General features: G+C 38.0%; 1 protein-coding gene and 2 pseudogenes across 1 annotated transcript; 1 reads left to right on the forward strand and 2 right to left on the reverse strand.

The window, feature by feature from the left end:
• The first annotated feature begins 8,703 nt into the window (after positions 1–8,703).
• LOC119543482 lies at positions 8,704–9,604 on the forward strand (annotated as a pseudogene).
• Positions 9,605–53,362: 43,758 nt separating this feature from the next.
• On the reverse strand, positions 53,363–86,683 carry LOC119542604 (annotated as a pseudogene).
• Positions 86,684–124,425: 37,742 nt separating this feature from the next.
• On the reverse strand, positions 124,426–124,701 carry LOC119543223 (60S ribosomal protein L37a-like). The gene has a single exon (XM_037847965.1). It carries the CDS (start codon positions 124,699–124,701, stop codon positions 124,426–124,428), a length of 276 nt encoding a protein of 91 aa, XP_037703893.1.
• Positions 124,702–144,179: the final 19,478 nt, after the last annotated feature.

Consider the following 144,179-nt stretch of genomic DNA (forward strand, 5'->3'; position numbering starts at 1 on the left):
CACTGCAGACATTTCAGACAAGTTTAATTTTTGAGGCATTATTCCTTTGTGAAAATTTAGCCAGCCTGAGTTTTGTTGTCAGATATGAAGTGACATGTTGAGTAATGAGAAAAAACATGTCTTGGATTTTTTTCAACAATTTCAAGGAGGGTAGCTTTAATAGACTGCATTTTCTTTACAGCCTCTTCATTTTCTGGAGATGGGAGATCTTACGCATGATGTTTGAATTATTGGTGCATAATTCCAAACTTTATCTATCAGAAATATCTCTTGATTTTTGGACTGTTGGAAAAGAGCTTTGACTTTTGCGTTAGAGGTTTGGCATTGGAATAGCAGCAAGCACATTGACACACTTTCAGAACCAGTCTTCAAAATTAAGAAATTTTACCCTGAAAGTTGTTATAGTGGGTTCAATAATCATTTTCTGAAGATATCAGTTTATATTCTCTAGAACCTAAAAGTGTTACCTTACAGGAAACAGAGTCTTTGTCAATGTGATTAAATGAAGGATCTTGAGATGGAGAGATTATCCTGGATTGTCAGGGTGGGCCATCAATGCAATTACATGAATCCTTATAAAACGGAAGCAGAGAGAGACTTGACAACATATACCAGAGAAGGTGATGTGAAGATGGAACAGAGAGAGATCTGAAGATTGCCAAGGAATGCTGGCAGCCACCAGAAGCTGGAATGGGCAAGGAACAAATTCTTCCCTAGAACCTCCAAAGTGAGTGTGACCCTTCCAAAACCTTAATTTGGCCCAGTAATACTGATTTTAGGCTTCTAGCCTCCTATAGTAGGTTGGATTATGTAACCATAAAAACACATGTTCTTAATCTGAATCTGCATCCCTGTGGATGTGAGAAAATAAATTTCTGCTATTGGAAACTTCCAAGTTTGAGATAATTTATTATACCAGCATCAGAAACTAACGCAGTGGTGACAAACTGTGAATGCTAAACCCTTTCAACGCTTTTGGCATTTGCTGAGATCTGCAGTTGTCTCTTTTCCTCTCTGAATCATCTAAGATTATAAAATCCATCCCTTTAGGTGATGTCACCCCTGTCTTCCCAGTTCTGTTAGAGCACTTAGCACAAAATTTTATGCTAACTTGTATCACATAATTCCAGTATGTAAAAATCCACACAAATTTAGCAGCATCCAAACACCTGCCATTTTATTATGTTCACGAATTCTGTGGAACTGGAATTTAGTCATGGCACAGATGTCATGCTTTGGTATGCTCCACAGTGTCTGTGGCCTTTCTGGGAAGACTAAAATATCCAAGAGGCTGGAATCCTACGGAGATTTCTTCATTCACATGACTAGTAGATGGGCTGTAATCACAGAAGTTGGTCTCATCTTGGATGGTTGACCAGAGGTCCTACATAATGTTTTTGGCCACTAGTTTCCAAGAAGCAGCATCTTGTAAAGGGAGTGTACCTAGAGGGAGTGTCTTGAAAGCAATCATTCTGAGTCACACAGCAATATTTCTATTATTATTTTCACAACATTATATGGAAAACAATAAAAAGACTATACAGATTCAAGGGGGGGGATCTATAAATTCAATCTATTTATGGACTGTATGTAGTACGTTCATATCATAGAATAGCATTTGGAGTGGGAGGTATTTTGTGGCCATATATTGAAAATACTATATTCTATATTAATTGGAATACAGATGCTTTTAACCTGCTTGTTTTTTGTCTAAAACTCACGTTCAAAGAAGTTGATTTGTGTCTCTTTATATCCTCAGTGCCAAGCATTCAACAACACTTGAGTAGGAAAAAAGATTGGAAATCAAGGAAGGAATGTGAGAGGATAGAAAAGAACTGGTAGTTAACTAATCTTGTTGACTTTATAATGAGTAAGAATTTCTTCTAAAGTAAAAACAGGGTACTGTGCTTTTCTTAACCTAGTATTTTCTTAACCTATCTTTTCTTAACTTAATGTTCTCTTCTGCTTTCACTTCCTTTTTTATGTAGCCAAGACCAAAACACTCATCATTTCAATGGCTCTTTGTCATTACCCTCTGTTCTAGTTCACTAATGTGCTGGAATGCAAAACACCACAAATGGGTTGGCTTTTATAATGGAGGTTTTTTGGTTACAAACTTACAGTCTTAAGGCCATAAAGTGTCCAAGGTAAGTCATCAATCAGGTACCTTCACTGGAGGATGCCCAAAGGTGTCCAGAAACCCTCTGTGAGCTGGGAAGAAATGTGGCTGGTGTCTGCTCCAAAGTTCTGGTTTCAAAATGGCTTTCTCCCAGGATGTTCCTCTCTAGGCTTCACCTTCTCTTCAAAATGTTACTCTCAGTTGCTCTTGGGGTGTTTGTCCTCTCTTAGCTTCTCTGGAGCAAAAGTCTGCTTTCAAACGCCATCTCCAAAATGTCTCTGTAAGATGAGGCTCCTCTCTTTGCTCCTGTGCATTCTTCAAAGTGTCCCTCTTGGCTTTAGCTCCTCTTCAAAATGTCACTCTCAGTTGCACTTCAAAGTGTCACTCACAGCTGCACTGAGTTCTTTCTGTTTGTCAGCCCATTTATATGGCTCCAGTGATTTAATTTAGACCCACCCTGAATGGGTGGGGTAACACCTCCATGGAAATTATCCAATCAGAGTCATCACCCACAGTTGGGTGGGGTGCATCTCCATGGAAACACTCAAAGGATTCCAAAATCTAATTAACACTAATATGTCTGCCCACACAAGATTGCATCAAAGATAATGGCATTTGGGGGGACATAATACATCAAACTGGCACATTCCACCCCGGACCCTAAAATGACATTAACTTTCCATATACAAAATACATTCATCCCACAACAATATCACAGAAGCTTAAATCATTTCAGTAACAATAGTTAAGTATAAGATCCCATCAAAATCAATTATAGGTGTGGTCAGTCCTAAGGCATAATTCTCCTTTAGCTGCGGATCTGTGACCTTAGAACAAGTTATGTACTTCCAATATACAAAGGAGGGACATTCATAGGATACATTCCCATTGCCATAAGGAGAAACTGAAAGGAAAACAGGGTTCACAGGACCAAAACAGTTCCTAAAACCTGCTGGACAAACTCCATTAGATTTCAAAGTCTGTGAGTCATTTACAGAACAATGTTGCATCCTTGGGGCTTGAGAGAGTGGGAGTCTAACCCTTCCTAAGGGCCTTTTCAGCAGCCCTTTCCTCTCCAAATGCTGGGGTGAGTTCTCCAACATATCCATGTACTGGGGAGGCCACCTTCTCAGCTCCGTCCTCCTCAAACATCGGAGCAGCACCCAGATTCCCTTCCATCTCTGGGGCACATGCTCAACCCCTTCAGAATAGTATGGTGGCAGCCAGGCTCTCCCCAGTTCCCTGGGAATGTGCTCCACCCTCTTTGGGGGCTGGGGTGGCAAAACTCTTCCAGAGCATCAAGGCAGGAGGCCCACCCTTGACCTCTGGGTCAAACTCACCCTTTCCATGCATGTGGGCCACTCTGCTCTTGACTCTTGACTCCAGACCTCAACATCCATGTCTCTGTCTTTGAAGAAATTTTTCCTTCAATTTATTCTTTGTCCCCTCCAGTCCAGACCAGCAGTGGCTCTGTCTATAAAGATCTCACAAAAATTCTGTTGGCTTAGCATGAAGCACACAGGGGTCAAAGGGACAATAGGACTTTCCACAAATCCTTTCTGCTTAACTCCTTCTCCATTCTTGGCTTGTTCTGAAATGGTGGCTGGGTTCTATATTTGGTTGAATCCTCATATTGGGCTGTAGATTCCCCCCCTGGAAACCCAGAGTTTTTCAGGCCATCAATTTCTGGTTTCTTAGAAACCAAGAGTTCATTTCTCAGCTTATCTCTGTCCTCTCGCATTTTACTATAAGCTGCAAGTAAAATCCAGGCTATTTCTTCTATATTTTGCTTGGAGATCTCATCAGCTAAATATTCCAGGTCATCACTTTCAAATTCTGCCTTCCATCCAACACCAGGACTCAATCTCACCGAATTATCTGCCACTTTAAAACAAGGGTTGCCCCCCTTCCAGTTTGCAGCAACACATTCATCATGGCCTCAAAGCCCCATCAGAAGTATCTTTAGAGTCCATATTTCCACAGTCTCTTCAAAGCAGTTTAGGCCTTTTCTATCAAGCTCCTCACAATTGTTCCAGAACCTTCCCCTTATCCATTTAAAAAGCTGTTCCAATATGTTTGGTATTTGCAAACACAGCAGCACCCCACTCCTGGTACTAAAATCTCTTCCAGTTTGCTAATGCTGCCAGAATGCAAAACACCAGAAATGGATCTGCTTTTATAAAGGAGGTTTATTTGGTTACAAACTTACAGTCTTAAGGCCATAAAGTGTCCATGATAAGTCATCAATAATGGGGTATCTTCACTGGAGGATGGCCAGTGGTGTCCAGAAACCCTCTGTGAGCTGGGAAGAAATGTGGCTGGTGTCTGCTCCAAAGTTCTGGTTTCAAAATGGCTTTCTCCCAGGATGTTCCTCTCTAGGCTTTACCTTCTCTTCAAAATGTCACTCTCAGTTGCTCTTGGAGCGTTCGTCCTCTCTTAGCTTTTGAAAATCTGCTTTCAAAAGCCATCTCCAAAATGTCTCTGTAAGATGAGGCACCTCTCTTTGCTCCTGTGCATTCTTCAAAGTGTCCCTCTTGGCTGTAGCTCCTCTTCAAAATGTCACTCTCAGTTGCACTTCAAAGTGTCACTCACAGCTGCACTGAGTTCCTTCTGTTTGTCAGCCCATTTATATGGCTCCAGTGATTTAATTTAGACCCACCCTGAATGGGTGGGGTAACACCTCCATGGAAATTATCCAATCAGAGTCATCACCCACAGTTGAGTGGGGTGCATCTCCATGGAAACACTCAAAGGATTCCAAAATCTAATTTACACTAATATGTCTGCCCACACAAGATTGCATCAAAGATGATGGTGTTTGAAGGGAAATAATACATTGAACTGGCACACCCTCAATTTCTTTTTTTGCTTTCAGCTTCATTCTGGCAAAACTTCGCCCCTGGATCAATTTAATCTTTCACCTTTCTACTTGTAGTCTACTGAATTTTTGATCATTGTTAGATAACATTCAAACAGTCTCTAGGAAGCTACTGCAAGTTCATGGTTCATATTTGCATTAGTCAACTTGAAAATATCTGTAAGTTGACTGGGCTTGACCAAAGGCAGTGGTTCTTCTCTCTTTTCTCCTTCTGAAGTAAGGCAAAGGGGCAGCAACTACATGAGGCACATTCTCTTTTGGTTGAGGATAGAAGCTCCCAGAGACATTGTCAGTAGAAATCTGTAATGTTTGTATGACTTAAGATCAAAACTGACACACTGCTACTTCTGCACACATTCCATTGATCAAAGCAAGTCACCAGGCTAAGTCAAACCTTATGGTTCAGGAAAGTAAACTCCTTGCATGGATAGATGATAAACAATAATATAACATACACAATATACCCTGAGATTTTACTACTCTCTGCTATCATTATTTCTATGTATCTCTAATCAGTGCTTTCTATCATGTTCCATGAAAGATATTTATAATTTCCTTTAATATCATGATATTTTCATTAAACTTATACTGAGTAAATGAGTTGAACTTTAACTTCAAAGGGAATATACAGATCTTTGAGCAGGGATCCTTTTAACTTTGCAGTGGATTCCTTCCAAGATTCAGTTCACTGCATCTTAGTCCATACTTCACTCACTGTCATCTTACTTGAAATCACATCCATTGTTCAGTGCAGTGCCAATCCTTCCACCTGTAGTCTGAATCCTATCCCCTCTGATCTTCTTTGGGTTTGACACCATTTATTATATTGTCCTATCTTATAACTTTAAATTCTTCCTCTATGGTTGTTCATATGATGATGACAAGGCAGAGAGCTACCCAAAATTCAGCCAGTTATTATTTTACTAAATAAAAAATGGGAAAATATTATTTTAATGAAAAAAAATGAAAGGAATTCAGAACATAATGAAACACTTGATTAACTGAACCAATCAAGTGGTATGGCCCCATATAAAGATATGAATTTTTAAAATTTTATTCTCTGAGACACAGAAACTATGAGAAGAGGCTCAAGAAGAAAACTGGAAAGAAGATTTATGTTGAATGCCTTCACTCCTGGATCTTAATGTAGTTAAAATCCGTGGTTGTTAAAGAAACTCAGTCAGTTATGATGGTGAACCGTTTTTTTTGTTTTTTTGTTTTTTCTTTTTTTTATTGCTAAGTAACAAATCACCACAAACTTAGTGGCTTAAAACAACACATTTATTATCTCACAATTTTTGTGGGTCAAGAGTCCACCTGAGTTTTCTGCTCAGGGTCTCAGCAGTTGTCTGAGGCTGTGATCTCATGTGAGGTTCAGGATCATCTTCTAAGCTCATTGGCTGTTGAAAGAATTCAGTTCCTTGTGGTTACAGGGCTGAAGTACCCATATTTTTATGAGGCCACCCTCAGGCTTAGCTATGCGGTTCCCTTCATGGAGAGTCCACAATGTGGTTGTTTTCTTCTTTATAGCCAGTGAGAATATATAGCTCTTGCTTTAGTCTCTCATTTGGGAAAGGCCTGTTTCCTCTTTTAAAGGACTCTCTTGATTATATAATACCCATCCAGGAAAATTTCCCTTTGGATTAACAGCATCAACTGATTAGGGACCTTAATGACATCTAAAAAATCACTTCACCTTTGCCATATAATGAAACCTAACTATGGGAATCAAATTCCATCATATTCATAAGTCTTGCTCATACTCATGGGTTTATACACCAGTGGGAGATCTTAGAGTCAATTTAGAATTGTTTCTACCACATTGAGAACCCCAAAATTACCTTGCAAAGATAATCCAAAATTTTTAGGGTTGATATTATTTTCTTAATGGGTATCTGTAAGTCTGATGAGAGTTAAAATAAGTATAGGGATAAAGTAAATAGAAGCCTTGAATTTATTTGTTATGCCTAATAATTTTTGATTTTTTTAATTTGGTAAAAAACATATCTAGGGTCTTGTTTTGTTTCTATCCTTGGAAATCCTATTGTCTATCCTGTTAGATCTCTTCTTTTTTTGAATTATATTTTCATTCTTTTTAAATTTATTCCCATATTTTGGTAGTGTATATCTTCCAGTAGCCTCCTGAAAATGAGTTCAAAGTAGATAAACATTTTGAATCCACACTTATCTGAAAATATCTTTATTCTGTTTTATACTTAAGGTGGTTTGGCTGGATGTAAAACTTCTTGGTTGAAAATAAATTTTCTTTGGAATTTTGAGGCATTGCTCCATTATTTTCTAGATTCTATTGCTGCTATTGAGAAGAGTCCAATGTCATTCTAACTCTATTCATTTTTTTATTAGCTGTTTTAATCTCTATAAGCTTTTACAATCTCATCTCTATCTTTGGTGTTCTAAATTTTCATGATCATCTGCTTTGTGGGTCTTTATAAAATTCTGTTTTGTGTTAACTGGTGGGCATTTTCAGCCTAGATATTATATATTTCTAATGTGAAAAGTTTTCTGGTATTTTAAAAAATATTTTTCTTCTCCTCATTTTTCTTTGTTCTCACTTTTTAGAGCTTGTTTCAGTCAGTTATCAGACTTCCTCGATTAATTATCTGATCATCTTTTTCCTCCTAGTTTATATATTTCTGTCTTTTAATTTACTCCTTGGCTCCATCTCCAATTCTTCTATTACAATTTTAATTTTAGCTATCTTATTTAATTTCTATAAATCTTCCTTACCCTATGAATTTTCCTTTTTATAGCATCCTGTGTTTTATAGATGCAATATATTCTCTTATCTATTTAAGTATGTTAGTGACATGACTTTTAAATCTTTACTTCTCTATCATATTGTTGATTCTGTCTTTCATGCTGCAGACTCTCCTCAAGTCCTTGCTGACAGTTGGCTGTGCATAAATATTAGAATGAATGGGTACTGTTTATTTGAGCAGGGTTTATTGATTATTGGGCTGCAGTCTAAGTTGATCATGTGAGGACTAGGCCATTTCACTATGGATCCTCAAATCTGATTATGTATAGATATTTTTTCTGGGGTCATATAGTTTCTAAACGTGTGTGTTTATATATGACTGCAAGTGTTCTGGATGTTGAGCTAGAGAAGGCAGCTAGTGGTTTCATTTAAATCTGTAAATTTCCCATTAGTTCACCTTGATCCCTTAAATTTGCATTCTGTCAGGCCTGTTGTCCCCTAACCCATAGGGTCTCTGGCTCAGAGTTCTTTGCCCAGGTTGAGAAGAGATAGTTACCTAGTTATGAGGCTGGAACCTTAGAACTTCAGCTAATCCTCTGGTTTCCAGTCCTACCTTCATCTGTGCCTTCTGCATAAAATTCTTAAGCATTTGGATTGGCTTGCATTGGATTGGCTTGCACCTAATTAGAAAATTTGACTTTCAGTGTTTTATGTCATTCTTATGCCTATATATATTCTCAAAAATTGTTGGCATCTCTTCTCTCTTGTTGTCTTCTGTCCTCTTATTCTTGTCATAGGGTGCTTCTAACTTTTAAAAGTTCTTTTAGTGGGTTTTAAAAAAAGAGTGGAGGTTATATACATATGTATAGTAGATATATTGTATCTATATATATATTTTTTACCATTCTTAAACACTCTTCTTTCTCTATTAAAGATTGTAGTCTTGCCTGGATCCAGCCTGGCGCTGCACGCTGAACCACTGATACCATGCAGTCAGATGACATTATCTGGGATACACTAGGAAACAAGCAATTTTGTTCCTTCAAAATAAGAACCAAGACTCAGAGCCTTTGCAGAAATGAATACAGTCTAACTGGATTATGCAATCGATCGTCCTGTCCCCTGGCAAACAATCAATATGCCACCATCAAAGAAGAAAAAGGACAGTGCTACTTGTATATGAAGCTTATAGAACAAGCAGCTTTTCATGGGCATCTCTGGGAATGGGTCCGGCTCAGTAAAAACTGTGAGAAAGCACTGGAGCAAATAGATGAAATTCTAATTTACTGGCCCCATTTTATTTGAAATAAATGTAAACAGAGATTCACCAGGATTACCCGGTAGCTAATTCGAATTCGAAAACTTACGCTAAAGAGACAGAGAAAACTTGTTCCTTTGAGTAAGAAGGTAGAACAGAGGGAAAAAAGGAGCGAGGAAAAGGCATTGATAGCTGCTCAGCTGGACAACAACATTGAAAAGGAATTACTAGAAAGACTGAAACAAGATACATATGGCGACATCTACAACTTCCCTGTTCATGCGTTCGACAAGGCCCTGGAACAGCAGGAGGCAGAGAGTGGCTCTTCAGATGCTGAGGAAAAAGACAACAATGAAGAAGAAGAAGAAGATGTGGGAACAAGAGAATTTGTGGAAGATGATGAAGTGGATGAGAGTGACATAAGTGACTTTGAGGACATGAATAAATTGGATATCAGCAGTAATGAAGATCAGGATCAGAGATCATCCAGTGAGGACGAAGAAAAGGCCCTGGATGCCAGACACAAAAGCAAAACACCTTTGAAAGGACCTTTGCGGAGAAAACGAGCCTATGTAGAGATAGGGTATGAGCAGGAGACAGAGCCCATGGCTAAGGCCAAAACCACGTGATTTCTCCTCAAACATTTATAAATAGGCCTGAACATAAAAAAAAAAAAAAAGATTGCATTCTTTCCTTTTGGCTTCCACAGAGGCCCATATATTAATAACTTCTAATCTATCCTGACATGTATCTAAACACCAACTAGACATCTCTTAGATGTCCCATGGTGTGACTCAATGTGTCCAAACTAACCTCATCAACTTCTCTTAAAATGCTCTCCTATTAATATTATTATTAATAATATCACCATCCTGTTTCCCATACCATATACTTGGGAGTCATTCTGGATTGCTCCAATACTTAAATAACCACATTGAATTGTTCACCAAGCCCCATCTACAAGATCTCCTAACTATCTCTAAAATCTGTTACTTTTTCCCCATTTCCATGTGGACTTCCCTGGGTCAGAGTCTCTTTATATCTTGGTCAAATTGTTACATAGCTTCTTAAAATCCTTCCTTACTTTGAGAGTTATTTCTTTCTATTCCATTTCTCCTGATGACACTACTTGGATATCTCTAAATGTGTCTGACTCTGTCAATTTGCTTAAAACCTATGAATACTTCTCTGATAATTATCATTCATTACTATATGACAAGAATTGTTATAAACTCTGGAGATATGTTAAAAACAAAAGAGATGGTTTTCTGCTTCATAGAGATGCAGTCTAAAAAAAGAAAGAACTATTTAAAAAATAACCACAGAAATAAATGTTTTGCAACAAGTTATAATAAGTAACATAAAGGAAAAGCAGAGTATGATGAGGAATTATAATTAGGCCTTTACATAGAGAGGGAGGTCAAGAGCAAACTTCTTAAAGGTAGTAACATGTAAGGAGGAGCTCTGAAGGAGGAGTAGAAGTTAACCATGAAATCAGCATTAATCAGGGTTTGAGGAGGCAGTGGTGAGAAAGAGAAGGTGGGAGGAGCATTCCAGAAAGAAGGAGTGGCTCATGTGAAGATCCTAAGATGGTAAAGAGCATGGTATATTTTAGAAACAGATAAAAGGCCCATGTATCATTTGTGTAGCAAATAAGAGAGAGAATGAAGCATAACGAGATTGGGGAGGGATGTGAGGTTAAGATGATGGAGGCCATATAAAAAATATTGGATTTTTGTCCCCAGTGGAGTGGGAAGCAGTCATCCAGGGTTTTTTTTTTTTTTTTTTTTTTTTTTTGTTGTTGTTGTTGTTGTTACAATAAAACTTTGTTTATGGACACTGAAAGTTGAATTATACATAATTTTCAGGTGTTACAAAATATTCTTCCTTTGATTTTTTCTAACAATGTAAAAAACATAAAAACCATTTTTAGTTCCCAGGCCATACAAAAAATAGGTGGTAGGCCAGATTTGGCTCTTGTGCCATGGTTTGTTGACCCCTGGCCTAAAACAATTCATCTCCCTCTGTAACCAGCACCCTGTCTTGATATATTTCTCCCCAATATAATTTCAATCATTCTAGATAGTAAATGTTTCTCCCTAAAGTCCAAATTCCCACAATTACATGAGAGCTTTTCTCTGAACCTCGGCTCAGACCTACTGATTCAAAATCTCTGGATATATGGTCTGCCATATCCCTTAATACAATTTCTATACATTATTTTCTTCTTTTATTTTAATTGCATAGAGCCACTGTCTTGGCATATCATACAAGGAGTCACAGAATATTAAAATTGCAAGTGGCCATAGAGATCTACAGTCATTTTGGGGGATGAGAATTAGAAGGGGAAGGGATATTTTCCAAGGTCAAAGATGAGTTAATGGAAGAGAGTCGTTGGATTTTAAGTAGGGAAATGACTTGATTTTATTGCAATTTACAAGAATTACTTTGGCTGCCTTTGAAAATAGTGGATTTGAGGTAATCAAGATTGGAAGTGGGGATTATATGGTTTAGTAGTCCAGTCTAGATAAGATGGTGCTTTGGACTCTAAGATGGCAGTTGTATTACAGAGAAGTAGATATATTTAAGATATATTTAGGTGTAGAATAGGTATAAATTAGTAAAGAAAGTGTTTTAAGGGTAATATTCTGTTATTTGGATTATGAAGCAAAGTGGATAGAGCAACACATTGAACAGAAGAACAAAATATCAGCTAGGTTTGAAATTCTTTGACTCATCCATGTGAAAATATGTCAATGAGTCAGTTGGATGTATAGGCCTGGTCATGGAAGAGAGGTCTAGAAAAGGCATGAATTCAAGATTCATTAGTATTCAGATAGTAGTTAAAATTTTGAGAGCAGAAGAAATCAACAAGTTAACGAATGTAGATTGAGAAGAAGGAATGCCCAGAGTGGAGCCATGGGGAATTGCAACAGTTAAGAGTTTAAGAAGAGAAGGATGGAACAAAAAAGGAATTTGAGAAGAAAGGACTAAAGAAATAGGAGGGAAACCAATAGAATGTGGAATCATAAATGCCAGGAAAAGGGATTCTTTCAAAGAGGAAGGAATGCTCAGTAGTTTTGAATGCTGCTGAGATGATTGAAAAGTCTGAGGAGTATTTGTCATGTTTAGTCACAGATCGATCATTGTGATCTCAGCAAGAGGAGTTTTAGTTGTGGGCTGACAGAAAGAATGGAATTGATTAGAGTTAATGGGAGGTAGGAGACAGATTACCATTTAAGCCACTTGGCTATGAAGGATGGGTAAGAAAGGATGCTAATTGGCAAGAGCTATTAGGCCATTGGATTTTACTTCTGTTTTGCTTTTAAAGATTCCTAGAGTTACTAGCACCTTTAAATGCTGATTAGAAAGATCTAGAAGAGAGTGAAACTGAAGAATCGAGCATAAGAGGATACTGCTAAAGAAGAAAGTCTCTGGAAGAGTAGGCGTGAATAGGATCCACACAGAGGTGGAGAGATAAGTGTTAGAGAGAGAATGGACACTTACTCTACATTTATGGGAGGAAAAATGAAAGGATGGATCCACACAAGATAGTTTGTGAATTTGTTTGGGGGAAAATGAGAGAGTCCACAACTGATGGCTGCAATTTGTAGATTGAGAGTAGAAGTTTTCTGGAGAAATGTGGCTAGATTACTAAGTGGTGCTGAAGGCACTGTTGACATTGGTAATTATGACTTTTTAAGATGTCAATCATCCTAGGTAGTAAATGTTTCCCCCTGAAGTCCAAATTCCTAAGCATAATGGTTCTCAACTGGTGGTTTTCTTCACAATTACATGAGAACTTTTCTCTGAATCTCGACTCAGACCGACGGATTCAAAATCTCTGGATATATGGTCTGCCATATGCCTTTATACAATTTCCATACATTGTTTTCTTCTTTTATTTTATTGCACAGAGCCACTGTCTTGGCATATCATACAAGGTTCCTCATTATTAGACTGCTTTCTACCTGTCCACTTCACCTCCTTCTACCTTACATTGAATCTATATGCCAGTCAAAACAAGCTGTGTGTGAGTTCCCAAATGCACCATATTTTCTCATCATTTTACTACTACTAACCATGAATGGAGAGCAAAACAAGTAGCACATCTTAATTACTCATATAGAAGACTTAATTTCACCCCAGTGATTATAGAACATGGATCAATTTCTGCATTCTTTTCTATAGCTCTCCGTGGTTGGATTGGTATGCTAGGCTTTGGTTGACAGCTTCTGGTGGAAGCCAAAATGGAATTAACAAGTCTCTTCCATGTATTCTGGAACCAGATTACTAGGCAAAACAAGGTGGGAGTAAGAAAATGAAGCCAAATGAAAGCCAAGAGGAACTGTTATCTATGAAGATGGAAAACACAAAGATTCCTGGTGTTCCAGAGAGAACCGATACTTTCAGACTGAGAAGAAAAATAATTGAATGGATCAAATGTTGCAGAAGTCATGTCAGGTTAAGAATGGAAAATTATCTATTGTCTTTGGAAATACAAAATTCCTTGGTGAACTTTACAAAAGCTGTTCCAGTGGAGGTCAGGGAACAAAATCCAGGTCACAGAATTTTGAGGAGTAAATTGCTTATTAGGAAGTGGTCTTAGTTTGCCAGAGCTTCTATGTCAAATACCTCACATGGGTTCACTTAACAACAGGAATTTATTGGCTCATGGTTTGGGGGGCTAGAATTTCAAAGTCAAGGTCAGCAAGGCCATGCTTTATTCCAGAAGTCTTATAGTATTCTAGTGCTGGCTTGCCACAATCCTTAGGGTTCCTTGGTTTATATCTCTGTTTCCCATTACATGACAATCTCAGTCTACTCTTCAGGTTTCCAATGCCTTCTGGTTTCTCCCCGTGGTTTTCTCTGGTTTCTGGCTTCTCTCTATAAGGCCTCCACTAACATGAATTAAAGCACATCCTGACCCAGTTTGTCCATACCAAAGAAGGACCATAGAAGATGTTATTCACAAATGAGCCCACACCTTAAGTGACAATACATACTCAAAGGGTCCTATTTACAAATAGGTTAACACCCACAGGAACACTGATTAAGATTAAGAACATGCCTTTTGGTGGGGTATATTATTCAATCTACCACAGAGTTAGAGATTGCAAAAATAGGGCCCAGATCTTGGCTTCCGAATTTCTTGGGGTAGAGAAAATACAAGATAGATTGGAACATCTTGTGTTTCAGAAATTAGGGAAGTTCTCAAAAAGAAGGGGACTTGTAAAAAAAATAATGCAGGTGCCAACCTGAAGGATCTCTAATAGTCAAGCCTGGAACAATTTGAGCATTGGTATAAAGAATGAAAATAGGCCATACCATTAACCCATACCAATATAAATAAATAACCAGATAAATAAGTGAGAGAGATAGGAAGGCTGTCTCTTATAGTAGAATTCCAATTAATAATTGTAGAAGGAAAGAGTGAAATAGAAAATAATCATTAGATAAAAACATCTGTAATAACTGTTACAGATAAGATCCACTTACAGATGTCATAATAAATTGGCAAAGTTTGAGAACTAATAGAATTTTCATAGTCACAAAGCATATCCATCTAGATATTTATTAACTACAAAGAGAAAGATAGTAACTTTTCAGTGGAGGAAGCTGGCAGACACCACCTTAGCTAGTATTAAGATGCATCAACATCATGAACCTTTTGATTGATACACTGAGGATACAACATCAATTCTGTGTACTGCTTGCAAAAAATTCATAATCTTATTGCAAACATGAGGACTAGACAAGCTAAAATCGAGGGCCATGCAAAATAACTGAACAGTACTCTGCAAAAATGTCGAGGTCATGAACAACTAGAAAAGATTGAGAAACTGCTGCAGATTGAATGAGACTAAAAAGAAATGACAAAACACATGTGGGATCCCGGATAGGTTCCAGAAACAGAAAAGGATATTAGTGAAAAAGTGAGTGAAAGTCAAATAAAGTCTGAAGTTTAATGTTAATTACTTGATTTTGATAAATGTACCATAGTTATGTAAGGTGTTAACATTAGGGGAAGCTGGGTCAGGATATCCTGGAACTCTGCACTATTTTTGTAACTTTTCTATAATTAAAGAAAAAAGTTCAAAATGAAAAAAGTTATAAACATTATAAAAAAGGACAAGTGTTTTGTTGGAGTACATAATTCAATCTACACAGAAGGAGTGATAGCAAGTAGCAGAGAATTTTTCAAGAAGCTTGACATTAAGACAGTAGAGAGAGAGAGGAATACAGGGTCACAGAAACATTTTTTTGCTCAGATTGGAGAGGCACTTATATAAACATTTATATGAAGTTTTAGGAAAAGAGCCAGGAATGAGAAGGAGAGAGATGGGGAAAGGGAAAGAAGGAGAAGAAGAGGGAGAGAGAAGGAAAACAGTCCCTATGATGGATAATTTATGTGTTAACTTGGCCCGGCTACAGTGTCCAGTTGTTTGGTCAAACACTGGGGTAGTTTTCTTGCAGAGGTATTTCTTAGATAAAATTAATTTTTACAATTAATTGACTTTAAAAGAGATTACCCTCAATAATATGGGTGGGTTTATCAAATCAGTCAAAAGTTTTTAAGAATGAGAACTGAGAATTCCTTCTGAGTTATCAGAAGGACTTTTGTCTCAAGACTGTAACTTCCAGTTCTTCCTGAGTCTCCGGTCCAAGGAAATCAGACTTAAGACTTCATATCACTTTTCTCCTGAATTTTCAGCCTCAGGACTGCCCCACAGAATTCAGACTCGCCATTCCCCACAATCATGTGAGTCAATTCTTTACAATAAATGTCTTTGTGCATGTGTGCATGTATGTGTGTGTGTCTCCTGTTAGTTCTATTCTCTGAGAAACTTGAGGGATAGAGTCCCCAGGAAGAAACTGGAATTCAAGGGAGGTTCAACGGAGGGAGAGTTTTAAATGGCAAGAGGAAATCTCTTTCACCAAGATGGGAAGAAATGTCAAAAGGAGGCAGGTGATGGGAATTCACTCGAGATACCTGGAGGCAAAAGTGGAAGGAGATGTTGTTTTATGTTCTAGGCACCTTCTTTATCAAGGAGAATGTAGTGTTTATAAGTTAAGAGTGAGAGAGGAGGAGTTGAGCAGAGTTTTGGGGAGAGAAATGAAATTTTGTAATGTAGCCTCTGAATGAAAACTGAGAAGAAGCTGATGATGAACAAAAAGAAATGTAACCTGGAAAACACTGAGGTTGGAGACCACAAATCTGAAATGTCTCATTATATTATTTTACTCCAGCAGCTCTCAGCTTCAAGAATCCCATGAATATTTATGTGGGACATTATTATTTTTTTAACCTGTTTTTTTCTTTTTTAAGATGGTTTTGTTCACCCACCATATATTCTGCCCTAAGTAAACAATCAATGGTTCCCTATATAATCATGTATTTGTGTATTTAGCACCATCATCACTATCTATATAAGAACATCTCCAATTCTTCCACAAAGAAGGAGGAAGAGTCAAAGAAGGTAGAGAGACAAAAGAAAAAGAAAAAGAAAGAAAAAAAAATGATAGCTAAAAAGCAACAAAAGGAAAGATAGAATAAGAGTCAGACAACATCACCAATGCCAAGAGTCCCATACCCCTCCTTTATGTCCCCTCTTATAGGCATTTAGCTTTGGTATATTGCCTTTGTTACATTAAAGGAAGCATAATACAATATTTCTGTTAACTATAATCTCTAGTTTGCATTGATTGTATTTTTATCCCAATACCACACCATTTTTAACACCTTGCAAGGTTGACATTCATTTGTTCTCCCTCATGTAAGAACATATCTGTATATTTTATCACAATTCTTGAGCACTCTAGGTTTCACTGAGTTATACAGTCTGAGTCTTTATCTTTCCTCTTTCCTTCTGGTGTCCCACATGCTCCTAACTTTCCTTTTTCAATCATACTCACAGTCATCTTTGTTCAGTGTACTTACATTGCTGTGCTACCATCTCCCAAAACTGTGTTCCAAACATCTCACTTCTGCCTTTTCCTATCTGTCTGTAGTGCTCCCTTTAGTATTTCCTGTAGAACAGGTATCTTGTTCACAAACTCTGTCATTGTCTGTTTGTCAGGGAATATTTAAAGGTCTTCCTCATATTTGAAGAACAGTTTTGCCGGATATAGGATTCTTGGTTAGCAGTTTTTCTCTTTCAGTATCTTAAATATATCACACCACTTCCTTCTTGCCTCCATGGTTTCTGCTGAGAAATCTGCACATAGTCTTATCCAGCTTCCTTTGTATGTGATGGATTGCTTCTCTCTTGCTGCTTTCAGGATTCTCTCTTTGTCTTTGACATTTGGTAGTCTGATTATTAAGTGTTTTGCCATAGGCCTATTCAGATCTTTTATGTTTGGGGTATGCTGCATTTCTCAGATCTGTAATGTCTTTCATAAGAGATGGGAAATTTTTGTTGCTTATTTCCTCTATTATTGCTTCTGCCCCTTTGCCCTTCCCTTCTCCTTCTGGGACACCCATGACACATACATTCATGCGCTTTATATTGTCATTCAATTCCCTGAGACATTGCTCATATTTTTCCATTCTTTTCCCTGTCTGTTCTTTTGTGTGTAGATTTCAGGTGTCTGTTCTCCAGTTCCTTAGTGTTTTCTTCTGCCTCTTGAGATCTGCGGTTGTATGTCTCAATTGTGTCTTTCATCTCTTGTGCTGTGTCTTTCATCTCTTGTGCTGTGTCTTTCATATCCATAAATTTTGCCAGTTGTTTTTTCAAACTTTCAATTTCTACCTTATGTCCACCCAGTGTTTCCTTTATAGCCTTCGTCTCTTTTACCATATCTTCCCTGAATTCAGTGATTTTGTTTTTGAATTGACTGAGCATATTTCTTTGAAAATCTTTAATTGATTGTTTCATTAAAGTGAAACAATATCTCAGCTGTATCTTAATTGAGGTGTAAGTTTGTTCCTTTGACTGGGCCATATCTTCATTTTCCTTAGTGTATTTTGTAGTTTTCTGTTGTCTAGGCATCTGGTTTCCTTGGTTACCCCAATCAGATTTTCCCAGACCAGAACAGGTTTAGGTCTCAGAATGGAGTTATATTCAGTTTCAAGTTTCCCTGAGGGTGTGTCTTAGAAGACTGTCAGACTTTCCTGTGAGGCCTCTAGCCGCTGTGCTTTTCCTAACCTGCCCAGCAGGTGGTGCCTGTCAGCCTATTGCTCCTGACTGTTGTAAAGATGTGTGGTCCCTTTACTTCTCAGTTTAAGTTGTTTCTTGGTGTCTGAGTTCTGAAGGGAAGGCCGGCAAAAGAGCTGGCCCCACCTCCTTCCTCTTAGGGAAGATACACCCCCTAGAGAGTTATCTTCTGCATTTGAATAGCTCCTTTGTCTCTTTGACTTTGTTAACTCCACCCCTGTCTGGGTCAGAGTGCTGTGAATTGAAAATGGCTGAGGCTTTCTTCACTGAGCCACTCAGATTGAGAGAGAAAAAAGGGAAACAAAGCCCCTTTTCGGAGCCAGTCCAAGGACCTCCAGTTTTGCCTGTGGGTCAGAGAGAGCACTTGGTGTTCTGGGCTCCCTTTTCCAAGGCACAGTTGTTTTCTGGCTCTTTTTGATTGTCTCTAAAAGCCTGTATATTTTTCCTTCTTTTTTTTAATTAATTTTTTTTTCCATCAGCTCTACCTCCTCTCCACTGGGATTGACCTCAGGGTACTTTGCTGCTTGTTAGGGGTTTATCTATGTTTGTAGCTTGCATTCAGCAGTCCACATTTGTTAATTAAAACCCCAGTTGGAGCTGGCTGAACTATATTTACTCACTCTGGGAATGTTGCTTTCTCCTACAGGGAGGTCTTGTAGCTCATCCTGCCATGGGGGGAGGGGGCTTCTGGCATGGTTCTGCAGTTTTTACTTACAGATTTTTTGCTGTGATCTCAACCATTCCACCCAATCCGGGTTGGTGTATGATGTGTGGACAGTCCCCCAGCAGTTGTTTCAGATTATTTAACAGTTGTTCCTGGTTGTTTATTAGTTGCTCCAGGGGGCTAACTGAATTTCACACCTCTCTATGCTGCCATCTCTGGACATTGTTCTTTTAATTTAAGTTGTATACAGTGATAGCATCTCATTGGAAAGGACCTTTGTAAAAACCATAATAAATGCTGTGCTAGTTTGAATGTATTATGTCCCCCAAAATGCCATTATCTTTGATGCAATCTTGTGTGGGTGGACATATTAGTGTTGATCAGATTTTTGGAATCCTTTGAGTGTTTCCATGGAGATGTGCCCCAACCAACTGTGGGTGATGACTCTGATTGGATAATTTCCATGGAGATGTTACCCTACCCATTCAGGGTAGGTCTAAATTAAATCACTGGAGCCATATAAATGAGCTGAAAAACAGAATGAACTCAGTGCAGCTGTAAGTGACATTTTGAAGAGCAACTGAGAGTGACATTTTGAAGAGGAGCTACAGCCAAGGAGGAAACTTTGAAGAAGGCACAGGAGCAGAGAGAGGAATTGCAGTTTACAGAGACATTTTGGAGACGGCCTTTGGAAGCAGACTTTTGCTCTGGAGAAGCTAAGAGAGGACAAATGCCCCAAGAGCAACTGAGAGTGACATTTTGGAGAGAAGCTGAAGCCTAGAAAGGAATGTCCTGGGAGAAAGCCATTTTGAAACCAGAACTCTGGAGCAGACACCAGCCACATGCTTTCCCAGCTAACAGAGGTTTTCCGGACACCATTGGCCATCCTCCAGTGAAGGTACCCTTTGTTGATGGACACTTTATGGCCTTAAGACTGTAACTTTGCAACCAAATAAACCCCCTTTATAAAAGCCAATCCATTTCTGGTGTTTTGCATTCTGGCAGCATTGGCAAACTAGAACAAATGCCAATTTTCATTCCACTGCTAGAAGGATTTGTCATGAACTCCATATATGAAATGATCATGAAATGTGTCATCTAAGAAATCTTGCAATTGTGGTGCCAAAGCAGATGGCACAGCTCTGCAATATAAGCAGCAATGCCCTCACCAGCTGTTGATTTTTTTTTGCAAAATTTAAATCACCGTACAATGGCTGTTAGTGTTGATGCAAAGAGTACCTAAAATAATCCCACAAGTTCCACAAATGATTAAATGTCCTATGTTTAGGAGAGGTTGAAATAAAAACGGGCTTAATTGTTGCACATGTTTGAGAGGCAGACACTTTCAGAAAATATTGTTGTTTTAGTCTGCTTGGCTGCTGAAGTGCAATATACCAGAAATGGGCTGACATTTAGCAATGAGAATTTGTTAGTTTACAAGCTTAAGTTCTGAGGCTGTGAAAATGTCCAAATCAAGGCATCATCAAGTGATACCTTCTTCCTGAAGACTAGCTGCAAGAAATCCTGGACTCCTCTCAGATGGCAAGGCACATGGCAGTGTCTTCTGGTCTCTCCCTTCTCTTCTGTGTTTTGTTGCTTCAGCTTCTTGCTTCCATGGCTTTCTCTCTCTGCTACCGTGGCATTCTCTCTCTATTCATCCCATTTATAAAGGACTCTAGTAAGAAGACTAAGACCCACAAGGAGCACACCCCAACTGAAATAACCTAAACTAAAGGTCCCACCTAAAATAGTTTTACACCCACAGAAATGGATTAACTTTAAGAACATGATTTTCTGGGGTTCGTTCAGCTTCAAGCTACCACGCTTCAAAGTAGAAAAAAAATGCTCATCCTATAACATGGAACTGTCCGGCGCTGCCCCGCTCGGTCCCCGGTTCCCGGCCGGCGAGGGGAAACAGGGAAGGAGAGAGAGAGATGCAGACTGCGCGAACTAACCTGGTCATGAATCACGACTCGAACCACACGGCAGTTGTGAAAGCAAGCCCTTTACTACAGCTAGATGAACATTCTGTGTTACTGGTTCCCACACGGGGCACGGCGCCTCGTGGGAGAGCAGCCTCGATGTGGCCGTCAGGCACGGCTCCTTGTGGGCTGTCTCACCCTACCCCGTCCGGGTAAGACCTTTTATACACAATTAACAACCAATAAGCTTCTAGGCTAGTATCGCGTATACAGGATTTCGATTGGTAGGAGCGGGTGGCGGATACATGCGTCACTATGCGGAAACAGGATGCAGGCGCCATCTTGGCTCACTCGATGGGCGGGGGTAACTCTAGAGCAGGCTGCAGCGCATACGCTAGGCCCGATTCGGGAGGCGGCTTTCCACATCTCCCCCTTTCTTATTTATTTTTGACCCAGTGTCTCCAGTGATGAGCGTGCTCCCGTGAACCCAAATGGTTCACAACCTCTTTGGTGCTTTGGGGAGTCTGGACTAGGCCTCAGCCATCCAGCGGCGGAGCCTCTAGCACCAACCAGAATGCTCACGTCATATGGAGACCGGAGAGTCCGTAAGCTGGAAGCAACGTGACTCTCCCTGCAGTGCTTTGCCTGGCAACTGGGGAACAACGACGGGGGCAGGAACAGCAGTAACCAGAGTCGGGGGTGTCACTAGGTGTCTCTGTGCAATGGCTAGGGTCCAGTCTGGCCACAACTAGGACTCTGCCCTAGAGACCCACCTGAGACAAAATTATGACTACTGGTGTCGCCTTTTACACCCGAGAAACAGCCATGCGATTCGCTACAAATTTTGCTCCAAAGCGCCCCACCTGAGGCGACCAGGAAGGGGTATGGTTAATAAATCGGTCACTATCGGGGGTAACAGAGGTGGGAGTCATAGCCATCATAGTGGTAACACGCAATTGCTGCTGCGCTTGAAACAGGCGTTCTAGCAAACATTTAACAACGACTAATCCCACCAATAATCCCACTGCAATGAGGATCCAATTAGTTAAATTGGGCCAAGAGAACCAGGAAGAAACACTGTGCAATAGTTTCTGTAGAACCTCGCCTAACCCGGAGAGATCGACTTTAACGGGTTTTAACTTGATCCCCCCAATTGTGTCTAAACTAGATTCCACCTGTTGGGAGAGATTAACAAATTCAGGAAAATATGACCTTTTCAGCCAATCAGAGACTCTGGAAATGCTTCCGGTCACGTTGGCCCTGACAGGAGTGACACAGAGTTTAACCGTAAGCCACCGGGTGTCACATGTTTGCTGAAGCACTCTCCAGAGTCCATCTATTTCCAGTCCAAGTTCATCTATCTCCGCTTGGAGTTTCTGAATGGCCTGGAAATTTAAGTTCAGCATCTGATTGTGGCGGCGTAGCACGTCTCGGGTAAGGTTGACCAAGCCATTTACCGTTTCCATCGTTATGGCGAGCTGCCGATCTGTCCATGCTTGTAGCACAGCCTGCACGATCGTTGGGACAAACAAAGAGGAAGCTACACTGGCAGCATTCGATAGCCATTCTTTTACGCCTCTTGGACGCCTAGACTTAGAGAAGGGGATATTGTTAAGTGAAACAACTTGAGAAACAGGGCCAACCCAGTCGGTTGCCTTGACGGGGAGCCAGACATAACTTGGGCGATACACTAGGATAGCGGGGCGGCGAGGCATCCGGGTCTTTGGAACGGTTGCAGACTGTAGGAGCAAGCCCTGGAAGGAAAAGGCACCTTTGAGTCTCCTTTTTACTCAAGATCCCTTCACAAGACTGGCGGCTCTTCCCTGTAACGTTAAGAAATTCAAGCAAGACTCCCTTACTTAACTCGCCATTACCAGTTTCACAAGTAGCATTCGCCGCAACTGTGGTGTTGACAACCTTGACAGAGAGGTTAGCAAAAGAGAGGATCAGTGTGTCATTGGTGAGGGGGAAGGACTCGTTGAAGCTTGTGGAGGAAATATAGTTCCACTAAAAAGAAAAAGGCAGATTAGAAGGATTGCTATAGGAGAGCAAAGAACAGAGTTACCGATCCTCTTTTTGGGCAACCGCGGGGTGGTCAGTCCTACTATTATCGTCTTGTCGGTCGTCGCCATCATCAGCAGGGTCGGAGGCTTGGTCTAATGGTTCAGGTTGTATATTCGTTGGCGTTTCTGACAGCTGTTCCTTGGCTTCTTCAGGTGATGTCACGGTTCTCACCAGTCTTTCCGGAACCCACACTGGTTGACGTCCTGGTTCCTGGGGAAAAACACAAACAGAGCCTCTGGCCCAGCTGAGCACCGGGTCAGGGCCTTTCCACTGCCCCGACAGGACATCCTTCCAACGGACTAGACCTCTATGCGGAGGACTCGGGGTGGTGTGTTGCAGGGCAGGTGTCATTCCTTGTGAATTTTCGTTTAAAAAATTATATGTGAGCAAGGCTACAGACAGTCGAGCTTTTGGGGACAGGCCGTGGCCTATACCCTCTTTCTGTTTTTTAAGCAAGTCTTTGAGAGATCTGTGCGCTCTTTCAATGATTCCTTGCCCCTGAGGGTTATAGGGGATGCCATGTTTTAATTGGACATCCATGTTGTCACAAAATTTTTGGAAGGATTTACTAGTGTAGGCAGGCCCGTTATCCGTCTTTAACGTCTTTGGCTTACCCCAAGCTGCCCATGCAGCAAGGCAGTGTGCAATGACGTGGGAGACTCTTTCTCCTGGTTCAGCAGAGGCAAATAAAACTTGGGAGCATGTGTCCACCGACACATGTAAGTACTTGATCTTACCATACTCTGAATGATGAGTGACATCCATCTGCCAAGTATCCCCTGGGGTGAGACCCCTAGGGTTGACCCCAACCGAGGGGACTGCTCTCTGCTCTGCACAATTGTTGCAGGCTCGGACAATATCTCGAGCAGCTGCACGTGGTATGCTGAACCGCTTAGCTAGGGTACCTGCATTGATGTGAAACTTGGCATGGAATTCTCGGGCTTGTTGATACGGTACCAGCGTCGGAAAGATGTGCAGCTGTCGAGTGGCTACATCTGCGCTATGGTTCCCCTGGGCCATAGGGCCAGGCAAACCTGTGTGGGCTCTAATATGGGTTATGTAAAAAGGGTGTTGCCTGGTCCATATAACCTCCTGTAGTTTGGCAAAGAACGTCCTTACTGTAGAGGAATGTTTAACAATGCCCACCGTTTCTAAAATTTGTACAGAGTTCACAACATAAGCAGAATCCGAGACGACATTTAAGGGCTCGGAAAGGCTTTCCAGGACTGCAATGATAACCTGCAGTTCTACCCATTGAGGCTTTTGTGGTTGGAAGAGCACTGTTTTAGGAGTGTCCCCCTCCACACAATACGCCCCTGTTCCAGAGCTGGAGCCGTCCGTGTATACGGTGGGGGCGCCTGCTAGTGGCCTAGGAGAGGTTACTTTGGGAAAAATCACTGGGTGCCGGGTGACAAACTGCAAGAGAGGAGCCTTAGGGAACTGATTGTTAATGGGACCAAGAAATGTACACCGGAGAATGGCCCATTGATCTATGCATTCGGTGAGTATCTCAAGCTGCTGGGAAGAATAAGGCACCCTGAGATTTTTGGGCTGCTGACCGAAATGCTGCACAGCCCTTTTAATGCATTCTAGGGCCAAGTCTGCAACCGCTGTAGGATAGTGCTCTAGGACTTTTTTGGGGGAAACTCCAGGGTGGACCCAGAGCAGCGGCCCCCGCTGCCACAGTACCGCAGTGGGCTGTAATTCTGTCGGCAGCACGCAGGCTTCAAAAGGCTCATCAGGGTCTATTCTCTTCAATGCAGCGCCACTGAGCGCCTGTTCCACCTGGCATAGTGCTCGCCTTGCCTCTGGAGTGAAGCTTCGAGGTGAGTTTATATTAGAATCCCCCTTCAACAGGTCGAACAAAGGTGTTAGTTTGACATTGGGTATTTTTAGGTATGGACGGATCCAATTGATATCCCCCATGAGTTTTTGTAGATCATTGAGAGTGTGTATATTGTCTAGCCTGAGAGACACCTTTTGGGGGGAAACATGAGTGGGTGCGACTTTCGCCCCCAGGAAAGTGGTAATGTCAGTCATTTGGATTTTTTCAGGGGCAATCTCTAGGTTAGCTTCTCTAAGACTGAGGACTAAATGTGACAAAACTGTTTTAAGAAGATCTGTGTCTCTATGGGCTAAGAGAATGTCATCCATATAATGGATGATTTTCACTTGAGGGAACTGCTGCCGAGTGCTAGCTAGCTTTGCAGCGACATACAGCTGGCACATGGTAGGACTATTAGCCATGCCTTGGGGCAGGACTGTCCATTCAAAGCGTTGACAGGGCTCCTCTTGATTACTAGAGGGCACAGTAAAGGCAAACTTAGGGGTGTCTTCAGGGTGGAGCGGAATAGAAAAGAAGCAATCTTTCAGATCTATGATGAAAATCGACCAGTGCTCCGGTAATGCCGAGAGGAGGGGCAGTCCCATCTGAACGGGCCCTAAAGGCTCCATGCAATCGTTAATAGCTCTTAGATCATGTAGCAGTCTCCATTTACCAGATTTCTTTTTTATTACGAATATAGGGGTGTTCCACGGTGACGTGGAAGGGGCGATATGGCCCCCCTCCAGTTGTTCTGATACTAGGGCGTGCAACGCTGCAAGTTTTTCCTGTGGCAAGGGCCACTGAGGCACCCACACCGGAGCCTCGGTTTTCCATTTTAGTTTTATAGGTGTGGGTGGGAATCTCTCCTCAGTGGCCCCTATGAAAAACCCAAGCCTCGTCTGTCAGACTTGGGGGCAGCTTGTATAGGCTCCGCACGTCCGTGCAGTGAAGCTCCTAAACCCTTGCCGGGGATATACCCCATTTCTTTTAGCAGTCGCTTAGAGGTTGGGGAGTAGCCGCTAATTAAAGTAACGTCCATTTGGGTCAGAATGTCTCTTCCCCACAAAGACACAGGCAGGGCTAATACATAAGGCTGGAAACTGCCTTGGTGTCCTTCTTCATCGGCCCAATGAAGGGCAGCTGCACTGAGCATGGGCGCTGAAATTTGGCCTATTCCTCTAATGGGCTCTTCCGCCCTGCTCGTTGGCCAGGTGGGGGGCCATTCTTGTTGTCTTATGATAGACCGATCGGCCCCTGTATCGAGCAGGCCCAAGAAAGATCTGCCTTGCACCTTAATGGTTAGCATAGGTCGAGACTCCAGGGACATATGGAGTCCCTCAAAAATCGCTCCACTGGATCCGAACCCTTTTTCCCCTCTCTGTCTGATTCTGCTTGGAAAGACTGCATGTAAGCTGGGTAAGAGCAGGAGCTGCGCCAGCTTATCACCTTCTGCAATGACTAAGGTGCCCCGCTGAGATTGAACCATAACTTGGGCACGGCCTGTGAAATCTGAATCTACAAGTCCTGGTATAACTGTTAATCCTTTCAGGGCCGTGGATGCTCTTCCCAATATGAGCCCTACAGTACCAGCCGGTAAGGGCCCCTTGAAGGAGGTCCCTACTAACTGGACACCCATGGAGGGGGTTAGTACGAGTCTGGAGGTGGCACAGAGGTCCAGTCCTGCTGAGCCGGGGGACGCACGAATTTGATCGGATCCTGTGTTGTCGAATGGCATGCAAGGGGGTCCGTCGAAAGGGCGGACCCCCTCTTCCCGTTTTTTGGAATCTGCTCGGGGCGGCCAGAGAGGCGTCTACCCTGCGCATCGAAAACCGATTTACAGTCTTCTGCGCGGTGGGGGCCTTTGTGGCAACGGCCACACGGCCTGGTTGCTGCACCTGGTTCGCCAAACCGTTGAGTGGCAGGGGGTTGACGTCTATTGGGACAATCTCTCTTAAAGTGCCCTGATTGGCCACAGCCATAGCACCCGTTAGACTTTGCCCCTAAGGTTCTCGGGCTTTTTGTAGCCACCTGTAGGGAGCTGGCTAGCATGGCAGCTAGACCTGCATTAGTTAAAGGGCTGCCAGCATCTCTACAGAGCCTGACCCACTCTGTCAAATTTTTTGCTCTGTTTTGTGCCAGGATAACTTTGCACTCCTTGTTGCACTGCTCAAAAATCATTTGCTTAACCACAGTCTCTGCTACTCCTGGATCTGAGAAGATTCTCTCAGCTGCGGTTTGCATCCTGGCTACAAAATCCGCAAATGGTTCTGTGGGGCCTTGGTGTATATTGCTGAGTGAGGCCTGAGCCTCTCCCTCACCTGTTAGCTTTTTCCAGGCACCCACAAAACAGCGGAAGATCTGGGCATAGACCTCTTGTGGGAAACCCGTTTGGTTCTGGGCATGGGCGCCTCTCCCCAACAGCATGTCAGCATTCCACCCGCCACGTCTCCCCGCCGCATTCCTTGCGGCCTGCTCTTCAGCTAACTCCTCAAACCATGCTTTCCAATCTATGAATCGGCCTGACGGCAAGCAAGCACGGGCTAGCTGAAAAATATCTGCGGGTGTATGATTTAGAGCAGAGAGGTTCTCGATCATGTTCAAGGTATAAGGGGCATTGGGGCCATACTGATGGACGGCCTGCCTCAATTCCCTCAATAGTTTGTAATCATATGATTCGTGCCGATTGCCACCTTGGGGATTGATAATAACCGGGTACATTTCTGAGACTGGCTGCGGCTCAAGTGGCTGGTAGCCACCCAGCATGCCAAAAGGTCTAAATGTTGTGAAAGGGTTCCATCTCCAGAAATGTCTCCCACCACTACCTAATGGCAAAGGGTCCTGAGGGCCTGTATACTCGGGCGGGGGGTACGGCAAAGGTTGCCCCTCCCCTGACCGACCCATCGGGGTTTCCGGGTCTGGCAGCAAAGGATAATTACATTTACTGGGCATGGCCACTAGAGGGAGCTCTCGGCGAGGTCCTTTGGTGGGACCGCCCAAGGCGTCAGTTGGGAGCTGGGGTGTCCCTGGGGGTGCAGCGGTAGACATTGGCGGGGCGGAAGGCCGCACGGGTGTGGCGGGAGGCTCCTCCCACTCAATTAGCGGGGATGCTTCCGCCTTCTCGTCAGTATCGCTATCTGACTCTGAGTCAGAGTCACTGGACTCCGGCGGTTTGCCCTTACAGGAGCCGTCCGCTGACGAAACTGACTGGGTTTCTTGGAGCGCGCACCGTGCTTCTTGCAAGACAGAGGACGGGCTTAGGCCGGTAGCCGATTCTAGTTCAAGGACCGCACGGACGGTCTCCCATATGGGTACTAGAATCGGGTCCATACACACGCCCGTCTGGCGCGCTCGGTCTATGTCGCGACCGAGCTTCATCCAAGAGGGTAGGCTAAGGCTGCCGGTGCAGGCAAACCAAGGGGCAAAAGTATCAACATCATCAAGAAAACGCTGAAGGGAGCTTTTCCTGACCGAGATACCCCGTTGTTTCAAAAGGTTCTTTAAGGGAGCTAAGAGAGGTGAACTTCCGGACTGCCCCATGATTGCAGTCGGCACTATACTTCAGTCACTCGGAGAGCTCTTCCGAGTCCCCCGGGGTCACCTGAAAACCCACGGGCCCTAACTATCATGTAATAAGACGCACTCACCTTCTCGCGTTGATCAGGCGCGGGAAGTCCGCCGTAAGCTCGACGCGCAGCGCTGCTCTCCTCACAGAGGGACCGTCGAGAGCGAGGCAGGAGGAGGAGCTTCCCCGTACGGGCCACCACTTGTCCGGCGCTGCCCCGCTCGGTCCCCGGTTCCCGGCCGGCGAGGGGAAACAGGGAAGGAGAGAGAGAGATGCAGACTGCGCGAACTAACCTGGTCATGAATCACGACTCGAACCACACGGCAGTTGTGAAAGCAAGCCCTTTACTACAGCTAGATGAACATTCTGTGTTACTGGTTCCCACATGGGGCACGGCGCCTCGTGGGAGAGCAGCCTCGATGTGGCCGTCAGGCACGGCTCCTTGTGGGCTGTCTCACCCTACCCCGTCCGGGTAAGACCTTTTATACACAATTAACAACCAATAAGCTTCTAGGCTAGTATCGCGTATACAGGATTTCGATTGGTAGGAGCGGGTGGCGGATACATGCGTCACTATGCGGAAACAGGATGCAGGCGCCATCTTGGCTCACTCGATGGGCGGGGGTAACTCTAGAGCAGGCTGCAGCGCATACGCTAGGCCCGATTCGGGAGGCGGCTTTCCACATGGAACAAACAATTTGACTGAGTTCATGCCTCCATTCTGTCCTAAAGCTTTTCTCCTCACTCTTTGGCATCTGTGATATTTTACTCTCCCTGAATGATCTGTTTTCTTCTTTGGCTTTTCTTTCTTCTGTTATTCCCTGTATATGGAGGATTTCCAAGGTTATAGCCTTGGTTTTCTTCTTTCTATAATTCTTTTAATGACCTTACTCCCTCTCTTAGCTTCCCCTCATCTATGTCAGTTTGCTGCCCCCCAGACACAGGGACTATTAAGCATTAAGAATATAGATCTGAAGTAGGGGCTAGAAACATATAGAGAGTTAGGGTTGTTAATGTATGGATAGAAGCAGAAACCATGCCCTTCTCCCACTTCTCCATCTGACAGGCACATCTGTATAGACCCAGGTCTAATAATATTAACACAGTAACAACAACAAAAACAACAATAAATAACAGTTAATTAGCATTTCCTGTGTGCCAGGCACTATTCTAAACATCTTACATACATCAACTAGTTTTATCCACCCTAAAACTCAATGCTATCTGCTCTCACAAGATTTCCTTGATCCTTCTGTAGGCAACGTCAGTTCTTATATGCAGGTACCATTTTACAACAACTTTTCTTGTCCTGTTTACTTCTATGCATATATTGAGTGCTTACTATGTGCCAGTCTCAATACCAAGCCCTGGGGGAACAATGAACAAGATACCAAAATACTTTATTCATATACATTATGGGCTAAGGGTCCTAATTGTAATGTGTCCAAGGTGTTGTCAGAACACTTACAAGGTGTTACAGAACACTCATCTAAATATTCCTGAAATCTCCACTGGTAAACTTCCCTCCTGACTGGTTCTAGTAGCATTCCTTCCTGTCAGCCATACACATGTATTTAGTGTAGAGGTTGAGAACTTGGCTCTGCATCCAGGTTGCCTGGATCCAACCTCATTTTATCATTTATTAGTTGGGAAGTCTTGGACAAGTTTCTCAATTTCTTTGTGATTCTGTTTTTCACACCTGTAAAATGACTGTGGCCAATTACAGAGCCTGTCACAGCTGATATATAATAGGCATTCAATTAAGGAATGTTATTGTTACTTTTATCAGTTATAAAAATTTTTCACATGACCACTATAACTGTTTGTTTTGTATTGTAGTTACTCTAGTAGACATTAAACTCTTTGAAGAACAGGAATTAAATCATTAATATTTTTACTCTCTAAAGGACTCCTTTCACTTCCTTCATTGAGCATGTGCTAAATACAAGCAAATTAAATGACATAATAAATAAGAAAAATAATCCAAAAAGAAAAATAGAACTATGAACTATATACTTGTCTTGATTTTTCATATAAATTGTAAGTTCTTTGAGGGCAGGTTTTTTTTTTTTTTTCTTCTCTCTGTTGGGTTCATGGTAGGTACTCAGTAAATATTTGTAGGTTGATTGAATAAAATCTGCCCAAGTACTATCTTACCCAGGAAAATTGAAGGCAATGGGTTCTGTCCCATAAATCAAAGTAAAAATTCATTGAGTACCTGCTGCATACCTTCCCATAGACTGTCTGTCAGGCATGTTGTTTAATTCTTTGGATGTTGTTGTAGTTTGCCAGGACCACTACGACAAATTCCACACAATGGGCTGGCTTAAACAACAGGAGTTGATTGACTCCAGGATTTCAAGGCTAGAAACTCAACATTAAGGCATCAGCTGGTCATGTTTTCTCTGAGCTCTGTCGTGTTCTGGTGGTGGTTTAATTCCTGCCTCCTTCGCATGGCAATCTGTCTCTTTCTATCTCTTCCTCTGGTTTCTACTTCTGCATCCAATTTCCTTTGCTTACAAGGATTTCAGCCATATTGAATTTAAGTCCACCTTCATTCAGCTTAGTTGTGCCTTAACTGATAATATATTCAAAGACCCTATTTGCCAATAGTTCATACCAACAGGATGGTGGGTGAGGTTGATGGTGGTTTGAGACATGAACATGTCTTTTGTGGGGGACATGATATAATCTATCATAGATTGAGTTTATTACAGGCAGTTTGAAGAGTGATTGTAGAGTCCTGCTCCACTGCCAAAGCTGCACTTGTAGCTATGATTAACTACTTATGCTTCAATCTGTTTCTTTCCTCTCCTGTTGTAGTCAACTGCTGCTGGCACCATTGTGGATAGTTTTTGATCTATCAAAGACAACTTGTTATATACACTGAAGATGTCTTAAAAAGACTTCCACATTAATAGTGGAAACTTTAAATGAAAACATATGGTATAACCAATTTGTGGAAATTAACCAAATTGCAAAAGAGTTCATTTCCACCTATGAGATGGTAATCCATTTATACTGGGAGTAATACCTGCATGCAAGTCTGAATGGATCAGTTAAATGGAGAAACAGAATATTGAACTAAATGATAGAGATTAACTTTTGTTTCAGTTTGGCTGCTATAAAATCATAAAATGAAAGATGCAAGAAATTCAAGGATTACTTATTGGTCAACACTGACTTAAAGTAAATCTGTAAAAAGACACTATTGCAACTGGAGTGTCAATTTTTTCCCTGAAAACACCCAAACAATACTGTGCTGATTATCACACAGCAAAATACATTTAAAATAAAAACATCTGAAAACAAATCTATCTCTAATTTTTGCCGAAAATAACAGCAAATGCTAATTACAAAACGGAAAGTCTTTTTATTTTGTGAAGCTAGTAATTGAATTTTGATAACACAGTTTCTATATTTTCCCCCAATGGGGCCATATCATCTTGAAGGATATAAATATATCATTTTACCTGGAGAGGTGCCACAAGCTCTCACATAAGGTAGTATTCCTGGAATTTGGATAAGAAACAACTTGTTTTTCATGATTCTGTGACTCTGGCTTTTAAATTATCTTCCCAACTACTTCCTGCTCTTTATTTTCTGATACCTAGCACAGATGAGAGAGTCTGTTGGTATTTAAATACCCAAGTGAACAAAAACACGTAACATATCAGACCATGCTTTTGGAATAATTAGTGTTTTGATCATGGAGAGATAAATTATAGATGTTTTCTGCTACTTCTAAGTATGGCAACGTCAGTAGAACAGTGATTTATAGCTTCCTAAGGAGTTTGTAGACTACTCAACTTTTGTTATAAATTATTTTCCCAGGAATCAAATGAATCCATATACAACAGGAAAGAAAAGAAAATTATCTTTTTTCATGGTGTCTAATCTGAAAAAAACTCTATAGCCACCCAATGAACAGATCCTAGATTTAATATAATTTAATCCCAAATGAAGAGTTCTATTTTTACACAAATTTAAACCTCCAACAAGTTAGAACTGATTTTTGTATTTAAGTTAAAGGATCAGCAATATTCAGAAAACATCCCTTCTCTTTAAGATTCACCAACTTTCACTCCAATTTCTGGAGTTATTAGGTGGTAAAAATACAGTTACACAGCAGAGATAAATGACACACTTGCTTATATGCCCTGGAAATGTGTAAAAATATTGAAAGTGGCACTCAATATTTTCCTAGTAGAAAAAATAAAAAAAAAGAAAGAAAAATGTCTGTATGAAACACAAATAGCCATCCAAAGGTGAATAGATAAAAATGTTCATATAATGTGGTATTAGGCAGTAGTGAAAATTAATGAACCACAACTATGTGCAACATGGATGAATTTATTGTTGAGTGAGCAGATCTCGAAGCTGTATTTAACACAATAGCCTTTTTTTTAAGTGCAAAAACACCTCAGTGTTAAAAAAAATCTCTGAAGTGTATGCTACATGTAATAAAACTATTACCGAAAAGCAAGGGAACGATAAATACAAAAGTCAGGGTGATGAGAAACTTGGGTTGGAGAACTAAGCAGAAGGATAGGAAGGAACATAGATACCTGTAAACAATCACTGATGTTTTAGTTGTTGTCCTGGGTATTGGGTTCACAGATGTTTATTATTTATTGTAATGAATGAATGAACAGCTAACTAACTGTTATAACTCATGAATTAATTCTAATTTGTGTATCTGCAGTTCATTTAAAACCAAGCAAGAGAACAAAAGAAAAGGAAAGAAGCTTTTGCTGATTTTATCTGTTTATTTTTCTAGCTGAAGAAATGTAAGGCACAGTGAGTCAGATTGTATATATTTATCATATATGAAAGCAGGTATTTGAGTGGACATTTGTGTTTGGAGGATTTACAAGTAATTTGATAAATATGTGTGAGTAATCAGGGAATGTGTGGCACTCAGCAGGGCACTTGACTCTTCTAAATCCAGATTTTATTGGGGTTTTGCTTGGGGTGAGAGGACCAGCAGGAATGTTCCCTCTGAGAGATGACATTTAATTAAAATTATATATGGATCACTTTGTCAGCAGGGATTGATCTTGCCATGTGGTACTACTAGGTTTGTCTCTTTTAATGATGATTTTTGTTTCTTTTAACCTCATGTCAGCTCCACCACAATTCTTTTTCTTCCATATTGTCTTCCAACCTGCTGATAATTATAATTATTACCTATATTAAGCCACCACGATCCATGGCTACCTGGACTAAATGAAATAGAAAAACTGGTCAGACATTTACTTTATATACTTCATATAATCTTCATCTGGACAATTTAAATTCCTAAATGCCTAGCTTAGAGCCATATCTCAATAGACAGTTGTGTCTTTCATAAATAGAATTCCCACCCTCTAGTCTACCATGTTGACTGATCGGGACATCCAGAGCAATCAAAACTTATGGTTGGAACAGATCTCAAGTAGAGCCTCAAAGAATCAGGATCTGGTGTGTGTGTGTGTGCATGTATATGTGTGCATGTGTTTGTATATGTGTGTGTTTGTGTGTCAGAATATAGTTTTTTTTTGTGAATTCACAGATACATGTCAGAATAGGAACATCTTTGCACACTTAGCCCTTGTAACTCTATCAAAAGAAACAACAGAGCTCTTTTTTGTTTGTTTGTTTCCTTCAGGCCCTTATTACAAATGACTAGCTTTTAAAAATGTCTATTTATATTTTGTTAGTCTCCTATATGAAAATATTGCAACTACAAGGGCAAAGTGATGTTGCTCACTAATTGTACTGCAGTGCCAACTCCAGAGCCAGGCTGTAAATATTTGTTGAACGGATGACTCGACTTCCATTAGGCAATGTGGCAGCTTTAGCAATCAGTCTCTTTCAATGCCATTATTTGCCTGTGGAAAATGTGCTTTCCACACTGGCTTAGATCTTGAATTTACAGAGGACCATTGCCATTCTACGGTGACACATATCACTTTCTGAACACTCGGTAGCTTTTCTGATCTCCTTCTTGCATTGAGACGTGCTGAAAAAAGCAAAACAAATTGTATTCAGTTACATCCAAGAGTGATGCCTTGCCCTACCCCTGTCTCTAAACTGCAAGTCTTTGATTCTTTGCTATACAGCTAACATGCCCAAGCCTGGTCTGTGATTCCATAAACTACTTAGCTTTAGATTATAAACAGAATTACAACTCAAGTAGAGTCTTGTCTGCCTGCTTGCTAGATTGCTTGAGAAATTGTTTAGACCCAAATGGCCAGGGGAGAGACAGAAACTTCATTTGTTTCAGTCTCCCATGCCTGGAGGCAAGACAGGCTCTCAGTTTCCCAAGAGCTGTCTTCTAAATATTTTCAGCCTGGTGTGCAGCAAAGCATTTGTGCACAGACCATATAGAAATTTTCCAAAAGTACACATCACAATCAAATGAAAGGATTACCTGTCAAACATTGAATGAGACCCACCTATTTGGGGAGTTTAGCAATTATTTGCTTGTTCAATACTGTAATCCTCCATTCTGGTAAACAGAGGCTCTGGCACATATGACAGCAAGTAAGCAAACACTATGTGTGCCAAACATGATGGGACTTCTGCCTGCTCTCCTTTGCCCTCACCTTTACCAAGCCCTACTGGAATAACAAGTTTTAAAGTTCTTTCTGTTGCCCTGGAAGCTATTATTGTGGAGATAAAAAGCTAAAACCAGGGTAAACTGAATTGCTATGCAAGACTGAAGGCAGTTGTTTGGAAGAATGACCCTCGGGCAAGATTTAAGTTTGAAATATTAATGTGTTAGGTGGCATAATACAAAAGAATTACTGTTTTGTTAGCTATGTAGAAGGAAAGATGGTAAACTGAGTTTATCCCAAACAATTCAATCTAATTCAGTTCCATAATTACTTATTCAACACCAGTCATATGGTGTTGTTTTGAGCTATATGTTAGACACGGAAGGAGAAGAGATTAGATTACCGTCTTTAAGGAGCCCACAGTTTGGGGGATGACTGATTTATCTAGGCCAATGTAATACTTGTAATGAACAGAGACCAACATGTTTTAGGCATTTAACAAATGCTAGTTGTGTTATTATTATTGTGAAAGATGCTATGTTAATGCCTGGATATATATATATATGTATATATATATATATACATATATATATATATGTCTAAGGGAGGCATTTTTGAGAAAGCAATATATGAGCTGATTCTTAGTGGTCTTGTCAGAAAGAAACAGGAAAAGATATTTAGACAGGGAATGGGTTGTGCCAAGTATCCACAGTGTAAAAGAACCTGCTCAGTTCAATGGTAAGAAGTGACCAGAAACTTCTTGACAGGCCAGGACACATTTGGCAAGAGAACTGTCAATAATGGTCCAGTCCTGACCTGGTGGTCCTAGTCAGGGTCTGGTCCAGACCATGATAGCTAGGGGCAGTGCAGTCAGAGGGAGAATTTGAAACAGTGAAAGAGTGCAGCCAAAGTCAGTAGAAAGCAATGTCAGTGGTCAAGTTTGAAGAGTTAAGCAAAGCTGTGCCTGGGATAATGAGTCATGAAATTAAAAGCCAATAGGAATTGGAAACAGGTGAGAAGGCAGGTCTAGCCTTAGGTCAGGAGGCCCACTTCAATTGGATCATGCTTACTGACATTGTTGAGAATGAATGAGGGACGGGACACAAAAAGACCATTAGGAGGCAACTGCCAAGTCCAAGTAGGAGATGACATGGACTTGAAATAGGGCAATGGTACTGGGGTCAAGTTTGAGAGAAGTTTAGGAGGCAAAATGCTTCAAGGTTGGAGAGCAATGGAGCATGAGGTTGAAAATACAGGTATAGAACATGTTCCAGCGGTTCTCAGGCACAATGCCTTGTGGGGTATGAAATGCACAATTGAACCTGTGGCTAGAACACATGGGTCTGGAAATCAAGTAATGGAAGTGGAATTAGCCTTTCTCACCACCATTCTTAATGACCAACTCACCTGTGGACTTATGTTTCCCATCATCTCAACCTCAATTTCTTCCAGATTAGAGGTCCTAATTCTCAATGGAGGAATATTTCCATTAGTGAGTGTGCTGGTTTGAATCTATTATGCTCCCCACGAAAGCCATGATCTTTAATGCAATCTTGTGGAGGCAGACTTATTAGTCTTTTGATTCGGGTGGGACATTTTAATTAAGTTGTTTCCATGGAGATGTGACCCACCCATCTGTACGTGAGACCTTTTGATTGGAGGTGTGGCCCTGCCCATTCTGGGTGGGTCTTAATTAGATCACTGGAGTCCTTTAAGAGGGCTCACAGAGAGAATGGTCTCAGAGAAGCTGAGAGAGACATTTTGGAGAGAAGCTAAGATATGTAATCCAGAGTTTCCCCCCAGGAGAAGCTAAGAGCTGACACAGACCCAGATGCTTGGAGATGCAGGCAGAAAGATGTTTGTGAGATGCTAAGCTAAGAGATGAAGCCCAGAGTTTGCCCCAGAGAAGCTAAGAGAGGATTCCCCAGATGCTTAGATGCACAAGCCCTGAAGAAGCTAAAAGAGACAGAAGGCCAGAGACATTTTGGAGAAAGCCATCTTGAAACCACAACCCAGGAACAAAAGATCAGCAGATGCCAGCCACATGCCTTTCCAGCTGACATTGGTGTTCTGAACACCATCAACCTCCTTTCTTCAATTAAGGTATCCTCTTAGTCTGGACACTTTTTTTGACTTTAGAACTATAAGTTTATAACCTAATAAATCCCTATTTCTGGTATTTTTCATAATAGCAGCTTTAGCAAACCAGAAGAGTGGGCATGTAAAGGGCTCCACTGAACTTGGAGCTATGGCATATCACCATGTCACTTTGGACTCCTCATCCTAGTGGCACTACCAGCAAAGAATCTGGGAAATTGACCCTGATAATAAATAAAGGTGGAATGTGATCAGTTCCAAAAGAGAAGAGTATTAAACAATGCCATGGAAATCTAGAGGGTAGAGAAATTTGATATGATTCAGAAATGCATAGATGAAAGGCCAGAAAAATCAGCTATTAATCAAGAAATGCATGATTAATGTGAAAAATAAGAATTTCAGAAGACTATATATTATTTCATTGCATGAAGATGTTTACAAATATCCTTTTGAAAGTTTCTGTTGCATAAATAATAGCACATCTGTATTCAAACTAGTTATATTTTATTGGACTTGGTGATATTATCTGATCATAATTTTCCATAGTAATGAGGAAAACTAGAAGCAGATTAACCCTGATAGCAAATATTTTAACACTTTTTCCTATTACCATTTGGAGAATTTTTTTCCTTACACATTTGCATCATATTATTTGGAATTGTGATACCTCAGAGTTTATAAAATTTCCAACACAATGATGGAAGTGTAATGAATAAATTCAGGCAGAGTTGAATTGATTAAATTTGCTTGTCTTGACCTTGTACTAGTCTCTTCCCATAGGTACGTAAGTCAAGTTAAACATAGACAGTTATCTAATAAACAGGTGCAAAACATCAGGTTAACTTGAGTTTCCCAACTTCTTTCTAAGTGATCTGTATTTCTGCATCCATTCCCCAGCCAAGGGAATAATGTGGCTTAAGTAGCATTGTGCTGGCAGTCAATATAGTGTTATGATGAAGAGGATGAGTTCTGGAGTCAGATACAACTGGGCATCAAGGTCTAGACATGACAACAGCTGTGTTACTGTGTGCAAGTTAACCTTTCTGTTCTCCAGATCCTTCATTTACTTACCTCATGAGATTTTTGTGCAGATTAGATGAACTCATGGAAACAAAATATTAGCCTAGTTTGAAGAATATGGTGAACTTTTGATAACATAAAATCTCTTGTTAATTAAATAATATTAGTCTTTATGTAGTAGTAATAGTAGTAATTTTAGTAGTAGTAGCTGTTGTTAAAAGATAATTTTCAAATAAAAAGGTAAAATCATGACTTTGGTTATAAAAATAAACATATATGAAAGATTTTATTTAGTTTGTAATCAAGGAGGGAACTCAAATTAAGGCCCATGTTACATGCTTTAACATCTGGGGAAAACTGGGAGGATCTTGAGTGGCCTACCTCAAGTTCCTTTCTCCAACCTATCCACGGATGAGGTCCCCTAACCAAACAGCTCTCCTTATCATAGGGACCAGGTGCTGTTTCTACTTATCCCTGAGTAGTCGGTTTCTCTTCCCTGCTAGTCATGTGACAGTCCACAAAATTATTCAAAGCCAATCATATCCTATGAACCAGGGTGCTCTCCCATGCTCTTGATATACAAAGGCTGCCTCCCACAGCCCCTGGTTGTTCGCTCGATTCCCATGTGACCCTGCATGGCATGTCATGTCCTCCTCCCGCTGGATGGTGAGCATATGTGCCTAATAAACTGCTGTCGCTCTCATCTGTCCAGTGTCTGGTGTCTTGTGTTCAGCCAGTACCATAACCCTAAGACAGGAATCCCTCCCTCACCAACAGTGTGAATAAGAGGTGATCAAAAGAGGCACCAAACAGATGTTATAATCAATTCAAACAAGAACCCACAGAGCAGACAAATGTATAGATCAGCAATATTGAAATGAATGCACCAATGGGGGTAAAACAAGCCTCTTCTATGGTGGAAGAGGGAGGAAAATAGAATGTCCACTGGGTAGAACTCATGTGTTGCTATCATTTTTCAAGAGCTTACAGGGTTGTAAAGTAGCTCCCATAAAATCAGAATCTAGTATCGGGAGAGTATGCTATAGACAATGCGTAGTTTTCCATTGAAGCACAATATTTTTCCTTACATAGTAAGAATAGTGGTGGTATTCCTGGGTCACAAGTAACATGTGTGATGTAAAAAATCACTAAAAACAGGTTAAACCTCTGAAAAACTGAAAAAAAAACATTTTAGAATATTATTAAAAGATGGCAGCGGTAAAAACGCTGGTTCCAACATCAGACAAACCTGAATTCTAGTCCCATCTTTCATCATTTCTCAAATGATCAACCTTGAGCAAGTCATTTAACCTCTCAGTATCCTGATTTTCTCATCTCTCTAAAGCATCCTCCCAGACTCGCATCCTGTAGTTAAGAAATGATGGCTGTAGATGTGAATTTTAATGCAATGTCTCCTGTGGATAATCTACCCATGGATAATTGAGACTTGACTACAAATGAGCAATGTGAAAAGAGTTACTGACCTAACCAATTTCAGCAAATGACAAGTCATTAGGGCTTGTGAAATGTCACCCTTTTACTGTGTATATTTAATGAAATGCTAATGTAATTTTGCTAAACATGTAGTACTTATCATTACACATGATGGATTGGAGATATGAGTTTTCGATGGTAGTAAACTGTCATAGAAATAGTGATTAAGCACCACAATTACGGGAATACCTACTTTTTACATTAGAAAGTCATTTTTTCCCAGTTTGTGTCAAAGTGATAAGAGACCACAAATACAAGGTAAAGGATGTGTGAGGAAAGTACGGTTTAAGAACATTTGATTCAAATTCTCCTTGTGTGGTGTCATTTGAGTAGGCAGTGTCTACCAACGGGCACCATGGATACCACCTATGACTTTCTTTCTTTCTTTTTCTTTGTTAGAGAAGTTGTGGGTTTACAGAACAGAACAATCATGCATAAAATACAGGATCCCCATATACCACCCTATCATTAACACCTTGCATTTGTGTGGCACATTTGTTACAATTGATGACAGCACATTTTTATAAACCATGCACTATATTAATAGGTAATAGAATTATAGTTAATAGTTAATAGAACCTTTAACTTAAGATTCACTGTGTACTGTGGTTCCATGAATATTTTTTAAAAATATTCTGTTATCATATATACAATCTAACATTTCCCCTTTCAATCGCATTCAGATATATATTTCAGTGCTGAAAATTACATTCACAATGTTATGCTTACATCACCACCATCCACTACCAAAACATTTCCATTCTTCCAAACAGGAACTTAACTTCCCCACCTATGACTTTTATATGACATTCTCTCAATTCTGTATGTGAGATCACCTGAGATATTTGAGTAAACGTTAGACCATAAGTGGTTTGCTCTTTATAAAAAATTATTTATTATAAAGTAAAACAGATACAGAAAACTGCATAAAACAAATAATAGAGCTTAATGAATTATTACAATCCATTCCTCACCCAGATTCAAAAACAGAGCATTGACAGTTACCCAAGAAATCCTCTAGTCGCCTTATTCCAATCACAACACTCTACCTCCTTGCTATAAGTCACTCTCTTATATTTTAATTACTTTCTTGCATTTCTTCACAGTTTTATCATTCCAAGTGTGCATCTCTAAACACTATAATTTAGTTTTGCCTGCTTTTTAAAAATATGTCTTTTAAGTCTTTTTCATCCAAACATTTTTCCTCCATTTTCACTCCTTTTAAAAAAATTCTTTGCAATTTATTTGTTAAAGAAGATGTGTCATTTGACTCATAGTGTTTTCCATAGTCTAGATTTACTGTAAATTGGTAATTGGATAGAGGCTTGATTAGAAACACAATCCTTTTTTGGGGGAGTGAGGGGCAGATTATGGGTGGCAATGTGTTCCTACATCAGGGGGCATGAATGCCTGGTCATCTCTATTTGTGTGATATTGGCAGCCCTTGATGCTTCATGCTCAGATCTATGATTCACTTAGTGTGCTTGGGCTTGATTTTCTATGTGAGAGTATGGAAGACTATTTAAAATGCACATATAATTCACTAATGTATTGAAACAAAGTGATCCCTAATATACTATTACATTATTACCGATGGCTAGAAATACATTATTTCTCTAATATCAAGTACTGCATAACTCTATGGAGGCTCTGTGCCATCTGAATGATAAGTAGTATAGAAGCAAAATAAGGAAAACTCAATTTAAAACTGCTGAAAACTGGTCTCTGAATTAATCTCCCATGTTTAGAGATGGTTATGGTCATTCATGACACATCTTACCAACAAAACTCTTTCAACAGGTCCATCTGGGACAACAAATTTCGAGCCATGTTCCAGAGAAAAAAATTGTTTCTTATTGTAAGGAGTAATTACATTGTCTAGATTAGTTTACACAAATTTGCTAAGCACTTACTTTTTGCAAGGGAGAGGCAAAAATCAACCACACTGGCATCCTTCAGTTGGAAACCTCACAGTTGTGGGCTCTTAGACACCACAAAATTCACAAATTTCAGAAAGAATATTTCCCTTGAGCTATTTTCAACAGGATTTGCATGGAATCAAATCTAATTCATTAGCACATAGTATTTGATTCTGTACTTATTGAGGAAGACTGAATTATTTCCAGATTTTGATTCTAATCTGAAATATGAAGGTATTGTATAGAACTAAGGCTCTTTCCAGTTCTGAAATAACACAACTCTAAGACAAGATTTCTCAACTTTGGCATTAGTTTTAGCCATAAAATTCTTTGTTGTGGGGCTGTCCTGTGTACTATAGGATGCTTTAGTGGTATCCCTGGCTGCTATGCACTAGATGCCAATAGCACCCTTCCCCCAAGTTATGACAAACAAATTATGACTCCAAATATTTCCAGATGTTCCCTGGGGCCTAAATCTTCCCTGGTTGAAAACCACTGCTTTAAGAAGTCCTTAAAGCATATAATACAGTTGGAGGAAAGAAGGAAGCTGCCTGTAGTATACTGTCAAACATCTCTCCCATTGTAAATTTCAGCAGCTATTCTACAAGATGGCATTCTATAACATACAAGGGGGAAATGGATACAGTAGTTATGTATACATATATGCATCTTTACCCAATTTTTAATGTTCCCCAATTCTTACATTACAATTTTGGAACACTTTGAGCTTGTAGTTTTAATTTCTGATTATAATACTTATCCATATTTGCTATGTAGAACAAAGAAAGAATTTAAAGAAGAAAATAAAAAGGAACTGTAATCTCATCCTAAGAATCATCATAAGATTTTCATTTGTGTGTCATTTGAATAGTTATATTATATAAATAAGCATACATATAGTATCTGAAATGCTTTGAATTGTTTGGATCCAAACATTTTGCATTGTTTGGATCATTCTACAATGCACATGTCCCCATTTGTTTCATCTAGCTTCTCATCTATTTTCTTTTAGTTATCGAAGTAATTTAAAGCAAATCTCAGACATCATCTCATTTTATCCATAAATAGTTAAAATATATTTCTAAAGGCTAAGGAATTTTAAACAGCTATCCACAATACCATTTATCACATCAAATGATTAATAATAATTCCTTAAAATCATAAAATATCCAGTCATTGTGAAGGAAAATAATAATTGAATTCTGCTAATGAATGAAAATCTATTGAATATGATTCTTGGGGTACTATGTATTTTGCTAACAGAATGAGTTTGAACAGCTATCATACTGTCATTTAAAAAAAGATTCCAGTTTCTGAAAGGCAATATTTTTCATGTTCTAATAAACCACACCTTTGTTTCCGTAAGGAAAGGAGGGGGAATCTTAGGCAAGGCTTTGTTCTCAGCTTGTGCGTACTCAGGGTCGCCCCCTGGTGGTCAAATGGACTCTGCTTTACAAGTGTTCCCAGGCTGAGCATGTAAAAGTGGGAGTGTGTGTGTGTATGCTTTTGAGAGGACAGGAGAGGAGAGAAGACTTTGGGAGAGCATGGCAAAGTAAATGCTAATGTTTTTTTCTCCCCATAGAGAGAAATACTGTGAGGTCAACTTAAAGCCATTAGATTAACTGTGGTCTCCACTGCAGTGAGGCCAGAGACCTAGATTACATACAGCCTGGTACAGAAGCCAGACGGCCATTCCTTGAGTCCTTGGTGAGTCAATTCTGCAGGTTGATTTGGGCTTTAATTTCTTGTTTTATAAAATAAGAAGCCATAAGAAATGAACTCTCAGGTCCCTTATTAACCTCCTACCTTTGAAGTTTGATGAAATGAAAATTCTCCCATCGATAGCCACCCCCAGAAGGCAAATGTTTAAATAAACATTGCAATTAAAAGTATTCTGAATTTGAAATGCTTTGAGAGGAATTAAGCAAGTTCTGTCCTTTTTTAATCTGGTGAAAATACTTGTGGTATTTTTTTCAAAAATTAAATTTATACATCTTTATTAATTCAAAAAGAAGTTGGATTTAATCAGACACTATCACAAAAAGAACTTAGTGATAGACAATCTACTCAAGTAGGTATTGTAGTGGGGAGGAGGAAAGGAGTTAAGAGAAAAAAACCTATCCTAAAAGAGTTCATTGTTTATGATAGATTAAAGTGACCCACTTTGAAAACAATACAGAGATGTAAGAGTCCTGCTATCATAGAGATTATCTGAACACAATGGATCAATTGCAAATGCACATGCAAACATGTATATATAATCATTTGTAACCTGGGTTCTTTACCTATTATGAGTACAAATTAATCATAATAGTTATATTGAGTGAGCTAAGTGATCTAGAGATATTACCTCATTTAACCATTAAAATAATGATATGAGAGAGAAGTTATTTCCTCCATTTTATTTCTAAGGAAATGAAGGCATCCAGAGCCAAGGTAATTTGCTCAAAGGGAAAAGTCAGTAAGAGAGAAAGTTGAGATTTGACTCCTTAGCTTGGGGTGTCAACCACTTGGCTCTAGGGCCTTACTTTTGGCACACCTCTCTCTGGGTTGGACTATTGTCATTCCCGTGTGGCCAACCACTGCTATAGGGTAAGTGGTGAGAGAAGACTACATTTTGACTTTCTTTAGTCTTGGGATACTAAAGTAGCTAGGCACGCGCACACACACAGTATTTCCATTTTCAAGAAACTGCTAAATACAAGATTTACAAGCAATCAGGACTTGCAATAGATTATTAATGATTATTTGCTTTGCTTTTTGCAGTAAAGTTCACTCCTTTTTCATAAATACAAATTAATTTCATTAAATTCCTTGCAACAAGTATGCACTGAACAGCTACATTATGGAAGGCACACTGGGCCTAAAGATATGTATATCTCCCCTTCCTGTAAAACAGTTCACACCACGGAAGAGGAGCCATGTCATACATGCTCAAAACCCTAGTGTAAGGCCAACTCAATTCAGAGATGTGTGATAATCATGGTACTTTATAGTGGTGATGCAAAGAAGGAAAGGGAACATTTATTAGCCAAGCTCCATCACATACACATCTGATTGGGTGTGTATCATCATTGGAGAAATCTGAGGCTCAGAGAAGTTAAATTCTGTGCCCAAGGTCTCCAGCAAGTAGATCAAAGAGCCAGTGTTTCAACTGGATCCAAAACCCATGATCTTTTCTACTATGTCACTTTGCATCCTCTTCTTTGGGAATTGAGGAAAACTTCAATTTGACTTTGGTGTTCAGTCTTAAAGGATGGATCAGAGTCAGAATTAGAAGAGAAATAAGTCTTTCACTGATTATACTGCTGTCCCTGTGGTCTGCCTTGGAAATGAAACAATAAGCTAAGTGATAATGTGGAATCTGAGGAGAAAGGTGGGGAGTGGGACTCTGAAATATAAGTTAATAGCCCCATTCCTCTCAGGGATACTGTGTAGCTCACAAGGACCTCCTTGCTTTAGAGACTGAAGTTCCTAATCAGTCAGTTTAGCATAACTCTTCCTTGGATGGTTCTGACCTGTTCTCATTTTCCTGGGGACCTCAGACCCTCACTTCCATCCAGAGTAGTTGCCTTAAGGTAATCCTCGTATCACTATGAAAATTATTTCTTTATGCCTATCTCCCGGGCATCAGCCCTTTCTTAAAAGTCAAATGTAATGTGGAGTCTGAGGGCTGTTCTTAGATCTGTACAGTTATTAGGCAAATCCGGATTGTGAATTCTGGTCTAAAGGCAAGATATTTAACACCACCAAGAACCCAACAACGAAGGATATGTTGTGATCAGGATCTGAGATTTCTGCAAAGAAACTGCCCTTCCTCTGGGAGGCTGGCCTTGGGTAGGGGAGGGCCTATGTGGACCCTCTTGGGGACTTGAGTGTTTGTTTCTATCTGGAGAAGTTAGCAGAGGAATGTTTTTCATCAGAGTCAGCTGTGGAAATTCAGGAGTTTTATGATGTCTCCATTTACTCACCGTGAGTGACATTATTTAGAGGTTACAGATCAGCATAAAGTTCCAATTCATCAAGTCATATTCGGAAAGGAGAGGAATTCTAAGTGTGGTGCCCTTAGATCCCTGCCAGGTCACCAGATTTTCTAGTGTAGCCTCAGAACTCACCATATCCTGAGGATGCCTCATCTCCCTACCTGAGAGATAGGGGAGAGATTCAGCCAGATGGCTTCTCCTTTCTACATGTTCAGTTATTAGCACTCACAGTTTGCTGTTATCTTTTCATAAACCAAATGCTCAATTGACAGATGGTTGCCACGTATCATTTAATGAGCTTCTCTTGGGAAAGCAATGCTGTATGTTGGAGGCACTCAGAAGATAGGCAGTTATTGTTCTGAATTCTGACTCTGTCAATAACTGGCTGATTTGGGGCAAGTAACTTTACCCCTTTGAGTCTCAGTTTCTTCATTTGTAACATGAGTATATTCATACATGGATTTTTCAAGCAGTAATTTGGATAAATTTTGTGAATGATCCTATTTCTTACTTGGCAATTGATATTTGCCCAGCAAATAACACTTTCCTTCCCCTAAGGCACAAAATCAATGGAAATTTTAGGTAGTAACAAGATATTGAAGACTTTGCCTAGAATGTGGACAAACCAATATGCGTAGGCAATGCTGAAAAATGTATGTTCAGAGTGGGAGTAATAATATCAGCAAATATATTCTAAGTATTTGGAAAGGAAGTGAATTTTACAAATTCAGCAAGCCTTCTTTGAATTCTTGTTATGCTTATGTAACCAAACTGAACTGGAACCAGGTGAGAATGGTTAAAATCATATGAGAAAACATAACCTGACCTAAGAGAAGTATGCAAACAAAATAGGATTGGGGTTTTGAAGGATGAAGAGATTATTTCAGACTAGAAGAATCAGGAAGGACTTCATACAGAAAACAGCTTCTAAGCTAGACCTTAAAGCAAAAATTGAATTTCTGATACAGAAATTAGGGAAAAGGCATTCCAGAGATTACTTGAGCAAAAGTGGGAGAGCACCAGATAGTCATGGGCCAATCTAATGCTCTGGTTTGGTCAGAGGTCTGGTTGGGCTCCATGTGTGTGTGGCTGTGCAATCCCAGTGCCCTGTGCTTAGAAGGGCCCAGTGCTTGGTTGGATGCTCTGATGCTGCCATATTGAAATTCTTAACAGTTTCTGTATAAGAACTTTGCATTTTCATCTTATACTGGACTCTGAAAATTATGAACCTGGTCCTGATTGGAGGAAATGATTGAAATAAAAATCCAGAAAAGGCAAGCTATGGTTTGATTGTGAAGGATCTTAAATTTCAGAGTAAAGAACTTAGATTTTTTTGAGTGTCAGGGAATGAGGAGGGCTTTGAGCCAGAAAATATGAACAGGGTTATGTATTAACCAGGCAAACTATATGTGTGCTGGGTAAGAAAAGACAGGCAGTAAAGGCAGGGGGACTGGTTAGCCAGGGAATACCATCCGTCCCTGTTTATCCAAGGCTGCCCTGGTTGATGGCAGTGATCTTAGTGCTATTATTAAGAATGCCTTCTGTCACTCCCCAATGAGTCTCATTTGGATGATAAATTATATGGTTACCCTAGTTATTTCAATAGTCAAGGCAAATTAAGTGATGATTTTGGACGGAAGGAGAGAATGATGGTGAATAAGATAAAGGGAAACAAGAAAATAGATCTAAGTATCAAATTCTAGGTATGAATTTACCTTCCACATAAAAAAATTCTGTAGATGCCTGTGTGCTTGTAGTTGAACTTTTAATTTCTGTTGCTTGAGAAAACTCATGAGGACATCAAGTTATGCTGAATTTAGTGCACCCTTAGGTAAAGAATCCATGGCCTAGAAGGGCAGAATCCACTCATTTATAGGTAAAGCTCAAATTCTTTAGTATGACATTCAAAACCTTTACCTGTCTGCACATAGTCTAAAGAGGAGCCTGTGTATTATGGTTTGAAGAATTCACCAACAGACAGTTGAATGTCCCCCATGGGAGTAGGTGACATTGTGTGTGTGTGTGTGTGTGTATGTATGTATGTTACCTTATTTATACATTGGGAATCCACATGATATTTGCTTTGAAATATTTCTGAAATGCATTAAGGTGGTGGAAAGAACACTGCAAAATTCCAGTTTGAATCCTGGCTCTACAACTTGCCAGTTATTGAAATTCAGCATGTTACTGAACCATTTGGAGCCTCCATTTTTCATTTTGAAAATAGAGTTAATGATGCCACCCTGCAGGCTTATGCAAGGGTGAGAAATGCTTTAAAAACTTCTAAAATAGTGGTTCTCAAATACGGCATGCATCAGAATCACTTAGATGTCTTGTTAAAACACAAATTGCTGGGCCCCATCCCTAGCATTTCTTATTTGGTAGAACTTGCCTTTTAACAAAACCCCAAGTAATTTTGATTCTGCTTCCCTGGGGACCACACTTTGAGAAACTCTGCTTTTAGCAAATTTTAGTCTTCTTAGCAAATCTAAAATAATTACTCCCATCTGTCTATAGGATAGATTTTTTTGTTATTGTTGTTTTTGTTGGGGGTGTGAGAAGTTTTCACATTATAAAATAAAAAAAGGCATTAACAAAAAATGCATGAGACTAAATATTTTTACTAGACAAGGAAGATCTTGACTATGTGAAGAAAATAAAGATTGCTATGAATCATCTATTGGCTCAAGCAAAATAAAACCAAGGATTATACTTCCAGCTTAATTTCAACTTCATAATGATTTTCTTTAATTACTGTATAGGACTAAACATGAAGATGCAGTAGTGTGAAATTAATACTGACAACCCTGGACTTGCCTGGGCTCCTCAGATTAACCAGCATTTTAATGCGTCAATAAAGGAATGAGGAAATAAAATTAAAAACTGATAGTGAATGGAATTACTTATTTGAAGCTAGTGATTATGTCAAGCTGTCACTCCTACAGACGGATTAAGCACAGAAAGACAACCAGATAAATTATAAACCACTCTATGAAGCCCGTATCCATCTACTCCACAGGCTTGGTAAGAATGGAAATCTGAAATCGACTTGGTCATGGCAGATTTGAGGTTGCATATTTAGCATTTCAAGACTCCTAGCATCTTGAAGAGTTGAGATCAAGAAGACCTTAGAGGTCATGTGAGATTAGACTAACTTTTTGAGGCATTACACTGAATTATTTAATCTAAAATGGAAAAAAAATGAAGAGATTTCCTTCCTTTAAAAATTATCATTGCAGTATAATGTAGAGAAAAAAGAATAGTGCTGAATAGTACACCAAAATCATGTGTAACATAGAAATCACCTTAAAATATAGCAGGGTTAATTTTCTGCACTTTTGACTGAGGCTGCATTTATTCATGACAGTTTAAAAAAATTATTATTACCCTTTCCTTTTCTTTAATTTTCATATTTTTTCTCCTTTTCTCTTCTCTTTATCTCTCTTTCTTTATAATATAGACTCATGGATGATCCAAAAGGCCCCTTAAAATTTGACCGGAGCATTGATCCCATATCTACTAACTGGTGTTTGGGTAAACTGCAGTCTGATTAAACAGAAGGTCCTGGCTTTAGAAGAAAAAAGATTATGTTTTGTGTTTTTCTGTATAGTTGAAAAGAGTCACAGAATCCTGTAGTCTCAGAGTGAAACATAACCTTCTGGAAGTTCTCTTTCTACTATCTCTAATCAAACGGTTGCAGAGCATGTTTCTTTCTTGCCTTTTGCTCCTTCGTATCTTCACTGTTGCACAAGAAAGCTTTGGTTTTTTCTTCTCTTCTTTTTTTTTTTTTTTTTTTTTGTTGTTGTTGTTGTTTTTTTGTAAATAATACTCAGGTATTAAAATTTTGCTTGGAAGAGGCAATCAACTCAATGTTACCAGTGAGACATTTGCTTGTTTTGAAGCTGGGCCTTTTAGAACAGTATAAAGATCTAACATATTCCTTTCAGGAAGGAACTGTGATTTCAAAATATTGAAGCAGGATGAAATCTGCACCTTGTAGAAAGGGTAGATCAATACAAAAAGAAAAAGAGAAAGAGATTATGGGATCTGGGACTCCAGGCATTCATTCAACTGCAGATTGACTCTCTGTGGCCTGAGGATTGGCCTGCACAATAATGAACTAGGATCAAGATTGTTTCCTTTCAAATAATAAAAAGGATCTCACAATGGCTAGATTTTAACAAATATGGTAGAACTCAAAATCCTATGAGATACGTTTTCAAACTTGCTGTCACAGAACTAACCCTCTCTGTTTTGTTGGGATTCCCAGTGGAGAAAGAAATATAACAGCTGGAGTTCATTTTCTTTAAGAATTTGCTAACAAATATTTCCTCCTATTTGTCTATTCCTCCCAGCAGTCATCCAACTTCCCCCTCCAGCAATATCAAAACTTGGGGAAAATCATCAAATCTTCCAGTTACAAGGTTTCCCTGGTCATCTGGAAAGCAGCTTATCCGATTTTTAGGTTTCATCTCTCGTTATCCATGGTGAGGAGCCAATGAGGCTTCATGGAAGTCTTTTTGGTGATTGAGCTTAAGGTTTCATTTTTTGGACAGTTCTATTGTTGGAGCATTCTTTCAAATGAAAAATAACCCTCCTCTACCCTCAGGGAAAGTGGAGTTAATATGGGCTCCTAATGGATCAAATGTGACTCTTTTTAAGAAGCTGTGCATGCTTACTGTATTTGGTGCTTTACTGTTCAAGCACTCTGCATTAAACACACACGTCAACGCTACATACTCTTATTATGTCCACTGCACAGATGAATAAACCAAAACTTGCAGCTATTAAGTACATTGCCCAAAGTAACATGGGGTTTAAATGAAGAAGCTGATATTTGCAACCAGGTGGTATCATTTTCAGAGCCCATGGCCTTAACCACTAGGCAAATTACCTTTGATCTATTGAAGGGAAATGCTTTTCTGTTTCTCTGTCTGCTGATGTCTCTGGGTCTTCTAATAAAGCAGATGCTGCCAGCTTTCCAAGTAGACCCAAGACCTTTTTTGATACATACAAAAGACAATCTTAATATTTTGGCATATTTCCAAAGTCATTCAATAAATTAGTTTTAATGCAACTAAATATACTTCCTAATGGGGTAAAGGATAAATGAAAGTCAATGGAAAATATGCTTGGTAGAAAAGGCAGCTTTATAGCTTCCAAGCAATGCCTTAACAGGTTTTTATTCAATGTCATAATAAGAAATTGATCTCAGATGCTAGAAAATGAAACTGCTTGTGGCAATCTCAGATTCATCCATACCAGGTATATATTTTCCACAGTTCTTTCTAGCTTGCCTCCCAGTTACTGCCAGAGCAACAAGAAAACATGCTAATGGAGAAGAAATGTTGTAAACTCTTCAAAAGGCATTCAAACTCAACTGAGATAGATAGATTTTTTTAAAGCTCTTAACCTGAGTTTTCTTGGTGTTCTGATGATAAACCAAAAATGGCAAAAAAAAACTTCATCTGCAAAAGACCTGTTTTCTGCGGAAAGCTAGAACCTCCTCTCTTGCTCTCTCTGTAATACAGATAACTTATTATTATTATTATCCATGCCCATTTCTAAGATTCTCAAAATTATTCAGAATAAGCAATTATTGAAATATATCAAAACACAATGAAAATGAAAATAGAGATAGCAATCAGATGAAACAAACCATGTGGCAAGTACATAAAAATAGGAATAACAATTTTATTGAAAGCGAAAGGAATCACAAAGATAAAAGCAAATCAGAAGTATGAAGACATTTCTTCAAGCCCAGTTAGTAGTATGAATTTTTACAGTAAGTATATGTATGTCTTATTCTCAAGAATTCATTAAGAAACTGAAATAAAAGCAGAGGGAGATATGACTGTTCCTTTCTTATATATTAACCAGAAGTCTATGGGATAAGAGATGAAAAATATGGTGTTGAGTATGCATGGGGTTTCGTTTTCAAAGAATTGTAAATGTACCAATTGTACCAAAGCAGTACTTTTTGTCTCAGACTACCAAAGCAGTACTTTTTGTCTCAGACCTGGTGGACCTGGTAGAGATATTTGAGGGTTATCCCTCCAAATTTTCCATCCAGTGCTGGAGAGACTCTAAGACAAAATAATGGCTCTAAATGTATAAAAATAGGTCATTCCAAATATTAAAATTAAAAGTATACCCCAAAGTTTAACTGTAATCTTTGCCATAAACTCTAGTGGGGGTAAAGTTTGCTGAGTGCTAGTGTGTTTGTCTCATTATGGTTAATGAACTCTTCATTTGAAGTTAGAGATTGATGGTTAATATCACCATTGGATTTTAAACATCGTATCAGATACATTAAAGTTAGATTTATATGTAAGATAGTCTTCTGAGGGAGGGAGAAAAAACCTAGAGCCTGCAACATGAGATTGAGAAGACATCTGTCACAGTGGCCAAACCTCCAATAGGCTGGATAATGATTATGAATCCATTAATGTTGATATATTACATAAAGCTGTGGGAATAGAAAGCTTTTCAAATTACACAGAGAGTAATCAACAGCCAGCAGCAATGGCCCCAAGCTCTCACACCTGCTGTGTGCCTCCCTTGTGAATATGCGCATGTCCAGGCCTCACAGCTTTGACAAGACAGAAGGAGTTTTCTTTCACCTCTAGATTAGCTTTCAAATTATAAAATAAACCACTGGGTTAGTCACCCACTAAAGGGGCTACAGCAACCATGTTGTTAAAGCACTGTTAACAGAGGCAACCTCTGCCTCCTTTACTCAACATCTCAAGCCCAATTGCTAATACTTACTCATGTGATTTCTCTTTCTCTCTTCTTAGTCTCTCTCTACCACACAAATTACATACTGTAAGGATATGCAAACAGATTGTAAAGCTCATAGGCTATGTAATTTATCTCAAAGAGAGATAGAGAGGGAGGGAGGGAAGGCGTGAAAATGTGGAAGGTTTCTTTAGAATTTTGAATCAAGTTCTGAGAAAGGAACATTTTATGAGAATAGGAATTTTAGTTACTGTGAATCAGATTGTGGGCTTAGAATTTATTTAATCAAAATCATGAACTGTCAAGTGCTGATTACCACAGCTAGGTGGATAACTGGTTGTGATCTGCATTGGTTGTGAACCATGGCTCAAAGATGAAATGCCTGATTTCTTCCCCAGCACATAATATATTCTCTGTCTTGAAAAATACAGTTGTTAATATTGATCAGAGGTTAACAATATCATGTTTCCTTTGTAAACTTTAATCTTATTTGCATTCTACCTATACAAAAATGATAGTTGGTACTACTTTAGTCCATATAGGAACATTATGTGTAAAAGGCATCCCTTCCTCAAGATACATTTTTATCTGCCATAGATTTGTAATAAATATACAGATTTATTAAGACTAACAGGTAAACTGTTTCCTAGAGCTGTGTAGTATACACCACTCATAGAACCAAAAGCAATTATTTTAGTAGGTTGTGTATTATTGCTTCCCAATAATCCAACTGGTTGGGTCCCATCCTATGCTGTATTCACAAAGGTAAACATTGACCTTGTATTATCATCCAGGATGACACATTCAGAGATACCAATTTGCACATTATATGACAACTCTGATAATAGTTGTATTTGCAACAGACATGCTGAACCACCTTCATTCGTTGCTATAGTTTTTCTTGCACTATGATTCTGTTCCCATCCAGTTCCTGACTTTTGGCTCCATCTCTTACTTAGAACTTTATTTATAGTACATCAAGCTGAAGCCCATATTTCATACATATACATGCACTGGCACACACACTCATCATGAAAGGTAACTTTCTGATGGCAAAACTAAAAAAAATCAGAATAAAGAAGATAAGAGGATCCCCCCCCCCTTTGGTACCAAATTGCTTTATTTGAAGGAATGGTACAAATGAAAGAACTTGGTGGATGTTGGTACAACTTATAGTAAAGGTAAAGGTAAACCTAACATACATGTAACTGCCTTGGTGACCACGGAAGTCATCCTGTGGCTCTGGGAAAGATGGTGTAAGGCTTAGCTCTCATCATCACTGTTTCCTGGAGTGTGCTTGTCAAAGAGATACTCTGCCAAGCCAGAATCCCGGGCCCCCATCCTGTGCAAGTTGGTTATGTAGTCATCCAATTCTTTGATGGACTTTACCTGCTCATTCAGGTAATGGTCTCAATGAAGTCACACAAGTGGGGGTCTTTTTTGACAGTGGTTAGTTTGTGCAGTTCCAGTAGTGACTGAGTCACCTTTTTTGTCCAAGTATAATGCACACTCCATTGCATTCAGCTCACTCTCCCATACGTCTCATTCTGGTTTCTTGATATCCTGAAGGAAGATTTGGCCACAGCATTGGTTTTGCAGCTTCATAAGTTTCTCAGCATGTTCCCTCTCCTCATGAGTTTGCTGAAGAAAACATTTGGTCAAGTTCTTTAAAGCCACATCATCACGGTCAAAGTAGTAGGACATCAACAGGTAGACGAAAAAGGCATAGAGCTCCAGGTTGATCTGGCAGTTGACGGCGGCTTCCGAGTCCTGGTTGTGGTTCTGGTGCACCTGCGATGGGGGCGTGGTCGTCACGGTGGCGGCCGAGGAGAGGTGGAGGCGGCTGAGCGGCAGCTGGGGCGGTGGCGGAGGGCTGCGAAGAGTGGCGGGCCCACGGAGGGCGAGCGCCGGGTGCCGCAGAAGCACTGTTGAAGCTGGAAACCCCAGCGACTCTCGGCGAAGATGTCCCAGGAGGAGCCCTTTTAATAATTATTTGATATCATGAGAAGTTTGCAAATATTTTGCTGAAGAAGCCAAGGAAATACTCTGATAGAAGAAAAATAGTGTCCTTAGGTCTGGAATGAAGCAGTTGTTACTCAGAGAAGACGGACTGCAAACAAGGGAAGAAAAATATGAATTTTTAGTATTTCCCTTACACTATCTAGTGGAGACTTCTCCCTGATCCTAGAAGTCTGGTCTATTTATTAGGTACATAAGTCATTTCCCTTAGAGAGGAAAAGGACAATTTACCAGGCAATGATGATCCGATGTGACTGTGCTTGTTCTTAAGAAGGAACTGATCTATAATTTGATCTCCTTAGAGGTGTTTTATTTTAGGATCAGTCATGATTTTTGATTCGGGCCTATTTTTCACTGTATCAAACTGCGGTTGAAGTTTTTTCTTAGCTGTCTCTTCTGAGCTAAGTTTAAGGTTAGTTTTCTAGAATCTGAAATACTATAGATAAGCTGATCAAATGTAGTTTCTGACCTGAAAGCCAGACAATTTGACCCAGATACATTGAACTGATCCCATGCCCATGAAATTACAGATAAGCATAGGAAGACCTGTACAGAGCAAATAACAAGTCTTTGGCTTGAATATTTGACATCTTAACTGCATCATTGTTGAGGCAGATACCTATTTTAAGGTCTCTCTGAAACTCTGGAAATTATTATCCCACAAGGTCACAAGAATGGCTCCCAGAAGTCTTCCTGGTGCTATGTGGCTACACACAGTTGACTGAATCAGAGGTGGCACCTTCACCCAATCTGGACCATTATGGAATTTGGACTGAGAATTTTAATTGTTTCTTGTGACTGGAACTATAACAAATCAGGTTGAAAGCCATGGATTGGTCGTGTCAACTGGGAAGCAGAGAGAAAAAGAGGAAAATCATGACCAAGTAGAAACAGGCAAATATGAGAGGCAGAGAAAAAATCCCATGGGGTTCCAGGCAGCTTTCCTATTCTTGATTCTGGTCATTCTACAGCTCTGACCATCATCCTACCCTTAGGGTCTGTGAGACAGTCCTAGAGCCTCAAAGGCTTTTTTGCTTAATTTAGCTCCATTTTCCAGTACTTACTACAAGATTCTTAACAATTGCAGATCTATAATTCTGAATTTTCATCAGTATACCTGATCTTCTCACTCAATAGAATTTTATTTTAATATATTCCAAAGTCATATGTAAAGAAATGCTACATTACCATGTGACTTAGGGCAATTTACTTGGCCATATTCTTAGTCTGTAAAATGGGATAGTCACTTCATAGGGTTATGAGAATTAAATGAGTTAATTTATCTATATAATCTGAATAACAGTAAATGGCATCCATAGAAAATGCCACATGCATTTAAATTTCTTGGTTTTTTGTTTACATTAATGTGATTAACTATGTTCTTTCTAGAGCAAAAGCATATTTGAAATACTTTTTATGTTTTATGATGTGGAGATAACTTTGAACACTTCACAGGTACATGCATTTTTTTTTTTTTTGGTAGAAAAATTACTATTAAGCTACTGTTGAGAAACAATTTTATTGTGCTATTCAATTTAGGGATTTAATAAGATGCTTTTTCTTGAGTTATATCTCATCTGAGTTGATTCTTTGACTTCAGTGAAAATAGAACTGATAACTGATAATGTTCTTTGAAGATAATTCTGCAGTATATAACTGGATGTAAATGTTTATTTAATAAATAAAAAGAACACAAAGGTGAGTTTATTTTAAGCTGTGTAATTATGCAGTTGATGAAATTATCAAGAAGATGGGAAGAATCACACCAGGTCTTGTTACATATGCCTTCATTTTGACCATTTGCTAAATAAAGGGTTCTTTGATGACCATGAACATTTATTCAAATTGGCCCACTAAGTATTTGAAGCATATTCAGAGGTCACGTATTTGGGCAAGACTTCAGTCATATAGTCCAGATGGGCTAAAATACAAAGGAATGTAAATACTTCAAAGTTAGAGCTGTTAAGACAGGATTTCTTGGCTGACTTTCTTAGATGTTGCTTTAACTTTAGAGCATTTCATTAGAAAATGTCATGAATAATTCTCACGAGGGGCCAAAGAGGACACAAAACAACCAACCACCTCTACCACAACAGACAAGGAAAAGCTGGCATAGACACATATCAATGAAAACTTTTTCCTGAATTGTCCTAAATGGTACTCCTGGAAGCTACTGACAATATCAATGCAATCAACATTTACCTTCCTGGTTCACTAAGAGAGCTAAGAAGGTTAAAGTGTTAAAATGAACCTGGGCGCTAAAACATGACATCAGCAGCTCTCGTCCCTCAAAAGTTGTCATGATAGCACTTGTTTGGACACTTTATAGTTTAAGCATCTCAAAGATTTGGTCTTATGCCTTTCTGCCTTATAATGCCTTCATTTCCTTACCTTGTGCTTTTCAGCTCTATGAGATAAGCATCCTCTTTTTGTAACAAACATTTTACAATATACTCTTTACTTTTTGGAAATTAGATGAAAAACTACCCATAATGTATGTGCCAGTTTGGATATATTGTGGACCCCAGAAGAGTCATGATCTTTTAACCCAATGTTGTTGGGTGGAACATTTTGATTGAGTGTTTCCATGGAGATGTGACTCACCCAACTGTGGGTGACAAATCTGATTAGATTATTTCCATGGAGCTGTGGATCTGCCCATTCAGGGTAGGTCTTGATTAGTTCACTGCACTATTTAAGAGAGCAGCTGAGAGGGACATTTTGGAGAGAAACTAAAAGCTGACACTAACACTGTCACTTAGAGATGCTTGAAGATATTTGGAGATGCTAGCCCAGAGTTTGCTCCAGAGAAACTAAGAGAGACCCAGAGACATTTTGGGGAAAGCCATTTTGAAGCACAACCCAGGAGCAAAGGAACAGCAGACACCAGCCACATGTCTTCCCAGCTGACAGGGGTGTTCCAGATGCCATCAGCTGTTCTTCAGTGAAGGTATCCTCTTGTTGATGCCTTAGTTTGGACACTTTTATGGCCTCAGAACTGTAAATTTGTAACCTAATAAATCCCCTTTATAAAAGCCAATCCATTTCTGGTACTTTGCATAACAGCAGCATTAGCAAACAAGAACAATGTAATTTTAAAAATCAATATAAAAAATTAGTCAGTTGCCTCTGTATGTATGGATCTGCTTCTGAATATTGTGTTCTGTTCCATGGATCAATTGATCTGTCTGTCTGTCTATCTATCTATCTATCTATCTATCTATCTATCTATCTATCTCTGACAATACTACACTGCTTAGTTAGCATACCTCTATTGTTTAAGTCTTAAAATTGGGTAGAGTGCAATGACTAGTGGTCAATAAGAGGGAGAGGTAAGGGGTATGGGATGTTTGGGATCTTCTTTTTCCTTTTCATTTCTTTTTCTGGAGTAATGCAAATGTTCTAAAAATGATCATGGCGATGAATGCACAAACGTGATGATAATGTAGACATTGATTGTATGTTTTGGATGGATCGTACAGTGTGTGGATATATCACAATAAAATTACATAAAAATAAATATAATGTCCTAACTTTAATAATTTTAAGAAATAAAAGGATTGTAATTTTGTTAAAATGATATGCACAATTGGAGTAGAATTTAAACCATGCTGTTGATTCTTGCACCTAAATGTCTAGTTAGACATTTGCAAGTTTTAAAGGGCAACCTGGTGTATTTGCAAGACATTTAGTATACCTAGCTCCCACTCACTAAATGTCTTAGCACACATCATTGATATTAAAAAAAGATATCCTTCATAAATTTCTAAAATTTCCCTAATGGCCAGTAATGCCCCTTTTCATAACTATCATCTTTAGCAATTTGAAAAGAAAATTAAAATGTGTTCAGTCTATAAGAAAAATCATAATATCTCAATATTTATTATGTGTATTTTTGCTGATATCATATCATAATCCTTTTTAATTATATCAAAAATTCCCAACTCTCCAAAACTCAAAGACAGTTATTTATAAAGAGTTGTTCTTTTCTTTTAATTTGAGAAATTGGCAATAATTTCAGGCACAGGAAAAATGTAATATAAATATTGCTTTTATTAAGTAAAATAAATTGGTGTTGCTGGAAGCAAACACCTTTTTCTGAGAAGTGGCAGGAACTTTCTAAAGAGTTAAAAATAAAAGTGGGGCTTTCTGAAAAAATGGAATGTACTCTGTGAAAGTTGCAGTTTAAGCAATAACAAAAATAAGCTGGTTTTGGTCCAGAAGAGGTAACCTATCAGAAATAGAAAACTGTGCTATAATAACCAATCTATGATCATTATCTGCTTTGTAAGACCCTTCTTTGTAATAAGGAACTTAGATGCAACCAGTTACTGTAACGTCCCCTTTGGAAATACCCTATTTCCTTTATAAGTCAATGTAACTTGCTAACCATTTGAGATTCTTATTTTGATTTGAGATCCCCCTGCTCAAATAATTTCTCTTTCTACAAACCTATTTTGTTGACTATTAATTATTATTGGTGTCTTAGTTTCTTTTGGCAGTTTCTGGTGTCAGAAGTGGGATCTGGAGAAAGCCCCCCCCCCCCCCCAGTCATCACCATGGCTGATGAGTGACCAGGTGTTGGACCCACAGGACCCTTTGCATCTGCAGCTCTTTCATTGACCACAGAGAACAAGATGTAAGTGACCCTTGGTTCTGAGTTCTGCTTTCTTTGCATTGAGCTCTTCATGTTTATTCTCAATCTTGGTTTGGCTTTGGTTTTATTCTGGTTCAGATGTCTCCTTGGTGAGTACCTCTTTCTGTGTATATATGTGGCACAGAGATTCTACTATACCTTGGGCCATATTTCTTTTGGCAGGACCCCTATAATATTTTCATTTTAAGAACATTTGATTGAACATGGGCTCTTCTCAATTTAAACTTAAATCTCTCTTTTCTTCTTCAACAAAGACATTTGTTGCATACATATTTTCTCACCACAGGCCTAGTTCATGTTTGTTTTTGAATAAATGGGTAAATCTCACCAGCAATGACTTGAGTTTGCAGTGGCCACTTTGGGAAACATTTGACCTAGCTAAAATAATGCACCTGAGTGGTGCACTTGAAAAGAGAGGCTCCCAAATTCCACAGAAGGAATAGGGAACATTTTTCAATTATTCAGAAGTTTCTAAGAGACAAAATGACTCTAAAATAGCCTCTTTAAAAGACTCCTTAAAGTTCACAGAAGAAAAACTATAAAAACTTGATGCTAGTCCTACTGCTCCACCTTATACGCCCACAGGCCCCTTTCACCTACTCCCCTTTCCACCTCAACTCCCAGAACCTGTAATAGGTTGTTTCTAAAAACTGGACCATCTTCTAAAATAAGCACACTGGGCAAGGGCTGAACTTCATCCCATTTAAAAGGATTTCCTGGAAACCAAGAAAAATCAAACCAAATTGTGGAAGAAATTATATCAACTATTTCAGTGTCTTTTTGAATTGCCCATTGTCCAAGCTTCTTACCACAGCAATGGGGCCACTAAATGATAAACATTACTTTTACTTTGTGAGACATCTCCAGCAAACCTTTTAGGGAGAGTTCTTCTTACAAAATAGAATTATAAATTAGATATCACACCTGAAAAAATGAAATTAGACATTCCAATTCACCCAGTGCCTGTATGCATGATACCAGCCCAGTTAGACCCCGCTTCTAGAAAGAAATTGCTAGCTAATTCTGAATTCCCTGCCATTGATGTGGGGCACATCAAAAATTCTGACCCTCTAAAAATACAAATGGACCCTTCCAAGCTTTTACCTAAATTGTCCCCATGAAAACATTTTTGAGACCTACTGATTACAGTTGCTAGTGAGCCTCAAACTTCACCCAATTGGCTTTTCCTCTTTGTAAATAAACTAAAACCTCAACTCCCAAACATTTACAATGACAAGAGCAACATAAATTGGCCTTCATCCAATCAAAAGAGGCTTTAACGCAGCCAAACCTTAGACTACCTAACTACAATTTGCCCTTGGGATTTCTCACTCAAAATTTGAGAGGTCAATGGAGACCCACCATCTGCCAAGACAAAAACAAAAAGCCAGCACATTAACATAAGTTAGTGAGCTTTGCTTTTTTGTGTGTTTTGTCTTTTTGTATTTGTAGGGTCAATTTGTTCAACGCATGGCTAAAATGTATGTCTTTTTATTGTGTTTTGCAAAATGTTTATGTATATGTGCTGTATGTGTGGTATTTTTAACCTCCATATAGTATTACTGAAATAACATAAAATTCCTTAAAGGAACTTTGTTCAAATTGGTTTTAGGATAAATAAGTGCTTATATAAATTAATTATCCCTAAAACCCAGGAATTAAAGAAACTGAACTTTAAGTGCTTCAGATATTCTTAGAAGATAATGCTAACCCCAAATTTTTAAATAATCAAGTTCATATAATCTAGGGAGATCTTTAGCAAATGAAGCGATCTTTTTGGTTAAACAGAAACAGTGATGTCTTCTGAGTAATTTCTGTAAGAGATAATACGAGCATGGTTTTACAGTACTTGGGTATGTTTTTCCTAAATTTTTACAGGGTTACTGATGAAATAAGCTAACGTAACATTTATTAAATGTTTGAGATGACAAAATCTGCAAAGTTTACATCAACCAAGTTGAGTCATTATTTTGACAAAGTTTATTTTAACAATAACTGCTTTTTAGGATGTTAGCTTAAAGACAGTTTTTAGACTCCTTGGTAACTTAAGTATGCAAGGCATATAAAAAAAGAGAGTAGTTTTTCCTGAAAGTAAAAGGATGGTTGTTTTAGTGAAAATGAAAAAGAAGAAAATATGGGACAAAACCTGAATGGATATGAAAAGCAGAAAATAAATTTCATTTCATATGGTTAAAGTTGGGTAGGATTTGATAGGTTTATTTCTAATATTTTTAAGAGCTTTCATATCAAATAGTACACTGATTTGGGTTTCTTGTCATTACAATAACAAAATGTCCTTGGATTATTGGTCTGCTCTTGGTAAGAGGTTATAAATGAATTTAATTTTTTTTCTTTCTGAGTGATCAGTATAAAAGGCTGACATTCTGTGCTTTGTCAAAATAGTTTATTGACCTTTAAACAACCATGCTACTTCTCATAACAACTTCTCCAATTTTTATTGATACTTTAGTAAATAGAGGACTAAGTGTTGTTTCACAGTGGCCCATGACCTCGTTTAACCAAGTGTTCAAACCTCTGAGAACTATTACCGTTTTGCTTTCCCAAAGTCAAATCTGAGATAATGTCTTCTTAATTTCTCTTTGAAAATTCATATTTAAAGGACATATTTTAAACAGTTCTGAAAAGAACTGATCAGCAATGTATATATTGCTATTGAATTAAAGACAATTAATCCTTTAGTTCATATCTCCCAGTTTAAGTGGGTCTCTTCAAAGGACTAAAATTGAACATCCATCCCCATAAATAACTATAAATTGAAACTGACTAAGGATCAGGACCAACTGGTCCCAGAAGCAGTTAACTTCAGAGGTGAACAGCTTTATCCAAGATCATGGAACAAGAAACCCTAGACCTAAACTTTCTTCATACCTTGTAGTATTGTTACCTCCTGTGATGGTTAGGTTCATGTGTCACCTTGGCCAGGTGATGGTGTCCAGGTGTCTGGTCAAGTAAGCACTGGCCTAACCACTACTGCAAGGACATTTATGGCTGGTTAATAAACCAGAAGGCTGGTTTATGAAATCATTAGTCAATTGACTGCATCTGTGGCTGATTACATCAATGAAGGATGTGTCTTCCACAATGAGACAGTTCAATCATCTGGATTTAATCCAATCACTTGAAGGCTTTTAAAGGAGGAGAGAAAAATTTATTCTTCAGCTAGCCAGCCTGTCCTGGGGAGTTCATTGAAGACCTTCATCGGAGTTGCCAGCTCACTGCCTGCCTTATGGAGTTTGGACTCATGCATCCTGCCCACAGAATTTGAACTCATGCGTCCCCATTGTTGCATGAGACACTTTTATAAAATCTCATATTTACAGATATCTCCTGTTGACTCTGTTTCCCTAGAGAACCCTGACTGATATACTACCTTTTGATTTTCTTTTATTATTGACTGTTTGCCAACCTTCTCTAGTGTCAAATGAAATCTTTAGTTATAATAATGTTAGCTTTATTCATCCCAAATATTTTAAATTTAGACTACCCTTTAGACCCAGAAATACATTATTTGTATATCTCTTATATAGCCCATCTAACTGATTGCTGACTTTGCACAAAATTGCTATCTGAGAAAAGGCCAGAAATTTATATAAAATCAGTTCCTACAACTGCATTTAGAACTGTTTAGCACCAAAAAAGGCACATACAATACAAACAGCTACTGATGCCAACACATGCACTGACTACATTCTTTCCTATGCTAATGAAAGTTTCCTTTGCCACTGCAGATTTTCCTATTTGTATAGAGTACCCCAATGGAAAACACCACTTAGGAGAAATTCTCTTTGACTTATGTGATCAACCTTATTTCATCATAAATATTTTAAAAGTCTCCCTGATTATAATGACACTGTCCTTAAAGTAAATACTACTACATTAGTTATCATTTATTCTACCTTCACACATAGAGCTTTGAAATAGTCATAATTTACTTACAATTCATTTGGCCACTTGATTATGTCTGTTATTCCCCTATATGATACTAATAAGTTTGATGTTCTTTGAAGTGATCAACACTCCAGACAAACTTGTAGAGGAAATTCTACCCATGCCGTGACCAAATCTGCCTCTGGTTTTTTATGGCTTCTTATCAGAAAATTCTTCTAATTTAACTAAATCCCAATTTGTTGGTCTTGTAAAGTCTATCATTCAAGGTAGTTCTACTTTACATGTAGAGTTACCCAATGCAATATTTATTTCCCTGAAAAAAAAAAAAGAATATATAAAGTATTTCCCCATAATTGGTTGGAAAGATACAGAATTGGACATTGTGGTGGTTTGAAGCGTATGCACCCCATGAAAAGTATGTTCTTAAGTTAATCCATTCTTGTGGGTTGAACCCATTGTAAGTAGGATCTTTTGGTGAGGCTACTGAAGTTAAAGTGTGACTCACCTCACTCAGGGTGGATCTTAATCTTCTTACTGGAGTCTATTATACATGGGGTAAATATATATATAGAGAGAGACAGAGAGATAGAGAGATAGAGATGTAGATAGATAGATAGATAGATAGATAGATAGATAAAGAGAGAGAGAGAGAGCCAGGGAAGCAAGAAGCTGAAAGCAATGAAGCCTGGAAGAGAAGGGAGAGACCAGCAGATGCTGCCATGTGCCTTGCTATGTGGCAGAGGAGTCTGGGATTGCTGGCACCCAGTCTTCAGGAAGAAAGCATCTCCTTGATGATGCCTTGATTTGGACATTTTTCTCAGCCTCAAAACTGCAAGCTTTGAACTGTAAGCTAATGAATTCCCATTGTTAAAAGCCAACTAATTTTATAGTATCTGCTTTGAGCAGCTTAGCAAACTAAAACAGACACTTTGCTCCAACCATGTCTAAATTGTTTACCCTAAATGCTAGCCAAATAGTTTGGTCAGGCTCCTTTGTACAAGAAGTCTCAGTCCAACCAAAAAAGACTAACACTCCCAACCCTTTACCATGCCATAATACTGAGTTTTATTCTTTCATGCACATCATCATACCTTCCTTGGGAACATGTGATATGGAGCAAAAAATTATACATGTATCTAAGTTTATGGAACAGAGCTTTAAGGCTACCCTAAAAACTCTTCAGATCCTCCAAGATGAAGTAAATTGTCTAGTATCCATGATTTTACAGAATAGATGAGCCCTAGATATTCTGACTGTCCAGCAAGGGGCACTTACACCCTTACATAAAACAATATTGCTTTTATGTTAATAATCTGGCACTATAGGAAACAATTAAAAATTTTTAAAGATCAAATTAGAGTATTCCATGATATTGGTCAGGCACAAACATTTCAATGGACAGATTTATTCCCTGATTGCAGTTCCTGGTTGAATAGAATTTGGGGATGAATAACATGCTTTGGATTCGTGCTTTTAATAGTAATTTTTTAGTAATAATTATTGGAATATACATTCTAGTAATTCAAATATTTTTCAAATTCCTTGTTACCCATGATACAAATGATTGCTCTTAAAATAGCTAGTTAAAAAGAAAACAAATTAGAAATGGGACTGTCTCTGGTGGACTGAGACTAAAATTAAACTTAAAATTAATAATAAATTCCTTGGCCTGAAAAGAAGGCTGTAACCATAATCCGCTCAAATGAGCAAGTAACCCCACTCCAAGAATCCTAAATGTAATTAAACAGCCACCCAACATACCCCACTACAATCATGAAAGGAAAACCAGTGTGAAAACTGAAAAAGGAATAAAAGCAAATTTGAGTCTCCTGCAACGGCCTGATATTGAGATCACTGTGAATAATGACTAAGAGAGAGAGATCAGAGGTGGTGACCAGAGTGCTGTGGTCAAACTCCCAATGAAATAATAGTAAAATGACCAAAAAGGGGGACTGTTAATTAAAATAAATTGGCTGTCGACATTGGCATTGGAAGGAGAGACCTCCTTTTCTGAAGATTGACAAGGGCTTTCTAGACAGTAAAAAATAAAAGTGGGGGGCTTTCTGGAAAAAAAAACCAAACAGAATGTATCTTGCAAAGATGCAGTTTAAGCAACAATTAAAAATAAGCTCAGTTAAGTCCAGAAGAGATGACCTATCAGAAATATACAAGTGTGTTATAATAATCAATCTATGTTTGCTATCTGCTTTGTAAGACCCTCTTTTGTAATAAGGAACTTACATGTTAACCAATTATTGTAATTTCCCCTTTGGAAATACCCTAAATGCCTTTATAGGCCAATGTAACTTACTAACCATTTGAGACTGTTATTTCAGTGTAGGATCTCCCTGCTTGAGTAATTTCTCTTTCAATAAACCCATTGCAAGACTTTGGAAGAGTATTCAAGTCTTGTACCATTACAAGTTATGGCAATTTCTAAAAGATGATGATTATTAAACTAAAGCATTGATTTGTGTTTAGAGTTTCCCCCTATTGTTCTGATCCATCTTCAGTTAGTTCTGATGTCAAGAGTGTCACAGCACAGCAGTCCTCACATGGGGAAAAACAAGTCTCCTGGATTATATAATCAGAAGATTCATAAAAGGGTACCTGTTCCAGCTGTCCAAGCAGTTGTCTGCATTATAACTAGAGAAAATAAATAATAATAGTGGTTTTAACTGTAAGGTTGAGATATATGCATTTAAATTAAGATTGTTTTCCATTCTCTGACTAGTTATGATTGTAAATACACTCTTTCCCATCTTTGGCTCAGAGAGTGATCTAACATCTATATGTGTATCAATATCTGTCTATATTTATAACTATCTGTTTACTTCTTTACTTGTGGCAGCACATGGGATACTTGGGTGCCTGGAATAAATTTAAATGATCCAACTGCCCCAGTCATGCTGCTTCAGCACTCCTTCGATAACACAGCTTTGTAAATGAAAGTTTAGGCAAAATCAACTAAAATTTTAGAAGGTCCTGGAAAACTACTCTTATTAGTGAGCTAATAAGATAGCTATATAAAGTATAGGAGTGGTGTAGAGAGGCAGTAAAATTAGTAACTAACATGGAATCTGGACCTAAATGGCTACTTACTAGCTTTGGGCAAATTATGCATTCTCTTCAAGCTTCAGTTTCCTGTAAGAGGGTGAGATAAAATATTATTTCTCTCATTAGTGACAAAGAGCTGTATTAGTTCTCCTGTGTTTTGGTGTGCTAAAGCTGCCAGAGTGCAATAAGACCAGAAATGGATTGGCTTTTACAATGGAGGTTTATTAGTTCACGAATGTACAGTTCTAAGGCCATGGAAAGAACAGGACAATACCTTCTTTGAAGAAAGGCCAATAGCAACTGGGGTTCCTCTGTCACATGGGAAGGCACATGGTCGGAGTCTGCTGGTCCTCTCCTGGGTTTAGCTTCCAGTTTCCATGGCTTTTTCCAAAATGTCTCTAGGCTTGTCTTAGCTTCTCTCTGGGCCCTTCTTTATTTCTCCCAGGGTATTTTCTTTCTAAGCATCTCTTGGCAATCTGCTTGCTTTTTCTGGGCATTTCTGTCTAAGCATCTCTGAGCTATCTTCAAAATGTCTCTGCCTTTTATCCTTTAATAGAGGACTCCAGCAAGGGGATTAAGACCCACATTGAATGGGTGGGGTCACATCTCCATGGAAACAACTTAACCCAAAATCCCACCCATAATAGGTCTGCTCCGACAAGATTGGATTAAAAGAACATAGGCTTTTCTGGGGTACATAATAGATCCAACCAGCACAACCTGTAAAGTGCTTACACAGAAACTGACATGAGACAAGTGCTCAGTAAATATTAGTTGGCTCTTCAGTCTCATCAATTTTTATTTTTAGAGAAAATTCTGAGGGAAGAGGGACAAGGTATGAATGGAATACCCTTTAGGCCAGTTTGTGACCATGCTGGTTAGGGTACCATATGCTCCTATAACCTGTACCTATTTAGGATTTCATGTCAAGCATATAAGTGTAAAATTGGTCAAGTGGATCTGAAAAGGGGTTTCTTGATTTCTCAGAAAGATTTAGAAATACAGTCAAAACCACTATTTCTGGTGATCGGTGATAGGACTAAAGTCTAATAGACCCTGTTTGAGTTGGAGAAAGAAGTCCAGACCCAAACTGTGGCCTCTTAGTTCTTTTTCAGCTTCTGTTGAATTTCAGCATCTTACTTCCTGTGACTTTTTTCCTTTCTCAATTTCATTCAGCTTACAAAGAACTCCAGTAATAGGATTAAAACCCATCCTGACTGAGGTGGACCAAACTTTAACTGAAGTAACTTCATCCAAAGGTCCCACTTACAATGGGTTCACACCCACAGGAATGGATTAAATTCAAGAATATGTTTTACTGGGGTACAGACAGTTCCAAACCACCATACCTGCAAATGAATTGTTCCAAAATAAAAAAGAGATGTGAGAGACCAGGTCACTTAGGTTTATGTAATAAAATATGAAATGCTTTAGGTTTCACCTAAGGTAATGCTTATAGTTCTTTATTTACATATACCTTAATATGGAGAATTTTATGGGCTCGATTTGGGAAAATTAGTTATAGAATGCTGGTCGTGGAATTTCTTGAAATAGATTTAAAAATAAGTAGCAAAAGTAATTTACTTTTAAAGTTCAACCAAATGAGTGGAATTTGCATGCAGCCAGCGTATGGAAGACTGCATTGCAAACTGCCGTTCTACCTGGCATTAAACGCACTTTAGAGAGCAAAACAAAATCACGTTCTGAGGCAAATGATTCTCTTATTCTCCTTCTTAAGAGGGTGTTTTTGTTTTCTCTGTTGGTGTTGGTCAATTCAAGGCAATATCAAAGTCTGTAAGTGTCATGGACATTTGAATGACTCAATCGTCAGAGGTAAGACAGGTAGCTAATGAACCCCTGGAAACTATGACATCTAAGGAAGAGCTTGTGATTGGAATCTAAACACGTGGTGCTGGTTGGGGAGAAAGGACCTTTGTACTATTTCATTTTCCGTCTTGCAGAGGGATACAGTTGCTGTCATGAGATTGGATTTATCTTGCGACATTTCTTCTTCCCTTTCAATTTTTTTTTTGTGTGTGTGTGCAAGATCAACATGAAAATCATTGAATATCCTTGTTAAACCTGCCTGAGCTAAAGGACAGTGACCTTTTTGGTGTTCTGTCATTTGTTGAGTGGGCTTGTCCTAGTCTTCTTGCTTTGTTTTCTCAGAGGATGGCGGGGGATCCAGAGCCAATCAAATTGTAAGATCTTGGCAGGGTTAGAAACTGACCAGGCTTGCTTAAGCAGTGCTAACACTTTCATAGATCATTTTTGCACAAAGCATTGAAAGGGGTATAGAAAAGAGCAGAAGGGAATTCAATTCACTTGACAAAAGGAAATTGTACCAAGTTTAATTCTTTCCCATTATAGTCTCAAGATTGTAATCTCCTTGGATGCTGAGTCTAGGAAAGATTTTTTTTGCACAATATGCATCATGAAGTTGCTTTAGAAGTGGTGCTGTAGGCTGGAGGGAGGCAGCACAAGTTATATAACATGCAATTTAAGATAATGGCCTTTGAAAAGAAGAAATTAATATAAACAGACGAGGCCAACAAAGCTTCAGTCATCTAGAAGGTAGTTTCAATCACCAGTGACATTAAACAATATCACCCCCACTGAGTCTACACTATGTTTATTATCATTTAATTTCTTGCCCAAATCTGCACTCTCTTATCATGATGTTGCAGGGTTTGCAAGCTCTGTTATGACTACAATTGGTAGAAAAATGCTTTTATCTAAGTGAGTAACAAGATACAGAAATTGAGCTCTATGTTTTAACCTTTCATGGCTTTAAATATTCTACCAAAAACACTAGCAAAAATGGAAGCTATAGTGTTTCCATAATCATCATAGCACTGTCTTTGTTTTTGTAATGATAGAATCCATACTTTCAACTTGGAGGCTTAATAATAGCAACTGTCTTTTCTGCTCAACTGTGGGGTTTTAGGGATTCCATAATTATTCATTTTCACTCACTTGACAGTGGGTGTTTCCTTACAATATTCTAGGCCACATCAGAAGATAAAATTTTGAAATCCTTTTAAGTATTCTGCTATACATAACAATATTGAATTATGCATTAATAAACCAAATTTAATTGACTTGGAGGGGCATAAGCCCTAATTAACACTATACCTCAGCACGAAAAACTGATTGCCAGAGACCATCAGACACATACAAATGCAGACATAATGATTATACGATTTATACGTGCAAGTGCCCTTGTCTTTTAGTCTCTAAAACCACACACTTTGCTTTTTCTCCTCCTCTTCCGTCCCACTTTCCTTTCTCATATCTTCCCCTTCTGCTCTCCTTCTCTTTTGAAAAACACTTTATTTTAGAATAATTTTAGACTTACAGAAGAGTTGCAAAGATAGTACAGGGATTCCACATTTCACCCAGCCTTCCTCTTATTTTTCAGTAAACTTCATTTAGCTGGAAGGTAAAGGGAAGAAACAGAAATCTATCCACAGAGTATATAAATGGCACTCCATCTTTCTGATATGCATGAAGTTAATTACAGTAATAAATAAAATATGAATATTGGGAATTCACCATGTAAATCATTTTCCATTATTATTTAGTCTAAAGGAATGGAATGGGTTGTTTCATAGAGAGGGATTATATCGTATGTGCATATACATACACCACCACCAACAGCAGTGGACCTTATTATTATGGGTGAAAATGATGTGTTTTTGAGTGTGTTTACATGTGCCAGGAGATTAGTTCAAAGATAGGGAAGATAGTTTTATGGACAAGGCTGCTGAGATGCTAAAAAGGATGTTTGAGGAAGGGAGATTTCTGTGATATAACAGGGTCCAAACAGAGTTTGTTTTTGTTTAATGGAGTAGGGTGGGAGGGCATGGACTATCTGTAATAAGATGCTCTCAAGGACATTTGTGCTGAAATTTGTGCTGAGTCTAAAAGGAAAGATTGCATAGAGTGGAATACACTTTATGTTTAGTCTAAAAAAATTACAGTAATTAATAAAACTATTATATTTTATTTTCTCCAGTTACAAAAATAATGCATGTTTTACTGTTGTAATTGGAAACAAATAAAATAACTTTATTTGAAATATGTGAGTCCTTGTTGTCATTGTGCAAAATTTTAAATTCATAAAAGCAGCAAGAAGAAATGACCAATAATTTCACTATTCATAGATAACCACTCTGAGCAATTTAATTGGTTTTCTTTTCAATTTAGTTTCTTCATTTCTAAATCTTACTATACAATTTTTCTAAATTCTTGGTTTGTTGTAGGGGTTTCTGTTTGCTTGTTTATTTTTCTGTTAAGTCAATTTGATTTGCACACCCAATCACAAGACTAGACTAGGAGTCCCCATCTTTATCTATAAACCCTATAAGAAAAGTTTTAGAAAATTCCTCTCACTAGGCAGAGGCAAACTGGTGGCTATAAACACTGTAAACTATTAAAGAGATAGTTCCAATGGTGTAAATTTTCTGCTAACTCCCAAACACAGCACTGCTTTGCTTCTTCCTAAAGGAAAAGTGTTGTTTTACAGCAAAATATAAGAACTCTACAGCTCCAGTGTAAACTCTCATCTCACCCATGCAATTTCACTGATAGTCACTGTAGTTTTCTTCTTGCACAACTTTTATAACCATACTTCAAAGATATAATGTCTTTACTCTATATAATCAGCACCTAACACCATACTCAAAAATATTAGTGTGAAAAAATAACTAAATTTAACTACAAGGTTAGTATTAAACAGTGTCCAGAGAAACTGAAGTACCCTGACAGTCTGTTCAAGGTTGCCAGGATTACCAAACCATTCCACAAGACTGATCAGTATATCTGTCATGGTCCCACTTCACAGCAGTGCTGTTAACACAGTTAAGAAACATCAGTCAATCTAATTGCAGTGGTGCCTTGGTACTCGACTGCTTTGCAACTTGTGGAATTTGCTACTTGACACATTTTGACTTGAAAATTTTGTCCTGGTACTCGTCATTTGTTTGGTACTCGATGCGCAAGTGTTGGTTGCCCCATGACTCACTACTCTTTCCAGCCAAAACAAAGGGTCATGGTTAGTCACACGGTAGCTCTGGCCCTGTGCACATCTCCTTGTGGTCTTATCTTAGCTTCTGTGGTCATTTTGTATATTTTTGTGCATTTTTTCTCATCATGGGCCCTAAAAAAATGAACAGTGATAGTGCTGAGCAGAAAAGAAAATTACTTCACACCACCATTGAGCACAAAAAGGAAATAATAGGCAAATATGAGAGTGGTATACACATTACTGATCTTGCCAGGGACTATGGTAGGACTAGAACATTGGTCTTCACCATCATTAAGAATAAAAAAGTGTTAGAAAAGGCTGATGTTGAGGAGTTAGTGGAGGAGCATCATGAGCTCAGCACTGAGGAGCTGCAGGAACTGCAGAAGAAGCAGCAACAAGAGGTAGCTGAGGAGATTTCTTCAGGTGAGGATATAAGGAGGTTGTCCCCAGCTCCTTGATAAAAGAAATGTGTGCAAATGGGCAGAAGTTCAAAACTGTGGAGAAGTACCTTCTGGACAAAGCTCCGACAAGCAGAAATGAAAATTTACTGAATGACCAAACAATTTCACATTTTCAAGGAATTCTGAAAAGAAAACAGAAGCAGTCTTCATTGTGTAAGTTTTTAGTGAAAGTGACAAAGAGTGTGTCAGAGCCTGTGGTGCAAGGTGAATAAAGGCAGAAAAGAGAAAGAACCCCTGAAGTGTAAGTGCCCAGTGTTCTATTGGAGGGGGCTCTCCTTCCAAGCAACACTCCATGAAACCTCTCCTCCCCACCGCTCTCCTCCTGCCATCCTGTTAGGCCATGGACTCTTCTCAGTGCAGGTAAAGTGAAGTTTTTATTTTATTTAATCTACGTATTTATTAATTTTTAGCTTTATTTCTTATGTAAATTAATGATATACAATCATATCTTTTTACATGTTGCCTTAAAAAATGTCAATGTCTTTGGTTTGGGAATGCATTAAATTTATTTACATTATCCCTTATGGGAAAGATTTGTGTAGTACTCATCTTTTTTGGTACTCATCGCACCTTCCAGAACCATTAACGACAAGTACCGAGGTAACACTGTATGTTTTATGCAGAACGATGATGGTTCTTGCTTCTTGTGAAGGAAGTGCTTAATCTCTTCCTGGGTCTTTAGAGAGTCACCTAGGGTATAACAAACTTACTTTCCCAGTATTAGAACCAGAGTAAGAATCAGGGACCAGCCTGTCTATTGGTCTCTTGGAAACAATCCAGTGGATACCTGAGTAATTTGGGTTGTAGTGAAATTCTCAGGTGTCAGGAATAAACATATGAATGCAAATTTATTTAAATATAATTATGAAATAATCTCATGTGGCACTTTTAAGGAGAGAGGAGCATGTCATGGAATCACACCAAGAAGAACATGGCATTACAAATCCCAAACCTGGAAACCTCTGGCTTTAGCCTGTGAACTCAAGCTAGAAACTGATGAATATTAAAAAAGTAAAAGCAAATAAAACAAAATTTTTTATGCCCTCACATAACTCTCTCAGGTCAAAGGCACAATAATTAACTTTATGCTTTCTTAGTCCTAAAGCCCCAAGTACATTTGCCTACACTAATGGTTGAGTATATTCATTTCAATTTGGTAAATAACTAGTTAGTATTTCTGATGTGCCAAGAATTGTACTAAGTACTGGGGATAAAATATTGAATAAGACACCAAAGCATGCAGATCTGTGGATCTTACCATCCAACAGGGAAATAAAACCATTAAAGATCCAATTATAATGAAGGGCAATGGGCGCTATGACAGAAGTGCTGGATTCAGTGGTAAAACAGTGCATAACAGCACATAATTCAGTCCTACAAGAGTGTATGGAGCATACTGGGTGCACATGTAATTGGGGTGTTGGGAAAAATTTGCCAGGTAAAGGATACCTAGGCCATCCATTACCTCAATCACAGGGAAGATTTAGCTCATTAAAGTTAGAATGGCAGTGGAGGGAGGTAGAAATAAAAATATATCTAAGCCAGATAAGCCAGATCAAAAAGAATAGGATGTAGAAAAACCATGGAGATTGAGTGATGTGTTCCTATGACCTATATTATAAAGGGCAGAGTGATGAGATGAGGAGGCTGGAGAGGTTACCAGGCCTGGTTTTCCGTGAATTCTCTGTGTTTTGTGGGAAGATAATAGGCAATATAAAAATAGTCGAATAAATTTAGGACACGTGTCATCCCCGCAGGATCTCTAAGAGCGTTTACAACATTAACGTGCACCACCGATCTCCAATGCCTAGAGGTTCTGAAATAAATTATTATCTTGCTGTTGCTATGCTTTCATAAGTGCCCTTAGGAAGCGAGAGCTGTGACCACCTCCCTCTTTCTCTTTAATCTGGAGAAAACTGGTATGATGGGAAGAGATCAGATGAAATTTGGGTAGCGGTATATGAATTCTTGGTATATTTCCATTGGACAGTATCTATAGCATGTCTCAACAACTGTGGAATCCTACCTAATTCCAAAATCTTCATTTTTTTTTTTTGCAAGCTGTAGTTTTGCATATCCACCTCCAGCAGAATTAATCTTTCTTCATAATGATTTTTATCCCTCAGTCCTACAAGAGTGTTTTCCCCCCATACTGGGTTCACATTTTAAAGGCTTGGATATATTCTACTACTCCAGTGGCTTATTTTATTCAGCAGTCAAGCTACCCCATCACAAAATGAATGAATGAGTAAATAAATATATAAATAAGTAAATATACAGACAGAATGTTCCAAGAGCTGTACATCTTCTTGACAGAAAATCAATATACAGTGGGTCTGGAAATGAAAGCTGTTGAGCTAGATTTTTTTGTTTACTTTCCAGATAATTCCGGCTTCTCCTGTTATCAGGATGGTAAAAAGAGAGCTTTCCCATTTCATAAAACACTTTATGGGTCATGACAAGCTATTTGCAATTATGTTCTTTCAAATTCTAAATTCTGTCCAAATGCAGTTGACAGACTGCAGGCAGCTAAGTGACTGGAATGGTACAAATATATTCTATATATGATAATTATTTATTGATCTGCAAAGTGCATTCTATTTGGATCAGTATTGAAACAAAAGTATGAATTTGTTGAAAGCTCATAAAAATAATACTGAGAACAACTTGGATAAGGACATCTCCATAGCATGTGTCAGAGTTCAAATGTTCTTGCTAGAAGAGTAAGACTTCTTTATTTTTCAACTTCTTTTAATACGCAGATATTTAAAAATATGTGGCTTCTAGTTTCCATATCCAAATCCAGATTCAAGAAGTTCATTTAAAATTATTTATTACCTCAACCACTGCACCACAATCCTGTTACTTATTAAAATTTTTAAATTTGTAAATTAAGATTATAGATTTGTAATGACCTAAAAATCATTGATTTCAGACAAAAGTCCATTACAACAAGAATCATTTCAATTTATCAATTACATTTTGGTAGTAGAGATCTGACTTTTGCTTTAGGAACAGTTGATTTAATTTTTTTGTTAGAGAATTTGTGGGTTTATAGAACAATCATGAATAAAACACAATATTCTTATATACTGCCCTATAATTAACACCTTGCATTGGTGTGATACATTTGTTACAATTCATGAAAGCACATTTTTATGATTGTACTATTAACTATAGTATATGGTTTAACTTGGGGTTCACAATTTGTGTAAAGCAGTTTCATGGATTTTCAAAACTTTTTATTCTATTACTATATATACAACCTAACATTTCCCATTTTAACCACATTCAGGTGTATATTTCAGTGCTATCAAATTACATTCACAGTGTTTTATTACCATCAGCACAATCCACTGCCAAAACTTTACAATCAACCCAAATAGAAATTCTGTACAATTTAGGCATTTACTCCCCATTCCCTATTTCTAATCCAGCCCCTGCTAACCTAAATTCTAGATTCTGACTCTATGAGTTTGCTTATCCTAATTATTTCTTATCAGTGAGAGCATACAATATTTGTCCTTTTGTGCCTGCCTGACTTCACTCAACATAGTGTCGTCTAGGTTCATCCATGTTGTTGCATGTGTCAGAACTTCATTCCTTTTTACAGCTGAATAATATTCCTTTGAATGTATATACCACTTTTGTTTATCTATGCATCAGATGATGTACAGTTGGGTTGCTTCCATATTGTGAACAATGCCACTATGATCATCGTTGTGCAAATATCTGTTCAAGTCCCTGCTTTCAATCTTTTGGGCATATACCTAGAGGTGGGATTGCCAGGTCATATGGTAATTCTGTACTTAACTTTCTGAGGAACTGCCAAACTTCTTCTACAGCAGCTGCAGCATTTTACATTCCCACTAGCAACAAATGAGTTTTCCTATTTCTCCACATCCTCTCCAACACTTGTACTTTTCTGTGTGTTTTTAAATAGCCATTCTAGTGGATGCAAAATGATATTTCATTGTGGTTTTGATCTGCATTTCTTTGTAGCTAATGATGGTGAACATCTTTTCATGTGCTTTTTTGGCCATATAAATATCTTCTTTGGAGAGATGACTATTCATGTCTTGCCCCTTTTTAAATTGACTTGTTTAATATTTTTGTTGTTAAGCAGAAGAAATTCTTTATGTATTCTGACTATTAAAACTATTGGATATGTGGTATCCAAATATTTTCTCCCATTGTATAGGTTGTCATTTTACTTTCCTGATAAAATCCTTTCATGCACAAAAATTTTTAATTTTGATGAGGTCCCATTTATCTATTTTTTCTTTTGTTGCTTGTATTTTGGGTGTAAAATCTAAGAAACCATGGCCTACAACAAGGCCCTAAAGCTTTTCCCTATGTTTTCTTCTAGGAGTTTGAACTTCTGGCTCTTATATCTGATCCATTTTTGGTTGATTCATGTATTAGGTGTGAAGTAGGGGTTCTTCTTCCTTTTTTTTGCTAATGGTGATCCAGTTTTCCCAGCATCATTTTTTGAAGAAACTGTTCTTTCCCAATTGGGTAGTCTTTTCCTCCTTGTCAAAAATCAGTTGGCCATAAATGTAAGGGTTGATTTCTGAACTCTCAGTTTGATTACATTAGTCTATCCACCTGTTCTGGTGCCAGTACTGTAATGTTTTAATTACTGTCGATTTGTAATAATTGTGAAGATTGGGAAGTGTGAGTTCTCCAACTTCATTCTTTTTCTTCAAAATAGCTTTGGCTATCTGGGACTACTTACCCATCCACATGAATTTGATGCTTGGCTTTTCCATTTCTTCAAGAAGGCTGTTGGAATTTTGATTGAGACTGTGTTGAATCTGTAAATCATGTTGGGTAGGGTTGGCATCTTAACAATATTTAGTCTTCCTACCCATATACATGGAATGTCCTCCCATTTATTTAGGTCTTCTTTTAGTAATGTTTTGTAGCTTTCTGTGTACAAGTCCTTTACATCCTTGGTTAAATTTATTCCTAGATATTTGATTCTTTTAGCTGCTATTGTAAATAGAATTAAAAAAAAAATTCCTTCTCAGATTGCACTTTGCTAGTGTATAGTAGCACTGCTGATTTGGGGGAGCAAAGATTCCTTAAAACAGTTATTGAAATGGTTTTTCCCAGGACATATGGCTGGATGGCATCACCTCAGCCCAGGCTGTTAAGCTGAATTTCAGTGGGGTTCTCAGTTCTCTTAAGGTAAGTATACCCTCTACCTGAGTATCTACAAGAGTAAATAAAAGTAATGTATGTGCCCTTCTTTCCTATTAGATCAATCCCAAACCTGAAGGCTCCCAAGACTTATCTAGGAAGTGTATATCAAGTTCCCATGCCAAGACAGTCTCTTCATAAGACTGAATAAGGCCCAAGGAATTTTTTTTTTTAACAGCATTCCTAGAATCCTAATGCAGGTGATCCTTCAGCTAAGAGAATTTTCATTTTTCTGTTCTTGATACCCAACACAGTGCCTAATACTATCAGCCTTGTAAAAATCATATTTTGAACTGAATTAAGTTAAAAGAAACCATAATTTGGGAATGGGAGTATTAGAATAGGCTAGATTATGCATCAGGAAGAAACACAACTGAAATCTCAGCTGTGAACATACACATATCTCTTCCTCATGCTTATGATCTAGGCTACTATCCTGGGTTTCTAATGTCCATGAAGCCACTCAGGGATCCAGGCTAATGTATGTGTTTCCATCTTGTAGTTGCACTTTGTAGCTGAATCCTCTGGCTATACCTTATAGCCTTCAACTTTATCATGGAAGGGGAAAGGTATGTTGGAAGCTTTTTTCCTTATCCATCATATATTTGGCTTAGAATTAACATACATCAGTTCAGTCATAATCCTTTAGCCAGAACTAGTCCATTGTCCCACCAAACTTCAAGATGATTGGAATGGTGTCACCCCTGGGTCCCCAGAAGGATCTGAGAACCAGAAATGGATGAGTATCAGTGGTCTTTATCTCAGGGGGTAACATATCCATCTTTTTTCATGTGCACTTTTATGATTATTTTAGCTAATGTTCAAATACCATTAATGGACTCTTCTACCCAATTTCCTTGTTCTTTTCATGGCCCCCAATGCATCTCAACCAGAAAAAATATGATTTGCTTTCATGGAAGAAGAATCAAAGAATGATAAGATTGCAAAGCAGGTATAATATTTTTGTAAACTTCACCACAAGCTCTTACTTTGGTAAAGTATGATACTAATAATACTCAGTTATTGAGGCCTGAGTTTTAGGGACTTAAGAAATTAACTGAGACAATTGAACACATATCAGAAAAGATCTTGAAGGGCATGTGGTGGGTGGTGGATTCTGAATAATACCTCCTCGATTTAATTCAAGAGTTCTTCCAGGGTTACTGTCACTGTTTGCACACCAGATAACACTGTGTACTGGAAAACTATCTGATATGTCTGCAACATACCCTAAGAGAGAGGGAAAAGTAGGGGTTCATGTATTCCCACTGCAAAAGAACTGTTGAATTAAGCTTTATAAGATCAGTAAAATAACTGAATAGTTGGTTTTTTTTTTTTAACTGAAATCTACTAGTTGTTTTGTTGTTTTGTGGAGACTGCTACAACCAGATCACACTTAAGAGCAGCATTTTCCCCCTCTGGTTTTAAATAAATGGTTAAAATATTCATTTAAGAATTAAATATGATATTCAAACAAAATTAAAGGTAAATTGAAAATGTCTTCCCACCTCCTCCTTTCCAAGCCCAAGATCCTAAAGTCTGTCCTCTTGATTTGCCACATATGTACACGTACCACATGCAAACTAACAATTATATTTTAATTTACGTGTTAAAAATACATATTGATCTCATTTAGACTTTGAGTATCATGAAAATAGGGGAGGGTCTGTCTTAGATCACTTTTTCCCTAACACCAAACATAGTGCCTAGCTCAACATAATTAATTAATTATCTGATGAACAAATGACTCTTAAATAACAATATCACTTAGACATCTTTCCCTGTGTGAGCTTTATTACTTTTAATGCCAGTATCATATTCCTTAGTTTGAATGTGAGATAATATTTTAAGCTACTTTTTATCATTGGAGATTTAAGTCCTTTCTATTCTATCACTAATACAAAAAATTTGGAAATAAACATTCTTGTATAGAAAATTTTTTCACTGGGTGAATATTTATCTAGCATAGATCCCTGAAAATGGCATTTTGGCCCCAGCTGCAAAAGTCACAGCAATATTACCGAAAGTTTTAAAAAAGATGGGAACACAACCTGTCTGTTTCCAGTTAGATTGCATCAGGTTGAATTAAGTAAGAATGTTAATTCTGCCCAGACCAAACATTGCATTGAGTCATAAAAGAGACCTGCAAGTGAGGACAGTGGCTAACAGCTGGGAGAATGCTTAGTCAGCAGACAAGCAAAACTTGACCTTGCAGTAATCTGTGGTGAACTCACCACACCCCACCACAGGGTGGTTGGGTCAAAGAGTTCCTGTTTTATACTTCTTGAGTCAAAACAAGAAACTGTGATACACTTGGGGCACTACCACCACCAGTCACTTTCTTCCACATAAACATCCCAGTTCTTCAGTTCTTTCATCTAATTCATTTTTTTTTTTTTTTGAAGGAGCAAAGGAAAATTAATCTAATTAGTTCCCCTGCCCATGTTTTAGAGAAACAAAGCCTGAACTAGAATAAGAGATGTAGACTTCAGCTGCTTCAGGAGGAAGAATGTTTTTATTTAAGGGTTTGTAACTGATTTGCATGAGAATGAAGTCTTAGTTTATTCGGCTACAAATGATGGACTTCCCTCGCCTCAGTTCTGAAAGAGGAACAGTTTTGGATATTGCAGAGAACTCCTTTGAAATCTTCAGACAGTAGAATCTTTTCATCGGGCTAATTTCCTGACTTGTCTGTTCTCATAGCACAGAATTTCAGATAGTGTAAAGCCAGTGCACACTTAAAATTCTTGGTCTCTATCAAAACAAACTTGCCATTTCCTGCTCTACTTTTTCAGTGAGGTTCTTACAGTGCTAAATTTGAACCTCATTGGAGAATAAAGTCTACACTTGTCTTAGATCATTCCTAAAAAGTCACACTCTCCTATTTTATAGTAAATGCTGCTATAGGCGAACTTGAGACTCGTGATTAATATTAGTGAGTAAAATGTTACCAGACTTAGGTTTTAAACTATGAAAGAATAAGTGTATAAGGTCTCTCCCTGTTGTCCCATAAGAAATCAAATTGAAAGTTCCACTCAGGAGGAAAAATGTTAATGCAAATAATTAAAAAATTAGTCTAGATCTTTGCTACTCGAAGGGTGATTTTGCACTACTAGTATTAGTATCACCTGGGAACCGATTAAAAATGCAGAATCTAGAGTCCTACCCCAGATCTACCGATGCATGCTATGCATTTTAATAATATCCCCAGGTGTTTCGCATACCCATTAAAGTTTGAGAAATGCTGATCAAGGCCACTGTTGAAAAGCTACCTGCCTGGACACACAAAATGTTTTCATCCCTTAAAATACACCATTAAGAGCAGGAGCTCAAATGGATATTTGTGTGCCAATGTTAATAGCAACATTATTCAGAATAACCAAAGGTGGAAGCAACCCAAATGTCCAACTGATGAACGGATAAAGAAATGTGGTATACATATGCAATGGAATATTTATTCAGCTATAAAAAGGAATGAAGTTCTGATACATGGTACAACATGGATAAACCTTGAAGACAACGTGTAGAGTGAAATAAACCAGACACGAATGGGCAAATGTTGTATGATTTCATTTAGATGCAGTACCTAGAATGAACAAGTTCATAGAGACAGAAAGTAGATTACAGGTTACCAGGCATGGGGGGGTAGGGAACTGAGGAATTACTGCTTAATGGGTGCAGAGTTTCTATTTGGGGTGATGAAAAGGCTTACACAATGGATGGTGGTGATGGTATCACAATGTTGTAAACGTCATTAATATCACTGAATTGTGCACTCGAAAGTGGTTAAAATAGGCAATTTTGAGTTGTATATATGATACCACAATAAAAAATGTTTTTAAAAAAGTATGCCACTGTTTGAATAACATCAACCACAACAGGTCTTTATAGTCCTCAGGATTGCAGAACTCCAATTTAATTCTCTGGGCAGTGCAGGCATAGAAGAGTTTGCCCTTGAGGAAACAATCCGGTTGAAAAAAGTCAAATACACACCCAAATCTTCATAACTATATCAAGACCTACATGTAGAAACATTACTGCAGAATGACCAAATGAAGGCAAGAATGTGATTCAACTAAAGTTGAAATAAAACTGTGAGTTGGAAATAATGAATAAAAACAGGTTCACTTTGTTTTAGCTTAATATATTTAAATTTCCAATTCAATTTATTATGAATTGAAATTTAGTCTTTAATAACATAAATTTAATCTTCAAGATCATAATAATTTATGTTTTCTGTTGCTCTCTTTTTTTCCTCTAAATAGACTCTCTGTAAAGCAATACTAAAACTTCATTCATATGTTCAATAAATATTACCAGTGCCGGACACTGCAAAAAGTACTTGGGATGCATCAGTGAATAAAACACCCTACCCTTTTGGAGTTTACGTTCTAAGTGGGGGATACAGACATACACACACACACACACACACACACACACACGCAAAAGTAGGTTAAAACTGATGAGTACTGTGGAGAGCAGCGTTACAAATGGGTATGGAGTTGCAGTGTAGAGGATGGGTAAAGGCTTACAATTTGAAATTAGATGGTCAGTTGAGAAGGCAAAATGTGAACAAAATTTGAGGGGAGTGAGAAAAGCAGGAGAAAGTAGAGGAAGGCCCAATTCTTTTGGCCTGTGGATGATAAATGCCGATCTATTCTATGTACTCACTATTTCTCTGTATGTAAGCAGGAGCAGTGGAGGGGAGTGTCCTTCTCCGGCCTTGAAATATGGTTGATGATCCATAGCTTTAGTAACATGGAGAGCCCCATTCCATAACCATATGCATCATTCTATCTGGTGAGCCATGTATTCTGCTGGGAGTGAACTGCATCTGAATGCACAAAAGTGAGCTTCTTATTTTAAATTTCATTAAATTTAGAAATCAAATACATTATAATAACTTTAATTTATTATGTGCTTACTATGTACAATCCATTTTATTTTATTTTTTTCTAATCCTGGAAGGAGGTCTTCACTTTCGAGATAAGGATATTGAATGGAAATTCTAAGATGGTAAAAGGCAAATCAGAAGTTAGAGAGCTGTGTTAGTGATTGAGGCAAGAATTGAACTCAGCTCTTTCTGAAGCCTGGACACAATCTTTTCACTAAAGCATGCCCACACTCTGTACCCTGTGCATTTTATTAGACATCTGGGGTCTCTAATTTCATTACAAGTTTACTTATTTGATGGACTACACTAATTTCTTGCTAGCAGACTTCAAACAGTACCAACAAACATGAAAGAGGCCACACTACTAGACAGCTAAATAGTCATTATTTGGCAGCTTAATATGTAAACCAAAATAAAACTTCAAGAGCCAAAAATAGCCTTTGCAATAAAACTTTCCACCTCTATCAAGTGCCAGACATATAGTTGTTCGCATTTCTTGAATTCTTCCTATGAGTTAGAGACTGTACTACATATTACACATGTATAATCTCATTTACTCTTAAAAACACTATTTTAGAGATGAGAATACTGAGACTTAGGGAGGTTTAGGGGAAACAGTGTCCTTAAGTTCCATAATGAACATTGAGTCCCAGCCCCTTGCCCAGAGCCCTATAGACTTCTATTTTCTGTGGCATTCTTAAGGAACTCGGTCTAGGGATTTGGGGAATATCCCATCAGAACATGGTAAATGTAAGAGGGGATGATTTCAGACTATGAGAGTGGGAAAACAAGGACAAAATACCAAGCTTACCTTCTATAAAGAAAGCCTGGGACCCAAATGTATTGCAAGTCAGTACAAATTGCACATGAAGCACCCAGCAAGGGGACCAGGATTGTGTAGGTGGCACATGTATATAAATCTATCCTTGCTGGGAGGTGTGAATGTGTTGGGGGTGGAGGGCAGGGGGATCTACTCTCTCAGGCTCTGGAATCATTCCTGGTATCCCTGGTCATCACAAGCAGCTGGCAGACTGAGGTGAAAAAAGAGAATAAACAAATCAAACTGCACTGTGTGTACTTTTAAATACAATAAGCTATTGATAAGAGACCCTGAGTTATCAAGAATGCATTTAAGTAAACAGAGCATGATAGAAAGCTTTTCATTTAGAACTAAAAGTCTAGGCACTGGAGCTGGCAAGTTTTATGAATCCTACTGTAGAATGAACTGTATGTGGAATTCTCATTTCCTGACAACACGGGATAGATCAGGCATAGCTGTGATAATGCTCATCTCTCTGTATTATAATGAAGCTGCTATGGTAACTCTAGAAGTCACTTTTTCAATGTGCAATTTTAAATTTTGTTTCTTAGAAAAAGATTAGCATAGCTGTAACACTCATGATAATCTAATGTGATTTGGAAAGAACACTCCGGCCAATGTATTATATACTGAACAGATATCACAATTGCTCAGTCCTCCTGAGAATGACATGCTCCAGCCGTGACTTCCCTAATCGATGAAGCAAGGGGGACATTAGGTCAGGAACCTAATTAAATTTTGATGTGTGTAACTCAGCAGTGGAGCCCGTTCAGCTGCTACTTAGCTCAGGATGCTTGCTAAGTAAATCACAGAAGCGTTTGCGTAGAAAATTTATGTGCTTGTCATTCTCATACCTACCATCCCTTGTCAAAACCTTGAATGAAAATGACTTGGATTTGCTCTTGAAAATGTTAGTCTATGATTCTGCCAAATGGATTTCTTGCAAAATGACACTGAGTCATCCATATTTCAATGATTTGGATGATCATATTACAAAGATGTAGCTTTCCAATAAAAAGATTCCATGTGTTAGATCAAGAACAATCATGGAAAAACCAAGATGGTGGCTAGGTGAGACAGGGCTAAGGAACACCTCCATGGAAAACACTAGATAAGGACCAGAGAGTGACCCAGAATACCGGTTACAGCGATGTGCCAGCTGGACGAGATCTGCTAGTTCCCAGGGGCTGTATACTTGGTGAAATTGGGAGTCTGCATTCTGAAACGAGTGAGTAAGCTGGCTGGAACTCCCGCAGCCATGCGGCAATCCAGGCAAGCCAGGGTTTGGCGTTTGGAGACCAACGGGCTCTTTTAATTAAAAAAAAGGGAAAACCCAGGAGCGGCTGCAGGTGCGATCATGGGAAACACGCAGTAAAACACAGCAAGAGGGGGCTGGGCCAGCCTCTTGGTGTCTGGCCTGGAAGATAGCCCGCTGCAGATATCCCTGGGGCTGGGGGAACGGTGCGGAGAGCCAGAAGCCGAAAGAATCCGTGGATAGCAGCTCGCTCCCAGGAGGGCTGGATAAACTCCTGCCTGGGGCTGTGCCCACAGCCCAGAGCCCTGCCAGTTGTCCCGGAGCTGGGAAGGAGGAACTGTGTGAGGAGAGGGGTGTGGAGACTCCCTGTTTGGCCATTTTTGCATAAGGCTGAAAGCGAGCCGGCTCGGCCCAGCGGCCTGGGGCTTCCCTTGAGGGACAGCGCGCGCTGATGACGTAGCACGGCATTCCCTCAGCAGAGGTCCTGGAGGATCGCGGCTGGGCGCGGGGACCCTCTCGGAGATCCCAGGGACACTACGCCAAGTCCGGTGGTTTGTGGGACAGCGAGAGAGAGGGGCTGGGGCTGAAATGAAATGAAGGCTTGGACTCTTGCCTTGAATCTCCGGGAACTGGGGGGATTTGAATATTGAGGCTGTCCTTCCTCCCTGACCACCCGTACAAGAGCCCCACATTCAGGGCGGACAGCTCCAGCAACACACCCAGGCTGAGTTCTCCGGCTGGACCCCACAAGAATTGTTTCCCCATATAACGCGGGGACAAGGTGGAGAAATGACTTGAGAGGTATAGGTGACTCACAGACACCATCTGCTGGTTAGTTAGAGAAAGTGTACATCATCAAACAGTGTTTCTGAAAAATTAGATAGGTTTTTTTTCACAAATTAAAAGAACCCTGTCTAGCAGAGCAAATGCCAAGAGCCAAAAACAACAGAAAATCTCAGTGCATATGATAAAAGCAGATGATATGGAGAATCCAACTCCAAACACACAAATCAAGTTATCAGAAGAAACAAAGTTCCTGGCAGAATTAATCAAAGAAATACAATGGAGGAATGAAAACATGGCAAAGGATTTAAAGGACATCAAGAAGACCATGGCCCAGGATATAAGCTACATAAAGAAGACCCTAGAAGAGCATAAAGAAGACATTGCAAGAGTAAACAAAAAATAGAAGATCTTATGGAAATAAAAGAAACTGTTGGCCAAATTAAAAAGACTCTGGATATTCACAATACAAGACTAGAGGAAGCTGAACAACATTTCAGTGTCCTAGAAGTCCACAGAACAGAAAACGAAAGAACAAAGGAAAGAATGGAGAAAAAAATTGAAAAAATCGAAATGGATCTCAGGGAAATGATAGATAAAATAAAACGTCCAGACTTAAGACTCATTGGTGTCCCAGAAGGGGAAAAGAAGGGTAAAGGTCTAGAAAGAGTATTCAAAGAAATTGTTGGGGAAAACTTCCCCAACCTTCTACACAATATAAATACACAAAGCATAAATGCCTAGAAAACTCCAAATAGAATAAATCCAAATAAACCCACTCCAAGACATATTCTGATCAGACTGTCAAACACTGAAGAGAAGGAGCAAGTTCTGAAAGCAGCAAGAGAAAAGCAATTCACCACATACAAAGGAAACAACATAAGACTAAGTTGTGACTACTCAGTGGCCACCATGGAGGCGAGAAGGCAGTGGCATGACATATTTAAAATACTGAGAGGGAAAAATTTCCAACCAAGAATACTTTATCCAGCAAAACTCTCCTTCAAATTCGAGGGAGAGCTTAAATTTTTCACAGACAAACAAATGCTGAGAGAATTTGCCAATAAAAGACCTGCCCTACTTCAGATTCTAAAGGGAACCCTACCAACAGAGAAACAACAGAAAGAAGAAAGAGACGTAGAGAATTTTAACAGAAATATATAGTACCTTACATCCCAAAGCACAAGGACACTCATTTTTCTCTAGTGATCGCGGATCTTTCTCCAGAAGGGACCATAAGCTGGGACAGAAAACAAGCCTCAAGAAACTTAAAAAAAAAAAAAAATTTAATATACTCAAAGCACATTCTCCAACCACAATGGAATACAAATAGAAGTCAATAATTTTTGAACTGTAACTCCACTATTTACTTCCTACATGATATAAATTACACAAACCCTAATGACAAATCAGTGGTTTTGAACACAATGTAAAATATGTAATTTTAGACAACTATATAGAGGTAGGGGAATGGAGGAGTATAGGAACATAGTTTATGTGTCCTGTTGAAGTGGAGGTGGTATCAAAGAAAAACAAGATTGATATGGATTTAAGAGGTTAATTTTAATCCCCACAGCAAACACAAAGAAACTATCAGAGAATATAACCATAGAGATGAAATGTAGAGTTCGAATTAAGAGAAATGGGAGAAGGGGCAATGGGGAGTTAAGAAATGAGGGTGGAGTTGCTGTTTGAGTTGAAGGGAAATTTCTAGTAATGGATGGTGGGAAAGAGCATTACAACATTCTAAAGGTGATTAATCCCACTAATGAAGGCTAGGGAGGGGGTGGAATGAGAAGATTTAGGCTGCATATATGTTCCCACAACTAAAAAAAAAAAAAAAAACAGTCTAAATAGATGATTGAATGCCAAGGATGAACTTGGATGGGATTGGAGGATAGAGGACAGGTGGCTCAAAGGGACACAGTTGAGACATAAGGTAAAGGAAATATAGAATGTAAACCTTGTATCATTGTTGAACCTCTTGTACTTCTTAGCTGCGCTTAATGGGATTGCATAAAAGAATGTTCTTGTTCATGGGAAGTGTATACGTGAATTATAGTGTATGTTCAAGAATGTGTGCAGCTAACTGTCATATGTTCAGAAGACAGAGCAATAGATGATGGATGATAGATAGGGAGGGAAGGAAAGAAATAGCAATGTGACAGCATGTTAAGGTTGGTGGCTTGAGCTATCGGGGGAGGGGATCAGGGTATGATGGAATTCTGTGTATGGGGTTAGTATTGTTTTTGCAACTGTTCCTATAACTTTGAATTTGTTTCAAAATAAAAAAAAACAAGCTACATAAAGATGCGCAAAAAAATATATATATATTTTTGTGACTGTCTTTGGCCTGTCTTCCCTCCGTTCCTCCCTCTCTCCCTCTCTCCCTCCTTCCTAAATCTTGACAATCAGAACCTAATAAATAGACTGTTTTTTAGGCATTGGGCCACAGAAATGAACAAGACAGACTTCTCACTTTGAGGGAGCTCACACTCTGGTAGGGGCACCCGCTGTTACAGTGGGGAGAATAGGCCCTCTCGCCACACTCCATCCCAATGCAGCTCATTTCCCTGTCCTGCCCTGAAGGTTTTCCAAATTTTACCGCTGTTACCTTCGAGAAAACCATTGCCTTCCTCACTTTATCAGAACTTGTAACTTATTTCATTTGTACACAAAAGCATAGATTCCTATGATTTATTTCTTGTCCACCTCAAAATTTATAACTTACATTAACTTTATTCAGTTCTTTTTTTTTAAATCTTGTCATCCCTTTTCAAGGCTATTTACCATTTCTTTGATTTCTTCCTTCATATTTATGTGCAAGACTCTTTGTAATTCATGGAAACAGCTGGCAGTTGCATACCCTAGTGCCTCTCTGTTCTCTGCCACTCAGCCTAGAATGTTCCACATTTGTCCCCTTGAAATTCTATTCCTCAAATTTTACAATCCTTCTTCTTCTTCCTTTCTTACCACACTCCCTCTTGTTTCTTTTCTTGCTTTTGTCTTTCTCTCTGTAAACTGACTAATTCCTTAGGTATAAAGTCAGCCTTAACAAAAAAGGGTGGGAATCAATAACTTTTCTTTGATGTTACCCATTCATCAAATTACTGAAAATTTCTCTTTTTTTCCATGTCTTTGAAAGATGTACACTCATGAGTTCTACCTTCCTTAAAATATATTTGGATTTTTTTTTTTTTTTTTTTTTACCGTAAAATGAATAGAGAAAATTTGGAAAAAATGCACGAGTTATAAGAAGAAAAATAAAAACTACATATGATTCCACCAACTAGAAGAAAATGCCTGGGTTTTGGAAGACTGTATAGTATTGACTTCAGCAAGCAGTTTCTAAGCTCAGTCTCTGGGTTCAAATCCTCGCTCCTTCAAATGCTATTTGTGTGACTTTGACCAAGTAATCTCACTTCCCTGTGCTTTCATTTCCCGTTGTGCAAAATGTATAACAGCAGTCTCTCAGGGAATTGCTGTGAAAAGTAAACAGGTTAAAGTAAGTGCCTATAAAGCATTTATTATACCTGGCATGAGTAATTCAAGCTATAAAAATGTTAGTATTCTTATAGTTAGTGTGTATGTTTCTAGTTTTTTCCTTTGCACATATTTTTAAATTGATTTTTATTTGGGTTTTGTTGAACAAACTGTTTAGCAACCTGATTTTTCACTTAACAGTACTGTCTGTTTATTTCCTAACTTTATTTACTTTTTATTTTGCTGCAGCATGGCATGGGACACCAGTGCTACAATTCACCTTTTTCAAGGCAAGCAATGATCTCTTTAATAACATATGCAATGAGATCAACCCAGTCCTCAATCTTTTTGAAATATATTTAAAATTATTTTTTCATAAGAAAAGTTGTAGGTTTACAGAAATATGCAAACAATACATAAAATATGGAGTTCTCATATACCACCCTATTATTAACACCTTACATTAGGGTAGTATATGTGTTGTACTTCATGAAAGAACATTTTTATAATTGTACTATTAACTATAGTCTATGGTTTAACATTGGGTTCACTGTGTTGAACAGTTCTGTGGTTTTATAAAAGTTTTCATTCTAGTAACATATGCAACATAAAATTTCCCTTTTAGCCATATTCACACACATAATTCAGTGCTGTTAATTACTTTCATAATGTTGTGCTAACATCACCACCACCCATTACCAAATTTTACAATCAAGCCAAATAGAAATTCTGTATAATTTAAGCATAACTCCCCATTCCCTACTCCCAACCCAGCCCCTGATACTTCATATTCTAGATTCTGTCACTATGAGTTTGCTTATTCTATTTGTTTCATATCAGTGAGATCATACAATATTTGTCCTTTTGTGTCTGTCTTATTTAACTTAACATGATGTCTTCAAGGTTCATCCATGTTGTTGCTTGAATCAGAACTTCATTCCTTTTTATGGCTGATTAATATTCCATTGTATGTATATACCACATTTCATTTATCCATTCGTCAGCTGATGGACACTTTGGTTGCTTCCATCTTTTGGAAATTCTAAATAATTCCACTATGAACATCAATGTACAAATCTCTGTTCATTTTCCTGCTTTCAATTCTTCCAGGTATATACCTAAAAGTGGGTTGCCAGGTCATCTGGTAATTCTATACTGAGTTTTCTGAGGAACTTTCAAACTGTCTCCCACAGTGGCTACACCATTTTACGTTCCCACCAGCAATGAATGATGCTCCTATTTCCCCACATACTATCCAACACTTGCAATTTTCTGTTTTTTTTTTTTTTTTTTTTTTTTTTTTTTTTTTTTTTTTTTTAGCATTCTAGTGGATAATAAATGGTATCTCATTGTGGTTTGATTTGCAATTCCCTAATAGCTAATGTTGAGCATCTTTTCATGTGCTTTTTAGTCATTTGTATATCCTCTTTGAAGAAATATCTATCAAGTCTTTAGCCCATTTTAAAATTGGGTTGTTTGTCTTTTTGTTGTTGACTTGTAGGATTTTTTTATATATTCTGGATATTAAACCCTTATAGGATATGTGATTTCCAAATATTTTCTCCCCCTGGGGAGGTTGTCTTTTCAATTTCATAATAAAATTCTTTGATACAGAAAAGTTTTAAATTTTGATGAGGTCCTATTCATCTATTTTTTCTTTCATTTCTTGTACTTTAGGTACTTTGCCTAACCACAGATCCCGAAGATGCTTCCCTATGTTTTTTTTCTAGGAGTGTTATAGGCTAGTTCTTATATTTAGGTCCATTTTGAGTTAATTTTTGCATATGGTGGGAAACAGGGCTGAACCTTCATTCTTTTGCATGAGAATATCCAGTTCTCCCAGCACCATTTGTTAAAGAGACTACTCTTTCTCAGTTGGGAGGACTTGGCAACCTTGTTAAAAATCAATGAGCCCTCATTTTGATTCTTTTGTTCTATATATCTATATATCTATAGCACAACATTATGAAAGTGGGACTGTGTTGCATCTGTAAATCACATTTCCTAGAATTGATATTTTAACAAAATTTAGTCTTCACATCCATGAGCAAAGAATGTCTTTCCATTTACTGAGACCTTCTTTGATTTCTTTCAGCAAAATTTTGTAGTTTTTCATGTGTAAGTCCTTACATCCTTGGTTACATTTATTCCTAGATAACTGATTCTTTAAGTTGCTATTGCAAATCCATTTTTTTTCTTGATTTTCTCTTCAGATTGTTCATTATTAGAGTACAAACAAATTACTGATTTTTGCATTTTGACCTTATATACCCTGCCAGTTTGCTGAATTCATTTATTAGCTCTAGTAGCTTTGTTATAAAATTTTCAGGACTTTTTATATATGTTGGATCATGGGATCTGCAAATAGTGCAAGTTTTACTTTTTCCATTCCACTTTGGTTGCCTCCTATTACTTTCTTCTTGCCTAGTTGCTCTAGCTAGAACTTCCAAAACTATGTTTATAGTGGTGACGGTGGGCATTCTTGTCTTGTTCCTGAACTCAGCCTTTCACCATTGAGTATGATGTTAGCAGTGGTATTTTCATATATGCCTTTTATCATGTTGAAGAACTTTCTTTCTATTTCTATTTTTCTAAGTTTTTTTTTTTTTTCCTGAGAAATTATGCTGGATTTTGTCAATGTCTTTTCTGTGTCAATTGAGATGATCATGTAGTTTTGTCTCTTAATTTTGTTAACGTGGCTTATTACATTAATTGATTTTCTTATGTTGACTACCCTTGCATATCTGGGCTAAATCTCATTGGATCATGGTGTATAACTCTTTTGATGTGCTGTTGGATTTGATTTGCTAGTATTTTGTTGAGAATTTTTGCATCTATAGTTACAAGAAAAATTGGCCTGCAACTTTCTTTTATTGTAGTATCTTTATCTGGCTTTGGTATTAGGGTGATGTTGGCCTGATAGAATGAGTTAGATAGTATTCCCCCCTCTTCCATGTTTTTTGGAAGAGTTTGAGCAGGATTGGTATTAATTCTTCTTGGAATGATTGGTAGAATTAACCTGTGAAGCCATATGCTCCTGCGCTTTTCTTTTCTTGGGAGGTATTTTTGACGACTGATTCAATCTCTTGTAATTGGCCTGTCAAGATCTTCTATTTCTTCTAGCATCAGTGTTAAGTTGTTCATGTGTTTCTAGGAATTTGTCCATTTCATTTTGTTGTCCGATTTATTGGCATGCAGTTATTCATTGTATCATCTTATAATCCTTTTTATTTCTGTGTAGTTGGTAATAATGTCCCCCCTCTCATTTCTAATTTTATTTATTTGCCTTTTCTCTTTTTTTTTCATTTTCAGTCTAGCTAAGGATTTGCCAATTTTATTGATCTTTCCAAAGAACTAAGTTTTGTTTCATTGATTTCTATTGTGTGGTTCTAACTTGAGTGGCTCTTTGGTCTGCACCCCCATGGTAAGAGGGACCCAGGCTGTGAGACTCCTAAGCTGTGTGGGACAGAGTGTGGGCGAGGAGTCTGGACTGCTGGGTCCCGTATGTAGATATTCTACATAGGTTTGGCCTTTTTTTCTCTGTTTTGTCTATTCAGCATCTTTGGAGTCCTTCTCCAATCTCTATCATACTCCAGAATTCCAAGTAAATGGGATTTGTATTTTTATTAGTTGATTCTGAGGGAAGATTTTCCAGGGGATGTCTTACATTACCCTGTTGATAACATAACCCCTGCTAGATTCCTTTTTGAAAACTTTTAACACTTTTGACCTTTCCTTGTTGAAACTCCTTTCTTGACACTAGTCTCCCATTATTCCTTTCCACGTGTCTTCGTCCTGGATTTCCACCCAAATTTCCACCTGGTTTTCTTAGGAAAAAATTTCCCTAATTTTCTCTGCCAGAAATGTTAGAGCCATCATTAATTCCTAACTTCAGTCCTCATTACACTTCAGTCAACCACTACCTCCTGTCTCAGTGACCTGCATCTACATATTCCTATCCTCTGCCTGCTGTAGCTCAGGTCTTACCCCTTGCCTGTGTTATTTTAGTGGCATCCCAACTAGTTTTCTTTATCAATCCATCCTTTACACTTTAGCCAGAACTGTCAGACCACACCATATGTCTGATAATGTCCTTGCATAAAATATAAACAAGGCCCTTTCCAAACTGGTGCCTATCTTGGTTTCCTTATTCTCCTTCAGCATAATTTATGCTCCTGAGTGCTTGTAACTCTTGAACACAAATTTTATTCCACACCTTAGTGCCTTTATGAATTATACTTGGAATGCCCTTATGAATCTTTTATTCCTCATAGTGTTAGTATTCCATCACAACTCAGCCAAGCATCACTTCCTCTGGGTGGTCCTCCTTGACCCTTCTCTGTTAAGTTCATGTCTTGAATTTCCTTCTATTATTGCATTTATCACACTTTGTAATTATTTATTTACATTCCTCTTATTCAACTTTATATTCCAAAGTTTTGGTAGAGGATCACACACATAGTAGGTGCTCAACAGCATAACTGTCAAATGAACACATTGCTTCTCCTTCAGGAGTTACACATAATTACTTGTATGTCTGTTTTCCTTCAAAATTCATCTTTGTGCCTTACCTCCTAAATGTCTATCCGTCATTCTGTCTTGGTCAAGTCAAACCATCATCTCTCATAAATGTGCTGCCTCACCATTTTATTTCTCCTTCTGTTGTAAATAGAATCTTTCTAAAACCCATCTATGAACATATCAGTCCATTAACTGGAAACTTCAATAATTTCCTATTGGTTTCAGGGTAAAGTCCAAATTTTATGCCATGACATATAAAGTCACTTCAATCTTTCTCCATCATGAATGTTGTTCTCCAATTTCATTAGATTTCCTACAAATCCTTAACCCCCCATACATGTTCGTATCTTCATATCTTTGCGCTTCTGTTTTCTTCTGCTTTGGAATTCTTTTCCTTAAGGAGGCTCAAGTGTCATCTCCTCTTTGAGATTCTACTTGGGCTCTGGAGTGGGGGCAGGTGTGGAAGTATGTTACTCTCTCCCCATCCTTCTGCAGAATTCTACCCAACTTCATTAGAACTCAACACGGTGTAGCTCAGTTGGATATATACATGCCTGTCTCCTCACCTTGAACTGTCCCCACCCAGATTGTGAGATCCTGAAACCTGGGACCCTTCTTTGTAGTCCTACTATCCAGCACACTGTATCTCAAGGAGTAGGCAGTTGTTGTCAGTGTCCTGACAGAGTTCATTAACTGTTTTTTTTTGCTGCTGAGGAGTTTGCTAGTTTCTTTTTGGCCCAATACACCTGTACAAAACATACACCTGTACAGTCAATGCATATCTTTCCTCACCTGAAATATTTCATTGATTTTTCTCTCTGCATAAAAGCTTCAAAACAACAATAAAACTAGTTATAAATAAAATTCGTGACTTCTGGATTTAGACATGTTTATTTGTGAAAGTGTGTACCTGGCTCAGCAGCTCTGGAGTCACCCTGAGCCTGAGTGCCAACCCCAGCTCTAGCAGTGGGGTGACTGTGGTTAAGTTACACAGCCTCCTGGTTTCTCTGTGACTTCGTTTTAAAACAGGGTTAACAGACTTAATTTATAGGATTGCTATTGTATAGATTAAGTGAATAAACATATATAAAGTGTTTAAAACAGTACCAGCATACAGTTAGTGCTCAATGGACATTAGCTTTCACATTTATGAAGCCTTTTCTTTTCACCTAATAGCTTCAATTCACTCATTTCCCCTTGTTTAATTTACTATTGAGAAAGTCGGGATTGTTTCTGCTTGTCTCCAGCTACTAAAGACTGAAAACTGATACAAAATAATGTATTTGTTATTATAAAATTCAATTATTAAATTTTTTGGATGGCTTAAGTAACTTGATACAGTGATATCATATGTATATTTCCAAGGCGGAGTTTTTAATTTGCTTATTATTTAAACAAAATTGTCTGCTGTGTTCCTAGGATATGAGAACTGTGGAAATTTCAAGATATACTGGTAAAAATGAAATATATTTTAATTTACTAAAGCTATAATCAAGACAGAAGGCATTAATTAAGTAATTACTTAAGGGAATAAAAATGTTTTTTTTTTTTTGAGTTTGCTAACTATTTCTCCCTGCTGGGGGTTGCCAGAGTTCTGTCTTTAGCTATAACATATGCAAATACATATGTAGTTAGAGCCAACTCTGGGTTTCCCTTATCAAAGAAAACAGTGGTTCAAAAAATAACGTATCTCAAAAGAATTTTATTTGGTTTGGCAGTGCACCACTGACTTGGGGGAATTAGTAGATTTCTTTTGTGAGTATGTGTGTTTTTTTAACCCAAATGTAAAACAAGATGAAAACCAATCTCTATTTTTAAGCACTGATTTAAAACTGATTAAGCACTGATATAATCCTACTGATTATATGAGAGGGTATTTCAGAATTGTATTGATAAGAGAGGGTAGTCAATCAGGGAGGAGGGATAAGAGGGTGTGTGCATGGTCGGTGTGTGTGTGTGTATGTGTGTGTGAATCGCACACAAATCCCTTTAAAACATTGCTCTTTTCTCATTACTTTCTGTTTTCCACCAGTAGTATTGAATTCCTCTTGCCCTTTTTTGGGAAGCGTCATATCCCTAAGGAATATACTAATGTTGAAAGAAGAGATGCTTTTCTTCCCTCTGAGTATGTGAATGATTGATGACGGAGACACTTTCTGTCTTCTCTCATGCAGTTCTCTCTTTAGATCACTACTAGTAATTTGGCAATCAAATGCACTTGGGATGTAGATGAAACCATATACATTCCTTTTATCAGTTGCAAAATAATTTCTGATTTAGAAGTAGAACCAGAAATGCACACACACACACACACAAACACACACACACGTCATTAAAATATATTAATAAAAATGTAAAAGATATATAAGTATAAATGATAAACTGAGCTCAAAGCAATATAGGAGGGTCCATATTCTAGGAGTCATTTAAATTATCTCCCTTCCTCCTATCAGGCTTCATTAAACCAATACATGTCGATGAGTGTTAATCTTTCCTGTAAGTTTCCAGCTAGGAAGATCCTTCATTCAAGGAGTAATCTTGATGTATATATGCTTAGATATGAATATATGTGTATATTATATGCAATTTAAGAAAATTAAAATTAAAGTTTAATTTGTTTTAACCTTGTAATAAATATTTGCTACTTTTTATCTTCACATAAGCCATCCTCAGTACAGTCCTGTGAAAACAGTATTGTTATACCCATTTTAAAGACAGAAGAAAAGTAAGACACAGACTTGCCTACACTCCACAGTTAATCACACTAAAAAAAAATTCTTCTTTTGTTTTATTTTCTACCATGTTATTAAAGAAAAAGTCTAAATCATTTCTTACGAAGCTATTTTGAATAGAGCAAATCGAGTGGCCTAATTTTTCTCTCTCACATCTTATCTTTTACATCAAAAATCTTCTCTAATGTTTTAATAAAAACTGTTAATAATCACATGCCATTGATACAATATGGTAGCCACCGATTAAGTTAAGCCTTCACATTAAAAATCAGTTTATTTGGAAAGCTTTGTGCTTGGTTGTTTATTAGGCTTGCTGACTAATGTAGATGGATCTGGAAAATTTTCCCAGCATTAAAATGCCTTGAGAAACCAACTCAGAAACCCTCTGAAAGCTTAGCTTGGTAGATCCTGAGGTAGTTTTTTAGTATCTGTGGTCAGTTTAGTTTGACAATTTTCCAGAACCCAGAATGAGAAAAATCACTGGTAGCTCTGTCAAACTCTTCTTATAAATGACCCATGTCTTACCTTTAACTGGTCTTTTCACCCCTCATGCCCCTGCTTTTTATCTAACCCCCATCCCACCTTAACTTTATTCTCTTTTCTTCTGACATAATATTAACATGTTGGGGTTTGAATTGGCATAATGTTATCAAACTGTTTTCTTGTTGCCTGATAAAGAAAAACCTGACTTCTATGGCTCATTAAACCTTATTTCTCTTATGTTCTTTTTTTTTAATCCTTCAGTGCAAAAGGAATTTTCCTTAATGTGTTCAACAGATGCTCCTTCCCACTGCCATATTTTCAGAGTGCTGAAAAGTGCTCTATTGTGGAACCTAGCATATATGCTTGAATATACAAACACAGTAATACTCTTTTCTTTATTGACTTGCACTGAAATCTGTGCCTCTGCTAAATAAAACATTCCTTCTTCCCAGTATCAGTCTGTCCCATGCGCTGAGACATTTGTGTCTTCCTTTAAATGCATCAGAACCTCCCAGGTTTGCCTCCAACAATATTTTAACAGATAGCGCACTGCCAAAAACCGATCAAAGCTTTCCAAATCTCCTCGACAGCATTATTGATGACAGATGGTTTGTCTCCACATTTCACCAAACCATAGGACAGTATTAGAAATAACACTGCCTCGATATGATTATGTAGTAGGACAGCATATGTAGTTCTTGTTCAACTCTTGACCTCTGCAAGAACATAAACATTTTGCAGAGTTCCAAAATACCAGCAGAGCTATAATTGCACATGGTTTTATACAAACTGTTTACTTACTGGTCCCCTTAGCTGCAGAATTATTTATTTATTTTTCTTTTCATAGGAATCATAAGTATCTTCTACTGTATTTATAATGTCCATTCTCAGAGGTTACCAAAGAAAGGCAGCTAATTTTCCATGAGTGAAAATGCTCTGAAAATAGATGTACTCAGGGTTTTGAAAATGCAATTTCTCAGAAGTGTGTTGTTGTTTCCAGTTAGGACATTTTTTTAACCAGAAGTAAAATGATAGATTGTTTTTCCTAGCTACTGCCTGTTCTCTATGAATGTTAATCTTTGACCTTTAAGTATCCAAAAGGCAAATAATACTGCAAAAATCTGTTATTAATGTAGCTTCTTATGTAAAAATTTAAGTTTTGTAGAAGAGTTTTAAATTTGAATAAGTCTCAGGGCACCAAAATATGCTATCATGGATGCTTGGAACTGTTCTTGTGTTCCTAGCTTTATAAGTACCCCCCAGAATTATCTCCCTAGATTATGAACTCCCTGAGGATGAGAGTTAGATCTTCCTGGGTCATTTTTGTATTTCCAGCAACAAGCAAAGAGTCCTTTGCTATAATAGGTGCTCAGCAGTATATATGATGATGAGCTGAATGAATGGATAGATGGATAAAAGCAAAGGTGAGTTTATCTCTTTTTAAAGAATAGTATAGTGAGAGTCACTACACACTGTTGGGTAAAAGCCTGGACTTAGTTCTGTTTTATACTTATTAGCTTAGCTATCTAAAAATGGAAGATTTGTCATCAATTGTCTCCATTTCTTCATCTTTAAAATGACATAATAGTTTCTACCTCATTAGAATACAGAGGCAGATAGTGGAGGTGCTAAGCACAGAGGCATTAGAGATAGACTAAGCAGCAAAGGAGACTAAGGAGGAGCAACCAGTGATGAAGGAGGGAAACCAGGAGAGTGTAGTTTCCTGGAAGCTATATGAAGAAACCGCTTTCAGATATGTTCCCAAGAACACATAGAACTAAAATATTTAAATGATTGGTTTCATGTATTTTTTAAATCCAAACTTATGTACATTCTATAATTGTCTCTATTTTAAATTTCTTTTCTTTTAAAATGTATCTTCACTGTTTGTCATTTCCAGCATTCCTAAATTTGAAAGTTAACTTTAAGAAATAATTAGAACTCTATATTTAAAAAGAAAGAAATTACTGATTCAAAATTTACAAAGATTTGAAGACTACTCCAAAGCTCATCTAGCTTCCAAGTGATCTACAAAGTAATAATTGAAATTCTGGGAAACCGTGAAAAGGATTCTGATAGATAGCACATAGGACAGGTCAGAATTAACAGAAGTGGAGGAGGTGTGGATCAGTGTATCACAGAGGCAAATCCAAGTTATGCACAGTAGGTGCCGCAGGATGCCGTGAGGAAGCATGAGGTAGCAGTCTGAAAGGGGCTCTGGAGACAAGTGTTATGGATTAAATCATGCTCCCCACAAAGACATATTCAGGTCCTAAACTGTGGTCCTGTGAGCATGAACCCATTTATACATAGGACCTGTGAAGATGTTAGTAGTTAAGTTTAGGCCAAATTGAATCATACTGGGCCTTAGTCCAATATCACTGGGGTTCTTATAACCAAAAGAAATTTGGGTAGAGTAGTAGGAGACAGATGTGGAGAGAGATGTCCAAGTGACAGAGACAGAAACTGAGTTATAGACTGCTGGTAAAGCCACCGCCAGAATGCTGCAGATTTCAGAGAAAATATGATCCTCTTGGCACTTTGTTTTTGGATTACTAGCCTCCAGTAGATTCCTATTGTTTAAGCCAACTAGTCTGTGGTTTTTGTTATAGCAGCTCTAGTAAACTAAGACAACAAGTATTTCCAATTCAAAGTTTATTACAAGACCAGCCCAGTTCGAAAGCACCAAGGGCTTCCTAGGCTCAGAGTCGGTCTGAGCTGATGTGCACATGGCACATTTGGCTCTTGCAGGCCCTCCATATACAAATTAAAATCCTGCTCAGCTCAGTAGTTTAGTTGTGTAGAAGTGGTTGGCAAATTGGAATGAAGTCAGAGTGCTGACTCTTCTCTGGCATTCGTCCAGTTCTAACGGGAGGCAGATATGCTGTAAAGGGCCTTCTCTGGCACTCAGAGAGAAAAATAAATCAAAGACTAACTCAAATTCCATCAATTATTACTTTTTACCTATTTGTAAAAGTTAATTCCAATTTTTTAAACAATTTACTTTAAAAGAATGTAAGGGAAACTTTTATTTCATCCTTTAAAACCTTGTTTTCCCTCTATAAACACAAATTAAACTACTGGTATTTTCTTTTGAGTACATTCCTTCTCATTGCATAACTTCCATTAAACTACTGGTATTTTCTTTTGAGTACATTCCTTCTCATTGCATAACTTCCATTAAGTATAATCATTCTTTTGGTACTGCTTGGGAGTTGATAAAGTGATAAAACAGTCCCTGATTAAATTTCAGACAAAAATCAAATAAAACATATGAGCAACTATGGATTTTTTAAAAAGGATCCTTAATTGAGTTTGATATTCTATATTTTAGATTTGAGTCCATATATTATCCTGAGGTTTTACTGCAAAATAATAAGGCCTTTTATACTTGCTCCATTCCTTTTATGTTTGTTTTGTTTGTTTAGAAACTTAGAGAAGGAAAAGGAGGAAGTCATCTAGGAAAAAAAGTAAGAAATTTCCATGTGCCTCCAAATATGCCATTTTAATTGGGGGCAAGAAGGAATCATCTTTATTAACACTGCAACACAGTCTATGAGCACTCAAAAGCTAAAGGACATCTTCCTCTTGTTATTCTCCACTTGAGAAACTCTCAAGAGTGAATAGAAATCTGAAGTCTACAGAGATAACATGTACAAAATGCCTGAAATCATTTGATTGATTCCCTCTCTCACCATTCAAGCATCACTCCATACACTGACAGACAAGCTGGATGAACTGCCAAAACTGAAGACAGGTACATGGGGCATAATTGGCCAACCCCTATTCTACCTTGTGTTATAAGCCAAGTATATTGCTGATAGAAGTAGAAATTCATAGTACTTTTTATTTTCCTTTTTTATTTTTATTGTTTTAATTATTTTTACTTAGATAATTAGAATACGTGCTCTTTTTGTAAAATATCAAAGCTCAGATAGGGCAAAATTCCCTCTTGATAATTCCTACAGATTTCACTCATGTCCAAAGAAATGATTAGACAGATATTAGAAGGGTTTGTACCCACTAGTCAATATATATGAATGTTTAAATAGATATATATGCATAAGTAAGGATAGAAAATATATATGATAGGTTGTTTCATATTTTAAAGAAATTTTAATGAAGTAAAATATATGGACACATAAACATGCAAATCACAAATGAACAACTTGAATGTTTTCAAACACACCTGTGTAATCACAAGCAAAATAAAATACAGAATGTTTCTAGTATCCTAGAAGTAACTTTTATCTTCTTTCCCAATCCTTAAGTACTCTTCTTCCTCAAATGTAACCACTATCCTGAATTTTAATACTTTTTAATGTTTTTGCTTGTTTTTAAACTTGGGCAGGAATAAACTGTACATATGCTGTTGTTTCTGGCTATTTTGCTCAACATTATGATTGCAAGATTCATTCATGTTCTGCATCAGTTGTTTTGCATACATTGCAGTATAATATTCTACGAGGTGAATATACCACAGTTCATTTAACCATTCCACTGTTGATGGATGCTTGGGTTGCTTCTAGTTTTGGGGCTGTTATGAAAAATTCAGTGATGAAAATTCTTGTAAATTACTTTTGGAAAACTTGAAGCAGTTCTATCGAACATGTTCCTAAGAATGGAACTCTTGAGTCATTGAGTCTGCACATATTCAGCTATAAATGATACTACCAGTTTTTCAAAATGGGAATTGTATCAATTCACACTCCAAAAAGTAGTAGTATGAGAGTTCCAGTCTATTGCTCTATCGCCTAGTCAACATTTGGCATTTCACTATGTTTAAATTTTAGCCATTAAGGTAGATGTGTTGATACCTCGTTGTGTTTAATGATGTTGGGAAACTCTTTTGTGAAGTGTCTGTATTACTTTCCCGTGGCTGATGTAACAAATCAAAGACTGACTTTAAATGACAGAAATGTCTTCTCTAACAGTTCTGGAGCTACACTTGCTCTGGGGGTTAAAGGTGAGGCTCATCCTTTGACTCTTCCAGCTTCTGATCGCTGTCCACGCTCCTTGACTTGTGTCAAGATCACCCCAATCTTGGCCTCTGTGACCACATTGCCTCTCCTCTTCAGCCTGTCTCAAATCTCCCTCTGACTTTATGTTATATGGACATTTGTCATTGGATTTAGGACCAGCCCAGATAACCCTTGATGACCTCCTCATCTTAAGATCATTAATTAAAAAAAAAAAGAAAAAGCATAAATCCTTTTTTACAAAGGACCATATTCACAGGTTCTGGGAATTGGGATACTTACATTGTTTTTGGGAGCTACTATTCAACCCACTACAGCCAGTCTTCTGCCTTCCCCCCTAAAATTCACATCCATCCCACATCCAAAATGCTTTCAGCCCATCAGAGCATCCCCAAGAGTCTCAATCCGTTACAGTATCAACTCTAAGTCTAAAATCTAACCTAGATATTGTAAGCCCAAAAGTCCCAAATAACAGTAGGGGTGAGACTTTGGGTATGATCCGTCAAGGGGAAATATTCCTCCCCTTCTCTGGACCTGTGAAACTAGAAAACAACTTATCTCCTTCCAAAATATAATGGCTGGATAGGCACATGATGGAAATACCCATTTCAAAAGGGAAAAATTGGAAGGAATAAAGGGGTCACTGGTTTCAAGTAAGTTTGAAATCCAGCAGGGCAAATTCTCTTAGGTTTCAGGACTTGAGAATAATCTGCTGTGACTGGAGGCTTTGCCCCTGAGGCCACAGAAGCCATGCCCTTCAGGCATGCAGGGTTCCATGGCGTCTGCCTCTGAATCCATGACTGCTCTGTCACTCTCTGTCTCTGCACCTGCATCTCTGGCTTCTGAGTCAGTCTTTCTTTTTCTTGCACATGTTTGTGGCTGGATAGTTTTATCAGCCCATTTCCTGCCTGTAGAATTTTGGAAGTTTGACAGCCCTTTCTCATTTCATCCTCTCTCTGTCTCTTTCAGTTCAGGCTGGCAGTGTTTCTGCTGATACAATATTTTCAAAAACCTTGTGGGTCTCCCATTACAAAGTCCATGCCATTGGAAAAGACAGTCCTTCCATGATCTTTCCTGGATAACCCCATTTCTATTCTTGGTTTTTGCTGATAGTTGCATGGATCCATGAGTCACAAACTTAATCTCTTCTGCAAAAGTTGTCCAGACGTTCCCCTGACCTTCTTTTCAGAGCACACTTTCCTAACTGTGAATCTCCCAACATTAGCAACTTTTGCAATCTAGATAGACCATGAATGTCCCAAACCATCAAAATATATCATTTTACTCTAAGTGGCAAGGAGAAACCAGACAGAACCTTCAATATTTTGCTTGGAAATCTTGGTTAAATATTCAAGTTCTTCGCTTACAAGTTGCACACAGTATGACACAATTCAGCCAAGTTTCTTCATTACGTAACAAGGGTTTCCTCTCCTTCAGTTTCCAATGACATGTTTCTCAATTCCTTCTGAACCCTTCCAGAAGTGCCTTTTATGTTCATATTTCTTCCAACATTCTCTTCTTGGTGATATATGTATTTTCCAAGATGATAGAAGCTTTCTTTACCATGATCCTCACTTCCATCTGAGCCCTCACCAGAATCCAGGCTTTTTCTATCATGCATATAAAAACTCGTCCAGGACTTTTTTGTCCTTTCTGCATATTTAAGCTTCCACATGGGAATTGTTTCCCTTTTGCTCTTCAGGATTTCAACTAATACAGATCTAGTGATAACAAAATATTTTAGGTTTTTGTTTTCCCAAAAGTGCTTTTGTTTTACTTTTACTTCTGAATGATATATTTACCAGGAATAGAATTCTAGATCAGTGGCATTTTTTTTTTCACTTTTTTATCCCCTAGTACTTTGAAGATGTCTTTTCATTGCCCTCTGGTTTCCATTTTATTGACATTATGAAGGTAATGCATTCTCACCCTACTCTTGCTCTTTTAAGATTTCCTCATTGCCTTTGGTTTTCAACAGTTCGACTATGGTGTGTCTAGGAGTGGTAGTCTTTGTGTTTATTTCATTTGGGAAGTACAAGCCTTCTTGAAACCATGGCTTGATGTTTTTGTCAGATTAGGGAAACATCTTCGCCATTATCTTTTTATGAAATTTCTCATCTGTCCCAAGCCTACCATTCAATAAGATTAATCATATTCACAATATTGTGGTATCGTCACCACCATCCATTACTAAAAATTTTCCCATCTCCCCAAAAGAAGCTCTACACCTTTATGCAATAACTCCCCATTTCCTCTGTCATCCTCCTCTGGAAAACTGCACTGTAATTTCTGCTTCTATAAGCTTATATGTTCTTTGATATTTTCTTTGTAGTTACTGTGAGGCTTAAGTTTAACATCCTGAGACTATAACAATTGCATTTGCTTCAATTTAATTTCAGTTGTATACATAAACTATTTGACCATTACCTTTTTGAAAACTTCTTTTGCTTCATCGTCTCTCTCAATTCTTTCTGGGACTCTAATGTGCATGTTAGATAATGGGACCTTATACTATATCTCTTTCCTCATATCTGTACTTTTAACTTCCTTTTCCTTTCCACTTCAGTCTGTGTACTTTAGATACATGCATTAAAGTATCAATTCACATACTGTGTTATTCAGCTACAGAATTTCCATCTGGTCATTTTTTAAAAAAATAGATTACATTTCTCTGATGAAATTCTTCATGTTGTCTTCTTTTTTTTAAACATATATTAATCTTGGTTATTTTAGGTCCAAGGCTGATAACTGCAATATATGTGGATCCCATGGATCTGTCTTTACTGTCACATTTTCTTTTGGTTTGCCTAACACTCACAACACATGCACACACACACACACACACATATATATGTGTGCACACATGTGTATATCATATGCATGTATGTGTATATATCCAGAAATTGTGTTTGAAAAATTATAGTGACAAATTGAGCTCTTGAAGGATACTCTTCTAGTTTGCTAATGCTGCTGGAATGCAAAACACCAGAAATGGATTGGCTTTTATAAAAAGGGGGTTTATTTGGTTACACAGTTACAATTTTAGGCCATAAAGTGTCCAAGGTGACACATCAGCAATCGGGTACCTTCACTGGAGGATGGCCAATGGTGTCTGGAAAACCTCTGTTAGCTGGGAAGGCACATGGCTGGCATTTGCTCCAAAGTTCTGGTTTCAAAATGGCTTTCTCCTAGGATGTTCCTCTCTAGGCTGCAGTTCCTCAAAAATGTATCTCTTAGTTGCACGTTGGGTATTTGTCCTCTCAGCTTCTCTGGAGCAAGAGTCGGCTTTCAACAGCCATCTTCAAACTGTCTCCCATCTGCAGCTCCTGTGCTTTCTTCAAAGTGCCCCTCTTGGCTGTGGCTCCTCTTCAAAATGTCACTCTCAGCTGCACTGAGTTCCCTCCGCCCATTGGCTGATTTATATAGCTCCACTGATCAAGGCCCACCCTGAATGGGTGGGTGCGGTCGCAGTTGACTCGTCTGGGGGAGGGTGGCGGCCGGTTGCTAAATCCTAGGCTCCCAGGATTGCTCCGAGGGTACCGGCGGCGGGGGCTCTTTCCCGGAGGCGAGGGCGAGGCGGGGGACTTGGCCAGGTCCCCGGCGGGAGGCGTGCAAAGTATGGAGGGCGGCGAGAAAGGAACAGGTGGGACACGTTTCTTTTAGGATGAAGAAAACCAAGAGAGTTTATTAGGGGAGAGTACAAGCTTATATCGGGCGGTTTAGAGGGTGGGGTAGCTGTAGAGGTTAAAGGCTTGGATTGGTTCTGAGAGGGCGCGGAGGTTGATTGAAAAGGGGCGAGAGTTGCTCCCGTAACGGTGTCCGGCAACAATGTATGCGCACCGGTGGTGATGGGAGTTGCGCTGGCAACGGGGAGTGTCCGGGCAAGATAAGGGGGTGGGGAAAAGGCGGTTCCCTCCAGCAAGCCTCCCCTAACAGTGGTGTATTTTGGGTGAGGAAATGGGGCCTGCCTCCGGCCTCACTTTCCCAGGCCCGGGGGGCTGTAGAGGGCGCTGTCACCCGTGCCCACTACCCTCCCCAGGGGTGGATCCGGTCCCCCAGCCCAGGCCCGCCAAGTTGAAGCACGTAATCAGTGTCCCGCAGGTGGGGCCATGCCTCCATGGAAACATCTCATCAGAGTTATCACCTACAGTTGGGTGGGGTGTATTTCCATGCAAACAACCTAATCCAAACTTTCCAACTTAATTCCCACTAATATGTCTGCCCCACAAGATGGCTTTTTCTGGGGGACATAATACATTCAAACCAGCACAGATACTATCAATCTCTGGGAAGAATTTGTTGTTTCCTTACCTAGAATTTTGTATTGAGACAGATGAATTCATTCCCTTCTGGTATTAAGCTGATTAGAATTGGATTTCAGTCTTTGTGGGGGCTGATCTATATAGTTTTAGCATTACTCCTGGGCAGAGTCCTTCAGGGGTTCCAACTAAAACCCAGAACTGTATACCATGATCTTTCCTCTTTGTCAGGTACTGAGCACAAGCTGCCATTTTCTAACCCACTGGAACTACTGAAAGTCTTAAATCTTGGCCATCACTTGAGAATTGGAAAATATTTTGTGGTAAACAGCAGAGCTAAGTTTTATATTCACCTGTCTTTGTTTCCCACCATCTCTCTGAGATTGTGATGTCTCAAATCTTCACTGCCTTGGGAGCAGTCTTGCCTTTAAACTGGTTTTGAAAATTATTTTATTTGGATTTTGTCATTTTTTTCTTAGCAGAAGTTCTTCATAGCTGGAGGTGAAAGTCTTTTTTTTTTTTTTTAAAGCATAAATAGTATTTTACTGCTCATATTGCTTTGCCATATGAATTTATTTTCACTTGAAAGTATATGTTTAAAATTTTCATGTTAGTCACACAGAGTTTCCTTGTACTTTTAATTGTCATGTTATAGTTCATATTCAATAACCTCTTAATAAACAGTTCTTAATTTACTATTTGTTATGTAACCAACATCCTCTGCATACCTCTTTGTGTGTGTGTGTGTGTGTGTGTGTGTGTGTGTGTGTATGAGCAGTATTCTAGAGTCAATATTGATCATTGAAGTTGTCAAATATGGTCATTAAAATTTAATTAATACTGCACATTTTCCTCTATAAAGATGACTCTAGTTCATACTGCCACTGTTGAGGAAGAATAAAATGAATGCTTTTTTAAAAAATTAGGAGATAAAACAGAAATTGACAAAAGGAATTAGTAAATGATAATTCCTACCACTCTTCTCACATAAATAAAATACTGACAGAATATTACTAATTGATTAATTTAACAATTGTTTATCATTCCTGACACACTTCTAGGCAGTAAGGATGTATCAGTGAGGTAGCTGACTAAATTTCTGCTATCAAGATGATATTCTAAGGGGTATGAATTTTGGAAGCTCTGGCAGCTTAGTTTGGATTATCTAGTATATTAGAGATTATTTTATTTGCCTCAATTTTCCCCATTTTTCTAATTGCCTTGTTTCTCTCTGAGAACTTGAAAATGTTCCACAAAAAAAGGTGGAAGAGCCAGTATGAAAGCAGGACTTTTCTGAATGTACATTGTAATATGTTTTTATTTTTTAATTGCATAATATTTTAAATTATTAAAAATAAAATAAGTCAAAGTGAAATAATCTCTAAAAATTGAGAAAAGATTAAATGGTGATCCTGATTTTATCCCAAGTGTGTAGAATAACTACAGAGTTAAAATGGTTATTTCATGTGATTTAAAATGCAGTATTTCTTTTGTACAACCCTAATAAGACATATCCTAAGGACAAAAATAAATTAAAAGTATTTGACTGAATTCAGTAGACTTGATTTTAGTAGTTCTATTATTGTTGTTTTGAAAATATTGTTAATTTTGTAAGAATCAAGATTTTCAGTACATAAGAAAATACACATATAAAATCAAAGAAATTTGTTTAAAATATGCAGAGTTGAAATGTGAACAGGGAAGATTACTATAAAATCATCATTTGCTTTATTTTCTTTCTAAAATATACATATTTTTAGCTCTCTGCCCACTGAATAGACCTAGAAGCAATGGCAACCCAGTACAACTAAAAACACCTCTTCCCACTAAAGGCTGGTTTTAGCTGTCTGAGGCAGAAAATATACAAAATGAACCTTGGTCATCTTATTTCAGAAAGCAAAGAAACTCTCAAATACTAATGGAGCCATGTCAAAAAGTAAAGGAACAAACTTGAAAAAACTCCCACTGGCCCAAAATGGGACAATTTGACATTAAAAAATAATGCAATTGATTGAGGTATATAAAATAAATAAAAATTCACAAATTGATAATGACCCTCAAAAAAAAATCCTCATTGGTCTCCTTTGGAAGGTGCTGGTGCTGCAACCATTAATTGTGAAAACTGATAAATAAAGGGAGAGAATCAAGCGTTTATCTTGACTTCCAAGTATGAATTAAATTTCATAATAACTATTCATGGAAGGAATGTTCTGTTTTATAACAGAATTCCAGTTCATAAATGCAGAAGAAAAGATAGAATTAGAAAAATTACAGTCTTGGCAGTTAATATCAATGGCTGCTGAAACCTAATGATTGGAAATATCCTTATGGTTGCATAGGGCTGGCAAAATTGGAAATTCTGACCAATTTTAACATTGATTAAACTGGGACAATCAGATATTTTATGGTTCCAGAGTTTTGTCAATTTGATAGGTAAGAAAGAATATCTCTGTATGATTTAAACTTGTATACTTCTAATTATGAGTGAGCTTGAACATCTTTTTATATATTTAGAAAGCATTTGTAATTTTTTATAAATAAATTTTCTCTTCATATATTTGTCTATTTTTCTTTTACATTGTTGATATTTTCTCTTTTTTGAACTTTGTGCCCATTATGAGTTGCAAATATGTATTTCCATTTTATTTGCCTTTTGTCTTTGTTTTGATATTTTGTCATGAAGATTCTTCTTACTATTAGGTATTTAATTTTTTTTTCTTTTAAGGTTTATGTTTTTTGATTTATAAATAGATAGGCCTTCCTCTCCCTGAACTTATGCATAGTTTATCCTAGCCATTTTTATGATTTTATTCTGCTATTTAATTTTGATACATTTATTATTATTCTTACATGGGAATTACTCTTTCTTCCAGATAGCTACCCAGTTGTCCTAATACCATACACATTTATCATTATTCTTACATGGGTATTAGTCTTTCTTCCAGATAGCTACCCAATTGTCCTAATACCATGTATCCTAATACCAAGTGCACATTTATCCTTCCATTATAAATGCTACCTTTACCATGTTCTAAATTTCCATACATATTTGGATCTATTTCTGGACTTTATATTATGTTCTATTGCTCTTTCTATTAATTTACCTACTATTTTAATACAAAAGCTTTATAACATTATTCAATATCTGGTAGGACAAGTTCCAATTGCTCCTCTGTTATTTTCTCAGAGTTTTCCAAAATATTTTTACTTGTTTATTTTTCCGTATGTGTTTTAGAATCAAATTTATTAGTTCCAAAACAAAACATTAAAAATAACACTCCTTAAAAAACAAGACAAAAAATGAAAAATAGAAAAACTTTTATTTTTGTTTTGTTGGAAACACATTAAATTTACAAATTTAAGCAAGTCATCCTATGAAAGAGCATAGTATATCTTTCCATTGGTCAAGTATACTTTTGCCTCTTTCATAATGCTTTAAGTTTTCCTCACAAAGTGTTTGGATATTTCTTAGTAAGTATTTGTAACAGTTATTAATATTGCAGAGCGAACCACCCACACTGAGTGATGTAAAACAACCATTTTATTATACTCATAGATCCTTTGGGACAGTAATTCTGAAAGGACACCACTGCAATGGCTTGTCTCTGTGCCATGATGCCAGCTAAAACGACTTGAAGGCTGGAGGTGAATCAAAGGCTGGGGTGACTCAATATCTGGGGCAGGAATCATCCAGAAGCATCTTCATTCACAGGTCTGGCAGTTGAAACTGAGTTTTGACTAGGATTTCAGCTGGGGCTGTCATCTGGTAACCTACATATGACCTCACCATCTGACGTGGGCTGCCTCATCACCTGACAGCCTTGGACTTATTACAAGGTGGCTCATGGCTCCAAAGGTGAGTGTCCCAAGAGAAACACATGGACGTTCTATCACCTTTTATGAGCTAGCCTCAGAAGTCACATTGCATGAGCTTTCTACCACAGTCACAAACATACACTCCGCCCCCCCACTATGTTCAAGAAGAGGAACACAGATTCTGCCACTCAACAAGAGTAGTGTTTAAGTAACAATTTTTAGTAAAAATGTTTTATTTTTAAATAATTTCAATCTTAAAGGAAATTTTCGAACAGAATGCAAAAGTAATGACAGGAACTCCAATATAAAACCTACTCAGATACCTAGATTTATGAACTTTTAACTTTTTGCCACATTTGTTATATTATTCTCACCCCCTCTCTAATCATCATCTATCATCTTTCTGTTTTCTAAACGTTTCAGAATAGTTTGTATACATCATGTTCATTTATAATGTAATACTTCTAAGTAACTTTTAAAGAATATGTGACATGAGAGTTATTGGTGCAGTCATTTGTAAAAATACAGTTTGCCACATTATTCTTCTTGGGTATTTTATTTTCTTGTTTTTTGTTTTTGTTTTTTGTTTTTGTTTTTGTTTTTTTATTTGGGTCTTTTCTTTAATTTTATCTCCTAACTGGTTGTTTATTATTCAATGAAGACTACTGATTTCAGTATATCACATCTATACTCTGCTACTTTATAGACTTCTGCCGCTTCCCTTTTTGTGTGTTTGAGTCCCTTGGGTTACCAGTAATACAATCAAATAATCAGCAAAAAGAGTTTTATCTCTTCCATTACAATTTTTGTAACTCTAACTTTTTACTGTTGCCTAATGCTGGGGGCTATGATTCTCAGTATACTGTTAAATGTAAGGGTGACTATGGATATCCCTGTATTTTTTTCTGACTGTAGAAGGAATGCCTCTATGTCTTTCCATTAATTAAAATAGGGCTCTTGAAAAGCAAACATATTCTTCATAGTCTCTTCTTTTAGGCTGCACCATGGTATTTTATATGTAGCTCTCATTACTATTATATTTTCATCATGAATTGCTATCTTTACCATTATAAAGTGGCTTTGTTTTGTTTTAAGTGCTTTTGGGCCTTAAGGTCATCCAACCCTTCTTTCATTAATGGCTTATAATTTCTTTCCTTACACAGATTGTAGGTGTTGCTCCACTGTCATATGACATTAAATATTGCTATTGAAAAAATATATTAGACATTTCTTTTTCTTATACGTATATTGATGTTTTTTCTTGTCTGATCAATGAATTATTTAATTGTCAAACCCAATAATTTTATTAGGGTATGTCTTGATGTTGATTATTTGTACACATGTCCAATAAATAGTATTATTGGTATTATTGGTACACATGTCCAATATATAGATTCACATCTTCTTTTATTTATTCCTTTAAAATGCTCAAAAGTGAGTTTCCATTGAAAATCAGCCCTGGGTTCAAAAATGTTTCCTTATAGTGTGGCCTTTCTATGCATGCATGTTTCTTTGCCTCTTACCCTAAATTGACTCTAGAGGGCTTTGCCTTCCAGCCCTGTATTTCCTCAACTTACTCTGTTGACTGCTTCTACCGAGGAACATAGGACTTTCTTTCTAGTGTTACACACATGCTTTTAGAAAGTGGATTCTTACCAATTCCTTCAAAATATTGCCACCTCTGCATTTGTTAGTCACTTTTTAAGTCTTCCTTTCTACCCACCCCAGTGCTCATGGCCAGTTGTCTTGCTAATGTTGTTCACAGCAGCTTGCACTCAGTATGGGACCCATACTTTTTTGAGAATGGATATATTGCTATTGGTTTTTGGAATTTGCCTTTGCAACTTTAGCACCCCCCAAACTTCCCTTATACTGAACCTTGTTTGCTTTGGGGGCTTCTAACCTGACTTTGATGGTCTTAGTTGCTTTTGGCAGCAGGTACACATAATTTGAAATTTGGGGGTTTTATCTTCCATTTTAACTGAATATGGAATTAGTGAATTGTTACTTTCTGTTTCTTTTCATTACCTTGTTGCTCTTTTTCCAGAAGAAATAGAAAGATTCAGTAGTAAGCAGCCATCATGTTCTTCCAGAATCATGATTAATGTAGTTTAATTATTTTTGTTTGTAGCACAAATTTGAAGGTTATTCCATTTTAAATCACATAAATAAAGAATGGAAATCTGAGACTCTTTAAAAGGTGAATCCCTGAGCAAAATATATTTCCCACTGGTGAGTTTTCAAGATGTGCTCTGGATATAACTGACAGAGAAGAACTTGATAAGCTTGTTAGATAAGCAAATCTATGCAGAGAGTCTGTCACTCCCTGAGAAATGAAAATTGGGTAGAGGAAAAGAATCAGATTTACATGTTATAAAAAATGCCATTCTTTATTTTAACTGACAGAATTGGATTAGACTACAGCATCAGCATGCATTTCCTATTGTTTTCTTTTTATTTTAACTACAGGGGACTCATTAGAATTTCATGGATGTAATTGTTTCTGGGTTACATCCTCAATTAATGACTATAATTGAAAGATCGGATAGGATTGGGATGATGTGACTGTAATTTAAGTGTAAGATGTCTGGGCTTCAATTTACAATGCATTTGTTATTTATTTATTTTTTCATACTGTAGAAGAGTATTTACAAGAGGGAGAAATGAATGTATTTCAAGCAGCAATGTTTCAATCAAAACAGTGAGTGCATTGTATGCTGGGTGTTGTTTTCCTGGCTGTTTTGTGACTCTGTAGCCCTCAGGATGATATGTGCGCATATAATGAGACTGAGCTCAGATCTGGCAGGACATGGGGGAGGGAAACAAGCTTTAACCAAGGGAAGTTAGAAGAGAAGGCTGTCTCTGCTCTCCTTTATGCTCTATGTTAAACCACTCAAAAGCCAGCAGATCAGTCTGTTCTTGCCAAGGATCCATTAATCAGTTTTAGATTATGTCACGGACAGAGAAAAGAGGAACCTCCCCAAACCTCTAATTATGGCTCTTTTCTGCTTCTCTCTCCATATATTTCCCCCCAAAGTAGGTATTAACCTTATTAGTCTTTTGAGTGGTGCATCACTGATTATCCACATATGGGTCTTGAGAGCAGCTGCAAGGAACAGCTGAACAATTATCTGGGGGTGATCCAGGTTTGTCATGACTCTGGGAACACAAATCCATAGACTGGAGTTCCTGGGTTTGGGGATGTCAGCTATTGCTCCACCCCAAGTCAGAAGGGGGCAGTGTAGCTCATTATGTGTCTTTTTAAAACAATGAACTTTCTTTGTCTTGTGGATCTACTGATATGAAGGGAATGGCAAAGATTAAAGGTATGATCTCTGGACTGGGGAGCCAAGACTTGTGACTGGATTAAATCACCATGGAAAGAGATAAAAAGAGGGAGAATAAACAAGACTAGATGGGTAGGAGACAGAGAAGACAGGAAGGGGGGAGCCACTGATACAGAGGTGACTTAACAGTAATGACCACATATGACTCTTATAGCTCTCATGCTGATACTGAGATTTATGGAGAAATATTTCTCAATATGTGGCTTCTGCTTCAGAAAAACAAGGATGCTTGCTAAAATGCAGATTACCTGGTCCCACCACAAACCTATGGGAAACACCAGGCTCAGGAAGTTGCATTTTTCCTTGGTGATCTTGACAGACATGGGAGTTTGAGAGCTATGACTGGGAAGTAGAGGACATGGAACTGCATGGCAGAGACAGGCCAGAGAAAGTATGTGAGATAGAGTGGACTAGCGACATACATTTAATAAGTGGCAGAACCATGCTTTACACTTAGAGCTTCTGAGTCCAAGGCTCTTTTCCTTGTACCAAGCTTAATTAATCAAGGAAAGGAAAAGTGCTAGAGTTTGGATGGCAGAATATAACAGGGAGGCAGCATGGCTTGAGATGGAGGCCTTAAATTGGTTGTATGTTGAGTAGGAGTAACTTCAAGAAAAACGGTGTGGGAGGTAATATGTGCTCCACATATTTTAAACCCTTATTCAAACTTCATTAATTTGTTTACCTATTTCAAGGATTTGTTTGTATATAATATCATGTTAACTGTAAGAATTATTTACTCAACTTTTTTTGTTAAATTGATGCATTTGAGACATGGGCAAGATGGCGGCATAGAAAGGAGTGGAAGCTAAGTAGTCCCCCTGGAACAACTACAAAAAACCAGAAACAACTAGTAAATAATCCAGAATAACTGTGGAGGGACAAACGAGACCATCCATTCATCATACACCAACCTGAATTGGGAGGAATGCCCGAGAACACAGCATAAAATCTGTAAGTAAAACCTGTGGAACCAGGTCGGGAGACCCCCTCCCCTATAGCCCAAGCTGCAGAGCTGCGTGGTGCCACAGAGAAGCTCTCTCCCAGCAAGCGAATACAGCTCAGCTGAGCTCCAACTGGGGTTTTAAGTAGCGAGTGTGAACTGCTCACTACAGGTACGCAGCCCCAAAAAACAGACAGAGGCTTTGGGTGACGACTGACCTGGGAAAGCCGGAGGGTTGCCTTGGACTGGGTCTCAAGGGGACTATCTGTTTCTTTTTCGGTTCAGTGGAGAAAGCCCCAGCCATTTTCAGTTTCCAGGGCTGTGACTCTGGGAAGGGTGGAGACACCACAAGCAGAGAGCCAGACCATTGAAATGCTAATGACCTCCACCTGAGGGGTCTGTCTTCTCTAGGAGGAAAGGGGTGGGGCCCTTTCCATTCAGAACCAGACCCCAGAGCCTGGGGGAACACGGCCATACCTCCTCACACCAGTCAAGAATTATAGGCTAACAGGCGTCACCTGCTTGGCAGAAAAGCACAGTGACCCGAGGCATCAAAGGGTGGAGCAATTTTCTAAGACACACCTGCAGGGAAACCAGATACTGAATATTTCTTCCCTCTGGGACCTGAGCCTGTTCTGGTCTGGGAAAACCTGATTTGGATAACCAAGGAAACCATGCCTAGACAACAGAAAATTACAGCCTACACTAAGAAAAACAAAGTTATCGCCCAGTCAAAGGAACAAACGTACACTTCAACAGAGATACAGGAATTTAAACAACTAATGCTAAATCAATTCAAAAAGTTTAGAGAAGATATTGCAAAAGAGATAGAGGCTGTAAAGGAAGCACTGAACATGTATATGGCAGAAATCAAAAGTTCAAAAAACCTACTAGTAGAATCTATGGAAATGAAAGGCACAACACAAGAGATGAAAGACACAATGGAAACATACAACAGCAGATCTCAAGAGGCAGAAGAAAACACTCAGGAACTGGAGAACAAAATACCTGAAAGCCTACACGCAAAGGAGCAGATGGAGAAAAGAATGAAAAAATATGAGCAACGTCTCCGGGAAATCAAGGATGAAACAAAGTACAATAATGTACGTATCATTGGTGTCCCAGAAGGAGAAGAGAAGAGAAAGGGGGCAGAAGCAATAATAGAGGAAATAATTAATGAAAATTTCCCATCTCTTATGAAAGACATAAAATTACAGATCCAAGAAGCGCAGCGTACTCCAAACAGAAGAGATCTGAATAGGCCTACGCCAAGACACTTAATAATCAGATTATCAAATGTCAAAGACAAAGAGAGAATCCTGAAAGCAGCAAGAGAAAAGCAATCCATTACATACAAAGGAAGCTTAATAAGACTTTGTGCGGATCTCTCAGCAGAAACCATGGAGGCAAGAAGGAAGTGGAGTGATATATTTAAGATACTGAAAGAGAAAAACCGCCAACCAAGAATCCTATATCCAGCAAAGCTGTCCTTCAAATATGAGGGAGAGCTCAAAATATTTTCTGACAAACAGACAATGAGAGACTTTGTGAACAAGACACCTGCCCTACAGGAAATACTAAAGGGAGCACTACAGGGTGATAGAAGACAGGAGTGTGTGGTTTGGAACACAATTTTGGGAGATGGTAGCACAACAATGTAAGTACACTGAACAAAGGTAACTATGAATACGGTTGAGAGAGGAAGATGGGGAGCATGTGAGACACCACAAGAAAGGAGGAAAGATAACGACTGGGACTGTGTAACTTGGTGAAATCTAGAGTATTCAACAATTGTGATAAAATGTATGAATATGTTCTTTTACAAGGAAGAACAAGCAAATGTCAACCTTGTAAGGTGTTAAAAATGGGGATGCATTGGGTGAGGGATTCAATCAGCATAACCTAGAGACTGTAACTAATAGAATCATTGTATTATGCTTCCTTTAATGTAACAAAGGTGATATACCAAGGTGAATGCAGATAAGAGGGGGGGATAGGGGAGGCATGTTAGACACTTGACATTGGTGGTATTGTCTGATTCTTTATTCTACTTTGATTTAAAGTTATTTTTCCTTTTGCTGCTTCCTAGCTGTCATTTTTTTGTTTCCTCTTTCTTTTGCCTCTCTACCTTCTTTGACTCTCCCTCCTGCCTTGTGGAAGAAAGGTAGATGCTCTTGCTTAGTATGAGCAGAATGTTCAATTAGGATGAACTTAAATGTTTGGAAATGAACAGGGGTGTTGGTAGCAAGATGTGAGAATAACTAACAGCGCCGAATGGTGTGTGAATGAGGTGGAAAGGGGAAGCTCAGAGTCATATATGTCACCAGAAGGAAAGTTGGAGGTCAAAATATGGAAATGTATAAAACTGAATCCTATGGTGGGCAATGTCCATGATCAACTGTACAAATACTAGAAATCACTTCATGAACCAGAACAAATGTATGACAATACAATTAGAAGTTAATAATAGAGGGGCATATAGGGAAGAACTATATACCTATTACAAACTATATACTACAGTTAGTAGTATTTCAACATTTTTTCATAAACAGTAACAAACATACTATATCAATACTAGGAGTCAACAATTGAGGGGGGTTGGTTAGGAATAGGGGAGGTTTAGAGTTTCCTTTTTTTCTTTTTTCATCTTTCACTTTATTTCTTGTCTGGAGTAATGAAAAGTTTCTAAAAATTGAACAAAAATTAAGTGTGATGGATGCACAGCTGTATGAGGGTACCCAGGGGCAAGTGATTGTACATTTTGGATCTTTGGATAATTGTATGTTATCTGAACAATCTCAATAAAAATGAAAAAAAAAATAGAAAAACTAAAAAAAAAAAAAAATTGATGCATTTATTTCAATTTAGTGTGGTTCTAACCCATAATAACATGAAATCATAGTGTTGATATGCTAATTAAGTTTTTCTAACACACATTGACAAATACGCAACTATTGATTTTTTTTGCAATTTATTTATTTACTTATTTAAATTTTTATTGGGATTGTTCAGATACCATACAATTATCCAAAGTGTACAATCAGTTGCCCCTTAATTTTTGTTCAATTTTAGAAACTTTTCATTACTCCAGACAAGGAATAAAGTGAAAGATGGCAAAAGAAAAAGAAAAGGAAACTCTAATCCTCTCATATCCCTAACCAACCCCCCTCAATTGTTGACTTGTAGTGTTTGTTACTGTTTATGAATGAATGTTGAAATACTACTAACTGTAGTACATAGTTTGCAATAGGTATATATTTCTTCCCTGTATGCCCCTCTATTATTAACTTCTAGTTGTATTGTCATACATTTGTTCTGGTTCATGGAAGAGTTTTCTAATATTTGTACAGTTAATCATGGACATTGCCCAACATAGGATTCAGTTTTATACATTCTCATCTTTTGACCTCCAACTTTCCTTCTGGTGACATATATGACTCTGAGCTTCCCCTTTCCACCTCATTCATGTGCCATTTGGCACTGTTAGTTATTCTCACATCTTGCTACTGACACCTCTGTTCATTTCCAAGCATTTAAGTTCATCCTAGTTGAACATTCTGCTCATACTAAGCAACCGCTCCCCATTCTTAAGCCTCGTCCTGTATCTTGGTACCTTATATTTCATGTCTATGAGTTTATATATTATAATAAGTTCTTATCAGTGAGACCCTGCAATATTTGTCCTTATGTGTCTGGCTTATTTCACTCAGTATATTGCCCTTGAGGTTTTGTCATCAACCCATTTGTTTTTTTAAGGTGGTTTTGTTCACACGCCATACATTCCATCCTAAGTAAACAATTGATGGTTCTCTGTATGCTTATGTATTTATGTGTTCACCACCTTCACCATTATCTGTATAAGGGCATCTACATTTCTTCCACAAGGCAGGAGGGAGAGTCAAAGAAGGTAGAGAGGCAAAAGAAAGAGGAAAAAAAAATGACAGCTAGGAAGTAGCAAAAGGAAAAGTAACCTTAAATCAAAGTAGAGTAAAGAGTCAGACAACACCACCAATGTCAAGTGTCTAACATGCCTCCCCTATCCCCCCCTCTTATCTGCATTTACCTTGGTATATTGCCTTTGTTACATTAACAGAAGCATAATACAATGATTCTGTTACTACAGTCTCTAGTTTACATTGATTGCATCCCTCCCCCAATGCCTCCCCATTTTTAACACCTTGCAAGGTTGACATTTGCTTGTTCTCCCTTGTAGAAGAACATATTTGTACATTTTATCACAATTGTTGAACACTCTAGATTTCACCAAGTTACACAGTCCCATTCTTTATCTTTCCTCCTTTCTTCTGGTGTCTCACATGCTCCCAACCTTCCTCTCTCAACCGTATTCATAGTTATCTTTGTTCATTGTACTTACATTGCTGTGCCACCATCTCCCAAAATTGTGTTCCAAACCTCACACTCCTGTCTTCTCCTATCACTCTGCAGTGCTCCCTTTAGTATTTCCTGTAGGGCGGGTGTCTTGTTCACAAAGTCTCTCATGTTTGATTGTTGGAAAATATTTTGAGCTCTCCCTCATATTTGAAGGACAGCTTTGCTGGATATAGAATTCTTGGTTGGCAGTTTTTCTCCTTCAGTATCCTAAATATATCACGCCGCTTCCTTCTTGCCTCCATGGCTTCTGCTGAGAGATCTGCACATAGTCTCATTAAGCTTCCTTTGTATTTGATGGATTGCTTTTCTCTTGCTGCTTTCAGGATTCTCTCTTTGTCTTTGACATTTGATAATCTGATTATTCTGTTTGGAGTATGCTGCGCTTCTTGGATCTGTAATTTTATGTCTTTCATAAGAGATGGGAAATTTTCATTGATTATTTCCTCTATTATTGCCTCTGCCCCTTTTCCCTTCTCTTCTCCTTCTGGGACACCAATGATATGTACATTCTTGTACTTTGTTTCATCTTTAAGTTCCCAGAGACTTTGCTCATATTTTTTCATTCTTTTCTCCATCTGCTCCTTTGAGTGCAGGCTTTCAGGTGTTTTGTTCTGCAGTTCTTGAATGTTTTCTTTTGCCTCTTGAGTTCTGCTGTTGTATGTTTCCATTGTGTCTTTCATCTCTTGTGTTTTGCCTTTCATTTCCATAGTTTCTACTAGTTGTTTTTTGAAGTTTCGATTTCTGCCTTATGTATGCCCAGTGTTTTCTTTACAGCCTCTATCTCTTTTGTGAAATATTCTCTAAACTTTTTGAATTGATTTAGCATTAGTTGTTTAAATTCCTGTATGTCAGTTGAAGTGTACATTTGTTCCTTTGACTGGGCATAGCTTCATTTTTCTTAGTGTAGGCTATAGTTTTCTGTTGTCTAGGCATCTGACCTTCTAGGCCACCCCAATCAGGTTTTCACAGATGAGAACAGGCTCAGGTCACAGCAGGAGGAAGTATTCAGTATCTGGTTTCCCTGATGGTTTTTCTTAGAGGATTGATACACTTGTGCTTTTCTGCCCGGTAGGTGCACCCATCAACCTGTCACCACCTGTATAAGAGGGTGTGGCCTGTGGCTCTCCTCCCCCAGGCTTTGGGGTCTGGCTCTGGAAAGGCAGGCAGTGGAGCTGGGCCCCTCCCTTTCCTCTTCGGAAGCTATGCCCCCTCCAGAGAGGTCATCTGCATATCAATAAGTTCTTTGTTTCTCTGACTCTGCTGATCAAAGTGTTTTGATTTTAAAATGGCTGAGGCTGTCTTTACTGCAAAGCACTGTGGGCTGAAAATGGCTAAGGTTTTCTCCACAGAGAGAGAAAGGGACAGAAAAGCTCCCAGGTTCACCCGTCAGCCAGAGATAGCACCCAATCCTCTGGGCTCCCCGTCCTGAGACAGATATGTTCCCCTGACTCTCCCAAGGTCAGTTGTCACCAAAAACCTCTGTCTGCTTTTTGAGGATTCGATGTCTGCATTGAGCAGTTAACATTAAAGCCTCAGTTGGGGCTGGGCTGAGGCCCACTCTCTTGTTTGGGGAGTGTTGCTCCCTAGCACCACGAAGATTCCATGAGGGAGGGGCTCTCAGCTCTCAGCGCGGATCCACAGTTTTACTTACAGATTTTATGCTGAGATCTCAGGCATTCCTCCCAATTCAGGTTGGTGGATGATAAGTGGACAGTCACGTTTGTCTCCCCACAGTTGTTCCAGGTTATTTACTAGTTTTTTGGTCATTTATGAATTGTTCCAGGGGGGACTAACAGTCTTCCACTCCTCTCTATGCCACCATCTTAGCTTCTCATTTGCTCAACTATTGATTTTTAAAAAGTTTATGTATGTATTACCAAAATCATCTTGCCAGTGGTACTATCTATCTATCTATCTATCTATCTATCTATCTATCTATCTATCTATCATCTATCTATCTATATCACCCTTTGGATACAGTGCTTTTATTAATTTTATCTTCTGCTCCAAACTGATGCTTTTTTTCATTGCCTCCCACATTCCCATTGTCTAGAGCTTGTCCACATTGTCTAAAACCATTGTACTTAATGGGTTGACCTGTTCAGCTTTGCTTTCCTAGGTGGTGCAGCCTGGGCCAACCTCTCTCCTCAGTATCCACCTGTCTCTGTCTCTATTTTGCTGCAGAGCTTCTCCACTGGCTCTCATTTCTAGCTGAATTTTACCCATGGAATTTGGATCTTCATGCTTTTACTTATCCTAACAAGTTCCCCACACTCTTCACCTACTCACTAAGTAATATGACCACTAAGTAATATGTTTTAGGTGGCTTTTGAGTGCCCAATGGCAGGTATTAAAAAAGACCACAATAATAAGAACTTCAGATACTGATTTCCTTCTATGGAGAAAATAAAACAGGGTAAAAAATTAGATTGAGACAAGAGGGCTGTTATTGCTCTATGTAGGGTGGATAGGGAGGACCTCTTTGAGAGGGGGAGACCTGAATGATGAGAAAGAGCCAACCATGGATAAACTGGTGGAATATCATACAGGGCAGAAGTGTGCAAAGGCCCTGATGTAGAACAGTAGAAGAACAGAAGCACCCCAAGGAGGAGGAAAGTAGGAGGAGGAGAGGGACAAAGGGAATATAAGGTAGATTCTTATAGACCATGATGAGTATGAATTGTGTTCTAAGTGCAGAAGGAAGCCATTGGCAGAGATTCCAAAGGGAGTACACAATCTAGACTCCCCATTCACTCTCTGGAGAGACAGAACTAACTGGAGCTCCCTTTACTGAATGTAATCTCTTTTGCCTTTGTGTGTGACATTCTCCCTGCCTGGAATAGTCTCCTCAACTCCCCTAAGTCCTAGCTCACTTCATTCTTTTTTGACTCTGATCTCCTACTGTAAAGAAAACATAATTAACTTTAATTCTACATCCCCCCAACTTATTTGACCACACACTTTTTACATGAACTGTCTATTACCTTCTTTGGATAAGCTACTTTGGCTTTTAAACCCTAATCCCTCTTTCTCCAGTTGTAAAATACATGCAATTATTCTCTGTTGATTATCATTCTTATAGGACAAATGAAAAAGGTCAATTTTCCCATTTTAAGAAATGGTTCTGTTATTTCATCACAAGTGAATTTGGATATACACACTCTTGTTACTACCAAGCAAATCAGCAACCATATGCTCAACAAACTCCTTCCAATGATTGTCATATTTATCCAAAGATTTTCCTAGAATAAATGTTAAAGGCTTTGTAGTCACACTGGAAGAGATAGATGGAGAAGAATAGGCCAAGGGTAGGAACACAGAATAGGTCAGGCTGAAAAAAATAGAAAGGAAAAGATTGACAGGAATGTACTGAAGAGATTCCTTAGTAAAAGAGAGTAGAAACAGCTAGTAGTAACCCAAGCTTTGTTGAGGTAGAATGGGGTAAGGGAGGAACCAGAATGCTTGATGATAGCTATTTTTCAAAAGAGAAGCTTTAATTGATCAACAGTTCATGCAAATGAATAACGTAGGTGAACCTTATCAGCATGTGGGAAGCTTGCAATTATTCAAATTACCCAAAGCCGGTCAAATTTGTAGAAATCAAAACAGAAGAAAGAAGCCATTAATTCCCATTCTTCCCTTCAGCATTCTTGGGTTTTACCCACGTTTGTGATGGAAAGACATGTCAACCTTGAAATTAAACAGAGAACATGGTATTGTAATTTAGCCACACATTCACTATTTAGTTGTTTTAAAGGTGATCTAGGCAAATGTACAACATTGAAGTATGCACATTTTTAGTTAGCAGAACAATTCTGTTTTTGACTTGCATGATGGATTCAGAATTTCAGATCATTGTTAACAGAAAATGTGTTAAGATCAGTTTAATAGTGATGTTTTTGGAGGATTAAAAAATGGTTAGTTTGACCACCACGTTTCCGCTCTGAGAAGCTAGAGTGCCTGGAAAGTGAATATACTGGCCATGAAATACCTCCTAAGCAAACCATCCTTTCCAAGTTGAATGTCTTTCTTTCTTGAGTTTGAATACCTCTGGCAATCCTCAAAGGACCTTGGCCTCCTTCTCTCCCAGCCTTCTCCTGCCTCTGCATATGCCTGTGACATCAGAAGGACAAGACAGTGGCTGCTGCATCTTAGGAAAAATTGGCCCTGGAGAATGTAGGCTTTTTGCTGAAATGGAGGGGAAATTAATAGGTGAAGGGTCCATCTCCTACATCCCCTTGAGTCAAATCCCATTTATAACATGGTCACAGGGAATATATCCTATGTATCTCAATCATGCCCCATTTAGTGTCAGGAAATGATAAATTCTTTCACAAAAGGGATAGTAGGCTAAGGGGTTGGGATGATCAGAAACTCCCTACCACTAGAAGCTATATGATCTTGGAAAAGTTATTAATCTTTTTGTGCCTTCAATTTTTTACCTGTAAAATGGATTAAAACTATTGTTTGGTGAGGTTTTATTATGTGCTGAGCACTTTTTTGTACTTTATGTCTCTTAGTCTTCACAATAACATTACAAGTACACCACACTTTGCTTGGCAGAGAAGATAACTGCTACTTAGAGAAGTCAAGTATTAACCAATGTCTTATTTCACCAAGGCTGCTAGGCCAAATACCACACATTGGCAGGTTTAAACAAGAGGAATTTATTGGCTCACAGTTTGGAGGTTAGAATTCCAAAATCAAAGTATTGGCAGACCCTGCTTTCCCCAAATCTATAGCACTCTGTTACTGGCTTGCAATCAATCCCTGCCTATATCATATGGCAATCCGTCTCTTTTTGTCTCCTCCTGTGGCTTGTATTCTGTGTCCAAATTACCTTTGTTTATAAGGACTCCAGTCATATTGGAATATGGCCCACCCTAATTGCTTGGTCTCATCTTGATCTTCAGAGATCCTATTTATAAATGAGTTCATGCCCACAGGATCAGGGCTTAGGACTTGAATATGATTCAATATACCTCACTCAAGGTGACACAAGAGATGGAGGCAGGATTTGAAAGCAAGTCCTCTGTAGTGCTTGACCTTAACTACTGACTCCTTAGTATCCTAATTAGCACCAACATCATACAGTTGTTCCTAGGATTAATTTATATAATGCACGTAAAGCATGTAACACAAATACCTTAAAATAAGTGCTAGCTTTAGCACCTGGATCCAGTAACAGTAACAACAGACTTCTTAAATCACCTTCTTTATTAATCTTCTTCCATAAATCTCCCTCAGCTTCCTTCAGTGCTAAAAATTCTGTGATCAGAATCATCTAACATTTTAATTGTCCCCAAATTGTTTCATAAGTGTATATGTTGTTTCTACAGTTTTGATTGTTTTAGGCAGTATGGAATAGACAAAGGAGCGATAGGCTCTTGGTTAGAAGACTAGCGTGGATTCTTGGTTCTTCCATTTGACTTTGAGGAAAAAGCCCCAGAAGTTCAATTTTCTCATTGAAAGGAAATAATAGTAACTGCTCTGCACCCCAGTCAGCCCTAGAGTAAAATTCAAGTTAAATCAGATACATGGAAGTCTTTATAAACATTGATATGCCATGACAATGTGTTGTGGTATTAGCAAGGGTTATAGCATCTTCTACTTCCTCCCCATTTGTCAGTTTTATGTCTGTCAACATAACAAGCTACAACATTATTTTCTTAATAATTATTTTTGTTAGAGAAATTGTAGGTTTACAGAAATATCATGCATAAAATATATAAAATACAGAGTTCTCATATACCACCCTATTATTAACACCTTGCAATAGTGTGGTACATTTGTTAGAATTAATGAAAGAATATTTCTGTAATTATACTATTAACTATAGTAGGATTCACTGTGTCATACAGTCCTGTTTTTTCTTTTAATTTTTATTCTATTAACATATATATGGCCTAAAATTTCCCCTTTTAACCACATTCACATATGTAATTCAGTCCTGTTAATTACATTCACAATGTTTGCTGCCATCACTATCAACCATCATCAAAACTTTACAATCAAACTAAATAGAAATTCTGTACAATTTAAACATTAACTCCCATTCCTTACGACCAATCCAAACCCTGGAAACATATATTCAAGATTCTAACTCTATGAGTTTCCTTATTCTAATTGTTTCATATCAGTGAGATAGTGAGATAGAGCTTACAATATATGTCCTTTTTTGACTAGCTTATTTCATTCAACATAATGTCTTCAAGGTTCATCCATTTTGCATGAATCAGAACTTCATTCCATTTTAATATACATTCAATAGTATTCTATTGAGTGTATAAACCACATTTTGTTTATCCATTCATTGGCTGATTGACACGGGTTGCTTCCATCTTTTGGCAACTGTGAATAATGACTCTATGAACACTGATGTAAAAATATAGGTTCAAGTTCCTGCTTTCAATTTTTTGGGTATATGCCCACTAGTTAGATTGCCAGGTCATATGTTAGTTCTATACATAGCTTTCTAAGGATTTGTCAAACTGTCTTCCACAGTAGCTGCACCATTATATGTTACAAGCAGCAAAGAATGAGTGTTCCTATTTCTTCACATTCTCTGCAATGCTTACAATTTTCTGTTTTCTTTTTTTTAATAGTAGCCATTTTAGTGGGTGTTGAAAAGTATGCATCTCATTATGGTTTGATTTGCATTTCCCTAATAGCTAATGATGTTGAATCTTTTCATGTGATTTTAGCCATTTGTATAGCCTTTTTGGAGAAATATCTATTCAAGTCTTTTGCCTATTTTTTTTAATTGGTAGGTTCATCCTTTTATTGTTGAGTTATAGGATTTCTGGATATTAAACCCTTATCAGATATTTGGTTTCTGAATATTTTCTCCCGTTGAGTAGGTTGTCTTTTCACTTTCGTTGATAATGTCCTTTGTTACACAAAAGTTTTTAATTTTGATGAGGTCCCATGTATCTATTTCTGCTTTTGTTACTTGTTGCTTTGGGTACAAAGTCCAAAAAACCATTGTTTAGCACAAGATCCTGTAGATGCTTCCCCGTGTTTTCTTCTCAGAGTTTTATAGTCTTGTTTCTTAAATTAAGTCTTTGATACATTTTGTGTTAATTTTTGTATATGTTGTGAGATAGGGGTCCTCCTTCATTCATTAGCTGGTGGATATCCAGTTCTTCCTGCACCGTTTGTCGAAAAGACTATTCTTTCCCAATTGAGTGGACTTGACAGCCTTGTTAAAACTCAATTAGCCATAGATGTGTCTATTTATGAACTCTCAGTTTGATTGTATTGGTTTATATATCTATGTGTGTGCCAGCGCCATGTTGTTTTGTTCACTGCAGGTTTGTAATAAGTTTTTTTTTCTTTTTTATTTTATTTTATTTTTTTTTTTACATAAATTAACCCATTTATTATGGGCTAGAGATGTTTCAAGCTGTGGTGCATCTACTGGTCCTTCAGTTCCTTCAGTCTCCTGATGGCAGACTTTACTGTGACTATAGAGGTGGTGGTGTGGGTCCAGGCACCACCAGCTACTGTTTTCATGCAGGAACCACGGTGCCAGATCCCCACAGCTCTTCTCTTCATTTTGGTTCTGCCACAGAAGGAGCAAGTGTACCTGGCGTGCTGGCTGATTTCAATTTTCTTCACCATTTTCCTGAGGGAGGTGCCATAACGGGTCCCGTATTTACCGATTCCAACCTTCTTGGTGCGTTTCGCCATGTTGCCGCAAAGTTTTTCCGAGCCCAGAAAGTTGTAATAAGTTTTAAAGTCAGGAAGTATGAGTCCTAGAACTTTGATCTTTTTCAAGATAGTTTTGGCTATTAAGGGTCCCTTACATTTCCAAGTAAATTTGATGATTGGTTTTACCATTTCTGCAAATAAACTATTGGAGTTTGATTGGGATTACATTGAATCTGTAAGTTATTTTGAGTAGAATTAGCATCTAAACAATATTTAATCTTCCAATCCAGGTGCATGAAATTTCTTCCTTTTATTTATATCTTCTTTCATTTACTTTAGCAAACTTTTGTAGTTTTCCACGTATAAGTGGTTTACATCCTTGGTTAAGTTCATTTCTCGATATTTGATTCTTTTAGTTACTATTGTTGATGGATTTTTTTTCCCTTGATTTCCTCTTTAGATTGCTCATTACTAATGTATATAAACACTACAGATTTTTGCATGTTGATTTTGTACCTCACCACTTTGCTGAATTAGTTTATTAGCTCTAGAGCTTTGCTGTAGATTTTTCAGGACTTTCTATCTATAGGATCACATCATCTGCAAATAGTGAAAAGGTTTACTCATTCTTTGCTAATTTGGCTGACCTTTATTACTTTTTCTTGCTTAATTGCTCTGGGTAGAACTTCCAACACAATGCTGGAAACAGCAGTGACAGTGGACATCCTTGTCTTTTTCCAGATCTTAGAGGAAAAGTTTTCAGTCTTTCACAATTGAGTATGATATTAGCAGTGGGATTTTCATATATACCCTTCATCATGTTGATTAAGTTTCCTTCCATTCCTGTTTTATCTAAGTGTTTTTTTTTTTCCAAGAAAGTATGCTGGATTTTGTCAAATATCTTTTCTGTGCCAGTTGAGATGATCATATGATTTTTTTATCCATTCATTTTAATGGGCTGTATTATATTAATTGATTTTCTTATGTTGAACCACCCTTGCATACCTGGGATAAATTCCACTGGATCATGGTATATAATTCTTTTAGTGCTGTTGGATTTGATTTGCTAGTACTTTATTGAGGATTTTTGCATCTATATTCACAATAAAATTGGTCTGCAATTTTCTTTTCTTGTGTCTTTATCTGGCTTTGGTATTAGGGTTATGTTGGCCTCATAGAATGAGTTAGGGAGTGTTCCCTCCTCTTCTATTTTTTTGGAAGAGTTTGAGCAGTATTTGTATTAATTCTTGGAATTATTGGTAGAATTAACTTGTGAAGCCATCTAGTCCTGTGCTTTTTTTGGGGGGGGCAGGGGTGGTGGAGGGTGAGGTTTTTGATGACTGGTTCAATCTCTTTACTTGTAATTGGCCTGTCAAGATCTTCTATTTCTTCTAGAGTCTCTGTAAGTTGCTCATGTGTTTCTAGGAATTTGTTCATTTCATTTAGTTTGTCTAATTTGTTGGTATTCAGTTGTTCATAGTATCCTTTTATGATCCTTTTTATTTCTGTGTGGTTAGTAGTAATGTCTCCCTTCTCATTTCTGATTTCATTTATTTGCATTTTCTTTTTTTTCTTTGTCAATCTAGCTAATGTTTTGTCAGTTTTACTGATCTTTTCAAAGAACCAACTATTGGTTTTTTAATTTTTTTTTAATTGTCTATTTCATTTATTTCTGAGAAAGTCTATTAGGATTTATTCTGTTTGGAGTACTTGCATTTGTTAGACATGTGTATTTATGTCTTTCCTAAAGATTGGGAAATGTTTGCCATTTTTCCTTAGATATTCTTTCTACCCCATTTCTTCCTCTTTTTTTCTGGGACACCCTTTATGCATGTGTTTGCATGTGACTTGCTGTCACTCAAGTACCTGAGACAGTGCTTAATTTTTTCTATTCTTTTCTCTATCTTGCTCTTCTGTCTATATGATTGTCCCATTCAAGTTTACTGATTCTTTCTTCTGCCTGTTGAAATCAGCTGTTGTATGCCTCTAGTGTATTTTTTAAATTTAATTTTATTGAGATTGTTCACATACCATACAATTATCTGAAGATCCAAAGTGTACAATCAATTGCCCAAGCTACCATCATACAGCTGTGCGTGTCACCAAAATTAATTTTTTTCAATTTTTAGAACATTTTCATAACTCCAGAAAAGAGATAAAGACAAAGAAAAGAAAAAAAGAAAACTCAACTCCTTCCATATGCCTAACCACCCCTCTCCATTGTTGACTCATGGTATTGGTATAGTACATTTGTTACAGTTGATGACAGAATGTTAAAATACTACTAACTGTAGCACATATCTTGCAATAGTTACATATTTTTTTCCTTATATACTCCTGTATTATTAACTTCTGGTTATAGTATCATACATTTGTTCTAGTTCACGAGAGAGATTTTTAATATTTGTACAGTTAATCTCGGACATTGTCCAACACAAGATTCACTGCTTTATACGTTCCCATCTTTTAACCTCCAACTTTCCTTCTGGTGACATATGTGACTCTGAGCTTCCCCTTTCCACCACATTCACACACCATTCAGTACTGTTAGTTATTCTCACAGTAATGTGCTACCATCACCTCTGTCCATTTCCAAACACTTAAGTTCAACCTAGTTGAACATTCTGCTCATAATAGTTGACCGTTCCCCATTCTTTAGCCTTGTTCTATATCCTGGTAACTTATATTTCATATCTGTGAGTTTACATGTTATAATTAGTTCATATCCATGAGACTATGCAATATTTGTCCTAATGTGTATGACCTATTTCACTCAATATGATGCCCTCAAGGTTTCATCAGCCCATTTTTTAAGACAGTTTTGTTAACCCACCATACATTCTGCCCTAAGTAAACAGTCGGTGGTTCCCTGTGTAGTCACATATTTATGTATTCACCACCATCACCACAATCTGTATCAGGACATCTTCATTTCTTCTACAAAGAAGGAGGAAGAGTCAAAGAAGGTAGAGAGACAAAAAAAAAAAAAAAAAAAAGAAAAAGAAAGAAAAAAATGACTGCTAAAAAGCAACAAAAGAAAAGAGAGAATTAAACTAAAGTAGAATAAAAGAGTCAGACAACATAACCAGTGCCAAGACTCCCATACCCCTCCCTTACGTCCTTCTTATAGGCATTTAGCTTTTGTATATTGCCTTTGTTACATTAAAGGAAGCATAACACAATGTTACTGTTAACTATAGTCTCTAGTTTGCATTGATTGTATTTTTATCCCCAATACCACCCTATTGTTAACACCTGGCAAGGTTGACATTTATTTGTTCTCACTCAATTAAGAACATATCTGTATATTTTACCACAATTGTTGTGATAAACAACACTATTAGGTATAACTGTGAGTTATACGGCCCCAGTCTTTATCTTTCCTCTTTCTTTCTGGTGTCCCACATGCTCCTAACCTTCCTCCTTCAAACATACTCACAGTCGTCTTTGTTCAGTGTACCCACATTGCTGTGTTACTATCTCCCAAAATTGTTTTCCAATCTTCTCACTCCTGTCTTTTCCTATCTGTCTGTAGTAGTCCCTTTAGTATTTCCTATAGAGCAGATATCTTGTTCACAAACTCTCTCATTGTCAGTTTGTCAGAGAATATTTTAAACTCTCCCTCGTATTTGAAGGACAGCTTTGCCGGCTATTGGATTCATGGTTGATGGTTTTTCTCTTTCAGTATCTTAAATATATCAAACCACTTCCTTCTTGCCTGGGAAATCCACACATAGTCTTATCAAGCTTCCTTTGTATGTGATGGATCACTATTCTCTTGCTACTTTCAGGATTCTCTTTGTCTTTGACGTTTGATAATCTGATTATTAAATGTCTTGGTATAGGCCTATTGAGATCTATTCTGTTTGGGGCATGCTGCACTTCTTGGATCTGTAATTAGTTATGTCTTTCATAAGAGATGGGAAATTTTCATTGATTATTTTCTCTATTATTGCTTTTGTCTCTTTTCCCTTCTCTTCTCCTTCTGGGATACCCATGACATGTCCATTCATGCACTGCATGTTGTCATTCAATTCCCTGAGATGTTTCTCATATTTTTCCATTCTTTTCCCTATCTCTTCTTTTGTGTGTGGGATTTCAGGTGTCTTGTTCTCCAGTTCCTGAGTGTTTTCTTCTGCCTCTTGAGATCTGCTGTTGTATGTCTCCATTATGTTTTTTCATCTCTTGAGTTGTGCCTTTCATTTCCATAGATTCTGCCAGTTGTTTTTTCAAGCTTTTGATTTCTACCTCATGTTTGCCCAGTGTTTTCTTTATAGCCTTCATCTCTTTTGTTATATTTTCCCTGAACTCGTTGATTTAGTTTTTGATTTGATTTAGCATATTTCTTTGAAAATTTTAATAGATTGTTTCATTAAAGTGAAACAGTATTTCAACTTTCTCTTGATTGAAGTGTGAGTTTCAAACAGTCAATTTCTACCTTGTTTACCAATGTTTTATTTATAGCCTTCATCTCTTTTGCCATATCTTCCCTGAACTCATTGATTTGGTTTTTGATATGATTTAGCACATTTCTTTGAAAATCTTTAATAGATTGTTTCATTAAAGTGAAACAATATCACAACTGTATCTTGATTGAGGTGTAAGTTTGTTCCTTTGATTGGGACATATCTTCATTTTTCATAGTATAGATTGTAGTTTTCTCTTTTCTAGACATCTAGTTTCCTTAGTTACCTCAGTCAGATATTTCCAGACCAGAGTGAGTTCAGGTCTCAAAATACGGTTATAGTGAGAGTGTATCTTAGAAGAATGACAAGACTTTCCTGTGAGGTCTCCAGTCACTGTGCTTTTCCTAACCTTCTCAGCAGGTGGTGCTTGTCAGCCTGTTGTTCCCAACTGGTGTAAGGAGATGTGGCCCCTTCAGTTTCTGTTTTGACTGGTTTCCCCCAGGCTCTGGGATCTGGTTCTGAAGGAAAAGCTGGGCCCTACCTCCTTCCTCTTAGGAAAATGCACCTCCTAGGCACTTACCATCTGCATTTAAATTGTCTCTCTGATTCTGTCTGGGTCAGAGCACTGCGAACTGAAAATGGCCGTGGTTCTCTCTTCTGAGCCTCTCAGGTTGAGAAAGAGAAAAGGGGACACAAAGTGCCCTTTTAGAGCCAGTGCATGGCCCCCCAGATTCACTCAACAGCCAGAGGTAACACCTGATCTTCTGGGCCCCCCATCCTAGGACAGATGAGTCTTCTGTTTCTTTAAGGTCAGTCATCACTAAAAGCCTCTGTCTTTTTGTTGGGGGTTTGTAGCTCATATTCAGCCATCCACATTTGTCAATTAAAACACCAGTCTATATTCACTTGCTGGGAGAGTGCTGATTTCTACCACAGTGAGGTTTTGCAGCTAAGCCTGCCATGGGGAGAGGGTGCCCCCAGCATAGTTCTGTAGTTTTTACTTACAGATTTTATGCTGTGATCTCAGGCATTCCTCCCAATTCAGGTTGGTGTATGATATGTGGACAGTCACAGTTGTCCCCCAGCAGCTATTCCAAATTATTTACTAGTTGTTTCTGGTTGTTCATTAATTGTTCCAGGGGATTAGCTAAATTTCACTCTTCTCTATGCCACCATCTTGCACCCTCTCTCCTTCTAGTGTATTTTTAATCTCCATTATTGTGCCATTCATCCCCATAATTTCTTACAATTTTTAAACATTCAAATTTTTCTTTATGTTCACACATTATATTCTTAATATCCTTTAGCTCTATATCCACCATTAGTTTCTTCTATCCATTTTTTCCTTCATCTCCTTGGATTGATCTAGGAAATTTGCTTGAGCTTCTTCTATTAGTTATTCCAAATTCTGGGTCTCTTCTGAAGTCTTACTTTATTCCCTTGACTAAGCCATATCTTTCTGTTTTTAGTATGGCTTGTGATATTTTGCTGACAAATGGATACATGATTATTTTGATGTCTTAACTCTGAAGGTCAGTTTGTTCCTCTTGTTTATGCTTTATTGTTTATTGGCTCTGTGATAAGGCTCTTCTTTGATGTTGGTCCAACTTATTCTGGACCTTTAGAGTAGCCCATGTTTAACTGTTCAGATTTCCTTAGCTCTTCTTCATCTTATTCTTGTCCTTGCTATGCAGTAAAATTTAAAAAATTGTCCCTTTGTGTGGTGGTGTTTCACTTCTGGGAGATAGCTTCCTTTCCTCTGTTCTGTTTGTTTCTGTGCAGAATTTTCTCCCTGGCTTCTGTGGCTTGTTTAAATTATCCCCCTCACTCAGTATCCCTTTTTCATTACACTCTTCAGTTCTGGGACCTGTCTTGACTTACAGAAGTTCAATAACCCCCTTCTTTTTTTTGTTTTTCTGTGAGGCTTTTCTGCCTCCATTTTCTTCCCTGGTAATGTATCCTGCCCTGGGGAGCCAGATGGGGTCCATACAGGTATGCCCATTTTGTGTTTGGGTAGTCCAGCAAACAGAGACTGAAGTGAGTTTGTGGCACCTCTGTGCCAACAGTTATGCCACTGTCTCTTTTTTGCCTGGGGGTACTTTTGTATATGGTACTCCTCAGCTACTTGTGCTCTGCCCTGGGTCTTTGTGGACTAGGGTCCCTGTGCTAGGATATGCATGGGGTTCTAACTCACTACTGTGAGTGGCTCTGCAGTCAGCATCCATGGCAGCAGGGGACCAGGTCATGCTGCCTCTGTGTCACTCAAGCTGCTCAGGATATACCGAGGGAGAGGGGTCTGGACTGGTGAGTCCAGGACATAAATCTCCTACTTTATTTTCTTTGATTAAGCATTTGTGGAGTACTTCTCTAGTCTCTAGCATATTCAAGAGTTCCAAGCAAGTGGGATTTGTCCTTTTATTAGTTGATTCTGAGGGAGACTTTGCTAGGGGATGTCTTATGTCACCATGGTGGTGATACCAACAGCATTAACTTTTGACATGAAATTTTTTTCTGTTCATAGACAGCTGTTGAATGATACTGTGAAAATAGGGTACATTAACTTATTATTTTTTTAATGTGGAGAGCTTATTCACAACTTTTTTCCTTTCACTTATATTTTATTTTCCTATGGCAAATGAGCTCATCTTATTCCTATTTAGACCAAAGTTTAAGATTTCTTTCTGGCAAGTAATTAAGCACTAAAATTTTACATTAGGTAATTACTTTGTATGTTAGTTGTTTGGTTAGTTTGATGGAGTTACAGGTTGGGTTACCCCAGAAGAAAACTTTGAGACACATTTGAATACAGAAGTCGATTAGTAAATTAGAGAATGCTCTTAGGATAAACTCCTGTAGGGAAAGAGAGTGAAGTAGCCTTGGGGAGGTTGTCCTCAATCAGACTCAGCATAGGTCTCAGCTAATCCCATGTAGATCTCCAGCATGGGATGGTCCTTCAGAGTTATACTGAGTGGGAGATAAGGAACTGGACCTTTATGTCTCCACATCAACCAATCTGGGAATCAGCCTGCCTCCTGGAAGAAGGCTTTAGGCAAGTTGGCTGTCTTTAGACAAGAGTAATTCCCAGAATGGATTGAGAGTGGTAACTATTTTTGGCAGCTGGGGAATTATGTTCCTCGGTCCTGAAAGGGGATCTGGGCAGCATATGATAGCATCCACTACAGATGGTAATGTACCTGTTTTACCAGATTTATTTATGCATCTCATCTACATCCTCCTGACAAATGGTCAAGCAGACTCAGGCAAGTCATTACTTTGTGAGTATCTCTGTCCAAGTTTAGACAGAAATAACTCATATTGTACTGAGTTTCATATTAATGTGAAATCTGACTCCAGATTCATTTATCCTTGAATAGAGAAGATTCTGAAGAAATTCTGCTAAAGATCACAACCTGGAATCTGGAACAAAGTGGGACAAATACAATATTTGGGACTCAAATGTTTGCCGAAGGAATAAATGGCTGAATGAAATGAAGAGCTTATGTGGTTAATGGCTGTAACACCAATGTTTATTGACAGTTATAGTCACTTCAGTCCCTGGGTAGGAACGATAGCTAATATTTGTTCAATTTTTACTACATATTGGACACTGTTCTAAATGTTCCACATAAATTAACTCTTTACTATTACAACAACCCTGTAGGATGGGCATTATAAATTCCATATTATGGAGAGGAAAACAGGTGCAGAAAGGTTAAAAAGTATACTCAAATTCACATGACTAATAAGTAATGGAAACTAGAATACTTTCCTGAATCTCGTAATGGGGATTATAGTAAAGGAAGTTGATACCTTATTCATTGTTGTAAACCTTTTGTTTTTTATCTTTGCCATTTAACAAAGAAGATTAATTAACAGAGAATACGCTCACTCAAACAATGGATACTTCTTATACAATTAAAATGTGCCAGGTGTTGTGCTACTCACTAGAGGTAGAATGGCAAACAGACAAACTCCCTGCCAATCAGTCAATCAAAAATATTTATCAGTCAGATAATATTTATCTGACTACTTGTCAGATAGAAGTTTAAGAGATGAGAATAATGAACAGGACAAAATCTCTATTCTTAAGGGGTTTACCTTCAAGTGAGACGAGATAGGCAATAAATGCATTAACAAATATGATAATTTCTGATAGCAAAATGTACTATGGAAAAAATAAAGTTGAAATACATGAGAAAGAGTGACTGGGACAGGATTGGCAATTTTATTCAAGGAGTCAGGGAAGACCTCTCTGGGAGACAGAATATGAGTTGAGACCTGAGAGATCTGGTAGTAGAAAAGCAAGACCGTGATTGGTTGAAAGACACTTTCTTTCAACCCACTATCTATGGTTTTCTGCACAGAGAGCACCCTCCTCACAATACTGTTTGTTTTGTTGAAGACCTATTTCATGTCTCCTGAAATAACAAGACTGTGCACTACAGGATTAGAGATACATTTAATGGGTGGAGAAAGTATTGGAAGCAGGAAAATGAAATTGACCCCAATTCTCTCTCTGACTCTACAGAAGCAACACTTGAGGCAAAAGGATGCTGTTTTTGAAAGGAACCCTGTGTGAGAGCACAAACAGGCAGACATAGAGTTTATCCAGGGCCAGTTTCTCTAGATACTGTGTGCAAAAAACCATTGGGTATTCTACCAAGACACCAAAGCTTTTCTCAAAATGTATAATCAGTTCCCACAAAGAGGGCAAGAATTCAGAGTGCAAACTGCTTGGCCTCAGAGCCTCCGGTTCACATTTCTCTAGACAGCATCATCTGTGTCAATATATACAACTGTCAGTAGCACAGATTTTATAATTATAATTGCTCTATATTAATAATATTAAGGTGGAAACATGCTAATTCTTACCAAATCTGCCACAAAATTCCCGATAATTTCTAAACAGATTTTAATTTTAGGCATGTACTGCCTTGTGTTTAACTTATTTTATCTTTCTGATGTTTTATCTTTCTGATATTAAAGTTTAGTTTGACCCTGACTCAGCTTATCTTGATTTAGGTTATCTTCCTGCTTGTCAAGGCTTCTGACCACTCATTCATGTTTTGTTTCATTTTGTCCATTTTACAGTATCTTGCCCAGATTTAGCCATCCCACTGATGTAATTCTGGTACTCTTTTTACTTATCCCACCTGAATTATAACTATTCCAATGTATGTTGTATTACTGTATGATACAGGGACTAATTTCTGTGATATATCTGTATGAAAATTTGTTATCTTTCAAACCAGACATGACTTTTTAAAGAGTTTTCTGGAATCCTGCCTAAAATTGAATTATCACCATTTTGGATAGTGAGGTACACTTCATTGTTCATCTGCTTAGTCATGAATTAAGAAGCAAGACTTAAAATCAATGTTTTTCCTAATTAAGTGTGCTTTTCTGTAAACATAAAACTTCTAAATAAAATATTCAGTATAAGTATTGATTAAAATAAGCTGTAAATGTAAGGTATGTGAAAAAGGTAAAATGGAGCAAGATTTAAGGAATTACAATTGGGTAGACACAAATTAGTGCATTCACTTTACTCTCAAGTATATACTCCTTATCAAATTTCTGATATTCTCTCAGAATTAAACTTCATATCCTGACCTATTATTAAATTCATAAGTCTTTCAGTGTTGTTCTTAGGAGCTGGTGGTATTTGAAAGCTTGATCTGTATCTGCTTAGATAGGCTTTTATATAGATACTCATTCCTCAACTGAGTAAAAAGTAGGAAGCACTTTTAGCATCTCAGTTCTTTCTTTAAGTCTTTCAAACCACTATCTATGGCAGTCTTCTTTTTATTTAATAAGGGGAGTTGAAACATAATCTCTCTGAATAGTTTTCTCAAAAGGCCAATTGAGAAAAGAATATTGATACAGAATCAATTCCCTTTCATTTCTTAGGACAGATTCAAGAAAACTCAGGGGGTTCCAGGCATTTTCTCATTTTGTTAACTTCTGCTTTCACTCTCTACTTCCAAAAAATAGTCATCAAGTTTTTTTATACCATGCTTAAACCATTGCCACTTACTTTTAAAGATATGGAATTCTGCTGCTATGAAACTTTTAACACATTCCCAGCAAATCATACTGCAACGATTTTAAATGAAATCATAGAGTTGTTCCCCCAAACCAGTAACTCTAGTTTTCCTAATGGAGATAGTTATTTCTTTCAGTACAGTCCAGAATAAAAACTAAGATAATCAGTTTAGTGCATAGATAGAAATATACTTTAGGTATCCTAAGTCTTACTGAGTTAAATGAGGGAAAAACAAGGAAAATCAAGTGAAAAGAAATGCTTGGTAATATATATATATATATATATATATATATATATATATATATATATATATATATATATATATATTTAAATGTGCTCTGAAAAAGTCTGAAAGCCCTCTCTGACCCTATATGGTTTTTAGTGAAAGACAGTCTACAAAAATCTGTGGAGGAATTTTTTTGATCTGTTTTTACAGTTACTCAAGATTTACTTCAGTGCCATTAACTATCGGCTTGTGGAATTATGGAGGTGACTGTAGCCTATCAGAATAAGCCAGATTTTCCTAGAATTTCTATTTCAGAGTCCACCATTAATGCATCATCAAAGCCAGATGCAAGCATCAGCCCCAGAGCCCCACACCACTGCTCAGTAGCCAAAACTGTGGGTATGAGCTTGGAGGATGGCAACATGATGGCATAAGGGAGGTCATCTAAATAAATCATAACTGATTAAGCAACTGCCATTAAAAATAAAGTTGTCTTGTCACTGTGCACTCTCCCAGTAGATTAGCTCCTAGATATTGGATTGTGTCTAATCTCTTTCTGTGGATTCTAGTGCTTGATGCTTTCTGGTTGTAAACAGAAGAAAACAAAGAAAAAAAAATGCTCATGATGCATTAGTCATCTATTAGGTCTTTCAAGAAGAACACCACTTCGAAAATGTTGACTTTTATATTGTTGGTGTACAGTTATGTATATAACTGGTGAGTTATTTAGAATATACCAATATTCTGAATACAAGTTTCATATTTATGGCAACTAACAAGATTTAACTGTAGTGTTTCTCTTTTAAATGCCTATGTTTTGAAAAGTGTATATATTATTGTTGCATAATGGCATCATTCAGAAATTTTGGAGAAAATGCAGCAATATTATTTTAGTTGAAATATTTCCCTGAAGGGATTCACTTTCCAATAATTTGATGTTCCTAAGTACTGGGTGACATTATCTTTACAATAATAATTAGACAAAAATGCAGTCTTTGTAATTGAATCATGGATTAATTTATTATAGGTTGCATATAGAATCAGTTCCCTAATGGTGCAGATTTTATCTGTCACTTGGAACTACCCTGCGCTGAACCACTACAAATAATTATTGTTGTGCTGTCTTCTGGTCTTTGGGATCATATCACTGTTTCTTTTAGTTTTTTTTTTTTTTTGTAATTTGCATTTATTTCAATATTCAGGTAGCTTAATTTATCAAAATGGGTAGTTAATAGTGTGTGCCTTTTTATATACCATAGAACACTGATACAAAATGTAAGAAGGATAGTGATGTACTATGTGGAAAGGCTAGCTTGTTTTGATGATGCTCATTAAGTAAAATGTAGAGTAATTGATTGGGACAAAGAGTCATATCTTCTGCTAGTCACATGAATTTAAAAAAATAGCTTTACCTTTTACCATTTTAAACATTGTCAACATTGTAAAAGAGAATTTTTGAACAGCTTCTTTCTTCCTTATATTTACTAGCACACCAGTATTTGTGTGCATTCATTGAACTATTTAGAGACTTTCATTTTGTAAATCAAGAGAAAAGAAGTGGTTTTGTTGGGGTGGAAAGAGAAATGAGTGGAAGGAAATGGCATAGCTTTTATTTCCCCCAAACACTTGGATTTATCATTTTATTTGATCACCTAGGATTAGAGGCACTATTTTGTTGAGAGATTCATCAAATTTGTGAAGGGGGGAGGGGCAGGGCCAGGCCCCCTCCCCTCCATAGTGATTTCACAAAGCCACTTACTTGACCAGGACAAATGTTAAAAGTCACCAGACCTCTCCAGGGGAGGAAAATATGTATTGTTAACAAAGCATTGAAACTTCCTTCTCCTGATCACTGTTGATAACAGAGCTCCACACCCTGGTGTCACAAGACCCTGCCAGAAACTTTGTTTTCACACCCCCCTTGTCCTAACTCTTATTAACGATTCCCTGGCACCCCCTGCTTTTGCAGAGCTTTAACTTCCATCTCTCCTGGCCTGCCATCACCATAGAACCATAACTCCTGTAAGTAAGTCCTGTCAAACTCACGTCTCACTCTGTGTCTGGCATATTCTTGGTCCTAGGGCTAAGCTGGGTTGTGACAGTGAATAATAAATTTTCCTTTGGGGTACAGATGAAAAAGAATAGCAAAGAATTTGAGAGAAGTCAAGTCTCACCTCCTATCCAAAAAACTAACAAAGGCATGGCTTTGACTGCTATGGGAGGCTGCCCTCTTGGTGCAAATGTTGTGTACAGAGGTAGCAGCAATGAAAAGGATCTTCAAGTGATTTGCTGGGCAGCATGCTTCAAAAAGGAAGGCCAGAGCAGAAGCAGAATACTATGGCTACCACATGTGGACTATAGCCGAAAATTTGGGTTGCAAACAAATCTGAACCATTCCTCAGGAGACTTCCCAGAGAAAACCTGGGGAACCATAAAGAGTCTGGTGGTGTTGTATGCATGGGTGAAAGCAAGAATAGGAATACTGGCTTATTGATTCTATTGTGGGTTCATTTGTACCCAATGGATTGTGTCGCCTGATATTTGGGGGCTGTACACTTAAAAGTGTTGTTTAGTTTTAATCTCATTGCTCTGGACATAAGCAGAACAAAGTCTAGATCTCAAAATATCATTGTATTAGGATACTGAATGTTAGCTCTTTCAGTGGCTTCACATATAAAGGTTTGTTTCTCACTCAGGTAAAGTATAGTGCAGGTCAGGTGTCTTCCATTTTGAGTGACATCACCCAAACCCATGGCCTCTACCATCCCCACAGCAGAGGGAGGGAGTAATAGGGAAGGCATATCTGCTCTTGACTGCCTCAGCCCAGAAGTGACACATGTCTCTATGGCCATAACTAGTCAGATGGCTTTTAACTTGATTACAGGGGGTGCTGGAAATACAGAAGAGCATTTGGAATATTCAGTGAGCCCTAAATGTGTCTGATAGGATAGCAGATTTTTTGAATTTGAAAACCAGATATAATAAGGCTATGAAAATCAATTATACTCTAGCTAGATAACAAACAGAAACTTACTTTTGGACCATATGAGACAGTTTTTATTTAGAGATTAATCCACTGTTCTTTGCCCAAGTAAAAGAACTGTTATTTTTATACCAGAACACTGGATGACTCTTCTACTGATTTTTCCCCCCACACTGATGGCCTGTTCACATCTGCCATTTCCTTAAGGATTTTCAGGCATGTTGACAATAGTCTGTATTAACTAACTATGAAGTGATCCAGGTAATTCATCAAACAAGATGAAAATTCACAGCAGACTCTGCCATTATATAGTCATTTCTGAAGTGTTGACAAAGTTCTTCACTAAATATTCCTCTTCTGTTATAAGCCTCTGTCAGGATTAAGCAAACAAAAATTGTGCCACAGAGACTTATTCCATCATTTATCCACAGAATGTGGTGCTGCTATTTCATATCTCCAGCCAAAAAATTTTGTCATACAGAAAAATTGTAGGAATCAAGCCTACTTCTATCCTTTAAAATTCTTCCTTCTATGAGCTTCATTCCTACCCAAGACTAAGCCCAGCACTGAGCACCTTAAATATTTCTTAATGGTGCTTCCATATCAAGCAGAAATAAATGATGATGATGATGATGATGATGATGATAGAGTTTATTAAATAGCCACAGTGAAGAGAGAATGGATGAAAGCCTCAGAAGAAAGGAAGAAAGAAAGGGGAACATTAGGAAGCATGCTGTCAAAAGAAGAAAAATGAAGGAGAGAATTTTTCTTGTGGTTTCCTAGTTTTCCTTAACTTTTCTATTCTCTAGTAATCTCACTGCAGCATGTACATTCTAGGATGAGTCTCCTTACCTGATACTAAAACGAGTGACGGTTTCAGTAAATTAAATGAGAAAACTAGATTTATGTTTGTCATCATATGGCTAAAACAATAAACTCCCTGATGCTCTGACTTCACACTTCTCTTTTAAGTTCTCTTGGACTCAGGGACACATGGCCTTGACCAGATTAACAAAAAGAATGAAGTTCTCTCCATCACAACTTAAACCAATACAGTGTGCTCAGGGGCAGGTATTAAGTAATCATCTGGTTCTTACTCATTTCATATTCTTCAGTTAAGCAAACTCAGGGTTATATACTTTATTAAGATGTTTTTGTAATAAGAGTGTACAAGGTATGTGTATGAGTGTATTCATGGATATATCTATTTTTTGTATATGGATTTTGATAAAAAAGCAAGATTTAAAGTTAGTTTGAGATTAGACACAATCAAATCTCTGATTCAATTTGCCCATTCCCCTCCTAAGCTTGTTTTTTCTTGATTCACCACCTTGCCTATAGATTCTGTTCTGAAAAAATGAATTGATACCACCACTTTGTGACAATATAGATTTTCAATCAACATGTTTAGAGTATAAACACTTCTCCCCATACACACGTAACTGCTTTGATGTTTATAACTCATTCCTTAGATAGGATTTCTTGCATTATTTTCTTCTTCCAGATCAAAGAAATGTCACAAAACCCAAGGATTTTATATCTTAGTGTACAGAAAATCCAAGGGTAAGAGTTTAGGAAAATTTCAAAGAAACATCTGAATAATGCAACTCTTTGTAGCCAGGTGTTTTCTTGAAGCTTTACATTATCACATAGGGATGATATAACTAAGATCAGGTCCAGAAATCACAATACATTACTCTGATACAATGTATAGTTTATAAAGACTTTTCATGTGTATTAGCTTATGTTATATTTACAGCAACCCTGAAGAAAGGGGGTGCAGATATTAGTTTCCTCATTTTATCAACAATGAAATAAAGGACCAGAGAATTTAAATAGCTTGCCCAAGTTTACACAGCTCATAAGGGACAGAACTGAGACTCTGATATTCCTAGCCAAAGTACTTGAATAAAAATGGAGACTCAAAAATAGGAGAAACTAAATATATACATGAGGTCCAAAGTTCTAGAGTGATATCATAAATGGACAATGGACCCTATAGTTTATAGTGATGCAGTAGTAAGACTAGAGTGGCTCAAATAGGCAGAAGAATATGGGTCATTAAGGAAAACTGTCAGGGAGCCATGATTTGGAAGTTTGCTAAGTTGTAGGTCATGTTGGTGTAAAGACACAAGGTCAGAATAGACAAGATGGTCTTTCCATAAAGAATTTCTGGACTGAAAAAGGAAGGAGAATCCCATCATTAGATTCACTTTGCCAAATTAATGCTTAACCCAGACTGACTCCAAATCCTTAAAGATAAAAATTGGGAAAGGAGTAATAGTGGTGGCCCAGGAAAGGAATTTGTATAGAGAGAGTTGCAGACACTGCTGGTTCATAGGGAAGATTTAATACCAGGTGCAGATGGCCTCTGAGAGATTGCCAGAGCATTGGTCCTTCAGGTGTGAGCTTGGAGAGTTGACTTAAATTGAGTGATTGCTCTACTTTGTGATATTTGTCTGTGGCTTCTTAGGCATTTCTCCTACAGGAAAACAGATCCCAGGCCCCAGGTGGCTTTAACTGGAATCTTAAATTTGGGGATATGGAGGATGAGGGCTAACAATCAAAACTATCTGTCAAAGCTACAATTCCCTCTTCCCAGGGGCTGGCAATTCACTGCCCTCCAGGGAGGTCCAAACTTGTCCTCCACTGTCCAGACAGCCTAATGAATTATACAGTGGCTGTGTAAGCAGCATCTGCTTTAACATCAGGCACGTCTTTCTGAGTGCAGAGCAGCTGAGTGGAGTAGACAACACAGCTGCACTTTATTCGCAATTTGGCTGTTTCCTAACTGTGAAATCTTGGTTGTATCACTTAACATAGTGTTTAGCATGGTGGTTAGCAAGCCATCTGGGAAGTAAGGAGACTGGAATCAGCAGTCCAGGTTTGCTACTTCTTAGCTTTTTGACTTTGGGCATGTTAGCAGGCTTAGAGAGGGTAAATTAGATAAGTAGCAGCACTGGCCACATTGCCAGGCGTATGTTGATATCTGTCTATGATAGGTACAACTACACCAGCATCAACAAGAGTACTGATACAATTTCTTCTCGGTGACTACTTTTTATGGCAGCAAAATTATAATAATAAAATACCTAATAAACCCATTTCTGGGAGTGAGGGATTTTTTTCTTCCATCCAGAAAACTTTGGTATCTATCTAGAGGTAGAACTGCAATTTTTGGGATTTAGCAGGGTGCAGAGTCTCATGCAGTCTGTAGGCCCAATCTGAAATGGGTCTGTAGGATTAATTTTCTCACTTACCTTTGTGTAGGTGAAATAGAGGTAGCAAAGGTAGTATTCCTTGCTATGTACTTTAGGGCGGGCATGAGCACAGCACTCTAATGTTCTCTGAGACAAAATCTTCTCAACACACTTGACAACATTTATTATCAGGAAAATGTGGGGATCCTTTCTTGATGATGATACAATACATGAGTGACAATAAGCCCCAAAGGGCACATATTTTCATGGTGTATCTGTATTCCCTTGCTTTTGATATTGCTGACAGGAAATATGTAATTGACCTTTCCTCATTCATGAAGTCTTATCATTTGCAAGATTTAGGATTTGAATAATACAATATTTGATTGATAGGGGAAAGCTATATGTTGTGGTTTATATGAACCCCAAATTTTGATATGTTCTGGTCTTAATCCACATTCCTGTGGTTGTTAAAACCCATTGAAAGTAGGGTCTCTTAAAGATGTTACTTTTAGTTATGGCATGGCCCTCTGGATGAGATTGGGTCTTAATCCAGATTACTGGAGTCCTTTATAAGTAGAATAAATTCAGAAATAATGAGAGAAAGTCACAGGAAGGAACCAAAAGCCAGAAGTCAATGGAACCTGGAAGAAAAAGGAGAGGACATGGCCATGAGACAAGAAAATCAAGGAACCCAAGGATTGCCAGCCAGCCAGAAAGCTAGTGACCCTCAGAGAAAGAAACCTTCTAGCCTCTGAAACCATGAGCCAATAAATTCCTGTCGTTAACCCAACCCATCGGGTGGTATTTGTTTGAGTAGCCCAGGGAACTAGAGACAGTGCTTTGAGGGAACCAAGTAATGGACCACGCATTTCGCAGCATGTTAGAATGTTTTCTAGAAAAATATGATGGAACCCTTCTGAATAAGTTTGGATGAAGAAGAAACAATACTAAATATTCAATGGAGTTTAGAAAACTAAGGTTGATTGGGCTATTTGTTTTGTAATGTTCCCAAGGGTTATTGTGTTGAGAGTTCTCCATTAAGTGGTCTAATTGTGTCAGCGGATGGGGGCCTTTTCAATTTGCATAATCTCCTCAAGGGACTGCAGCTGCTAATTTGGTGATTAATTATCCATATTACACATTGTTTATTTGACCATGCCTAGATTAATTTCTTTTTCCCAGCAAATCACATTTAGGTATGAATTTGCATATCTTGATTACATTTTAATGCCGTGACTATCATTGTCTCTTCCCTGGACACCTCATCAGATTACAGAAGAGTGCTCAATCAGAGAATGATGGAATGTCTTAAATGACATTGCACATCAGTGGACAGATAATGCACGTGACTTATTTTTAATGAAGAATGTGTTCTTTTACAATCAAGTGCGTTATGATATCTAATGTACACTATTTTTTGCATTTTTACCATTATCAACCAATTTCAAAAATGGTCTTTGTTAACATTTGGGATTTTTCACATTTATCTTTTTATATGTCAACTGTTTTATTTCTGTTTGTGATCTTGTGTTCTGCTGTCAAACATGTTCAAGCTGGGTTAACACTCAAAGTCTTTAATCAGCTTATCTCCCACCCAAGGTTTTCAGATCTTAAAGACCACTAGTATTTTTGTGGCATATGAGTTCCTTGTATTTGTGGACCAGGTCTAAATGTATTTTTTATTTAATTTATCTAATAGCGTGTCTTCACTGTCGTCATATTGCAATAGTTGATAATAATTAATATTCACAGCTATAATTTACTGAGCACAAACTATATTCCAGATTCTGTGCTAAGAGCTTTACCTGCAGCATCTGCTTCAATTTTTAAATCATCTTATGAGAAAGGTATTATTTTCCATGTTTTACAGAATAGAAAATAAGGTTTAGAGAGAGAAAAAAAAGCGATGTGTTCAAGGTAACATAACTAGGAAATATTGGAGCCAAAATTTGAATTTATCTAATATAGTAAAGCCTGTGCTTTTAACTAACTGTATGGATGCAGAATACTGAGTAAATGAATGAATGAGTGAATGACAGAATATTGTTCTCCCTATTCCATGGATGCAGTTGTATAAAGAAATTCATTTTCAACCTTCCACTCAAATGTCAAGATAGAAACAAATAGGGTCAGGTGCTGGGCATTTCAGAAGTGGGGGCCAGCAGGCTTGAGTAGTGGCTAGGACAGCATCAGTCTGGGATAGTTTGGAGCCCAGGTTTTGATTACCAATCCCTGTGGCTGCCTTCTCCCTGGCCCCATCTCACCCTATCCCAAGCACCCCTGGATGGAACAAAGAAACTGGGTATGTAAGAAATCCAGGTAAAATATGGCCTTTAGCTTGCATTTGGCTTTTAAGTCTGCAAGTAAAGAGTAACCACTACTTAAGAACTCTGCTGGCTAATATGGGGAAGAACTTCATGAATGCTGCTCTTTTGTTGTTCCTAGAAGAGGCACCTAAGGACTCATTCCCACCTGCTAGTTGCTGACAGGACAGTGCAAGGGCTGCTGAAGTTTCCTTCAGAGCCTGTATCCTTTATCACTTCACCACTTCACCAGAGCCCTTCGCATCCTGTCCTAGCCTTGCTGGGAGATGTCGAGCAAACTGTTAACCTCTCTGTACTTTAGTTTTACTCATCTATAAAATGCAACATAA

This window comes from Choloepus didactylus, chromosome 8 (genome assembly GCF_015220235.1).
Source record: "Choloepus didactylus isolate mChoDid1 chromosome 8, mChoDid1.pri, whole genome shotgun sequence".
Classification (NCBI taxonomy): domain Eukaryota; kingdom Metazoa; phylum Chordata; class Mammalia; order Pilosa; family Megalonychidae; genus Choloepus; species Choloepus didactylus.

Coding starts and splice junctions, on each gene's coding strand:
- LOC119543223 (XM_037847965.1), bottom strand. CDS start 124,701: ATGGCGAAACGCACCAAGAAGGTTGGAATCGGTAAATACGGGACCCGT.